The sequence below is a fragment of the Ochotona curzoniae genome, unplaced genomic scaffold (assembly GCF_017591425.1).
Source record: "Ochotona curzoniae isolate NIBS_2020 unplaced genomic scaffold, NIBS_Ocur_1.0 contig_4501, whole genome shotgun sequence".
In the NCBI taxonomy this organism is placed as follows: domain Eukaryota; kingdom Metazoa; phylum Chordata; class Mammalia; order Lagomorpha; family Ochotonidae; genus Ochotona; species Ochotona curzoniae.
Window position 1 is genome coordinate 12,907,935 of NW_024466307.1, and position 144,179 is coordinate 13,052,113.

Sequence of the window (144,179 nt, forward strand, 5' to 3'; positions counted from 1 at the left end):
TTTTATTTTTTTTTTAAAGATTTATTTTTATTATTTTTTCATTGGAAAGGCGGATATACAGAGAGGAGATACAGAGAGGAAGATCTTCCGTCCGATGATTCACTCCCCAAGTGAGCGCAACGGGCCGATACTATGCCCATCCGAAGCCAGGAGCCTCTTCCGGGTCTCCCACGCGGGTGCAGGTTCCCAAAGCTTTGGGCTGTCCTCGACTGCTTTCCCAGGCCACAGCCAGGGAGCTGGAAGGGAAGCGGGGCTGCCGGGATTAGAACCGGCGCCCATGTGGGATCCCGGGCGTGGGAGGCGAGGACCTTCAACCACTTGCGCCACCGCGCCGGGCCCCTTCCTCTCTCTTTTAAAATAAATAAATGGACCCTTGTTTGAGAGGTGCTTCGTTTACAAATGGCTGAAAGGAACTTCTCTAAACACACAGAGTCACAGAGAAACATCTAGACGAACAGGACTTGCTAAGTTCTTGCTAGTTCATACCTATGAAATCACAACCCTTAGCCAAAGCATCATTCCCTTCTTCATCAGGCCTAAGCACACAAAGCCACAGATTTCTCTCTTTCTCTGAGGTTTGAATGTTCCTGTACTATGAATACTTTTATTAATCTGGCTTTTATTATAGAGGTCACAGCCACAAACCTAGTGATGAATGAAGAAAAAAAAATCCTTTTCTTTTAGGCTATAAAGTTTAGGAATTAAGACATGTAGCAAAAGACACAGAGACATAGTGGTTCCCTAAGGCTTTGTGAGGAGAGACTAACAAAGAAACTGCACTGAGCTTCTGATGGCTGTCATTTAGTACAGTCAGGGTCCCAGGCAAACTGAAAGCGTCTTCTCCTTGAGATATCTGGCTTCCGTTGGAGAAAATAGAATTAAATGTTTGTAGGGAAGGAAAACGTTGACTTAGAGAAGCAACCTGCAATTATGAGAATGTTTTGAGGGAGTCATAAGCTCTGCACCTGCAGCGCCCCTGCACACACGCAGAGAAATTGACTTCACATCTACAGATCCAGCAGAAGGAAGCTGCCGGAGAATCATCCTGACAGCTGAGTCTTCTGAAGGAAAGGGGTTAAAAATGTGTGTCTGTAAAACAGAAGAGTGAAAAGACACCAAATGGTGACATATAGATCAACATCAAGGTAACATACATCATGCCAAGAGAAAATTGATTGGGAAGATGACAGTATAATTTTGCTCCTATTGAACTCAAAACCAGGCAAAATAGCCACCAGGTTGTTTAATATGATAAAATGATTGTGTGAGATTAGGTGATCTACATTACCTATTGTTTTCAATCTAAATGTCCATAGATTACATTATTCTGTTTAAGATGTTAAATGTTTTTTTCCACCATTTACTTTCCAGTACCGTCAGCATATCACAGAATTTTTCTCAGCATCAAAATTATTTCCTGCCAATTTTCACATCATAGTCCATTTGTTAGGCTCTATTGGCTATTTATTACTCTCTCCAGTAACTGATAAGGTGAAAATCAAAGATTTCACAGCAGATGAATGAGAGAACCAAGAATAGATGTGACCTTTTGTTCTGTAACCCAGAGCTATTTTCTGTGTGGACATAACTTAATTGCTACTTGTTAAAGTTCTCCCACAATTTATCAAGAAGAAATGTTTTGAACTTTATTGTCCAAGTCAATAGTCATTAGCTCTGCTGCTGCTGGATACTTATTATGCAGCTCAGGAAAACTCAGAAATAACATATTTTTGGATGCATCAACCCACATATCCAATTCACTTTTTCCCTAACAAGGCCCTGATTATGATACCACAAGTTCCCTTATTCCACACAGTTACCTTATTTTGAGCTGGACCTTTCTGCTATTTTCCTCTACCTGCTAAAGGGCCCTAGTGTACCTCCCAATTTTTCTGTGTTAGAGTAGCAATAGTTGAAAGCAAGTTATACTAGCAGATATCCTTCCTCCACCTAATAGTAACAGAAATAAATTCCTCTTTTTCCTGGGAGGTGGCATCCTATTGTTCCACTTCTCTGCAACCACCAGCACCAACTGGCCTGGGTTTGAATTCTCTTGAAGCTGTAACGGATGGCGTTTTCTATTTGTTTATTTATTAAGGAACAGCACCTGTGAGGTAAAGTGAGGACGAGCAGAGGGGATGATGAAATTCGCTCTGTTCAGAGCTCCTTTGTCAGTCACAGGTGGATGGAACAAAGCGCCAGAGTCCACCATCACTGTCAAGTGAGAGCACTCTGACTGACCCTTGATGCACCAGCCTCAGACAAGGACCTAACATTGAACGTCCTGGTGTTGGAATGACACAAGGTGAGACCCCTCCCTAGGGCTGGTGCAGATACTGAAGGTCTAAAAACCTAAACCTGTCTGACGGAAGCTGGAACAACATGTCGTAAACTCCCCACATACACACCAATGATTCCATTTGGAATTTCTCCTGAAATGCGCACTCATCTATCCAGGTGGTCACTTTTACAGATGCTGAAGACAAAGTATACTGAGCCACCCATAATTCAAATCATCCACTCATGTTTTAAATTGAACATATTACTGAATATTGTTGCCTCTTACTTGGAAAAAGGGTGCGTCTGCCATGTAAAGGGGAGATGTTCATCTCCCTATAGTCATTACCACTAGCGGGGTTCATATCACTATTACCTCAAACAGGTTTATTCTCAGTAGTGTGACAGAATTTATCATTTGTCCTAATTGAAATCATACCAGCATGTGCCCCATTTAACTACTTCAAATATTTGATCTCTCATTACTCTCATCCTATCCGCTTTACTCTAGTTGCACCAACTTCGTTTTCTTTTAGGTATCTGTGCTTTCCTTCACTTTTTCCATAAGTATCTCACCCCCAGGTCCCCACATACTTAAGGTATCCACTCAGTAAAGTGGACACTAGTTTGGACTTCTTTTCCTAATCCAGAGATGGCTTTCTTTTCTCTATGTGCTCTTGGGGCTGAACAAGCTGCATCATGCCTCTATAATTATGCTGCCTGAATGTCATGGTGATCTTCTAAAGATCCATATCCTGATATCATTACGTTGTGGGCTAAGGTGGCTGGCTACCCATGAAGATTGGATGGAAACAAACATCCAGATCATGGCAGGGTCTAATTTGACCATGGTTCAGAAGTATATTACTGAAGTAGTGTATTACAAGTAGTATATTACAATAGTATATTACAAGATGTATATTACAAGTAATATATTACTGAAGTAGTGTATTACAAGACGTCCATTGTCAAGAGTTTCCATTTAGCCCTTCTTTATCCCTCAGTTTATAGCTATAAATTTCAATGGAGAGCTTTAGGACCTGGAGCTAGAGAAAGGTGTTTCAGGTCTGGTCTTTGGATGAGAGCTGTAAATGCCAGCAGTCCAACACAGTTTTGGTTGTATAGTGTGGGGAAGGAGAAGTGCTTGCAGGGAACAGAATGAGGAGAAATAATCTTGGTAATTCACCTTGAATTGTTCTAGTTGAGCAGAGACCTAAACAGACAAAGATGGGCAAGGGTGTTGGTGGAGGTGAGGATGGGGAGGAGGCACATGGTTTATGTAGAATAATTTATGAAGATGGATATGGGAGAAAACACAGAATTTTCAGGTGATTTTCACAGTAAGGTGTCAGAACCCTCTGTAATAGGCAGTAATTCAGTTCCTGCTGAAATCATCTGTTCTCATCTATGCAGTGTTTGTGCAACAACCTATACATTATTTATGGTGAGATAGATGGAACTGTTCTTGTCCCAACAGTGTGGGTTCTCTCTTAATGAAGGCTAATTTGCTGCTTCTCTGAATGACAGTCATTGGGCACACTCTAATATGGAACCAATTCCAGTTGGGCAATTTTAAGACATGTTGCGATGAAGGAAGGTGCATTTCTGTTGGATTCTCATAGCTCTGGATGTAGTTTCTCAGAATTGCCGTAATTCTGGATATAGAAATGCTTTTCCAGGTATAGTGCGTCTCCCAGACTTCTAATTCAGTCTCTTACATAATCGCTGCTTTATTACAATGGGCTCCTGTATAACATTTCCTTAAACTAATGAGCAATTTCATAGCACATAAAGTGAAACAATGCATGCATTATCATTACTGCGTTATCCACTTACCTCACTACATACCTTATTGCCGAAAAGTGCTAGTACAACATAATGGAACATCTTCTTAACTGTTCATCACAACCTTATGGATTTGGGATAGTGTCTTTAAGATGTATTATACACATTAAACTAATGACCGATACAGTGTTATGCCCTTGATACGTAAAGTATCAGTTCCATAACTGGTGTTCTAATGAAGGAATTATTGGCTCATCTTGTTCATCTAATTCAGAAATGTGTGTTGCAGACTTTTCTGGATTTGAAGTTTTGGTTCCTAATGGGAGAATACTTTTGAGGAATTTAACAAAGATCTCTCTGAACCCAAGGCTAAAGCTACTACCTCATTAAGTGAGCTTCTCATGACAATGAATCAATATGTAAAGAAAGGATATAACGGTTACTGACCATTGCAAAGAATTAGAGCTCATGCTGTAGAGTCCAGTGAGAGAAGAGTACACCTGTCTGGGATCTAGAAAAAGCTTTGAGTTTCTCACGGAACTTCAGTGCCCAGAAATCAGTTTCTATGAACAATTGAAACAATTAGCATCTATGTAAGTCAAGTAAGTTCTTGGACTCACTGAAATGAACAATTGGGTGGTCTCTTAGTTAATCAACTCACAACAACCAAAGTGAGGAAGATTTAAAATGGTTGAGAAAGGGAGATGAGTTTTAATAAACCTGAGTAATAGAATTGACCAAATTGTCCCCCTCAATGATCTTATGTAAGCTTGACAGCCTTCTAACAATGTGGAAAGTTGGATAAAGCTTAGAACTAATGGAAGACAAAATGTTTTTGTGTATTATGCGCAGAGAATGCTATTATTAAACATCTTCGTGGCACCTCATTTTTCTCTCTGTACCGTTACTCCCACCACTGATTTAACAAACTGTGTTGTTTAGACAGAGCCTGGTTTCAAATTGGCATTTTGGCTACTTTAGTTATGTCAGCACTTTCCCCCAACATGCAGTACATGAAAACCACAATTAATAAGCGCAACTCTGAGCTGAGGAAGTGAATGACTGCAGCAGACAATTTCAGTGGGAGTGTGGGGGTTTGAGTGTGTTGACTAAGTGTTTGTTTCTCTCATCCTTGGAATCCTCTAATCCTGTTCATTAGACCATTCCACTAGCCCTTGTGGGACTGAACACTGTTGCTCAGAAACAGACAGGTTGAAAACATCTTTCTATGGGCTTCATTCTTTTCTTTTACTGTTTCCCTAATTCCTCATTTCTTCCTAGACATGTTTACCAAATAAGCTATTTGCATGAAAACTCCCTTGAGTTCTATATGAAGGGAAAACTGGATTGGGACATAAGTATGTACATTTTATATGAATGTATTCATTGATTTTATTTTCACCCGTAGGGTATATCCATACATCTGCCAAGGGTTATGGAGCATTGGAATGCATAAGATTTCTGCAGGGTAGGATATAAAAGGAAAGGGACTGGTGAAAAATCTTCCAGAAATACAGTATATTTAATAAAGATGTAAAATGAGACTAAAGAAGAGCATGCTGGGATGACCATTGGGAGAGAAACGGTATCACAAGTTTTGATTTCAACGTCTTCAACATTTTTGTCAGGTGAATTTTCAGATTCTGGAGTCATTCCAAAATCAAATATAAAAACTAGGATCACTTGAAAACACCTATTGATGTGACGAAGATATATTACTAAAACTTCATTACTTATTAAAAAGAAGCATGGGTTTTTTTCGATGTTGTATTTCTTCCATCAGAAAACAAAACGTAAATCTTAAAAGAGTTATATTTTGAAAGTGGATGATATTGTATAATGTCTAACACCAGATGCTCTATAGTTACAATAAAAAGTGGTTTTGGTGGTAAATATTTGGTATAGGGTGGGCTTCAGTTTCATTCAAACTTGTCATGATAAAAAATAGAGGAGGGAAGAATGTGGCACAGTGGATTAAAGTACTGCCTTAGCCACCAGGAGCATTCTATGTGAGCATGAGTTCAATTCATGTGCTGCACTTGCATCCAGCGTACTGTGTATGTATTTGGGAAACCAAGAGAAGATGGTTCAAGAGCTTGGGACCCTGCCAGCCTTGTGGGAGACCAGACTGAATTTCTGGTTCCTGATTTTGGCCTGTTGCAGCCATTTCGGAAGTGAACCAGCAGATACAAGTTCTTTCACTCTTTTCTCTCCTTCTCAGATAACTAAATCTTTGGTAAAATAAATCTTGGAGATGTGATCTGTATAATCAGGATTGCATAATTTCTAAAGCAAGAGTTGTGAGATGTTAATTACCTATGGTAATAATCTTTCAAAACTAAGAAAAAGGAATAAAAACACAACTGAGTTTTTGTTATGTGGGTCTGCTGTGTTCATGCATCGTCATTGTCTTGTCAATGGAGTAGTGCTTGACTTGATTTTACCATTTGACTGTAGATTGTATTCAATTCAGCCCACATCCAGTACTCAGAGTATCTCAACGCGACAGAGAATGCACCACGACAGTTTATCCACAAAGCAGCCTGTTCATCTGCGAGTCTCAGATATTTTTCCAAATTCTTTCTGCCCCAAGTCCTGCCTAATCAACTAGTATAGTCATACATAATTGGAGTTCCCAGTGGCATGTCATTTGAACAACAGAAATAAATCCGCACAGATGTAAAAATCGCTAGCTCCTGCTAGGAGCACATTATCAACAGTCGATAAATGTTTGATGAATTGAATTCATGATACACTGTAACATGTAGTACAGTAGTTGGTGATCAGAATACATTTGCTTGACTATCCATCTCTATAGACTAAGATTGATGTTGTGGTCAATAGGACTCCTCTGTATTATATATAAATACAAATTTTATATATTTTATATTTATGGCATCGAGATTTGCAAATGTATATGCACATTTATACATCTCTATATATTTAATGTAGATATCTGTTGCATTGTGAAGAGTTAATACACTCACATAAAACAAATATAAAATATAATTTAATAACATTAAATAGAATTATACCATAGGATTCTCCCTATAAATGCAGAAGATTATTAAAGTATCACAGAAATATACAAACCTGAATTACCACAGTGAAAAGCAGAAAGGGTATTTATCCTTTTTCTATGAACACATGAGTTTTGAAGAACAGTGTAAAGGAGAAAATTAGAAAACAAATGAGAAAAATCCCATTTTGAAAATATTTTATAGTAAATGAAATATTCCAATCTACTGGGAGAATATTTGCTGTTTTCCCCTGTATGGGCATTATGACTATGGCACAGAGGAGGCTGCACCTGCTTTGTGGCTGTGCTGTGTCTGAGAGAGGAATTGTCTGCTCGGCCAGAATCGACTTAGGTCTTGCCACGGAGATCAGCTGAGGGGCTCCACAGCAAAGCAGCTTCAGTAGCAGTGAGCTTTCTTAAAAAAAGAACATCTGCTGCCAGCTGAGCGTGTTTACATTCTGGCAGCCAAGCCAGATGTGCATGGAATCAGCCCATCTGTGTGGTTCAGGGAGGCTGTGACCAAGGAAGCTGAGCTGGACAGACAGCAGAGCATGAACTCGCTTTGAGAGTTCCAGTTGTTCCACAAAGCACAAATGAACACCTTCTCATGTTGCTTTCCTGTAATACTGACTTGTTACAGCTAGCTGACTATTTGTGTCACCTAGAAGGAGAAAAGGTATGGAATTGCTCTTGCAAACGCATTTATGCTAATGTCAAGGTATTTAGAGAATATGCAAATATATTAGTCTAAGTGTTTTTCGTATTTGTAATTATTATTATGAAAATATTTGGTCTGTGTAAAAATTCTAAATTATACATAGAATAGGTTGGTCCCTGGCAAATGCTTCAAAGTTGCAAAGAACTTAGAGTGATCTCATGAAACAAGTCAAGAATTGCTGCAGATCAACCCCAAAGTCCCAGACCAGGCTGCACCTGCAGCACCTGCTCCAGCTCAGCCTTCTAAAGATGCCCAGTCCCCTCCCCCGCCACAAAGGCTCAGTAGTGACAGTTTCTGCCAGCCACTGACGGGACAGATGGACTGGTGTGATGCCTGGCCTGCTGTCCTCTTGTGCCATTTGTACAAACAAGCCTTATAGTGTGTTTGTCTTATAGCTTAAGACGCTGCTTGCGACGCTTGCATCTGGTATCACTGGAAGTAGCTGATTCTATTCCTAAGTTCCCTCCCAAACTCTAGTTCCAGTAGATGCCCATACTGCAAAGAAGCAGGTGATGATTCACACAGCTGGATCCCTGTCAATCATACAAGAAACTGGGACTGAGTTTAGGTTCCTGGCTTCGACCTGCTCCATGCCCATCCCCAGTGTTTGGAGAGTAAACCAGGAGAAGGAGTTTTCATTTCCCCTTTGTATATTTTCAAATGCAAAGCAAATAATCATCTGGTACTAAAAAAGAAAGTGGGACTTCTGGGGTGAATATAAGAGAAGAGAAAAAAAAGCAATTGGAAAAAAAGCATTTAATTTATTTTACAATTTTACAAATGATAAAACAATAATACCAGATTTCTATGCCTAAACAATAGGGAAACAGTGTTGAACAAAATGAACCTGACAGAATAAGAAATACTCAGTAGCAATTATCCTGTGCAGCAAGGCTGTCTCTGTAAACTCTTCTCTCTTGCTATATACACTTCAAACTCTTGTGCTTTTGCCTACACAATAAAACAGTATTTATTTAAAAAGTGCTACTTCAATGAGGAACACAGACCTGGGGCCACAATCTGAAAACTCTAATTCCAATATATTGCCAGCTTGAAGAAATATATATATTTTTTTCCTTTTTCTTTTATTGTTAAGATTCGACATACTAGAAGACCCTTCATGTAATTCTAGGCATGAACAACACAGAATTCAGTAGATCCTTTTTAAAGCAGATTAATAACTGAAGTCTCAAAAGAACTTTACTCTAAAGTGGTCTTATTTATCTCCAGGGCAGTTCAGAGGGCAGACCCTGAAGGGATCACCATTAACACAAATCTATTGTGTACATATTACAATTCAGTGTGTAGACACACAGGTACACATATATAACATTGTATATATGCATCACACATGTCTAATTGTACTATATAGATATACCTATAGCACATATATAATAAAGTATCTATTTCTAGGTGGGCTTATTTGGATTGGCTTTTCTCAGATATGAATAATAACCCTTACTCAGTTTTTAAAACATTGGTAAACTGATAATGTTTGATGGAGAAAGCATCCAAACTTGTGGAGGTAACAACTAACTATACATAACTCTCCCCACACCCCTCCACATTATAAATACCTTTACAATAACCACATAAAAACAATTCTTTTATGAACCAAATACCACATTATGTGCATTATGATTACCTGGCTCAAATCGACATAAGTTATTCTGTTCACCCTTTCCCTTCATAGTAGCTTAGAGACTAGTTGGTATGTACATCACCCCCAGCAATAATTAAATAAATCGCTACTGTAAGCATATATATAGAAATCCCCATTAGCAATGGATGTACAATTCATATGATATACATTACATGAAGACAGTTGAATGCCCAGCACCTTCCAGATAGAAAACTTCCACAGTCGTTGTATCCGTCCTGTGGGCTGAATCATTGAATTTGCCCAGAAAAGCAAAAATCTGTTACTGATTTACTTTATTTCAGCAACTTAATATTAAATATAGAGCAAGCTGAATAATAATGGGGAACATGTTTCATGGCCTATTCATGTCAACAGCACAGCAACAACCATAGTATAGAAAGCAAAGGGATATTTCACAATCAGCTGCCTCAGCATTGCCAGATGGAGGATGAAGCTGTGAAACAAAGATGTACAAAATGAAGCTGTGCATGGATGATCACTTCCCAAACAGAACTAAACAAACCCAGGTATTTCAAGTATGTACTTAGAGTTAGATTTTTGCTATGATTCCTTATGCCCCCTTAATAGTTAAGTCTCGGTTCTTCATCTTTTTGTTGGCCTTCCATGAGCTATTTGCTCCATTCTTAAGAAAAGGCCCAGACTATAGCTAAGGGGGAGGGCAGATGGAAACTTAGACAACAGGGAATGAGATGGTCTTGTAGAGTCTGTCTTGAACACTAAATACCTTTCATCAAGTTCATTCTTGAGTATTGAAAGTTCCCTGAGATGAAAAACAGTAGTCTCCGCTGACACTGAAGCCCTTTTCCTACCAGGTGATTTTCAGAACTGGGTAGAAGACACAGAGAACGCAAAGCACAGAGTAAGAAAGCAATGTGAAGGAGCTAAAAAGGCACTACTCAATGTCTCTATGAGATCAACAACAGTGCACACAACACTGTGGAGAGCTGAGGTGTGTTCGCTGTGGCCTTAGACTGGCTTATCGTTGAAGCCCAGTGAAACTGTCAATAGCGCTTGCTAAGACAAATTTTGAAGGACTGCCAAAATGAGAAACACCTGTAACAGCTGACTCATGACTTCTAGATTTCTACTAAATTCAAATGAAAGGCAACTGACACAGCTTATCTCTGCAAGTATTCCAAATCACATTTCTATAAAATATTTACTTTTGATGTGTTAAATAAGTTGTACTTATCTGCTTTGCATTAAAAATGTACCTAGCTCTTTAAACATTTTTATAAGCTGTTGATTGATAAAACTCTGTTAATATCCCATTCATATTTAACTATCACTTTCCTGGAAGTGTTCAACTTTTCTTTTCTAGACCCGTGGATTCTCAGAAAATAGAGTCTTCCGTATCTCAAGGTTCTACCATATTCCTTAAAATAACACTCCATGGTATTTAAATACTGAGAAATAGACACTTGTGCAACTTTTTTCATGAATATATATGCAATATATATATATATATTGTTCATGCTTTGTTCATTTCTCAGAGTACCTTCTTTATGAAACAAACATACATATGTTCCATGCTATTTCTTCTTTCTTCCCATTGCCTTCCCTAAGAAACAAGAAGTCACGTAAAGTTGTTCCAGGCCAAAGTAGAAGTGAGAAGACCATGCTTCTGCTTTCTGATGGAAAAAAAAAATTACTTTCAGTATCACCTTCCACCATAGTGTGACTGGTGAGAAAACCGACCTGTTGGTCATGCTTCACTGCGTTAAATTATCTTAAAGCCATTTGTATGATTTTTGTGTTTCTTTAAAAAAAAATCTCTAATGTGATAAAATGTAGCTAAATTGAACTACACAAAAATGTTAGTCACTTGAATTTATTTTAAGTGCAAAATTTTAACATACAATTTCATTGTTGAGTATCTTCAAAAATAATCATCTCCATTATGAAAATGACATTCTACTAATCCTGTTATTTCTGCAAATTTTTCAAGAGATTTAACAAGGATATAGCAAGTATGCCAATCTTTCTATCTGGACAATAAAGGGATTAAAAAAAACCTGGAAGCCACATTTCGGCTTCATCAATGATCTGTTCCAATGGGTAAAATGCTTCTGCAAAATGATCGTGAAATAGGAAAAGTATGCAAGTCTTCCTTCAAATGAAAATAAATTTAAAGTATTTGGAAACAACATTCACATTAGTCATATATTCATGGTATTAATTCATTATTTTCTTGGAAAGAGAATGCTTTGTTGTGTAGAAAATGAACACAATCTTTGGTAACCAAAGGGCGTGTTGTTCCTGTTAGTTTTGCCATCTCAGATGACATGGTACGTATTTTCTTGAGAGTGACTCACTATTACCAAGTTGTACGGTTTTGGTGGTACCTTCTACCCACTGAAAAATAATCTGGAGGTTTCAAGTTGTGCAACATAATTTAAAAAAAAAAAGTCTTTTGTGATTGCTCTTTGAAAATACTGCTTTAGAAAGAATGACTTGAAATAACTTTTTCCTGTTCTTAGGTTTCTCATTTCTACACCACAGAAAGGATTTCTAAGCACCCACATACCCCAAGTAAAAGAGATTCCATAAGACGAACAGAAACATAACTGAAAAGCACAACATTCATGATCAGACTCGGAGTCCTGACTGAAGGCATTTACTTGAGTTGTTTCTTCTTGTGGAATTCACTGTTGGAACGGTCCCCGTGTTCCTTTCTGCTGACAAGGATGGTGAACTGCCCAAGGCGGAGCTGAGGTCCTGGGTTCCTCTTCTGATGTGCTTGATGTTGCAGCTGCAGCCCGAGAACGATGGATGTGTTCGCCTCATTAACTAACGACAAGTGCATTGTTGGATCTTGTAAACACTACTGATTATACATTCAAACTGTAGTCTTAGTGAAAGTGGCACTTACTAGGACCCTTGAAGTCAAAATATTAAAATTTTAGAGCACTTTGCAGGTATTTTCTTCAGCTGGTAGTGGATTTCTCCAGTGAATAGCCTTCATCAACTTCTCAGTTAATTGGTGAATGCTGAAACCCAGCCTTGTTTTGGATCCTACTGCGAAATCTTCAGAAGCCTCTTCGGAAACGAAGTACATGTTCGCTCTGCTTATGTCTTTCAAATGTGCTTTATTGCTTTGCACACTTTCCTGTCGTCAGTTTGAGAGCTCCTCTATTATGTAGCACATTTAATGTTTTGAATTCTAACGGCATTCTGTGAGGACTTGCGTTGGAAAAGTACCTATATTTTAAGTCATCATAGTAATGATATTTTACAGGCTTTCCATTCAAATCCTTGGGGAATGGCCAGAATCCATACAGATGAATCTCATCACAGAATCTTGTCGCGAGAGTATACATGAGGAGACCTGTGCTGGGTCTTTTGATGGGCACTTTGTTCGTCAGCCAGTAACTGCAAGAAACACCATGAAAAACAGAAAGGCAAGAATTTAGAGAAAGCTCAGAGTAGTCACAGTAAGAATACTACACAGGCCATTTAGGAAGTATCTTTAAGGATAATACTTTTAATATATTACTGCAAAAATCATATTTTTCATCATTTAGACATTTGAATGCCTTGATTTCATTTGTCATTGCCCTTTATTTTCTTGCTTGTTCTGTGGCCATATAGTCAAGAACCTGCAAATTAGATAAATATTTTGGAATCCCACATTTGAAATGAATGAGCAGCAAACACATACATATATATATATGTGTGTGTGTGTGTGTGTATAAAATGGAATTCAGTCTTCTCAAGGAGGTTAAAAAAGGACAGCAAAAGATACAACGATTGGGTTGATATTAAGAAATTGCTATAGAATATTTCAAACTACAAGTATACTTTTTAAAATTACACAGGCTATTTCCATTCAAAATACAAAAAATAACTACCTAACCTGCATAATGAAAACTGACATTTTCAATTTCAACTCTCCAAATCATGTTCTGTTAAAGTAATTGTAAAATATTGCCCTAACCCACATAAAAATAGCAACCAGGGCAAACATTGTGGCAGGGTTAAGCTGTGTCTTAGGACAGCTGCGTTCCGTATCACAGGATCTGACTCCAGGTCTGGCTGTTCTGTGCTTCCAAGCAGCTTGTGGCTGATGACAGGGAAGGTATCAGATGATGGCTCAAGTTCTTGAGTTGCTGCATGGCAGGGCTTGATGAGGTTCCCATAGCCTAGCTTCAGCCTGACCTAGCTCTGGTTGCTGTTATGAACATTTGAGTTGTCACCCAGTAGAAGGAAAATCTCTGTCCCTCATCCTCTCTTGTCACTCGCTGTTTCAAATAAATGAGTAAATCTTGAAAACAAATAAATGAATAGCCACAACAAAGCACAAATCAATTAGAATTGTAGAATAACTGACAAATAATTCACTTGACTTTAGATCAATATATATTTCAATGTTAGCAAATATTCTATAATATTTATTTACAAAGGCAATAATATGCTTCAAAATGTTTAGCTCCATCACTGTTGACAGGCTTAGACCTAAAAGCAAGCAGACTCTAGAGTCAATCATCTTTTAGTAACTAGGGGGTTTCCAAAACTTCTTGGCAAAATCATGTTATTAAGACAATGATGTCATCTAAAAACAGCTAAAAGAGGAAGAGTATAGTTCTTTCCTGGCATTCAAACGTGTTTACAAAACTGTATTTAGTAAATTGTTGGGATTTTTTTTTTGTATTTACTGTTAACTTCTTGCTTGTTAAGATTCTGCTCATCATGATAGTTAATATAGTCGCTTCTAATTTGCAAATTATTTCTTATGTTTTTCTAGCAGATTTCACAATACCTTTCAGGAACGCAAAGTACAAATTTAATAAGGAATATGAAAAATAAAAGTGTTGGTTATAGGCCTGGCAGTTAAAGGGGTCTTCTGGGCTACTCAAGACTCATATCAGTGTGCTGCAGTTTGAGGTCCAGCTTTGCTTCTGATTAGGACTTCCTGCTAACACCCTGGCAGGGGGTCTGCTGACCATGTTGGAGACCCGGATTGCATTACGCATTCTTTGGGCCTGGTTCGGTTTCTATTATTGCAGACATTTGGAGAATAAAGAGCAAAAAGGAAAATGTCTGTCTCTTTCTGTCTTATGAACACATACAAAGAGAATAAACTTGAAAGAGTGGCCAGATGTTATTTTGACTTTATTTGCTTGAGGAAATTTTGCACTTTGAAACGTCACTAGACACATCAGAAGCAGGGAAAGTACATTTGGCAATTATCATTCTTGGTTTCATCCTTTAAACAATAATTTACATATTCACAATTTTCCTTCCTCTTCTGGGGAAAAGTCACTGGTTAAACATTTCGTGTTATGTAAAATGCATGATAAAACTTTTGTGACCACAGTGGCTCTAAGGACACCAGGTCTCAATAAGAAATATGTATAAATTTTCAGAGAGAAGCATCTAATAGTTTTCTCATAATCCAAAGGTAGCTGGATGAGCAGAGCTATCACCTGTAAATTTGTTATATCATGAAGAAACCACAGACTGTAATTCAATGCAAGGGACATGATTAAGCTGTCATTTGAAGGCTCTGAAGGGATTGTAAAGCCTTGTTAGGTCAAAGAAAGCAGGTGGTCTTAACGTGAAAGGATTACTATACAGAAGTTGTGTGTGATCTGAGTGTGGTTGCAAATGTAAGTTGGTTAGTTAAACATGAATTTGGAGGTACGTGTTTGGCACAGCAAAGTCACTAGTTGGGTCAATGACATCCTGAACAAAGAGAGAGATAGGTTCTAGTTCTGGCTCGGATGCCCATTTCAGCTTTTTCTGATACTAACCCTGGAAGGCAACAAGTGATATCTCTAGTAGTTGGGTGCTTGAAATCCATGCACAACACAGAGATCGAGTTCTGGGCTCCTGGCTCTTCAGCCTACCCCAGGCATACGTGCTGTGCTCGTTTGTGGCAGGGAGAGGTATTCTTTCTCTCTCCTTGCCTCTTCTCTCTTTGTTTCCCCCCTCTTTCTGCTTTCTAAATGGGTGAAAACAATTTAAAACATTTCTAATATATTTGTTCTAAAAATTAGGAAGATTGGCATTGTGCTTTATCAGGCACAGTTGCTGCCTGCAACACTGGTCTCCCATAAAGGTGCCAATTTGTGTCTCAGCTGCCCTACTTCTAGTTGTACTCCCTGCTGATAACCTGAGGGAAGTGGTGGAAGAAGGCCCATGTATTCAGGCCATTGCCACTCACTGGGGAGATCTGAAGAACATTCCTGGCTTCTGGTTCCAGCCTGGCCTACCCTAGGCCATTTGGATAGTAAACCATTAGTGAAAGACCTCTCTCCAGCTCTGTGTTTTGAAGTAAGTAAATATTTTTTTTTAAAAAAAATGTTTTGAAGAAGTGGAAATAAATCCAAAGTCAATCTAAAAAATATTAACTTCATAGAAAAAAAGTCAATAATGTTTCAACATGCAAGTTATGCAGCAAATTATGCAGAATATGGCAGGCAACTATATAATGTTACATTATTTGCACATAACTCCAAGATTCTATAATCAATATGTGTGTTTCCTATTTCCCACTTCTGCAAAGATTTCCCAGAAGTATAAATAATTATAGACGAATATGGAAATATCTAGACGCAGTACAAAATCCTAACTTCCATGTCAGGAAGAGATGCTAAAGGCAAAATCATTGCTGTGGTGCTTCATAAACTTGTCAGAGATATTCAAGAACTAAACTTTTATTGAACAGTAAAGCTCATGAGATACCACAAATAGAAAAATCAGTGATGGAGTCAGTGAAGTTTTTCTAAAAATGAAAATGATTGGAAACCAACCAGTTTGAAAATAATGGGAAAGAGACATCAGAAATTATGATAACGCTGTATCCTACCATATGAAACAAATTTGCTCAAAATTTTGAGTACTTTGAACATTTATAACTTTTTATAAATGTGATCATCCCTCATAGCTCCTGCTACTCCCAGCATGCAACTCTGGCACAGCAAGATATCAAGATAGCAAGATATCAAAATATCTTGGATAGCAAGATATCAAGCTTTCTACTCATCTGCCGTTATATTAACTCAAAACTTGGAGTGCCTCTAACCACACATCCATGTGCTATGGTCAGGAGACTTGGATCTGAATCTGTGACATAATGCTTATCAGTTCTTTGGAAACTACCCTCCCACATACCACAATTAGCATTTAGCACGTAAGATTGATGTGATAATGTAGAAGAGACATGTAAAAGGCGTGGCACAAATCTGGACACAGGGTAGTAACATTGAATTTTATCTTCAACATTCACCCTGAAAAGCCTGTTCTTTGAACCTACTCATGAACTCCAGTGATCTCTTGGAAATGGTTACTTATTAGCTGGACAGTTGTGTCCAGCTATAACTTGAATGGACATATTTCCATGGTTGAGAAAGAGAGACATCTGAACTGATGACTAAAGGAAAGAGAAACATGGGAACTGATGACTTTGGGGTTTCCTCTCTCCATAAAACTAGATGTGAGTTTCAAATCATCTCTTCTCACCACACACTGTGAAATCTCCATAGCCCGGCTCTGCTTTCCTCTCACCACTCTGATTCCGTTACCTTCTTTTGTGTTTTAATGTATTGCAAAGCAAAGAAGGCAGTAATTATTTCTTCTTAATTCAAACCCAGAAAATATTTAGAATTTTGTTTCCCAATAAACCAGATATTAGAATATCTGAAGAGCCAACATAACGCTATTTCAAGTGTCTACATTTTTAGGAAGAGAAGGTAAAAAGTTACAATAAGCAACATTGAGAATGCTGATGACAGTTCACATTAAACATGTCAAATGAGAAATATTAATTTGTGTTTATATTTAAATGATGAATTCACATTTCATCCCTTTTTGACATATTATACTCCTCCAAAAAAACACACATGATACTTTGCACAAGAATTTTAACATTAGGGTGTCAGTGTTTTTGCATAACAGGTTAAGCTGTATCAGTATTCCACCTGGGCACTGGTTCAAGTCTCAGCTGCCCTGCATAATGCAGCTGAGAAAGCAGCAGAGGCTGGACAAGCACTTGTGGCTCTGCACTCATATGGGAGATCCAGAAAAAGCTCCTGGTTCCTGGCTTTGACCTGGCTTTGCCCTGGCTATTGTAACCACTTCGGAAGTGAAGACGGGATGCAAGACATATCTTCTATCTCTTGCTCTCTCTTCCCTTCATCTCTTTCATCTCTGTCTGCACAACTTTATTTCAAATGAACAAACTAAATGCATGGGCCTGACACGGTAGCCTAGCAGCTAAAGTCCTTGCTTTGAACACGCCGGGATTCCCATATGGGCTCTAGTTTTATTCCAGGTTGCCCTGCTTCCCATCCAGCTTCCTGATTGTGGCCTGGGAAAGAGGTCTAGGCTGGACCAAGGCCGTGGGACACTGCACCCTCCTGGGAGACTCAGAAGAAGCGCCTGGTTCCTGGCCTTGGATCAGAGCCCAGCTCCGGTCATTGCAGCCACTTGGGGAGTAAATTAGCAGATAGAGGTTCTTCCTTTCTGGCTCTCCTCCTCTCTGTATATCTGACTGTCCAATAAAAACATATAAATAAATAAATAAATAAATAAATAAATAAATAAATAAATAAACGAAGTCTTAAAAATAAATGCTATATTACAAGCAAAAGTCTGTAAAGTGGAACTAAACTGATAAACAATGTACCTTCACAACCATTGCTCAGAGGCTTCTTTATTTCATTTCTCTTCTTACCCAACCACAACTGAGTTTTGTCTTTGGTTCCACAGGAAGACTCTACGAAGTGTTAAGTTGTATAATTCCTGGTTCCGCATAGGTTGGCAACATTTTAGATGTTATAGTTAGCTTTTGCTATAATTTGTTTTTGTGGGTGATAGCTTCATCGCTCTATCTCTCCTCTCCACCTCCAGAAACCTAGTGGAGACCATCAATGATGACGCTACGTTTATGAAAACACACTGTTTGGTGGGCACGGACTGCTCTTTCCCTACCAATTGCTGAGTGTGTGTTAGGCAGTAGTAATAAAAGTGATCATCTGTTGAGTATGTATAGTAGACCAGATAGTGTGTTAAGGAGTCTACACTATTTTTCTTTTTCAATTGCCTTCTTCATTAACCTGTGAAAGCTGATGAGGTCGGGATGAGGGCGTTATAACTGAAGAAAGAAGGACTATAGCTTACATCACTGGGATTTCACTTCAGGTCTATCTGACTGCATTTATTTCCGTGTGAACATACAAAGTGCTTTGATACTTGAGCTTCTCAAGAACATTCATCTTGAAACAAACACTCCCCTTGGGAACTTCAGCAGAGTTCCCTGCAGGCCGAAAGCAAAGATTTGTATGATACTTTGGTGATTATAGGCGCAGAATCAATGATGATGTAGTTTGTGCATGAATGTGTTGTTGGGTTTTTCCCCCTCAAGGATCCACGTGTCTCAAACACACTCACAGTCACATGTGAACTCAGAAGATGATGCTGCAGATTCAATAAATAACTTACTTAACCACGTTGCAAATGCCAAAGTCTTTGACCTTGAATCAAAGAGTAAGAATTTCCCCACAAATTTGAATAATGCTTCTTCAAGTGTTTGGGACTGTCATGATAGTGACTAATAAGTGCTTTTAAGTGGTTATAATTATATGCATTTCATCTTCTTACGCATTCTTTGTATACAGAGCGTGGTGTTCACTTGGTATAAGAAAATAAGTTCTTTTTTTAAACACAGCTTTTTTCATACACAAATGAAAGTATTTTTCCCCCAAAATTTAGATGTTTAATTCACGAGTGACATAGAGGCTGCATGGCAATATCAGTTTTGGTTCAATCATTTCTAACATGTACTTGAAGCATATGAATATTTGATGTTTATCATAGGAACTAGGTTTTGCCCTAAGCTCTGATTTCATCCCATTGTTTTCTATGTGGCCATGTATATTGTCAGGTTGGATATAAATACACTGTAAAGAAAACCTAGATCTATCCATGATATTGGTTTGAACAAAGGTGTTTCATTAGATGGGGCATAACTCTCATGATTGTGATGCTAATAATTCTACTTTACATTCACATTTTTAGTTGTTCTACAGTTTTTACCAACTCTTCTGTTACATGTATTTTCATCCCTATTCAAACAAGGGCATGAACCTACACACATGTGGGATTCCATCACTTGCAGGTCAAAGATTGAACATTTGAGTCACCAAGCCAGCTTCTATTAACTTTTTCTTGCTGGTGTCTTAAAGAGTTGCAGTGTTAGGAGTAGACAGCATACTCATAATCCGAAATCCTGAGTGATAATGTGTTTGATAGCAGGGAAGAACTGGAAATACTAGAATCTGGACTTGCTTTACCTGTGACTGACTACATGATCATGAAGAAGCCATTGAAGCACATTCAGTCTGGCTTCAATCACCAATAAAATGAACTTCTTGATAGAGCATTTGTAATCGGTTGCCTAGGTTTTGTTGAAGAATTTAAAAATATGGAGTCAAACAGTATATAGGAACACATCTTTAAAAAGAGTTAAACTGGTAAATGGAAGATCTGACAAAAAATGAATCGATGTCATAGTAAAAGTTTTAAAAACTTTCTCTTCGGGCCTGGCACGATAGCATAGCGTCTAAGTCCTCGCCTTGAACGCACTGGGATCCCATATGGGTTCCGATTCTAATCCTGGCAGCTCCACTTCCCATCCAGCTCCCTGCCTGTGGCCTGGGAATGCAGTCGAGGATGACCCAAAGCTTTGGGACCCTAACACCCGCATGGGAGACCTGGAAGGAGCGCCTGGCTACTGGCTTCGGATTGGTTCAGCTCCAGCCATTGCGGCCACTTGGGGAGTGAGTGAGAGACCCAATGAGAATATTTTAAAAGCTTCTTGGAAAAAATGATAATGAAATGGAAATAAAAATGGAAAAAATGGTGCGCAAACAAGCTGTAAATCAGTCATAGTTCTTTTGTCATACAAATTTCTTATGAATTTTTAAAGTACCTTTCTAGTTCTATGGTCCCTAGTAGTTCTGAGCAAACAATCCCATTTAAAAAAAGTTCATTCTACTATGACCAAATGTGTAAGCATTCTTTTAGATCTCATGATCCCCTTTTAGTTGACTTGGCAGGATTTACAAATTGATATGCTCTGTCTACATGAATAAGTCAAGTTACATTAATGTCCCATATAAGAATTGTGCTAAAATCTATTTCAAGAAGAGGAAAGCCAGCCATGCTGATCTACGTTCAATACCACAGTATAACTTCTTGCCCACAAATTTTACAAACCAAATATCATGAATCAGAGTTTTCCTCAAGATGCAGAGAAATAACAGAATTAAGATTTTTCAGGGGGTATTACAAATTTTATCTTTGAAATTTAAAGAATCACAAGACGGGATATGCTATTTTTCATCATGTTAGATATTAATAACCTGGTGTTCTGCCCCCTCCTTATGTCAATCTCTATTTGGTGAAGTGACAATCAGTGGAATTAATGCTAATTTTTCCCTCTTTCTTCATTTTAAGACTCATTATAGATACTTTCAGCGTACGTCTAGGTAGAATCACTTGACTTAAAAGCCACATGTATAAAATAGGTGCTCCAAGGAAAATTATTATTACAGAGAAAACTTTTAAATATAATATTCTTAGACCTGGCACTTTTATTATATAATATTTTTTTCAATATTCTTAGACCTAGCGGCTAAAGTTCTTGCCTTGCATGCACCAAGATCCATTATGGGCACCAGTTCTAATCCTGACAGCCCCGCATCCCATCCAGTTCCCTGCTTGTGGCCCAGGAAAGCAGTCGAGGACAGCCCAAAGTCTTGGGACCCTGCACCCATGTGGGAGACCCGGAAGAAGCTCCAGGCTCCTGGCTTTGGATTGGCTCAGCTTCGGTTCTTGCTTAAGGAGTGAGTCAGTAGAGAAAAGATCTTCCTCTCTGTCTCTCCTCTCTGTATTTCTTCTTTTCCAATAAAAATAAATTTAATAAAAATAATATTCTTGTTCCTCCCCCAAAATAACACAACCAGACATATGACTAAAAAGACAATTATATAATAAAATACACTATTGTTTGCAATAAAAAAACTGGGAAAATTAATATAGAATTAGGCCATTGTAGAACAAACTATCTTAAGAGTTACCCTTTTCATGATGCTTCCCGCTCATTTAAAATGTAGTAAAGAATGCAGTAGAAGAGTATCAACACACTACATATAAATGAAAGAATGAAAACCGTAATACTTCATGCATCTTACAGCAAAACACAAGCAGCCTAAAAAATGATGGATAAATTAGGCTTCATTAAAGTTAAAAACTTTCATGCTTCCATGCATGTCATCAAAAATGAAGATCCATGTACATGAAAAGTGTTTGCAAATAATGTATCTGGTAATGGACTTGCATCCACAATATAAAAACAAACCTAATAATTCAATCATGAAATAGTATCTATATTGATGAAGTAGACAAATGATCTGAATAGATCTATTTTCAGAAAAGACATCAAAATGACTAATTTTTGTATGAAGGGATACTCAGCATAGTTAGCCCTCAGAAAATGCTAGTCAAAAGTCATGATGAAGCACAAATTTTTATCAAATGGAATGGCTGGAGTAATTCTTAGTGTCGAGGATGCCTGGAGATTGGATTCCATCGTGCTTTGCAGGAAAGAAAGTAAAAATGCATAGCTCTTTCGGAAATCAATGTGAGAGTTCCTCAGAAAGCTAAATACATAGTCACTACATGGTAAGGCCATTGTAGTCCTGCACATACTAAAACTCTATCCTTGACCCAGCTTTAGTTAGACATCCACCAGACACCGGCTTCCTTTCCTTCCAAGTCTATATTGGTGAGTCCAATTTTAGCAAAAAAACATTGCTAAGCCAGGATAGTGCACATCATTGCCCTGCTCCCAGCAGCTGACCGTCTCTGCATGTCACCAAGTTCCTCATCCTCCACCGTAACTTCTAAACTGGTTAGCTGTCGGGAGCACGAGTTCCCTTCATCATGAAGCCTTTTCTTAGTGATTTCCATTCCCTGCTCTGCTCCTGAGCTTTAAATCCCACTTGTCCTGATACATTCAAAAGAAAGCCTGATTTGATGAGATCTTTTTTTCCGGTACTATGATGGTTATTGAACAAAATATGTCTTTCCTAGTGACTATTTCCCTCTAATAAAATAGAAAAAATATATATACATCAGCAGAAAAACTTGCATACAAATACTGAAAGCAACATTATTTTTAATGGCCCAATGGGGAAAAGTATTCATGGCTTCTTCAACTGAAAACTGCATGAATAAAATACAATGTTTCCATATAATATATAGCAAATGGTAACTCAAATGTACACTAACCCATCCTACTATGTGCTGAACCTTGTAAACATTAGTGTAAGTGGAAGAAGGCTGTTATCTAAAAAGCACAAATTACCTAATTTCATTTATGTGAAATGTCTAGCACAGAATCAATCCATTTAGGCTTAACAGTAATTGATGTTGACCAATGGCAACAGCAAAGGGCCCAAGAGAAATTGCGACTGACTGTAAATGAACATGAAGCTTCATTTTGGATGAAGAAAATGTTACAAACCAAAAACTAACTGTGTCCTTTAAATCAAGTATGTGATATATAAATTACATATCAAGCAAACTGTAATGCTAAAAACACCCTAGGTGTTTATCTCACATTGGTAAAGCGATCAGTTTCTGTTACACAATATTTTCTTCTAATGTTATTAAATGGTTCATCAAATGACTCAGAAATAATGGGTTGTCAATGAATTGAACAACCGAGCATCTTTGACACAATGAAAAATTTTAGGCCACAGAAAGAAGGCAGCTCTCAGTGTGAGCCTGGCCTTCCTTTTGAAACCTGGTCCTTTTTCATGTCTGTGTGTGTCAGATTCCCGATGTCTAAATTGAGGCTAACACATCTTGCTGGAATGCCGTTAGAATTCGACTATGCCATGCCAGCTACAGTCCACTCTCAATTATGGATCCATATGCAAATGAAATTTAATGGAACGTGTTGATGCAACATCAAATAAGGAGGCTTGATCACATCGTCTTGGCACCCAAACCAATGAGTGAATTTAGAGCCAGCTTAGTTTATCTCTTGTGTTTGTATAAATAATTTAATGAAATTTTGCCTGCTCTATACAACCAGGGTTTGAAGATCATCTGGCAAAGAAAACAGAACAAACGAAATAACAAAAGTCCCAACACTTGCTTCTGTTGGACTTCATAAATGTTCAAAGGCAGGGGAAAATGAACATGTGGTATCTAGCTAGACTATGAACCCTACTTTCAACTTAACATAGCAATCATGAAATTCACATAAATTTGTAGGCACCAAGACAACCATTTATTTTCTGCAATTTGTGTTCTGTTAGCTACACTGATATAATAAGAATTCAAGAGTCAGAATCACATTTTTTTAACACAAACTCTTTGAATAAGAATATAAGTTGATAGAGATAATTAGCCCAAACTTCTTTACACTAAAAAGCATGAAGTACAACTTTCTTTATAATGAAAATGAGATTTAGATGGCTTTTTGTTGCTGTATTGTTCAAGAGGACTATTTCCATAATAAAACGTCTCCAATCACTTGTTTGATGATTGGTTCTAGTTGGGGGAAAAAGACAATAGTGGGAGCTGGTTTACAAAGCTTGTGTGCAGTGTTCTTGACCATCTGTTTCTCTGTTAGAATATTCACATGACATTGCTTTGTGTGCTGACTCAAGTTTTATGCATAAATTCCATCATGCATGAGATAAGTGTACAGTGCAGAAGACAAGCAATGAATCAGGGAGAGAGAATCCCTAGAAAGCTTCTGCCAAAAGAAATATACACTGCTGTAAAATTAATTGTATTGTCCTACCAGCAAAAGACAGCTTCAAAATGTGACAGAATCACATCAATATGGTGTAACAAAATGCCTCCGAAAGTTTCAGTCGCTGTATGAAGAGTCATCATTTCACACAAGCAGGTTAACTGAAATTCAGCACCAAAGAAGCGTACACCTCCTTACCATGGATAGAAACACTGCAAGGAAACACTGACCTTCATATTGTAAAGGAACAAAACATCCTTCTCCCGTTGGGACTCACAGCTGTGTTTCGAAAGCAGCTCAAGAATTCAGGGACTAAGTTGTCTATCTAAGCAACATTGTAAGTATAGGCCGGCAGGGGAACTAACATGAGCTATTTCATCTGGTGCTTTAAATAAATGAGAAAAATGTATCTATTTTGCTTGACAAATGGCTACTAACTGAAAAGACAGGATAAACAAGATTTTAAACAGAATCAGTGATAATTCATGAGGAAGGACAGGTATGTGAAAGAGAGGGAGGCTAATACACAGAAATTGATATATCCGTTTAGAAGAAGCTTAAATCATACTGTTTAAGAGCACGTGATTCTATCGTTGCCAAGAGGGTAAAGACTAAAATAAAAATTGAGGGTAGTCTGTAATTCTACATCATCACATTTTACAGTGTTAATGTAAGACTTCCTTAATCAGTGATATTGAAATGATTTAATGAGCGCAGAAAAAAAAAAGTCATCTGAATTATTTGCTGTTGTTGACAGCTCGTATTTTGGTTACTGGATTCTTTCACAAATAAGAGAAGAATTTGGAGTTACCTATTCCAGACCAATGGCCAGTAAGATGGATCTGAGGATTGTGTTCAATTACTATATCTATTGGAAGAACTATCTGATTTGAGTTATACTCTCATGTGAAGGATAGGGACTGGATCCTAGACAATAAGAAAACGTTTGTGCTGGCAACTACTATTTGGAAAGACAATATATTGATTAGAAATGATATAACAATGTATACAAACACATATATATTTTAACTTAGTATTAAGGTCACTCATAGGTAACTATTTCTTATGACTTTAAAAAATACTACTCAACAAACTGTGAAGTTTTCCGTGACAATGCCTTGCCAGGAAGATTCAGTTTGAGTTGACTAAATTTGGTGAAAAATGCAACCATATGTATATAATAGTTTGACATGTAATTCAGCAAATAAAATATTGTTGCCAGTAGAGCCAGGCTCACTGCCTGTTCCCAGAGTTGTTGAAGAGTTTTCCAACGACATAGAAAATAAGCAACCTGATGAAAGACTGACTGGTTTGGAACCATCTCTCTTCATGCAATTCTATAGACTAAAACATTGAAACTACTGGAACTATACCAGAATGCTAATTGACAATATTGGTCTTTTATTGTCACACACCTCAAACATTGTCCCTGTTCCTTGTTTTTTTTTTTTTCTACATTTAAGAGTTGACTATATATTCCACTGTGGGAAAACATTGCTTCTTCACAAACAGAAGTGCCACATAAGTTTCAATACTCAGTTGATTCATCAAAACAAAGCTGGTTCAGAAAGGGGAAAAATCACAAATTTCTTACATCTGCTCAACTTGAAACATTATTCATAATCTGCCAGTAATGAGAACAAAGCCATCTGGGGAATATGATAGGTATTCAGGGGAAAAAAAAATCTGTCACAGTGCAATAAAGAAATGACATGTGTGAAAGTCTTAAGGTTATTTCATACCTCAGTGATGACTTTCAGATATTTGGACATAAAAGTCCTAAATATATAATTTGTATTTGTGCAAAATGTAAGTTTTTATCCACCAACTATTTTAGTATAGGAGTCATGAGATTACTTGTTAAATACATTAATGAATTATTGGAATCAAAAGTTTCTAAGATAAGCAAGTGCAAAACAACGTAGTTGTCATAGATGACAGGATATTTCATTCTAATTAAGAAAATAAGCTTCCATTTATTACAGGTTACTGTTAAATACGTTAGGTCATATGTAAAGGAACTTTAAAATTTTGAACACATAGAAAATTGAATTGAAAGGTGATTTATTTTGATGTGAAAAGATCTGAAGTGCATACACAGAAATTTCATAAGACATCTGCATACCATAGATATATCACAATTATAAAATTGTCATAAAAGGTAGGCATTTCCTATAATGACTGACATACACACTACATGTGTGAGAAACTGGTTTCAAGAATCAGTCCCCTCTTCCTTCCAACTTCCTCCTCAGGTACACACCTGAAAGCAGTGGGAATGACTCCAGGAGTTTGGCCATTCTGCTCAGGTGGGAGTTCCAGATGGAGAATCTGGTTCCTGACAGTGTCCTGGTCTAGCCTTGCACTAAGCAGGAATTTACATTGTGAGACAGCGAATGGGAGATCTGATTCTGTCTTCCTATCCCTTCCTTCTCCTTCTCTTTCTCCCAATTATCTAAATAGATGAATGCTTGAATAATTAAGTGGTAGAATGCACAGTTGATGACATTGCCTTAAAATAAAAAAATTGCAGAATATCAAGTTGCTTTTTAATCATAGTACAGTTAAATCAAGCATTTCTCTCATTTTCTTGATGGTTCTAGAAGTCTGTGGTTGCCAAATCAGGTCTGCATTATTTCCTATAAAGCTGTAAGAGCAGATATCTTTGTTTTGAGACGTATGAGAACCCCGTTTTCTCAACAAGGTACTAGATTCAAGGCCAAGTATTATGATGCTCCAGACAAAACGGCAGCTTGTGATGCCAGCATGTCTTGCCAGCATGCTCTGCATCTGATCCAGCTTATTGTCAGTGTGCTTGGGACATTAGTAAAAGGTAGCCCTAGTCCTAGATTCACTGCCACCTGTGATGGAAGTCCAACTGGAGTTCCCGGCTCTTGGTGTCAACCTGGTTCTTACCTGGCTACTGTGCTCAAATAGGGAGTGAACCAGTAGATGATGTTCAAAAGGAAGACAGCGAATTCCACAGTGAATTTGGTGAATGCTCCTTCTTCCTACTTTTCAGAATTTTACATTGTAACATTGTAGCAATTTTGCTCCCTAACTTCTTCATTGCTACTTATTTGGACACACCTCGAGGATGTTTGTTCATTTAATGACAGAAAAAATGATTTTGCAACCATTAATCTTGTCCTTTTGGATTCTTTCTATATTTGTGCTGGAAGTTAAATGTTTTCAAATTTAGGAAATCTGTGTCAGTGCTAATATCGAATAGTATTCAATAAAGTTCAATGTCAAGGTGGAAGCATAAAATAATTCTTTTAAATTTAGGTTTTGAAAGCCTTTCTTTTTGCAGATGATTCATCAAAATCTCTTGGAGGGTTTGTAGTATTGTTTTCTTCATTGAGAAAAGCAAATAGCAACTGCCTGTCCTAAGTTTGTACCGCTTTCAAATGTCCTCTTTCTCAATATCGATAAGGAAACAGTTGTCTCCGGAAAATACACAACAATTAAAGAGGAGAAGAGGTCCTGGAGTCACTTCCCCTCATCTGCATATTTAATATATACCATCCTGTTGGAAAAAAAATAACATTTCAGTGTGCGCGGAGCTGTGCATCTGCATTCATCCCACCATGGAAACACTTTGAATGCCTTCCTCTGGAGACTTGTGTATCCCAGTGACAGCTGCATTGCCACAATATGCTGAAGTGGCTCATCTTGACAGGTCATATCCTGGATTTCACAATCTGAATGGCAGCTGGGATGCCAGAGAGTCTGCATAGTGGGTTGGCCCCGTATTTAATCAGCCTCCTCTGACTTCAGTGACAAGCTGCACGTGTGGCCACAGTCAACTCTTAAGAAGCCCAAAATGCACCTTGGCCAACGTAGTACCTCCCTAAATAGCAGGGCTTTCATGGCAGCCGTGTCTGCAGCTCTCCCAGAAGCGTGCAAAATACCCTTTAATGCCACAGCTGTCCTGAGTTTTCTTGTAACGGTTTGCCCTGATGCCTCGGGTGGCTTTTGCATCCTGCATACAGTGAATAAAAGCACTGGTTAAGTGATTCAGTTTTAATCCTCAAATCTGCGTCAACACTGATTTATCCCTGATGCACAGATGTATATACCAAAGCCAGAATGAAAGACTTTAGATAATCACCAGTCATACCAATCCCAAGGTTGCGATGACAACAGTGTCCACTCCGTTTTACAAGAAAGCAATTGACTTGTTCTAGAAGAGCCGTTGCTTCGCCAGCCTCAAGATCTAAAGATGCAGAGAATCAGTCTTCACCTGCAGGATTTATTCTCAACCAGGATCAACCTAAGCTGACCCCTGATCTGGAGGGTAACACACGGATTCACTCTAACGTGATGAGGATTTGCCTCAGCCTCTCACAGAACCTCCCTTAGGCCGGGCAGGCAGCTTTTCAAGATGTTGGCCCAGAGCACTGGAGAGTAGTTCCCAGAACCTGTAAGCTCAACTGAGAGCAGTTCTCAGACCCTGTAAGCCGAGTCCAGGCTCCACTGCTGCAGTCTGGAAAAGCAATGATACTTTGCAAATCTTTCCAAACACCAAGACTGGACCCTGGGTTTCTTCACTTATATGACTCCAGAGGAATCTAGGGTCTATTTCCCTAATAAAACCTGAATGCTGCCTGTTGATACTCTAGCTGGAAGGCTCAGAATTCTACAGGAGGACCAATTCACATGGTTTGTACATGGTTTGCAGGATTCCTGGATAACATTGACTCAAGTCAAAGAGATAAAATATCACTACTTGTTTGAGCAGAGGAAATGTTTAGATTTGTCAAAGGCTCAAATTTCCATCAAAATTTCTTAATTGTTCTGAGATGAAAAATTTAAGTAGGTTAATGACTGCAGACAGGGAAGAAATCAAATGTGAAATGATTGGGATTTCTTAGGCAGAAAGAACAAAAGCCCTTCAAAAAGTTCATGGAAAGTGGAATGAATGATGTATATTAGTGCAAACACATCTTGAACTTTCATGCCTAGGTTCCTTTCATATTCTATGTTTCCCATGAAGTTTTTTTTTAAGATTATTCATAGGTAAGCCCCAAACTAGTGACCTACCAATACAATGTGTGCCCAGGCACTGGTAGTCGTGTCAATAGTCTCAGTTACCACATCTGCGCCTGTGAACTGTGGGTATCTGGTATGTGAAAGCGTCTGTGCGTGTCCGTGCCACCGTTTTGGGCATGCTCACGCTCTGGCTTCTTGGGCTAATTGCTCAAGGAATCTCAAAGGACAGCTGAACCCGGGGTGGAGAAATGTTCCATGTAGGAGCACAGCAAGCCAAGAAGCCTTTCCATGAGAAGTCTCTTTGCTTTCAAAAAATATTATCTTTAGGCTTAATCCCCATCTCTTTTTTTTTTCTGCTCTCATGGATTAGAAATATAAACTCAATTTTATCTGTATACATATATATGTGTGTATATATATATACAATTTCTTATTCATTTTTCTTGGATGAATCTTTTCCACTTGCTGGAACATTGTTCCTTTGCCTTGATTCCATTTTACAGTAAAATTAAAGGTGGAAGAACAAATGGCATCAGCAGTGATACATCTATGCCAGCAAAAAAGAAAAAATTGTAAAGTTGAACAGAATGACAGACATAACAAATTGCTTATTTCTGACCAGTAAATCATATGGTTATCACAGTTCTAGTTAGCAACATATTCCCTAGGAAATCTGATCTTTCTGAAGCACAACTGCTAACCATAAAGAAATATAAAATCTATATAATTTATGTTGCATGACTAAGCATAAAATCACTCCTTTTTTTTTTAATCTTTGGCCACAAATGTAAATCTTACGAAGGGCTTAAATGATCTAGCTCATATTTAGCTAGCATTTATAAAATTATTACTATTTAAGAAGACTTGCTGCAAGGGCAAACAAATGAAAAGCAGCAGCAATTAGGAAAGACATATTTTTGTGCAGAAGTCATAGACACACTTTATGGAGTCTGGTTATCACACATCAAAGTTCAATCAACTGTGTGGACTTATACAAGAGATGTAATGCTGTATGCTTCATTGCATCTTCAGCATAATGGGAATGATATTTGCCCTAAAGGATTGTTACACAGTCTAAACAGAGTTTGAAAAGTGCTTCAAACAATGCCTGGTAAACACATGGTGCCATAGGATTTATTGTTGACTACAGCCAATATCTTCTTATTTGAGTTTCACATTTTGGAAGCCTAGTCCTTTCCCATGTTAGAAACTGCATATGCAGCAAAAACTGATAAGATTTTATTTTGCATTTAGGATATCCCTTCAAAGCCTTTGTCTATTTATGTCTTATCATATCTGTGAAGGTAATATAACAAACTTTTGAGTTCAGGCAAATATTTAAGGACACAATATCAGAACTACCAGGAGGCGCGGTGCAATAGCCTAGCAGCTAAAGTCCTTGCCTTGCACACACCGGGATCCCATATTGGCGCCGGTTCTAATCCCTGTGGTCCCACTTCCCATCCAGCTCGCTGCTTGTGGCCTGCGAAAGCAGTCAAAGGCAGCCAGAAGCCTTGGGACTCTGCACCCGCATGGGAGGCACGGAAGAAGCTCCTGGCTACCGGCTTTGGATTTTCTCAGCTCCAGCCCTTGCAGCTGCTTGGGGAGTGAATCATTGGGCAGAAGCTCTTCCTCTCTGTCTCTCCTCCTCTCTGTATATCTGTCTTTCCAATAGAAATAAATACATCTTAAAAAAAAAAAAACTGCCAGGGCCAGATTTGTATTAATCAAAGCTATCTGTTTGAAAGGCTGAATTTTACTTTTATATGTTTCTGTGTAAACATAAGTGTAACTACACTTACAAATGACTTCAAGTATAAATATTATATCTCTATATGTTTATATAGTTTATAACTATATATATTATATTCCAAAACAATTTATCATGATAAAGGCCAAAGCATTGAGTCATAAATTTTAATCTGTTGTTTATCAAATTTAACAAATGTTTATTTACTAACAGATTTATAATTGAAAGTGAAATTGTGAGTTATCAGTAAATCATGTTATACTACACACTTACATTTGTATACAGACATTGATTTTGTAATCATTTCTGTTTTTATTTATTGCTCCTGTCCAACAGTCACTTTAAGGGTTTACTATTGCCCAGACACTGTTAGTGATGAATAACCCTATGTGAAGACAGATGGGATCACTACCCTGGTGCAATAATCTCCACTCCATAACTAAGGGTCCAGTAGGCTGTCTCTAAGCCTAATAAGAAACAGTATGGACAGCCTTAAATGCACTATGTTAAGAAAAGCTCCAAAATGTAATAGCATCACACACAAAATACATAAAACACATCTCAATTCTACACCTAATTTCCCATCTTTGTTTAAAATTTCTAATACTTTCTGAATTTATTCTCAACCCCAAATAGAAACTTCAAAAAAACTATTTGTTGTGGTGTATGAATGACAAAACAACTATTTTGATAACGAGGTCTTTGTCCTGCACCTCTGTAGATACACAGCTCCTCTCCAGTGGATTTCCCCACTGGCATCTTGACTGATTTTGCCCATTTTTCCCGATTCTCCACCACCCCTTGTTGCACTGTTCTCATTCCATTGGAGTTTCAAATTATTTCTTAGCTAGAGTGTCCCTGGATGGGCCAGTACTAACGACTTCTGAGATGAGTCCAAACAATCCATTTTATTTTAGCAATTTTCCTTTTGTGACTTTTTTTAAACTGAAAGGCAGATATACAGAGGACAGAGCTGACGATACTCCGTCCATTGCTTCACTCCCCAAGCAGTCACAATGGCCAGACTTAAGCAGATCCGAAGCCCGGAGCCTGGAGCCTCTTCTGGGTATCCCACACAGGTACAAGGTCCCAAGATTTTGGGCTGTCCTCGACTGCTTTCCCAGGTCACAAGTAGGGAGCTAGATGTGAAGTGGGGCCACCTAATTCTGCTGGTGGTATCACAGTTGTTAAAGTACAGCTTGCATATGACACTGTCTACTCAGGACATACGCCTGACGGAAGCCTGCCTGGTCCTTACAAATATTGAAGACACTCGAGTATCAGAAATATTTCCTTTGAAAACTTGCTTTGGGCAAAGAAACCTCAAGAAGAAAGAGCTGACATTCTCATCAATTAGAAGAAAGAAATTGTTCTTACTTTCAGAGTTGGGCTCTTTCAGGTAATGTAGGTTAGTGCACTAAAATACACTGCAGTGTTCTAAAAACTGAATACAGCCCTACTTAATGTTCACATCATCTCTCTTCCTTCTCTTCTTGGTTTTATTGGCCTGTTTTTGACCACTTCAATATGTACAGAGATTAACAAATTATCCTCTAAAATGCTCTCATATATGCACTTATCCAGCAAAACATCTGTTTCACAAAAGAACATATTTTTGCTTAAAAACTCCTACTTTCAAAATGATAAAGCTCTTAATTATGTCATTATGGCTCTCTAGACATATAGTATACTGTTTAGTTGATTCTCTCACTGTTAATATTCAATACTGTAACTTTTCTAATTTAGTACTTTTTATTCATATTCCCCTCTGTGTGCCAAATTCCATCTATGCTATCTCTACCAAATAGCCATTCACTATTCAGGGCCACAAATGCCTTCCTATATGAAAAGTTCATGATTGGTCCTGAAACTGCATGCGATTCTCTTTTGACCATATATTGATTTGTTCATTCCACCTTTAATCAGACGTCACATACTCTGCTCTGAATTCAAGGTGAATCAGGCTGTCGTCTCACACACAGCTATGTGCTTGGTTGTACTTGTTGGAGGTTTTGCATGTTTGCATTGGTTAACATAGTGCCTTTGCAAGAAAAATTGCCAGGTCCTTAAGAGCAGAGACAAAAATGTCTGATCATATAATCCTTGGTATCTTGCCCAGGGTATTACAGAGAGAGAAAGACAATGAGCATTTGTTTCAGAACAGTGAATGCCTAGCTTTGCTCCTGTCTTCTAGTTCCTGATAAATGAAATTCAGATTTCTCGGTGATTTGTACTATGTCACCTATGTAAAGTGCCCCTAGAATAAGTATCCATATTTTAGTGGGCTCTAAATGACTATGTACTATAGTATTGCTTCTTTCTTTAGTATATTGCCGAAGTAAATGGCAGAATGGAATTACGAGGAAGAGTACAAATGACAGGATCAAGCTGCTTGCCTTGTGTTTTGCTTCTACATTTCACTAGTTCCATAAATCTGGACCAGTTACTAATTCCTTCTTCAGTTTCTTCATGTGGAAACTGGGAGTAATAACAAACCTAGCTCACAGAGTTTTTGATATAGTATGAACATCCCTTGCAATAATGATTGACACACATTAAGTGTCGGCTGGCTGTCAGCTGATTGTACACATCAAAATGATTTCTTAAAAAGCATCTGGTTTTACATATGTCATTTTCTAAGCTTGAAACACTGCTGCTTATTCTGGGCATTAATGAACACATCAGTAATTATTACGGAACTTCCTTCCTTCCTTCCTTCCTTCCTTCCTTCCTTCCTTCCTTCCTTCCTTCCTTCCTTCCTTCCTTCCTTTATTTTTTCTTATTTTCTGGACTTATGTATTTTATTGGAAAGGTAGGTCAGATTTACAGAAAGAAGGAAAGACACAGAGAGAAAAAATTTGTCTATTAATACCCAAGCAGCCACAATGACCAAAGCTGAACCGATCTAAAGTCATAAGCTTCCCCTGGTCTCCCACACAGGGAACAGGGTCCCAAGGCCACAACTTTGGATAATCCTCTACTGCTTTCAAAGGCCACAGGCATGGAGCTGGATGGGAAGTGGATCAACCTGGGCATGAATTGGGACCCATATGGGATACTGTCGATTGCAAAGTGAGAACTTAGCCACTGAACCGTTGTGCCATTCCCACGTGTGGGCTTCTTCTGGTTCGTCCTCCAGCTCATTTCTACTAGAAAGGAACCTCACAGAGCAGGTGTGCTCCACCATCTCTCACTTTCCTATGGTACTGACAAAATTCTCACCCTGTGGGAACAAATGTAATTATAAAAACCATATTTATATCCAGGTCAAAAAGACTACCTGCTATGTAATATCTTCTCAAGAAACACTGGTTGAATGAACAGATGAAAGAATGATAGAACATGAAAGTTATCAAGAAATTATCCTAATCAAATGAGAATCAAAGTTGAAGTGATATAAAATCCAATTTCAATACTTACACATACAGACATATATACATACGCAGGTACATATACATAATGCACATGTATATGTTACTCTGATTCCTGTCTTTCAGGCAAAATAAATATGACCACTTCACATTGAAAAATGGACAATGCAATAAAGGATAGACATTGGACTATCAACTTGATTACTGACACTGCCTGTAATGGAAGTAACCTTTTCTAATAATTCCTGTTCATTCATTATAAATTTAGCATCCAAAGCAATTCACGTTAGTCTTATAAAAAGGTCAATTGAATATCAAAATGGAAAGCAGCCATAGACACTGTGGCTGTCAATCAGTACTTAAGAAATAACATGGAAATCGATAACAGAGGTATACCAGTAACCGATGAAGAGACAATCTATCATGCTTGGAACAGATATATTTTTCTACTGGGGGATGCATTACATATGTTCATCCATTATTAATCTTCAACAGAATCAAAATATAAAATATCATTGAACTTAGACTCAAAATGTGAGCTTGGCACCTTGTCTTGTTAGGCTGAGCTCATCCTGTAATGCAGGCATCATTCTGATCCAGCACCTTGATAATGGCCTGCGACAGCAACAGAGGGTGGCTCAAGTCCTTGAAACCCTGCACCCACATGGGAGACCTGGGAGAAGACGCCTGGTTTGTGTCTTCAGATCGGCTCGGCTCTGGCCACTGAAGCCACCTGCTGAGGGAAGCAGTGAACTGAAGACCCCTCTCCCTGTCCCTCCTTCTATCTGTGTAACTATGCCTTTGCAATAAATATAAAATAAATCTTTAAAATGCAAAAAAAAGATAAAGTGGAAAAGGTAAATTTAGACATCTGAAGTTTAACATGTTCTGAAAACACAGAAATAGACATGACCCTTGGAGGGCATTCTTTTCAAATTAATGACTTGGTGTTTGGCACTAACTAATGAAACACACAGAGAAGTAGAAACCTTCCAAAGCTACTATGGAAAAGAAACTATACATCCTTTTTCAAGGCATGTCACCCTCCTTGCTAAGTAAAACCTAGAAAGAAGTAACTAAGTTTTCAGTAATACATTAAAGTCCACACAGATTTTTGCAACTCATAAAAATTTCAATCCTTATGTTCAAGAGAGAGAAACGATTTTTAGAAATAATAATAAAAATCATTCAGTTACTAAGCTGAACTATTTGTAATTGAAAAAAATAGAACTTTTTTATTTTATCATTTTAGACCCTAATTTAGATTTGGCATATACAGTGTTTCTTAGAAAAGAACGAAATCAGAGAAAATTGTTACTGCTTTGTGCTCACATTAAAATGGGATATTTTGGAGACTTATTTTCCAATTTCCAGTTAAAATATTCCCACATCAGCAACTATCACTATAGACTGTACTCGGAGGTGCTATAAAGAAAGTCTAGGGAATTTTGTCATTAGCTGCTAAAGTACATACACACAGGAACAACACACACACACACACTTCACATTTTTTGTTTTACTAATCTTTTCATTTAAAGTAAATGTCATATACAATGCCAAAGCTCTGTGTATGGGAACATCATTTCACTAATGTTTCTCCATCAGCAAAGGATAGCTTTCTTTGCTCTGTAGAATTCAAACCTTACATTTACCTATTACTTTATGTATTGTCCTTCTCTTCCAGATGCCACAGTTATTGGAAAGAAACCACACAAATTCTTATCTGTAACACTTAACAATTCTGCAACCTTGGACCAGCCTTCTTTCTTCAAAGGGGTGAAGTATTTCACATTCAGTGGCTACAATGGAACCACACTCAACCAGATAATTAATTTCAAAACATTTAGGTGAAATGCCTCTCTCTTATATTGTCAGCAGTGTGCCACAAAATCCATTTCCTTGACAAATTATATCTCTAAAATTATAACATTAAAATTGCTAGGTTAACAGGGAGCTGTGCATGACCAAAAGTACTGTTGCAATTCTTTTGGTTCTGATTGTCTTTGTCGGTGAGATTCTTTTTGTTATGGAATGAAGAGAAAGTAGTATTTCAATTCTTAATCTAACAGATTTTAAACAGTGGTCAAGGGTGTGGTTTTTGGGTAGCAGCTCAAGCCCTAGTTGACCCACTTCCACCCTGGTTCTCTGATCTCGATTTGGGAAATGCAGCGGAGGATGGCACAAGTGTTTTGGGTCCTGCTACACATGCATGAGCCTCTCGGGCTCCTGGTTCCTGACTACAACCCAGTGTCCCACAAAGACAGCAGCGGAAAAGCTGCTGCAGGCATCACTGCTACCTTGCTGGAGACACACATAATCTTAACTGCCATCTTAACTGTTAGAGCAAATTCTCAGTCCTCTTCAAACTTTCAGAAAATCTTGGAGTAATAACAATAATAAGGAAAGCAATTCTTAATGTTAGTTTTTAGACTTTAGAAAAAAATATATGAAAATATAGGCCAATAATAGGTGTAGAATAAGCATTCTTTTGCTAAATTTCATAAAATCCAAATGCTGCTCAAAAGCATTGAACCAGGCCAGATTCTACAACAAGGTCAACAATTTAAGCACTTTTTGTTAGTCAATACCATTTTAGAGACTTCACTTTAGGCATAATTATACACAATATCTATTATGCATGCTTATATTTGACTAGAATAATAAACAAGAAGGAATGAAATATACAACATATATTGATTTTCCTTTTACAGATATTACTGTTGCCAGGGTGTTTGAATTAGCTAATCTAAACTATGATGAACAGAGTTAATAAGAAAAAAACACTTTAAGAAGTGAGATGAATAATTCTGTTAGAGTTACTAGTGACACAGAAAGAATTCTTGCTTAAAAAGGCTGTATAATAATGGGTTCAATTTTTCTTCACCTAATATATACAAAACTCCTTGAATGATATACTTATTTTGTTCTGCTGAAGTTGGATTTTATTTTCAGAATCACTCTGTATTTTCAGGAAATTTGTAAGGTGGCTGACATCACCACCTTCAAATTGCATATGTAAGAGTATTTCCAATACGAAAATCAGCCAATGCTGTCACAATAAGGCTTGTTTTCCAAGAAGGCTGGCTGTTAGCATTTGATAACCCACATTGAAGGAATGGATCCTCCTTTAGAAACCCACTCCTTAATTCTCTGAGACTATTTTGCGCTAAGTGTCTCAAACTGGCATTACATGATAAGGAGTTGAAACCAAGCTGGATATTTGCTTTCCTGATAAGCCAGTGAACCTGCTCAAGATGTCTTAAAGGACAGCATGTATAGGGACTCTTCAGTCTTCATTTCTATCAATGCCATTGTCAAGGAATACACAGGCTTCTAGCTTATTATCCTCCCCAGCTCACAACAATGAAGCCCATGGTTACAGAGTTAGATCAAGCCCAAGATGAAGGTGTGCAAGAGGCTGGAAAATAGGAAGCCTCTGTGTTAACATGTCTTCAAATTTTAAAAAGAATCACTGGAAGTGGAAATGTCTACTTGAAATCTTGTGATTCTTAAACGTTGGCAATTCACTGTGTTGGTAATTAGGTCAGTAGACTGGAAACACACTGTCAGTCATTAGTTTGCTGCCTTCCCCTGCAACTACAAAGAGGAACACAAATGGCATTGGGGTTTTCTAAAGGAGAAATGAAAGGATCAGGGATTTTAAGGAAGATGGACTTTTTTACATATATGCTTGCAGATAGGTAAGTGCCCAGAGAAACTGACTAATAACATTCCAGACTGTCTACAGGGTTTTAATAATCCCCAAAGCATGCTGTGTTATACTAGTTCAAACATTTATAAGTGGTACACTTGGAAACTAGATTAAAAATAGAACGCACACATTAAAATGAGTAATTGAGTATAAGCTATGCTACCATACTTGTTTGCCTATTTACCTGCAAGGGCACAGTCATAGAGGCTGACACTGTGGTGTAGTGTGTTAAGCTGCTGCTGGAGGTACTCAACTCCCATATCAGAGTAACTGGTTCTGTTCCTGCCCACCTCATTCTTCTGGCTGAGGTTTCTGGTAGTATGCCTGTGAGGCAGTGGGTAACGGCCTGGTTGTTTGGGTTCCGACTGTCTTTATGGGAAGCCCAGTTAGAATTCCTAGCTCCCGGCTTCAGCTGGGTACATAACTCTGGTGATTGTGGGCATTTGGAGAGTCACCCAGCAGATGAAAGCACTTTCTGTTTCGATTTTTCAAACAAACACATTTACTTGAAATTCAAAACTACAGAAAGATGGAGAGACGGAAGAGAGACATCTTCCATCATCTGGTACACTTAACAAATGGCTGCAATAGCCTGGGCTGGGCCAGACTGAAGCCAGGGCAAGAATTTCCAGGTCTCCTTTGTGGCTAAGAAGTGTCTAAGCACTTGTGGGATCCTCACAGGCCTCTTGTGGACCATTAACATTACGGGAATTTGAATTAGAATTGGAGCAGCTGCAATAAATCTGTAACCTATAATTAGATGCCGGCCCTGTACATAGCAGCTTTACCCGCTATGCCACAACTCAGCGGCTCTCTCCTTCTCTCTCTTTCTCTATTAAAAATACAATTGCTTTAATCTGAAATTAACATGAAAATTTAATTTTTATAATTCTGCATTCAGCTGCGAAACCACCATCATTCTAGAAACTTAGAATATATCCTCTAGCAGTTTCTTTGGGCATTCCCTATGCATATTTGCTCTGAACAGAACAGTAAATATGTACAGTAGAAAGCAAAAGTTCTGTTAGGTTGAATCAGTTATGAAAGGATGAGATTCTGTTTCCAATCTTATGCCATCTACATTAAACTTCCTGAAGCATTAATAAAGTCCTATCCTGAAAACAAGACATTAAAATTCTTAAGATCTTTCACCAACCTGGACATGCACACGAATTGATCAATGGTTATAACACGGCTCTCACTTTTTCTCTAACTAAATAACTACTTCAGAATTCCTTATTTCATTTCAAGCAAAGGTTTCCAAATGTAAACCATTTGAACTGGACAAATAATATGGCATCCTATCAATCACTTTTCCAAAAGAGATCTTGATTTTGCTATCCAGATCCCATATGAGTGACAGTTCCTGTCCCAGATGCTCTGCCTCCCATCCAACTCCCTGATTATGGCCTGGGAAAAGAGTAGAGGATGGGAGATCCAGAAGAAGCTCCTAGCTCCTGGCTTCGGATCAGATCGGCTCAGCTCTGGCATTTACGGCCACTTGGGGAATAACCTGCAGATGGAAGATCTTTATCTCTGTCTCCCTCTCTCTCTGTAAATCTCCCTTTCTAATAAAAATAAATATATATATGTTAAAATAATTTCAAATATTTATAATGCTATTTTAAAGAAATAATTAAATCTGTATTCCATGTTTTTTCTTTTAGGATAATGGATGGGAGATTTTGAAAGAGACAATGAAGTTTCCTTTGTGTTGGTAAGAGAATAAAGTCCCAAACCATGTAAATGTTCCTTATCATCAACCATGAACATGGTTAGAAAAATCCCCTGATCAAACCTCTGTATTAGAAAATGCAGACATTGAGCAGGCTGAGAAATCCCCTCCAGGAGCGAATGTCAACATGAATCACAGACTGGAGAGTGTGCAGTCAGTTTGGAACACAGGGAAGCTGGGTGCCACTACCATGTCCTGCTCAACAGAGCAGCAATTTCCGTAGCATGCATTTAGCTTTCTATCTACTCATATTGTCAGTCAGAGTTTCCATCTCGATCTGTTTGTGCTCATGGCATCCCTATCTGTTGCTTACTTAGGAATATATATATTTTATCCTGTGTTTTCTTATTCTACAGACCCCAAAGAATGGGAAAATTAAAGATAGTCATTTGTCCTCTTTTTACATTTTTTTTGCTGTTGGTTCTATTCTCCAATAACTGCTCTCTTCTTTGCCCTAACTTAGTCTATTTGCCATCATATGCCTCCTCATTATCACACTGAGAACTTACTTCCTTTAGATGAGTACATGAAAAAAAAAAAAAGAAATAAGAGAAACACCAACTGTACCATACATGATGGAACAGAAAAAAGACTGATAAATCTATTTGAAACATAGTTTTCATGTCACTTTGAATGATTCCTAAATATTATTTCACTTGTGACATTATTTTTTATTCTTATCACTATTCACTCATTTCTAGAATAAGTCTTAGCGAAGACAATGAGAGTTGGGATCCTGAAGTTTCTGTAACTAAGAACTCTGATTAATATTGTCTTTAAAATTCAAATTATACAATTTATGAATTCTTCAGTTTCATCAAAAGAAAAGCCATATGAGGTGGACAGTTCTCACACTACTTGTGGCTATGTGTGTCTGTGCATTCTTTCTCTATACCTCACCTTAATCCTGAAATGAAATTCTCCTGTGAATTTCTAATCAGTGAAAGCTCATTTTGTATTTGGATGTGCTCCAAACACTTTCCAAATGCATTAGTCTAACATGCCCAAATAACTTTACCCTTCTTTATTAAAATCTCTGGCTATAAAACTGGGAATTCTGGCCACCAAGGAAGCCAGTACTTTTGTCAGCTACATTTCAACTTGAGCTCTAGCCCAGCTCCTGGCATGTAATAAGATTCTGTAAGTGTTTGTTGAAAGAATTAGTGCAATATAGCAAGAAGATAATCAGTCATATTTTCCAAATGTTGTGGAACAATGTGATTCAAGTGTTTTGCTGCTTCAATAAGAGCTTTTAGAATTAAAAATCTGTATTTCTTTTTGTCCTGTCTGATAGAAATGCAATAGTCGGTGCAGTACTAAAATATTTGTATGAACATATTCTGTGTTAATTATTTCTCATAAAATAATCAGCTTGCTAATTTTGAAACTGACAGTAATTCTGCGGTAGACATCTGTTTCAAGCAAAAATGAAAAGAGAAAATCGTTTCCAGCTGAGTGAACTACAAAGTGTTAGCAGAATTTATTCCTCCAACTAGTGATTTTTATTAATGGAGATCTTTTGATGGATTATTTTACTACAGTTCACATGGTTGCCAAAGATTATCAAGCTCTTTTTAAAATTTTTCTTTTAGTTGTTAAATTGCTGGCCATTCTGAAACAAAACAAAGATGAGAATTATACTGAAGAGACCATATCCTTCCAAACACTCTTGACCTAACTCTTATATTTAAAAATAAGTACCATCAAACATTTATAGTAATACTATCCCTTACATACATCAAGAACCAGATATTTTAAGTTCTGCTTATGATATTGTGAATATTTTATATGTGACTATAAAATAGTTTCCAAAGAAGGCTTACTGGATTCTTTTCAAAAAAGCCAGATAATCAATAAAATAAAGTGCGACATCATATACTTTAGCTGCATGTCTGGGGGAATCTTAGAAAAGAAGCTACTAAGAAAAGAAGTTAGCTACTATTTGGCCAAATTATGAAAAACATGTAAAGTAACAGAATCACTGGGATTTTAGATTAGGTTAAGATGAATCCAGTTGGCATACCATTATTTTAATTACGTAACTTCATTTAAGTTGGTAATTGGTACAAGTATCATTGAGCACATGAAATAAGAAAGCTCTGTATATGATTCCAGTTGCTTTTCGCTGTTGCTTAATTGATTTTGGAAAATTCTGCTGCAATTTTTTTTATAATGGCCAAGCAATCTGAGTCCATACAAGGCATTGAAGAGACGTACCACAGTCATGAATCTAAGAATTCCCAATTACTAGAGTATCACTTTAGGTGTGTATTTTTCTTTTTTGCAGAAGGTAAAACAAATTTTAATAATGTTAGTCTCTGAAGTGGTGAAAAGCAACAGTATGCCATGAATGAATTGTTACACGATGGCACAATGTAAATCATATTCTTCATGAATGAACTTGGTGTCAGCAATGAACATTTATACCTTCTGAAACAAACCACTTTTTACTTGGTAAGAGATTCATAAAACGGTAATTGTTGCCAGCGCAATCCCTGTATCCATCCCTGCATCCATACCTGTATCCATCCACTTGGTCCCTGAGGACAGTGGACTGAACTGAGGTAGAGAATTTGAGCGCTTATTTGGGAGGGGGGAGAGAAGCTGAATAGTTTTTTTTGCTGAATTATCAAAGTCATGTGTTGAAAACCCATTAAAAAAAAACAAATAAATACTGTCTTTAGAAAATAAGCTATCTTGATGGAAGCCCTATCTTGCCTGAAGAGTATATTTGCTTTTTAATGCATAAACATAGACTACCATGCAGAATATTAGTGGGGAACAGAAAATGGCATTGGCTCTGTTGGATGTTTATTGATGAAAGTAGAAGAGGACATGGGTCAGACCCAAGCCACCTTGATATGGTTTCCATTTCTGCCACTGAATGCTTGTCTCGAATAGGACTCTAGCACTCTGTTGGCTTTCTGAACCACCTTCTTGACTGACTTTATTCAGGAATGTGAAAATGCAAATGGCTTATTTCTGAGAAGTCAAATACAGGTGTGTAACTCAAACTGAAACCATCAAGAAACTGAACATCCATCTTGGGGTTAGCCAACTGTTTTGCTACCCAAGCTTTTTGTAGCTATAGAACTAAAGGGAATCTTAAGAATTAAGAATATTAAAAATACTTGAATACCCAGTCTTTAAACTTATTCAGCTACATCTACTTCTTTAGAGATCTGGCTTTTCTAGTGGTTTCAGGACAAGGTTTTAAAGAAAAGAGAAGGAGGAGATGGCTCTTTTGCGGACGTCTGGTCCATGAGAATCTTGGTCCTTGACTTAGACAATGGATCCTGTAATCATTAGTTTGTGACATGGCGATTCTAGCACTCAAGCACCACACAGTTTAATGTATTCTCTCATTTATGAATGGTATATTGAACTGGCATTACAAATATCTATATCTCTGACTTGAAAATGTGATCTGAGTCTGTTACTATGTTATCAACCACACTGGGAATTAGGATTATCTGGTTGACTGTGATCAGTCATGTGAAAACATTTAATCTAAAATGATTATTATCTAGCTAAACTGCTTCTAAATTATATTCTAAGAGGATAAGAAGCTGAAGATTTCTGAGACAATCCAATAGCCTTTCTCAGTAAACTATGCAACATCAAAAATATTCTGGATAAATTTTACTTTAACTTCACAGCTAAATAATGGATATTAGAAATTCCATGTGAAATGATTGTGGAGTAAGCTGTACATCGATTATAATATTTTTGCAAATTAAGTTTCAGATCGATCAATGTTCTTCCTGAAAGGTCCGAGAAACACAGGGATTTCTGAGATTTTTACACTTACTATCACTTATCACAGAATTGGAACATGAAAGTAGAATGGTATAAACAGAACAAGCAGAGACATGTAATTAATGATTTCTCAAATAAATTCATGAGTTTTCCCCTTAAGTCTTTAATACAGCAGTATAAACCCTTGCTCTAATCATATTTCAATCTAAATTTTTTAAAATGATAAAAAACGATTTCTTTGCCTAAAGTGTTTGAATCAGCCTTTTACCCACTAGAAACATACTATGTTAGTATTTCTAAAGTAAATATATAAAAACACATATATATTTCATAAAACCTACAGGTAATTAATATAGTTATTCAACATTAGGGGGATGTGATAAACCAAACCATGTTGCCAGGAAACTTACAGCCTAAATTTATGTAAGGTGGGTTTTTATGACTGCTGATACAGAGACATATCCCTTGTAGAGATAATACAAAGAAGAGAATTCAGTTCAATTTCACTGAAAGAATAAGAATGACAAATTTGTTTCAATTGGAATTCACCTGAATTAGAATTTGATGGAGAAGAACAAATGATTTTTGTAAAGAAGAGAAGAAAATACATGCCAAGAAATAAAACCAGTCTATGTCAATGTAAAACTTTCCAGTTTCAACAAGAGATAACCAAGAACTGAAAAGCCATCCCAGGGCAGCCTGAGAGTTCCTTTCCATAAGTTTCTGTCTGAATCATCTACTTGAGAACGTGTTCTCAAAGATGAGCTGTTTACATTTTCATATCCACTATGCAGGATGAGCAAGGCACGCTGCTGGGAAATTACGGTGATTGAAGAGTAACCGTATCAACCTGAAAATTCCATGTGAAATGCAAGGAATGTGTATATCAGAGTACCTTAGCAAAGGAAGCAATATTCTAGAATGAACATCTCCTCTGATTTAAAACATGTATGATGTAGCAGCTAGTTTAGAACACATGATTTGTGGAGCATATTATAGCTGTGTTGCTCTTAGGTCAAAATAGAAACCATATAAAGATGTTTTTAGCATGAGATTAAATTTAATTATATATATGTGTGTATTGATATTTAATTTTCTTTTCCCCTCTGTGTTATTTTTTTAATTTTATGATGCAATTCCATAGGTTCTGGGATTTCCCCTTCTGCCCCCTAATTTTCTCCCCCAACTGATCTATCCTATATTATTACAATAGTATAGTCCCTCATAAGCAGTTATAAGACCATCATTTTGCTATTTAATTGTGGCCTGATGTTGCAGGTACAGATACTGACAGAGCGTTCAGCATCCTATTTTCAAGATATATCCAATAGTTTTCCTGGGAGTCTATCTTTGAATTGGAAGTAGAGATGCGTCCTGCATTGTATCTTCACATCTGAATATGATAGTCTCTATCACACAGTTACTATACATTCTCTTAAATGAGGATTCATAAAACAAAACCAACAGGAATAAAATTGACAAAAAATTAAAGCACCAGGGAGTTTAGTAACATGCTACTGAATAACGACTGTGATGAGACTAAATTTAAAACAAATCATCATCTTTAAAGAGCACTTGGAATGGATATTTTTATTTTCAATTTTGTTTTTTAATTGCTTTTCATGTGACTTTGTGTTGACTCAACATTCTAAAGCAATCCACTGAAACACTGTGATAAATTAAATATGCCGAGGTTTTCTGATGATGTATTTCAGCCTATACCTTAATGGGTATTTTATTAGGAAACTGGTTTGATTCGGACACGTTCACATGCCCCTGACATTCATATGAAGTTAGCCTTCAAAAGATCATGTTATATGGTCTTTCACCCTCATGTAGATTTAAATAGGAAATTAAGTGCAGTAACAGGAATCTGATAAATGGTATTTTTATAATAATCAAGCTGCATAGGAAGAACTGAGGTTCATTTACTCTCAAGGTTTTCAAGGTTACCAGGTTCCCCTTGCAGGCAGGAAAATCACGATGAGCCAGGGAGCTGGAATAGCAACTGGGTCCAAACCCAGCTTCCGTAACCAACTTCCCACAGGAACTACAATCCATCCTCAGAGAGCTAAGAATCTACTTATAGGAACAATTGCTAAACTCCACATTTAGGTAAAGGCTCCGCCTCTTAGTACCAATAATCCAAAGTGTTGGAAATGCATCACCTACATCAATTCAGAAGCCCAATCCTTATTCCAGCAAATTACTGTTAGTATATAAAACAAGTCAATAAAATCAGAGTTGCACATTTGCTTCCTCTTCCTCCATTCTCATTTTCTCTATCATTGAAGATATTTTTAAATAAATAAAAACATATTTAGTGTAATATTCAAAAGTAATGGGAAAGTACACAAGTAGGATATATTTTCCTAATAAAAAAGAATGAGTTACAATAAGTGCTCATAAGAAAATAACAAGGCATATCAATGCATAAAAACAAATGCAGGTGCTGCACTTTCTGCCACCCTATGCTTACAGTGTCATGTACACTTACATGGCAGAACGATGGGCTTGCGATTGCACCTGGGGGACTACACTATTGTGATAACATGGAGGAAAGCAGCGGGAGGAGGGAGTATTAAGGTGAGTGAAAGGAGAAATCATTGAGCCTAGGGAATTTTATCACAAAAAATAATAGCAATCAACAACAACAACAAAAACACAAATGTGGAATAGTATGCATTATTATACTTTTACATGTGTGCATTTATTAAGATAATTTCCTATTTAAATGTGTACATAAAAACAAATTTTTAAAATCTGCCTGTATATATTACTCTATCCTTCTAATCTATTTCCTAGAAGCATTAATAAGAAATTAAATATGGGATTTTAATAGTAAAATTGAGGATCCACTATGTGCAATATATGATGTTTCTTTCAAACCATGTTAAGATTATTCCACAAAAATTTACCTTTTAAATATTAAATCAAAACACTTATGAAAGCATCCTATGTCCTAACCCTCTTTATTGAAGTTACTCTGAGGTGTGTTTGGATAACAATTGAAAATATATTTACACTAAACAGATCTGTTACCAGGCGTTTTAAAAAGTACACTGATAATCAGCATAATTTATCAATAACTGACTTGTTTCGTGTTACATGGTTATATTCTTGAGTAATTCCAAAGTTTCCAAGTCCTCTCTCCATTCAAAAAATCTTATGGACGATTATCTTTGGACAAGAAAAACAGCAAAATTATGTTGAAATGTTGCTTATAAGTAGTTTCTGAAGAAATACTAATACAAAGATTAGAATACCCCCTCAATTTAATGCATTCTCTGAAACTTGCAATTATGTATTCTATTTGTCCCCATGAGATGATTCTTTCATTATTTTGCAAGGTTGCTTTTAAATTATAAATCTAGCTATTCATTTCCCACTGGTATTTTGCTTAATGTGACTTTTGAGGAATGACCATCCATTAAAAGATAATCTTAGAGTGTCTGAATTTTGTAACTGATGATTTAATTTTTGGAACATTAAAAAACCCTAGAATTAACTAGGTCTTAAAGTTAGTAAGGCTTCATAATTTTCAGAGTGGAAAGATCATAAATGATAAAGTCTCACCAAATGAAATACCATCTTAATGACCTTATCCTCCTGGTATTCAGAGCAATGACTTATAAATCACTTCAAATTTCTATTTGTAGTTATAGTGCTTGGAAATCTTTAAATTTTAGTATCTTGATTATCTTTACCTTTAAAATGTGTGTCCTGGGCTATGTGACCTTCCAGGAACATCAACAAATTCCGGTAATCAATAGAGAACACGAAATTCTCTAAACTATCTTGTTGAATTTTACAACCACAGGATTTCAGAGAAGTAAATTGGAGGAGAAATCAAACATATCTTTAAAAAACATGCCTTTGGGGGAGTTTGACCTTGCTTTCATTTCACGTCAATCTTTGCTTCATCATTGCTCACACTTCCTGATTTCCTTCCAGAGTTCTAGGAGCTTTGCAGAGTGCACATATCATGTTAAAATGCGATATTGCATACATTAACAATCACTTCCAATAACTCCATAAATGAAAGTACTTTCCAGACATACCTTGATCTGAGTGAAAGGTCACAGGCCATTCTGGTACTACTTTTTCTGTCCTTGGTTATGGTTTAGAACTTAGTTGATTGACATTTCACAGTGTGAATAAACAGATGTGTGAGAGCATGCAAGTGGTCAAGTATGTTATTTCTGGAGAACCCAGAATGAGCCTCTTCAGAAACAGCCATAGTTCAGTAAACAGAACGTACATCTTTCCTCCAGCAGTGGTTAGGAGGTTGATCTTGTGACACTTCAGAACAGAAGGCTTAGGAATTAGTGAAATAGGTGATAAACTCACAGTTATGGAAGAAAAGTCACCAGCACATAGAAGAAGATTTATGGTAAATTGCTACAGTGATTTTTAGTTTTTACGTTTAAAATACATAACAGTCAATATACATTTCCTGTTCATAATTATATATAATTGTATCTGTATTCTAACTGGTGGGAAACTCCAACTTTGATTTTGGCATTGAAAACTAAAAACAATAATGTAGGGACTAACATTACTTATTCAGGGAAATATTAAAAATGTGCTTTAGTGTCTGTAGTTATGTGCTTACTTTAAAATATCTGTGATTTATTTAGTTTTAAATCAGTTACTTGTCAAATATTTAATCAGTTATCTTTGAAGGTTGTGTTTGCTGCATGGGTGTGTTTGAGACAAGAAAGTAATGCCTTAGCGTTTTTGTAAGAATCAGCCGGTACTGAATATTGATCTGTCAAAGAAAATAGTGTTTTCTTAGCACAATGGTCTGTAAAATCACTCTGTGTTATGATTAAGTTGTAATTACCAGGAATATTTTTAACTTACAAAAATAAGTGAGTGACTTATGTAAACCCATGTATTTTACTCTATGAAAAACTTTCTGTCAGAAACCTAGAGAATACCTATTGAACGACATGTCTTCATTGGAAGAGTAGGATTTAGTTGTAGGCAGAAAACTTCAAGAAACTCTCCAGAAATTTATGCAGAATCTGGCAAATTCTTTCACAAGCAGTGTGTCAATAACAAAACTTCAGTCCCAACCCTAGTTTATGAAGCAAATTATCTTTGACCCTGGACTTGGGAACCCTTTCATTTTAGCACTTGTATTTGTCATATTTAATTAGCATCCAGGACTGTCTTCATTTCCATGTCCACTCAATCCACCCTACAACTTCATTTTCCTGTGGTAAATTAATCAAGAAAACGAACTGATTTTATGCATATCGCTTTTTGTCAGAAGCTGTCTTCCATCACTAGAATTACGCTTCAAAATTCAGACATCTAATTATGCTTCACAAAAGATGAAATGATTTTCCTTCTCCACCATATCTTGCTGTATATATCTAACTTTTAATTCCAATGCAGTACATGAATTCCATTATTCTGTATATATACTGTGTCCTTCAATAGTTCTTTGCTGTATTCTTTGCATTGATGCAATAGCATTTTTTGTTTGATTCCTTCCCTCCATCCTTTCATTTCTCTCATCCTTTATTAATGTAGTTTTTACTTCAAAATTGCTGTGCTGTATCTAAAATCCAGTTTAATCATTCTATCCATACTTTAGCCCTCTATATGAACTTGAAAAATATAGACCCCTCAAGATACACGCTCTTCGGCTTTTGGTGAGTTCTGTACGTCTCTTTCTGCACCACAGATCACAGATGTAGCTTACAGGCAGCAATGGTAAATCCTTATTTTAGTATTACAGTGCTTGTCACTCAGTCTTCATTCAATATATACACACACTTGTTTATTTGTTGGTTAATCACCTTACACATTCACACATCTACATGACTGAAAGTCGCCTTTTATTCATTTGTCGTTTTTAAGAGTTTATTTCTTAACATTTTCCCCCTGAGCTTGTGATAATAAAAGGGAAATGTTAATTCATAAAAATAGCATCTGTGACTTTGAGGAAGGTAGCATTAAGGCACATTATCTCAGCCAGTACTCTCTCTCCCCAGTAAGTTTCTTAGCTACAGATGGGACTTAATTGCTCCTTAAATACATCTAACATTTATGCTTGCACAATCTTGCCCACTAGCCATTTAGCACTTCTGTTGGAGTTTTCTTACCAAAAACTCATCAATTGTACTATGAATTCTAATTTTCTTTAGCATTGAAAACATGAACAATCGGCAGTTCTTCATGATCAGACACAAATAAACGCCAAAATCAACAGCTCACTTTTTCTTATGAAGAGCATGTGTCAAAATAATATGGTACGCAAACAAAACTCGATCGTGTGAATGGAGTAGCTGTTGCAAAATAACGGAAGCATGTAACCATTTGGAGATTTTGCTGAGGTTCCTTCCTGGCTAAGGAAAAAGAGTTAGTTACATATTCCATTGTGCCAAGGACAGCCTGGTCTTTTCCAGTCACTTACCCTCTGACAGCATGAATAAGTCTCAGTGATGGATAGGCAGTGCGCACTTTCAGCTTATTCTTAAGGATTAATGCATTAACCCACTCCACGTGCTTCTCTCCTCCTTTGACCATGAAAGCGGGAATCCAAAGGACACTGTCATTCAGCATGGACAGTCTATGCACAAATTTTTCTCTGTCACTCTCATTCCGAAAGCCTCCAAATGCTCTTTGTACAACTGATGGGTTCATGGTAATAAAATCTGATTTAGTTCCCACATCTGCAGCAAACTCCACCACAGGGGCTAGATTACACCTGAAGAGGGAAACATTAATGGACACATGAAAAATAAATATGAAACATCCACTCACAAATGATGTGCATGAAGAAAGAACGAGGAATTACTACATTTTTTCAACAGATTAGAAAATATCATCTTCTCAGCAAAATCACTTTTGTAATAGTTCACCAGACATACAGGATCATTGCATTTAGTAAATAAGACACTAATTGTCGCGTATGATAGTACAATCTTTGCTTAAGTGTACACTTTGCTTTTATCTTTACAAAACTGCAAGCTATGAATTAATAGGTGAGAGTATAATGATATATTCAACCAGATTATTTAGCTAGGGCCTCGGCAATTTAAGCCATGTCCAGGTTCATGAGTAAGTAGCATGCAACAGACTGGATAGCCTCGTATTTTCCTTCTTTTGTTCTTTCTGCCATATCATTTCTTAACTTAAATTTTAATTAAAAAGTAAAAGCAGGTTCTCCTATTAGAAATACTGGTTTCTTTACTGTGATTTTTTTTTCTTCCTACTTTATCTTATTACTTCCTAGGTCTCTCAAAGCATTTAGCTATAACAGCAATCTTCATTTTCACACGATTAAGCAAATTCGATGGAGCGAGTTCCTGGAACAGCAAAAAAGTCACAGATAGTAACATGTGATACTATGCAGAAATTGCAGATTAAATGTTATTATGTTTTCAATTTAAGTATCTCAATTATTTCACTGTTTTATCATACAGTATCTGTTTCAACCTATGATGTGCCATTATTGAATTTAGATTTTATTTTTTCCATCATGGCAAGGATACCAAGGATTAAACCAACAGGAGAAACAAATTACCATGCATGCACAAAGGTCAAAGGAATCATTTTATTGTGGGGTGTCATGAAGGTTTAGATCTTGCAAATCTCTAAAGCACTGAAATATGTGACCCAAACAAGTAATACAAAGATCTAAAACCTGGTGCCAGGACCATAGCTGAACTGGTTAATTCTTCACCTGCAAGCTCCAGTATCCAATATAGGCACTGGATTGTATTTTAGCTGCTCTACTTCCAATCCAGCTCCTTGGTTATGACCTAGGAGAACAATGGAGGGTGGCTCAAAGCCCGGAGACCCTGAACTCACATGGACAACTCTGGAGAAGCTCCTAGCTCCTGGCTTCTAACTGGCTCATCTCCAGAAGCAAGCCATTTGGGGAGAAAACCAACAGATTAATGATCTTTCCCTCTTTATCCCCTTTCTCTCTGTAAATCTGCTTTCCCAATATAAATGAATACATCTTTAAAAATGATCTGAAACCATAATAATTGGAGACAAAGTACTGTATGTCTCTATGCATTCAGACCAAAGATGGATTCCCAGTGAAAGAACTGAATACATCCTAACAGTAACATGATGGACATTGCCCATGCCTGTATTGTTGGGGAACACTTCAATAACCACATGATGAACTTGTGACTGTTCATGAAGGACATCCATTGTAAAACTAGAGGGGGAATCAATGGGGTTGGGGAAAGGACATAGGCAAGCCCAGAGCCTGTGGAACTCTATCATAAAACAAAATAAAATAGTTTTAAATGAGAGGGAAAAAAACCTAATCAAGCTTATGATAATGTGAATTTTGATAATGTGGGTAAATGTGTATTCTGGCATCTCTATCACAAAGAAATCTTCAGACAAGCATGGCAAGCACTTTTTAAACATCACAATTAATATAGTCCTGTCTAAGGAGGTAGATTCAGACATCACTTCCTACCATAACAATTCTGAGCAGCTTCCTTCATAGGACCCCCCACTGTAGAGAAACCATTCTTATATTCATTTGTCTTTATCTATAAATTCACCAAAACTAATCCGTTCAAAAATAAGACATATTATTTCATATGGGTGAATTTTTGAAGCAAGAAATCATAGAATATCTCTACACTTTTATTTGCTTTACTTACAACATATTTAAGAGTCCTACTTCTTACTCCTTCTTTTGTCAACATTCACTGTTAGAATTGAGTATTATTCTGAAAAATGACTCTCTGTATCCCTTTAGGAGTATATCCATACATTAAGGCTAAGGTTAGAAAGGCAGATGCTTTCCATTTTGGAAGCAAACAAAGCTAACAGAATATTTTGGGTGAATATGGTTTGTCCAGAAGACAAACCTAGGCATTTGATGTGATGAGCAGATGCTATATGGGTATACTGGAAATAAGCAGCAGCAAGTCCATCTGTGGAGTGCTAGGCAGTTTTGTGATGAATGGTAACTGAGCCACTGGAAAATAACAAGAAAGAAGGACACATCATATAGCACAGCTCATGCTACATCTAAAAATGCAGTTTCTTCATGTTCTAGGAGTTATGTGTACACTTCATGCATTCAGAGGGAAGAGTCACAGCATCTCCACATGTGGCTAGTAAATTACTGTGTGACTGAGTCCGATATTGAATGATATAATTGCCTGGATGTCACATATTCAAGGAAAAGAATCAAGAAACCAAACGAATCACCCAGCTGTGCTTCCAGCCCTCAGTCCTGTGGGCTTGGGAGCTTTAGAGTGTTCCCAGCAGCGATAGTGCTGACCGAACAAGATTACAAATGTATTTGCAATCACAACATTTTCATCTTTCTGACAAGTGTGTGTCTCAAGTGTTTATAAATCGGTGCAACTCATGTTATTCTCAAATCTCTTAAATTTAAAAATGACCAATTCTTAAATGATTTTTTTTGTGAGTCAAAAGTGCTATGTGTATATGAACACTTAATACATTTAAGCCGATTTTCATGGACTAAATAAAATGCCTTGCTTTGCTGCTGAAATTCTTTTTGTTACTCTTTCATTTATTTTATTCAAAAAGAAAAGGGACTTATGCATGTGAACACACACAGGGAGACACACATAAAAACACACAGAGGCATACAGCCCAAGGGAAAGACCCTCCATCCTCTTTTTTGCACCCCCTCCGCAACAGCCTACAGCAACCAGACCTACACCAGGCTGACACCAGGAGCTAGGCATTCAATTCAGGTTTCTTAGTGGGTGGCAGGGACTCAATTCTGAACTGTCACCTGTAGCCACCCTGTTGCCTATTAGCAGGAACTAGAAGTAGCAGGGCCAAAATTTGTGCCCAGTCACTCTGATTCATGGGTTGTAGGTGTCCCAATTGGATTCCTAAGCCACTGAACTATACATACTTGTCCTCTAAATAATTTTTGCGTATCAAGGACAGGAAAACACCTGTACAGAATCAAATACGTTAACTAAAACCACCATTTGCTGAAAGTTCATTAGTTCTCAACATAGTTTCCTAATTGGCCACAATTGAATAAACAGATTTAAAAAATGCAGCCAGCCCCTTCTGTGCTCTGTATCTGTTGATTCTCATGTGATTGCATATCACTTGTGATAGCTTTTCAATATTCCTCCTATGCAGACTCTTAGGTATGTTCACTTATTTCAAGGTTATAAAAGTACTTATTTAAAAATTTACAAGGTAAGTTGATGCTTATTTCATAATAAATGACTCATGATCACAAAATTTCCCTGGGAGAAATTTTTTCTTGATATTTTTTCAACATTCTCTTCAATTTCTTTAAATTGCAGCTCAATAATTTAAGGAACTAGAAAGTCTTATTTTCATTTGCTCAACTGGCATTTAGGAGAGTTTATTCTGCAAACAGTACAAATGAGGTGTTCAGAACAATTCTTCTGACTCTTGTTATTTCTATGATTTTATAACACTATAATCGTTCATGTATATACAACCTTAACAGAAGTAATTTTTAAATAAATAGGATAATGCTTATTAATTTAGTCATGTTTAAACTCACTTGATGGTATACTTTATGTATTAGTGCTGGCTCTAGAAGCAGTCACTTAGGACATCAAATGAGGAAAACAAGTTGATCATTGCAGGTTATTACGATGACACAGATTAAATGTATACGGAACAATTTTCAGTGGATTAAAGAATGCTTTTTTTTCTATCTTTGACTAATATCCAAACAAGATCCAGATACCTAGTTTTGTCCTATGTTTCATTTGGAGGTTCTAACTGCATTTTCTTTGCCTGAATGAGCCCTGAAATGTCTTAACACTACCAGTGGGGCGACCGTTGTTAATCCAGTCTGAAGCAGAAGAGCCCTTATCTTGGCTGTTCCAAGAAAAAGCTCCTGGGTCCTCTAATGTCCTTTACTCCTCTGTCTGAAGAGCCAAGAGAGTCAAGTTTGTGAAAGCCATTTTAAACAAGGGTTTGTGATCACCCTGTTGTAACTGCTGGATGAATTGCAATGTGAACTGTATCAGTCTTTGCAATCCTCTTGAAGTAAAGGAAGTAGGCATCAAATAGACTCAAAACAAATCATTTTTGCTTTTAGGTAAGAAGTAGTATTAACTCTATCTGTAGGATAAGTAAGTCACAGTGGTACAGTCATGTGCCAAGGATAGCATGGTTTAAGAAACACATAACCTAGTTCAAAATGACTGCAGGACAGGATCTTAAGCCAAAGCTCTTCAAGCATGAAATTTCCTCCATAACTAGGCTAAATGTCTGCATATTGATCCTTCTCATCAAACTTTCTGCAGTGAATGAGTGCTTTATTTCCTGTCCAGAGGATATAGTCTCAAGGCTAACAGAATATGGTGTATTCTACATGACTACTCAGCTAGGTTGTTGTCTGATCCTGAGCAGATATTAACAAAGCATCTGATTAAACATGTGAAACACAATCATATTTCTACATTTCATATCCTTTGATAATAAATATTCTGAAAATGTTACTAAAAGTGTTAACTAATTAAAATGCTTTCATGAAACTCAAAGCATGGGTTAGAAGATGATTATGTAGCAGAGTAAGAAATAATGATGAAAAACTATACTAAAAATTTAATTTTATGCAGCAGATGGACATACAAAAATGCACATACAACACCACACTTGATATTTGCTACCAAGAGAACAGTTAGTCAAATCCTCAACTAGACAGAAGTAAATATAAATGACATACATCATGAAATAATGATGAAACAGATTTGTTTGCATTTGTAGCAAGGGTGAGAAAAAGAGTGTCATAATTTCCACAAAAATCGCAGAATGAAAAATAATCAGACTCATTTTAGAAAAGGAACGAGTTGAATATTAATACACAATAAAGTTATATCATCCTTACACTTCATTCAAAACAAAAATGGAATCATTGGTTAAGTTTTCCTATTATTGCAAAGCTGTTGTGAAACAGTTTAGATTTTGGAGAAAATACCTCATTCCAAGATGAGATCTTGCTTTTGTTTTACAGCTCATGTGGTTTGCTAATTGGCCCAAATTGATTTCTGTACAAGCAATTGGAAGGACCAGGTTGCGTGGCTCAGTCATCTGCTACTAGATAGAATGCAGCTCTTACTGTTCAGATTGTTTAAAAGTACACTATGCTTAAACAGATTGTTTGTGTTTCACACCACTACATTTATTGTGATGATTTGTATTATGCACTGATGTAAACTTGGTTGATTGATTAATTCACATCATTTGCCAGTGCTCTCTTAGTTGGTTGCATGATTGTTGCTCAAACTCCCTGCACACGGTTGATTGGGGCAACGTCCCTCTTCCACTTGCAGTGGTATGGCTGTGACTAAAGACTCTCAAGCTTCCAGGAGTCTGTCTCAGGCTCATTTTTGAGATAGATTTGGCCAAATCTGCTCAACAGAAAAAGAAAATCTGGGGAATGTTTTACGTTTTTTTTTTTTTCATTCAGATATTATCTATATCATTTTGGTCACCAAATTTAGTCTCACATTACTCCAAACAAATATGACCATTCTTACTTACTTTCATTGCTACTATCCAAATTTAATTATGTCTTGCCTAGATTTTTGCAATAATTATAATTTAAATGGTTCTGCAGTCTCTAATCCTATATTACTCTAAGCAATCATCCACATTTGCTGTTGATGAGAGTCCTTGTTCACCAGACCTTGAATGGAATGTAAAATATGGAATTTCCAAGCTACCAAGCTTGCTTGCAAAAGCTTACATTTGTCACGTTAGGTTTGAGCATCAATGCATATGACTAAAGCCCTATGTCCTGCATTATATAATTCTAACACCGGTCTTATCAGATGCTATCTTTTGTTCATTAAGACTATGCTAAGATAATGTCTGCTTATCTTTTTAACTGACTTTATCGTGTTGTAGATTGATCACATATTGATGTCAGTTGATGAGTTCCTTAGACAATTTCTTATTTCTCTTCATATCTATTGCATGGTCAAGTTCAATAGTGTACATTTACTTGGAATTACATTGGCAAAACATATATAAAATGAATGGAAATAATTAATGTTAAGCAGGCTATTGCTTGATCAATTATATGTTTCATTTTCACATTTCCCTTTATATATATTACATGGAAAAAGTAGAGGCACCTTAAATGAATTAATGTAAAATATGTTTTCATCAAATCACTATTACAAAATAGACAGCTTTGTTCTCATTCTAATAAATATAGAGAGTTTAAAATGCCAGGTGCCGGTTCATATGTTATAGATACGCTATAATTCCATCTATCAATCTATCTATACATGTGTGCATACATGTATATGCACATATATTTGGATGCTTATAGAGAGATCTGTATCCATAAGTCGACCAGCCACACAAAGGAAAAACAGTTTCTACAGACTATTTTTCTTACCATATTTCCCTAAACAATATAGCAATCTTCTACTCAGCATTTACATTGCTTACATACTGCGAGTGCTCTAGAAATGATTTAAAGTACTTTGGATGATGATCATAGGTTATATGCAAATACAACATCATCCAATCCTCATGGATGCCAAGAGCTGACTCATCACTGCCCCTGACCTTTCTTCATAATAGAGGTGGTTATGGGGCAGTTATCTACTGCATTGCGGAAGTAAAAAAACAATTTAGCATGTATGTATGTCCTTAAAAACCATAGTGTGCATGAATTTAAGAAGAAATGAGAATTTATAAAGTGTTACTGTTGATACTTCAATTGTGCATGCTGGAAAACAAGAGCAGAAGAATAATACTTTATTCCTCTGCAGCTCATGATGTACTAAACTATATACAATGAGGTCCCTGTAGTGATTATAGAAAAGATATCTTTGTGTTCTCTTCGATGATTATACCATCAAACTCCTCACAGAAACATTACTTTGACATTTAATTTTTTATTTAAGAATATTTTGAAATGATTCTGTCATTTATATGGACATGTCTTTTTCCTCATTTTAAAAAATCCAAGGTGGAACGGTTTTCTAACTTAGTATCTGTGACTTAGGCAATACTGAGTCTTAGAGAGTCAGTGTGATACCCAGAAGATTTAAACATTCTGATAACAATCAGCCACTCAGAAAACTCTTCTGTGAGTCTAGAAAAAATAAATGCCTCTGATTTCTGATATCATAGAACAGTCCATGGCAAATTCACATTCATTCCATCATATTTAATTCTTAAGGGACAGTTCTTAAGTTTGACTGTAACAGAGTCATATTTTCACTTGTCTAAGAGACCCTAAAGACAGGCTCATTACTAAACCCTGAACATTAGTCTCAAAATAAATTTCTTGTGCAGTGAGATGGCTCAATGGCTAAATCCTTGCCTTGTATGCCTCAGGATCCCACATGGACACTGATTCACATCACAGCTACTCCACTTCCCTTTCAGCTTCCTGCTTGTGGCCTAGGAAAGCAGAGGACAAGGGCTCAAAACTTTGGGACTCTGCATCCACACGGGAGACCTAGAAGAAGCTCCTAGCTCCTGGTTTTAGATTGGTTCAGCTGCAGCCTTTTCAACCACTTGGGAGTAAACCATTGGACAAAAGATCATTTTCTCTGTCTCCTTCTCTCTCTAGATCTGCCTTTACAACACCAAGAAAATAAAATTTTTAAAAATCCTCCTAAATGTATTCCCACTTTCATAATAATTGGCTCTTGGCTTTAGATATGCTAAGCTCTGCTTGTGGTGGCCACTTGGAAAGTGAATTAGTGAATGGAAGATCTTTCTATATATTCTTCCATCTGTAAATCTACCTTTCCAATAAAAATAAATAAATCTTTGAAAAGTAACAAAGGAAAAAATAAAAGAAAGCTCACTTTCATTCACAAACATTTACAGCTTGAGATGAACTATACCCAACATTTGTTGCAGTTGGTATCGCATTCTCAATTTTTTGGAGTGTCTAAAATATATATTCTCCCTTACAAACACAGAGCAACATAAAAACAAGAATAAACTGGTTGCCTATAAGAGAATATTCAAAACTACAGAGTACAAGACCCCATAAGTTTAGCATTTATTCTAAAGAAAAAAAAATCAACCTCACTTAGGCAATTAGGTATTAGCTTTGCCTTGCTATAGTAAGTAGTAGAATAGCTGTTAAAGAAATGATAATGGTCCACCAGGGGTATGGATTTCATCTCAGGTTGTGTGGGGAAAAAAAAAAAAGCCAGCAGAACAAATCTTGTTCTTTCTTGTTATAGAAAAGTTGTTCTACCTTCATATAAAAACAATCCCCTGTGCTCATGCCTCGCTAAACATCTCCCATAAGGGCTGGCATCAAAGGATCTATCACCTGCCAAATGTGCCATCCTGAGGTCCAGCCTTTGATCATGGATTTTGAGAGGACACTCCAGCCAATGTGAGAGTTCAAGTGCCAACACAGCTCTAGAACAACATCATCCTCCCATGCATATTCTTTACCTTTTCTTTTCTAGTTCTTATTTAAACGACTATTTATCCTCAACTTAAAGACAGTATCAGTAGTTAACTGATAGGGAAGATCACACACACACAAACACAGTCACAGAATAACACTGAGAAACACTCTGCCAGAAAGAAAAAAGAAGGCAGATTAGCTATCAAACATGAAAGCTAAAACCACTTGTGAGTCGCCCTCTAAAAGAGAATACAAGCCCTGTTAATATTCGGTATTGTCTGGCTGTTTATATCCTTTCCAATGCATCCAGGAGTTCAATAATGCTTAAGGATTGTTTTCTGTAGTTGCAAAAATTGAGGTGGTTACCAGCGGACTATAAATGTGAAGATGCCCTTGAAAAAAAAAAAAATGTCAGGGCCTTTTCTCTAAACCTGTATTAATTGATGGTGACAGAAAACAACTTCTCCTTCTTCTAATAGCCTTTGTATGTACTGCTTCTTCTTTGCGTTTTTTTTTTTTTTTTTTTTGGTCCCAATGACTTTCCAAGGCTCTGACCTCATCCCAGTTATAATCCTCGCGTGAATCATTACACTGAGTTCTGTTTTTGTTTGACGAATCAGCAGTGTTCTTATCCTGCTCATAAGTACTAACACTTGTTTGCATTCATCAGAAAGAGAAACAACCCTGGACAAAAGGAAACAAAAAGCCAGATCAGGATCTGTAGAGAAACACTACTTTGCATGTACTTATGCCTGGAAAGGAAGTTTCTCCATAAAATAGGGCAACAAGAGGGAAAAAAAAAAAAAAAAAGATTGAAGCTGCAAAGGAAGCTAATGGGACCAATTCCAAAGGAGTCTAATCTGGTAAAACCAAAGTCATAGAGTTTTACAGCCACAACAGAATTTACAAGATCTTCTGTTCAACTGTCTCACTTGGCAGAGTGAATCATGAAGCTGAAACCCCAAGTGGCTTATATTGTTTGCTGAGAGTTGCGCTATATTTAGCTGCCACACCAATGGGCACAGCCGCATCTCTTAATTCTCCAGCGATGATAATTTTAACTATACTTCATGGGACCGTATATGCTATATAACAACAGTGGCCATTCACTGTAAAATGTTTACACTCTCCCTGTATAAAGTTAAAGATAGAATTTTCACAGCGTGAGTATATCACGATCAAACTCATTCTGAACCGTCGTAAAGATCCGGAGTCACTGGATAACTAAATTATGCTTTTGTGCATGATACTCACATTTTGTTTCTAGAAACAGAAGTAAAATAGAAGATGAAGATAACTTGCCTCATATTTCACGGAAAGAAATTGGGGACAAGAAAAGTTATGAAATTTTCTCTAAATTGAACATATGAATGACAAAGCTAGGATTTGAACACTTGATTTAAGTTTTTAGTCAGCTGATCAGTTGGTAACTCATTTAAGAGAATAAGCAAGTTTCCTGTTCATCTTTTCTTCAGAATATTTTAAACATATTTTTGGTGCACATTATGCGCATGGTGAAATAAAGGAAGTCCCATAGTGCGGTTCACAGACTATAAATGGAGATTTACATGACAAAATTGAGTTTGATGTGTGTGTATGTGTTTTAATTTTCAATTTCTCTAATTGTTTAAAATTGTTTTGATAGCATGTACTGTGAAGACTGTCTTGTACTTTCTTCAAAGACCAGAGAATAAGATGGCAGTCTCCTGAGTCAGGATGCCATCAAAATGTGAAGTGTACCATGCTTGACAAGTGTCCATTCTCCAGAGTAAATAGACCCTCACTTTTCGGAGTAAAAACATGAGTACACCTAAGCCCTTTTGTTACTTCCAGCCTAAAAAAAGTCATCAGATATTGAACTTTGAAGTGAAAGAGAGGAAAATTGTACTGTCATTTCGTTAACTTGCTGGGTACAGTCAAACCTCTTGTTCTGTGGGAAGTGTAATTGATTGAACTAGGAAGCTAAGAACCAATTTGGATTCTTTCACTGTTCTACAGGTTAAGCATGGCCTGCTTTGTTCATCACCATTTGCCCTCTCCATTTATCATAACCACCCATATTGTTGCTGTCTTCTAGATGCTCATTTGCCTTCAACCCCCAACTGCAGCTGTCACTTGCTGTCTCCACATCCATATGGTTTGCGATAATGCAGATTGGGTATCCCCAATCCCAAACGAAAAACTGAAGAAGCTCCAAGAGGTAAAACATTTTGATCAGTGACATGACGCCACGAGTGCAAACTTGATTTCCTGTAAGGAATGGAATGCAAAATCGAAACACCTTAAAAAGATTAGATACCACATGTTTGCCTTGATTTAACCTGTAATTTTTGTATGGTTGTTTGTTACTTTTTGAACCTGTCATTGATACTGTCTCAACCCAGATGTTTCGAAGAATGGAACTTGCATTATTTTTAACATATTGTTTACCCAATACTATGTCAATTAATTCCATAATGTTGTATATTGATACTGAGGCCTTGTTGGGGCTTTTAACTGACCGGATCTTTACTCTGTTAGACCTATCTTCAGACCATAGAAGGTCTCCCCAAGAGGCCACTGAACTTATCTGGACAATAAGACGCTGAACTTTATGCTAGGCATGTGTTTGCAAGCAATGAATCTCAACTGAACTTGAACTATGGTTATGCAACAAGGTGGAGGAATCCACCATGGGGGGAGGGGTATGGGAGGGGTGGGGGGAATCCCCAGCGCCTATAAAACTGTACTACATAATACAATGTAAGCAACAATAAAAAAAAAAAAAAACATATGAAATAAGATGACCTCTAATTCACATATATAGAAGCCAAATACCTTTCATGTTTAGAGTTGGATCTCATTTGTAACATATTTCATTATTTACATGGAAATTTTCTAAAATCCAAAAAGCCCAAAATCAAAGCAGCAGGCAAGCATTTTAGATAAGGGATACTCAAACCTTGTTAACTCCCTCCATTCGTATGTTACCTCTAACACATGAAATGTACATTTTATTATGCTATTCCTTTACTAAATGGTTCCTCAGATTATTGGAAAAATTAAGTTTATCTAAGAGACCCTGTACCACCTCTCTCTTGGCCTCTCTCTCTCCAACCTTACCTTCTTCAACTGGCCCAAGCCCCTCTACCACTGCTAGTCAGGTGCTGCCCTTTCAAGGAACTGTCCTGAACCATCCGGCTTACGACTCTTCTCTGCCTCATCTACAGTGCTTAGTTCTGTTAATATCTCAAGTAAAACAACTTGCACATTATTAAACGTAAATTTACGTCCTTCATTGTACTAGGACAACCTCAAAAGTATACATGCTCTGTCTCTCTCTCTCCATATATATGTGTATATATATATATATATATTTACTACTTTATTTTAATTTCATAAATGAATTAATGAAGGAAAATTGTAAGATTGGGATTATGATACATGTAACTTGAAACAATAGGTTCTGAAAAATTATTCCACTCCGATTATATTTTGCAAGCCTCTTTCCATTGAAAGATGAGTTTGATCACTGAAAAAAATAACCAACAACAAAAGCCACATTTTGAAAATATGGGGGAAAACGTGATCCCCTGGCAAGGGCCTGATGCTCATTTTATGTCAGGCAAGAATGATCTCTGTAATGTGCCACATTAAGCTGAGTCATCTCATGCTGCTCTCGCTATGGCCTGATTCTAATCACTCTTGCTGCTCTGGTGTCTTCCTGATGGAGTGTTCCTGTTTTTCACATCTTGTGTTTATTCGTCATCACAGACTTCCATCTGTAAAACATGCTCTGGCTTTTATATCTTTCAGTGTACCTCTTCTATTGATAGCAAGAACAGCCATAAAATCCAGAGACGAATAAAACAAGTCAACTGACATGTTTCCCATAGCCTAAGGTCACCACTTGGACAATTACAACTTAACAGCATTTCATATTTGAAGGCCTTTCATCATTTCATCTCAGTGCACCTTTTACGATCGCCTGCCAATGCCATGCTTTTTAAAAAACTCATACTAGAGTGATACCAAACTCTTACCCTACAACTCTGAAAAGTTTCCTGGGCACACTACCTGAAATTTCTCTTCTCCACTTGATTAATGATTAATATTGGGTCTGGCACAACGGTTTAGTGCTTAAATCCTAGTCTTGCACATGCTGGGATGCCATATGGATCCTAGTTTGTGTCCCAGCTGCTCCACTTCCCTTTCAGATCCCTGCTTGTGGCCTGGGAAAATAAGGGGAGATAGTCCAAAGCATTCGGACCCAGCACCCAGGCGGGATACCCGCAAGAAGCTCCTGGCTTCAGATCAGTTCAACCCATTTTTGCAGCCACTTGCTGAATAAGAGAGTGGATAAAAGATATTTTTCCCTGTCATTTCTTCTTTTAATAGATTTGCCTTTTCAATAAAAATAAAGAAACCTTTTTTTTAAAAAAAAAATTGACTAAAATCCAGATGTACAAATGGGCTTCAAAAACTTCATGGAAAATGGAATTAAAGCACAAAAACTCCAAAAATTTCAGCATCTATTCACTTCTTTTTTCATAATGAGTATTTTATACAAGCTTGTTGAAGACCATAGTCAAAAAATAGCAGTATTTCACATTGCAAGCCTTAGATTTCACAGTTAACATTTTCAAAATAAGAAGTGAATGACTAGAATGAAAATGATTAGAGTAATACTAATGTGTAACAATCTTTAAAATGTCCCACGTATGGCTCTCTATGTTGAACATGATTGTCTGCTATTTGCTGTTTGAGTGGAAGGGGAAAGAATTAAAGACATTCTTTGTAAACAGTTAACTAAGTTGAGCATGAGATTTTGTTTTCTCTTAGAAAAGAGTCTATTTTTTTTTCATAAAGGATTTGACATTCTTATGGACAGTCAAGAGGCTGAATTGGGATTTGTCATAAATTATCCACCAGTTATGGCTCAAAACTGAGTTATAAGGACACATTGTGTCAATCAATTCTTTCACTTTTTTCTTTTTGAAATATATCAGCTTTTTTCTTAGGAAAATACATCAACATAAAGTAGAATATCTTTACTGTATTACTCCGGCTTGCCAAGGAGAGATCTATATCTCGTTTTAACGACTCATATTTTATAAATGCTCATCACTGAAGAGTGTTTCCTCATGTGTGCCTATCATTGACTAATATGTTAGTGTCAGTTATAATAATAATTCTGAGCTAATCTTATACATATTTGATAAACTTGGGAAAAGTTTGGCTTTCTGTTTAGACAATGGGAATTTGCATTCCTAGTCTATTTTAATGATTGTGCTGAAGACACTGGCCCGTTGAAATCAGCAAGCAGGATGTATTTTAGTATCATTCATTTAATGTGACTTTACAGTACAATTTTATTGACTATTTATTCCTATCTTATAGTTTAAAAAAAATGAACTGGAAAGGACATACCTGGTATAATTAACCTCGTTGTATAGTGGGATGAATGATGATTTTAAAATGAGATGCCATGAGTAATTCTTAGGAACTGTCAGAGTCTAATTTTCAATCCCTAAGACATTTGTCCTACTACTCTATATTTCTGTAATGTCTTATAAGGGTTCAAATTATTTAGATAAATCTATGACCTGCTTTATTTATTCATTTTAGAATTCAATATTGTATAAATTCTAAGAAAACATATACATGGGTATGCACAATTTGTTTTCAATTCTTACATTAATTGGGAACAGTACAATAGTCCAGTGGCTAAATCCTTGTCTGGCATCTGTCAAGATCTCATATAGGTGCCAGTTCATGTCCCATCCACTCCACTTCCCATCCAGGTTCCCTGCTGGTTGCCTAGGAAAGCAGTAGAGGATGACCTAAAGCCCTGGGACCCTGTACCCGTATTGGAGGCCCGGAAGAAGCTCCTGGCTCCTGGCTTCAGATTGGCTAAGCTCAGGTCATAGCAGCCACTTGGGTAGTAGACTAGCAGATAGAAGATTTTTCTTTCTGTATCTTCGTCTCTCTGTATATTTGACTTTCCAATAGAATAAATTAGTACATAAATCTTCAAATTCTACATCAGTTAACTAAGTAATGTACGCACCTGTAAATAAATGGTCTAAACCTCAATGTAAGTATCTTTTTGCTATGTCCTATAGACACAAACTTAATAATTCTGATAGGTGAGAAACTACTGCTTTGCTTAACACATTGTCTAGGCAGGGAAACCTAAAAGATTTTACACTTCACGACCACAGAGGAAGATCTGGCATTGTTACATAGTATCTAAAGCCACCACCAAGGCCCTACCAGGAATGCACCGTTGGATAGAACATCTATTTGCTTCCTCCTTTCTCCGTAATTACGACTTTAAGATAAATGAATAAATCTTTTATAAAATAAATCACAGGGTCATTTTATCAAGTTTACATCCTAATTCAATAGATTTGGTGCAAGGTGGGTTTTCTTTGTTCATTTGTTTTCACTTTGTTGTGCTTTAGTCATTTGAGAGGAAAAGATGGATAGATGAATAGATAGAAAATAAGGATCAAGAAAACTGTTTAGATTTAACACAGATACAGATATACAAGATAGCAGTAGATATGTATCTATATATAGATAGATAGATATGTCATATATATGTATGATAAAAGAGAGCAAAGTTCCTGTCTGCTATTTCATGACCCAAATGTTTGAAACACCCAAAGCTGAGCCAGGCTGAATCCAGGAGATGGGAATTCAACTTGGATCTCCCCATCATTTGATATCACCTGATGACTGAAAGGGTATTCATTTGAAGGAAGCCGGAATCAGGGCCTCAATGAGGACTCCAAAATCACCACCCATATGGGATCCTGGTATCACCAGTGGTGCCTTGCCTGCTATGACAAATGCTCCCCACTCAGATTCTTTATTTCTTACAAACTCCCAAAATGGTACTTAACCTGACAGTTCAGGGTTAAAATTAGAGCTGTATGTATTTGCTTACATACATATATACAGATGGAAAGTCCTGTCATAAATGATCAGTCATTATTGTTCTTTCTTAAGAAATGAGTGTGTTCCAAGGAGATGTCAGAGTGAAATAACAAAGAGGAAGAAAAATAATCTCGCATGGGCAGAAGATGCTCATTAAGAAGTGAAAACGGAATAAAGATAAAGTAGGAATGGGGCTAAAGGAAAGACAGAAGTGACAAATAGAGTTAAATTAGAACCTCCACCTAAGTATCCATGATTCACAAAAGAAATTGTTTTGTAGAATTTAATGAACAATTTCTGAACCACTCCCATTTATCTCACTGTTTTTAGCACCTCTGGTTAAGCAAGGTGCAAGAATATGTGGAACAATTACAATTATTAATTATTCCATCCCCAAGAGTCTCAGATTCTAAGTCAGTTCAATGCAGAACCAGACTGACTTGTTTTGTGGATGAACAATATTTCTTTCTTAGGGGAAACTAGCAGTGAAATGTCATCCCTCTACAATACTTGGAGAGTCGAGAGAAGAGGATGTTTTACCACTGCTCTTCCCATAACTGCAGGGAAGACGAGAGCAGACAAAACAGGAGGATTTCTTATCTACCATCTCCAGACAAAAATATGAGAAAGTGTCTGTTTTTCTTCCTGTCAGAAAACAACTATTGTTAAGGCTGCAAAATGGATGCACATAGATAATATATACATTAGAATATTTTGGAGCCATGTATGGAGGTTAATTATCTAAATAAGTGGAAAAATAATTACGGAAAAAAAATTAAAAGCACTTAAAAGATTATTCCGAAAAATTTTAGAAAAATTTCACAACTAAATAATTACACTGTAACATGGGATATTCACTGTTAAAATAACTGCACAAAGTGATAAATCTAAGAAAGCAAAAAACTTAAGAAAGATGTCAAAGGGTACTTGCGAACAGATTGAAAAAAAACAGCTTTCTAGGGCCTGGCGTGATAATATAGTGGTTAAAGTCTTGGCGTTGAATGAGCTGGGGTCCCATCTGGGTGCCCGTCCTAATCACGGCGGTGTGGGGTGTGAACCATCTGATGGAAGATCTTCCTCTCTGTCTCTTCACCTCTCTGTATATCAGCCTTTCCAATAAAAATAAATAAATCTTAATTTAAAAAAGCTTTCTAAACTGCTTTCCTCTACCTGTGGTTATATATCAATAACATATGCTGTTTTCCAAACTCCAAATTGGGAAAACTCTGTGGCACATTGTTAGCTGAGAATACACAGTGAGTAAGCTGCCAAGGGTTTTGTAGAGGTAATTCTACCACTCTGGTTTCTGTGGCCTGGTAATTGTAACAGTGTATGTAGGAAGAGAGAGGGCTCAGGGTACTTCAGGTTCTGAGGGAGAAAGCTGACCTACGGAAGGCTGACAATGTGGTCTCAAAGTAAGACTTTGAGACTTCATATCCAGGGACTGTTTTCTGTACAGCACAGCAATTATGTTTTCTCTATTCATTGTCTCCCTCCTTTCTTTCCTTCCTTCCTTCCTTCCTTCCTCTCTCCCTCCCTCCCTTTTTTCTTTCCTCCTCTCTCTCTCACTCTCCCTTCCCTGTCTTCCTTCCTCTCTTCTTCTTTATCCATCAATTCATCTATCTCTAATTACCTCTTATAGAGTATGCATTTTATTCAGCAGATATTTAAATCATGTAATAAACTATGGTTTTCAATTTTTGCATCAAATGAATTTATCTTCTAATTCAACTGCCCATGAAACTTTTGAAGTGTAATTGTATACTTGTAGCACTCAATATGTCAGAAAAAACTAAATATAATAACTTAAAAAAATAAATCAAGTTGACAATTTCTCTAATTCTAACCAGTTTCTGTAAATGTAACAAGGATTCTGATGTAATCATTTTCTTCCTCATGTTGTAGTAAAGTGTAAAACTTTGGCTGGAATTTTATTAAACAGATGACCCCTAAATTGTATAGAAAATATAAAAGTCAATTTAATTATTTCACAACACAGTTACTAGGGGTATTTCCATGTCATACAGATTCAGCGGAATACTATTCATATCTTTTTAGGTAAATGATCTTTTAGCTATAAAAACAGTTGCTATGTTCTGGTTGGTTTATATGAAGGTTTTAGTTTGTGCTTCTATAATAATACTTTATAATTATCAAAGGCATTTTATCAAAATTTATCATGTGTGACATCTGAAGATGAGAAAATCATCTAGCATTAGTATGAAGTATTTCAAAGAAATAAGTAAAATTCTAAGTTTGAATAGCTTTGTGCAGCTCCAACGACATATCTAATTTTCTTTGGCAAACATTTAATAAACCCTTTTGCTTCATTTAAAATCATAGAGCCAGCCATAGACAAATATTTTCACTATATTATGTGTCTTCAAAGACTTTTTTGTTTAATTGGTCATCCCTGAAAGGTACAAGGCAGTACTTCCTTACAACGTGGTACTATTCATGACTACCCAAATGTTAGCTTTCATAAACACTACTGTATGATTATGACAAAGTAAGAATTTATTCATTTATCTGATGAAGCAATATTTATTTAAAATTTTTTTTCTGTTTAAATGAATACAACAATAGCATGAAACCAACATGCTTCCATTTGCAGAATTTCAGTTAAAATGGAATTTGTTTAGCTGGCAAATTTTATGGAATTACTTCTGGATTTTTCAATATACCCTGACACTATAAGTATTAACCTAAAACTATTTAATGTTTGTAAAATGTTTAGGTAACTTAGGCTTTTCCTGCTAGAAGTGCATCAGCAGTAAACAGTATACAGAGGTGTTTTTACTTTTTAACAAAACAAAAGCCTAAAGTTACGCCTTTCTCGATAACAGGTCCAAAGACACCGATGTGACCTGAAGATAGCAGATGCTATCCTAACAAGAGAAAGTAGACTCTTGGAAATAAAATGACACCTGCAACAAAATTCCTTTGTACAAATCACACCCCATGCTTCCCCTAACTGACGATGAGTCTCAACGAGGGAAATTGGTCTTGGGCAGCTTGCAGAAGGCACATCCAATTTACTCAGCATCCCAAACCATCTTTGAAGAAAGAGCTCCACAAAGTAATATTAAAATCATCTTTCCCTATAGCTCTTCCTTTTGGTTATTTTCTGAAGCAAATGAGAGATGACGCACCAAACTGTAAATCAAATTCATCAAAATTGTACTCTCCTGGAACTACAGAACATCACAAGGCTTCCCAGCCTTAATGAATCTTCCTCATTGGAGTGATCTGAAATTCAGGAAGTGAGTTATTCTCAACCTGAGTCATGATTGACTTCCCTTAATTTTCTACTTGAGCCAAGCTTCATTTTGGCAGTGCAGTGTTTGCTGATCTCGGAGTCACGTACTTGTTTTCTTGGGCAGGAAGTAGGACACATCTATGGTGAATGTTGATCATAGTGCCTTAACACTATTTAAATAACTATTTTAGACAGTTTTGCTAACAAATACTTTTGTCTTATTCTATATTTCTGCTATTGTATTTAGGTACCTGTGTGCATGACTTCTAGATTTTGGAAACCAGATCAATATTTAACTGGAGAATCAAAATTATGCCTAATATATTTTCTTCTGTTTTTGTTGTTTAAACATCATGTAATGACATTAACTGGGCCCCCCTTATATGAATAAGATATCAATGAGATTAATTGGTAGAGTAATAGATTAATGAATGACATAAACCACCGCAGAAATAGAATAGCATCACACATAAGAAAGAGAATGAAAGGAAATGTGTATTTCTGGATTTGCAAAAGTTTGCACGGAGATGTTTTCCAGGTTAGCTTTGAGATAGTTCACATGGTCATGAAAATAACATTTTCTAAAATACACTACTAGGGAAAATGATATCACTTATCTGCCATTGACTTTTTTACCCACAGAATAATTATTTGCAGAAAGAGGGATTCTTCTTGACATTTGGTAGTGAATTTTGGTACATATTTTATAAAGAGAGGGTTTTGTGTTTTCAAAGATTTCTAAGGAAAGGTAAAGTTTAAGTTAAAATTCTAATTATTGTTAAATATTTTATTTTAAAATAGTCCTTTGCTTCATGAAGTTACAGGTCAGGAGGAACTAAAGACCTTGGTGACCGTGATGCTTGAGGGATCAGTATGCTAATCAGTAACCATATCAGCCAGATCAGACCTATCTCTCCATCAATACACTTGCTATCTAACAGGAAAAGTGACAAATGAATGTATGAGCTGGAAACACAGCCAGTCCATCAACCATATCCATGCTGTATGCACAGGCACAGAGCACACCTCGAAGAAATGTAAAATGTTCTAAAAATTATAACTAAATTCCGTAATAACATTCAGTAGTTTGACATAAGTAGTAAGTTATTTCCAGAAAGAATGACATTTTGATTCAATTTTCATCCTGAAATTGACAGGGTGTAGGAGACTCATGAGCAGTAACTAAAGTCCAAAGATTCCTGGTAGGAAAATGTATTTGACCCAGAAATGATGATCCATTGAAATGATAAGAGCTGGGAAGAATGGTACATATCTGATTCAAGTGGACGCCATTACAAACCCACACCCACAATATTTAGTGTTGTTTCTAAAGCAGGTGAGAATTCTGATTTCCTAAGAATTGTTAGTTGTGTAAAATTGCTAAGTGGTAGCACAATATGTCCTTCAAAATAGAAAACAATTATAGTGCCATGGATAATGTTAATATAAATATGTAATACCATGGCGATTTTGTTACATAATATTTTTTAAAATTTACAAGCTGGTTACATAGGGACTTAGGAAACTATCTTCTATTATAAAAGTATTACTAATTTAGAATTTGATATCTTTTACACATGACTCATACATAAAATCTTTATGTTCTATTGTTCCTGCCTTCCCAGTGAATGAAAAGATAGTCTTTAATTTTAGATAAGGGGAGATGACCTTAAGATGTCAAGAGTTCAGAATTTCATGCACTGAAGGATCAGAAGGGGGCCAAAACCAAATACAGGGGCTTGAGTTTCATTGCAGGGTAACTATCTACTAGGAATCGTAGCAGAAAAAAAATGTAAATGAAAGATTGTCATGTAATGCTGGGATGACCATTATTCACTGTTAAAACATAGAAAGAATATAGGAACCAATTTGCGGGAGACAAAAATCCACATGACCTACCTCGATAATTTGGGAACTGACATAATACAAAGAATTAAATCTATACAAATTGAGTCCAGTAAGTCAAAGTAGCCTTCCTTTCAGAGTCAGAGGTTGGGATAAATCTAACTGCTTAACCGGGCTTTAATGACTATGTAAGAGGGATGTAAGCAAAAGAAGTGAGTCATGTTTTGCTTTTGCTTTCCTATAGTATTCAACATGTATGAAAGCTCCCTTCCTGAACAGGTGTTTGGCAGAGCTATTAGGATGTCACCCAGGATATCTGTCCTTCCATAGGAACATGCCCGGGTTCAAGTTCCAGCTTTGCTCCCAATTGACTTCATATTACTAAGAATGCATAGCATTGGGTGCAGTATCTAATGGCTCAAGAACTCAGATCCTTTCTGTAAAATGCAAAGTCCTGACAGAACGCTAGCTCCTGGCTTTGGCTCGTAATAGGCATTTGGGGAGTAAATCAGAAAATAAAAGTTCTCTCTCTCTCTCTCTCTCTCTCTCTCTCTCTCTTGCTCTTACTTTTTCTTCTTTCCCTTACTGTCTGGAAAGAAGAAAAGAAAAAAAAAAAGAAACAAAAACTTGCTGCCTTCCAAATAGACTAAAAAAAAATCAAAAATTACATCATCCCCCTTGCAACAGTTTCTACTTTTTCTTTAATTGTTGCAGGAATTTTAGAAGCCTTGCATTTTCTTCACAATCATCCTTCACACAGACCTCAATATTTGAGGCTCATTTCCTCAACATCCATTGCTATTTTTTTTTACCAAATAGTTTGATCTATTTTTTGTATACAATTTCCTTAGCAAATCTACATAATTAGAGCAGGCGGGGTGGCACAGCAAGCTAATACCACACTCTGCGTCCTCATCACCCCTTATGGATTCTAGCTCATGTCCTGGCAGCTCCACTTCCGATCCAGCTTTCCGCTTATAGCCTGGGAGAGCAGAAGAGGGGGGCCTGAGGCCTTGGGACCCTGCAACCGCTTGGGAGACCCAGAGGAGGCTCCTGGCTTCTAGCTTATGATCAGGTCAACTCTGGCCACTGTAGGCATCTGGGGAGTGAACCACCCAATGGAACATCTTCTCTCTATCCTTTTCTCTCTGTAAAATCTGCCTTTCAAATCATAATAAATGAATTTTAAAACCCTACATGATTGATAATGTTTTTCTCACAGTGAAATCAAGTTACAGGCTCAAGTTTTTAAAAGGCTCTTTGGGTTTCATGTCAATCTTTCACCATGCATCCAAAACAGGAGCTGCAAGTTAGCAAGGTAAGATAATTGCAGTTACATTTGCTATTATGTATTATATCTACCTCAGAAGAGAGTGATTTTTATGGCTATTATTTTATGATGAATAAAGCAGTTATCTGCTCATGATGAATGCATCCATAATTATTATGTTAAAATTATTTATTTGAAAGGCAGAGGAACACAGAGAGAGAATGACAGCAACAAAGGAGAGAGATGTCTTCCACCCAGGGATTAGCATTCCCAAAGTGGTCACCATGGCAGGAAGTGAGCAAGGCTGAAGGCAGGAGTCAGACTCTCCAGGTCTCCCTTTCACATGGTTGGCGTCCAAGCATTTGGTAGAGGCTCCATCTTCCTCTGCCTTTCAAGGTACATCACCAAGGAGTGGGATCGGAGCAAAGCAGCAGGCACTCGCACACGGGATGTTGAAGTTGCAAATTGTCTTAGCTCAGTGGCCACAATTATCTTTACTTTTGGAGCTTTATTTCAAAGATAATTTGTTTTTTAAATCTGTTCCCGGACTGTTATTCAAGGGAGTTCAGGTGTTTTCCAAAATGCCAATTTTAGCATACTTTTCTCCTTAAACATATTCTTTCATATTTCAATATATGTAACTCATATTACTCATAATGTTTCTATAAGCAATGAGATCCAAATCATAAGTGTGCAGAAAATGTTTTCCTGTATGTTAAATCTGTTGCATCTTCATTTGGTGCCTCCAGGAAGCTGATGGGAGTACTTTTCTACAATAACATGATCTGGTATTACAATGTCAAAATCACTTTAATTTTGTATTTTAGAGTAAATGTAAAATTAGACATTGCAAATAAAATGATATCATAGATAAATATTTGGTTAACGTCTCAGTAATATTGATGGTGATACTAAATGCATGCGCTTTGGTCACATTCCTATATTCCTAAGTAAAATATACTTGAAGAAATTACAACCTCTGAGAACAGAAGACTCACCTTATTACAAAATTGTGACTGTCAATTTCCTTGCCACATCCACTATCTAGCAGAATGCCAGAATTTCCAACAACTGCACAAGTCTTAAACCTGCGATTTTTCATTGGTGAAACTTCGGGGAGGAGGCTGTGCAGATCGTGAGAAATATTTAATGTCCGGCGCCTGTCGAGGACGTAGTGTATGACGTCACCAGGCTTAAAGCTGCTCTTGACAACGGAGACATCGCGTTCCGCATCTAAGAAACGAAGAATGTTCTTCCTAGATTTGGAATACACAAGCAAAGTTCTACATTAATGACAGGAGAGCCAAGAAGTGGTGATTACATTTACAAATTACCATGATGAAACAACATGGGTATCAGATGACAATGAAACAACCCAATTAAATCAACTCCATAGCAAGTAGGATTTATTTTAAAAGTCATATGCCTAGAATTCCTCAGTGACATTGAAAAATAAATACGGTACCTACACCTATTTATGGAGTGAAAAACATATTTTGTCAAATTATACTCTATGAAAATTGGTTTATTAAATGTAGTTTCAGTGACTTGAATTTGCATCAGTAGATCTTCAACTACTTTCAAATAATAGTCTATAGTCATTATGTTTAATGTTTTATCATTAATATGGAGATAAATGATTTAAACTGTTTTGAATTACACCATAGATAATTCTATTAAGAGTAACTGGCAAATACACATTTACACGAATTATATATAATTATTTAAATAAGAACTAAAGCTGTGCGGTTAGATGCAAATTGACATATTTTTCTAAGCTGAAGCATCTAGGAAGTGAGATAGACATATTAGAGGAGAAGTCCCATACGTAGAATCTTCATTATTTCTTTCCCTTTCTCATGTTAGTGTTTGCAACGTTTAACTTTTACATGGGCTCATGGATGTAACTAGGACATTTCTGTGTTCCCAAATTCAAGTACAGTTGCTTTGCTCATAAGACTTACTTTTCTTTAACTGGATATGTGTGTATCAAGTATATAACAAATCATAAATTAACAACAACAACTTTAGGTTGTTGTTTCATGGAGACTTAGCGTATTTAACATCTAATGTATAAACTAATAATAGATGTAAATGCTCTATAAACATAAAATATACACATATACTAAGTAGTTAGATGATGAAAAGTGAGAAATAGGAACAGATACTGGAGAATTGGTGACCCTTTATGTGGTATAGCAATACACTTAATAAAGTTCTCAATGATAATTCAGATAGTAAGTATATCGTATGTCTAATAAGTATGTTACTCTTGGGCAATTGATCAAGAACTATATGTTGCCAATGTGTAGTGCTCCCTTTTGTAAAGCACTAAAAGAGGTAAAATCAGGCAAGTTAAGACAAAAGGGTGAGCTGTATTCTGAACTGTGTGACAGTTCAGGCATCAGGACCTCGCTTATATGTCTGTGCCAGTTCATGAGATGCTACTGTAAACTGGAGCTAATCCAACAACGAGGGATACTGATTTTCCAAATATGTGTGTGGATTCCAATGAAATTATCCATGATTGAATAGAAAGGACAGAGGGAAAGGCTAGAGCATTTAGAGCTAAGTACAGGCTTAAAGATGTTGTTCAAAAGAAATCATTGGCAGAGGTTATTGACACGTCAAACTAACTACAAGGAAATGGCCTTGCAGCCAAATATATCTATAATGGAATTTTATTGCTTGAGGGATTATATACTGGAATCATGTGCTCAACCCTTCAGCTATCAAACATATATCAGGCAAGCGAAATAGGAGAAAGTGTCAAACCTGGGTGAAAAGCAAGACCATTTACCTAAGAGCTCTCCTTGTCAGCTTGCTTTCTCAAGCTAGTTAACATGATTCATTACCCTAATGTCTGAGATAGGACAGACGCATTTCTCCTCTAGTACAATTTTCAGGGAAGCTATATCCCAATTGCTAAATCATATTGCTAAGAGCAAACTATGGCTTGCTCTCGTCATGCTATCAGGGAATCACGTCATACGTCCCACATACCAGCAAGAGTGACGAAAGCTGGAAAGTGACACCTGCTCTTCTGTTTATTTTTTTATTTGTTCTAATTGGTTCCAGCTTAATGTGTTACCTAATTATTAAAACAGGAGCTTTAAAACTTTGGGTAGATTTAATCCACAAGAGAGAAGCTTTTTGGCTTTTCTAAAAATAATTAATTGACTGAATTTCTCCTCATATATTCTGAATATCAGGTTAATCTGTACAGAAAGACATATATTACATGTTATCCCTTACATGTTTGCAGCTAAAATTGAAAGAAAACGACAAAAAGAAATGCTTATGTGCATTAGTATTTCTGCAGCTAAGTTTTGCCTGTTTATTGCGTACCTTCGTCAAACCAACGATGTACCAGTAAGGATATACTACTATAGTTTTTATATATATATATAAACTATATATATATATATATAAATATATATATATATAAACCCACAAAAACTGGTACAAATATCATGAACCATCTCATGAGTTTTTAACAAAGTGCAGATTGTATGAGAAGACTGGAAATAAACTTGGCAAATAAAGAATTTATGAGAAGCAGAAGTTCATGACATGATGGACTTAGACTGTTCCTGAAGGACCACCCATTGTAATACCGGAGGGGAAATAAAAGAGGGGTGGGGAAGGGAACTTGGGGAGAGGGAAGGGGAATCCCAGAGCCTATGAAACTGTATCATAAAACAGTGATAATTAAACAAAGAACTAAAAAAACAAAAAAGGAAAAACAGAAGTCCAGAATGTTTTTCATTATGCCAAGCACAGAGCGATGATGCCTCACAAATTTAGCCACTCGCATCAAAGTCTCATGGAAATATCTATACACATTCATTGATTATTTATTTTCTGAAGAAGACCAAGTATTGCCTGAACCTGTTCATTTCCTGTGAAAAAAGTGAAGGTGGCTTTTAGAATAGATTGCATGCACAGATGTGGTCAAATCATCAGACTAGATGGTATTATACTATTAATTTGGCCCTAATTCAAATGGGTTGCTATAGACATGTTTAAAGCTCTACAATCACAATAGAAACCTTCCAGTTAAAGTCAAGCTCTTAAAAACAACTCTGTTTCCTGGTGATTCAAAAGGGTAAAAGCCTTTAACTAGGTCAAAGAAGTTATATGTCTGTCAACTAAGAGCAAGAGGGCCACTTCAATAAAAGTGGTTTGGCTGCCTTATAGAAAGTTGGCAGCAAAAATAATTTCGTAATTAACAACTTCCAAATTCCCAAGTAACACTGAGAATCTTTTATTCCTTCATTAATAGGGGCAAATAGTATTAAGAAGGAGAACTGAAGAATTCAGTTATGAAAAAATTTTGTCTAACATTTGGAAGAAAACAGTGACTAACGGGATAAATTGTTAACTATATATATAGTTAACAATATACATATATATGAATGCATAATTTATCTTCTAATGTATTAGAGGCTCAAAAGTTTACTTTTCTAAAGACTTATTTATTGGGCCCGGCACAGTAGTCCAGTGGCTAAAGTCCTGCCTTATATGCACCGGGATCCTATATGGGTGCTGGTTGGTATCCCAGCTGGTCCACTTCCCTTTCAGTTCCCTGCCTGTGGCCTTGGAAAGCAGTAGAGAATGGCCCAAAGGCTTGGGACACTGTACCCACGTGGGAGACCCAGCAAAAGCTCCTGGCTTTGGATCAGATTAGCTCCAGTCATTGCAGCTACGTTGGGAGTGAACCAGCTGATGGAAGATCTTTCTCTCTCCCTCTCCTCTCTGTAAATCTGCTTTTCCAGTGTATTTTAAAACATTTATTTAAGTATTTACTGGAAAGGTTGATTTATACAAAGAATAAGAGACAGAAAGATCCTCCATTTGCTGGCTTACTCCCAAAATGGGCCCAAGGGCCAAAGCTAAGCTTATCCAAAGCCATTAGCCAGGTGCTTCTTCCAGCTTTCTTGCGTAGATTCAGGGACTCAAGGCTTTGGGTGGTCCTGTACTGCTTTCTCAGGCCACAAGCAGGAAACTGGAACAGAAATGGAACAGCTAGGACAGAATAGGCACCCATATGGGATCCCAGCAATTGCAGTCAGAGGATTAGCCATCATGCCTCAACAGTTTATTTTAAAGGAATTATGAAATTAGTGAAAGTATACTTTAAAACAAGAAAAAAATAGCTTGTATAAAATAATCAAAATATAAAATTGTAAACAGCTTCTAAGACAAAATGTTGAGCAGTTGTTGGTGTGAGATTTTCCGGGTACACCTGAAGAGGGATGCCAGGCATGTGGTGCCCTGGTTAAGATGCTGGTGAGATGCCCACAGCCCAAGTAGCATTGTCTGAGTTTTGGAGACACTTGGACCTCTGTCACCCACCAGGGACTGGGACTGGGATCAGGCTCCCACCTTCATCCTGACTGAACCAGCCCAGCTTTTGTGACTACTTGGTATGTGCACCTGTACATGAAAGTATTCATACATGCACTCTGTCTCTAATTTATAAAAATACACAGATATTTTTAAAATGTAAAAGAGGAAATCTTGAGTGACTCCAGTACTTTCTTTTTCCTACACTCAATCAAACTTATATTTTCTATTTTACATCTTAAATCTATATTCTTTTACAGCCCAGCACAGTAGCCTAATCGCTAAAGTCCTTGCCTTTCATGCGCTGGGATTCCATATGGTGCTCTAATCCCATCAGCTCCATTTCCCATCCAGCTCCCTGCTGTGGCCTGGGAAAGCAGTTGAAGATGGCCCAAAGCCTTGGGACCTGCACACACATGGGAGAGCCAAAAGAGGCTCTGGGTTCCTGCCTTCAGATTGGCTCAGCTCTGGATGTTGTAGCGGTTAGGTAGTGAATCAACAGAGGGAAGATCTTTCTCTCTGTCTCTTCTCTGTACATCTGACTTTCCAATAAAAATAAAATCTTTTTTTTTCTTTAAAATCTATATTCTCTTAAGTCTTTTTTTTTTATTTGGAAGGCAGATTTTACAGAGAAGGAGAGATAGAGAGAGAAGTCTTCAATCCACTGGTATACTCAATTGACTGAGATTGCCAGAGCTGAGTTGATCCAAAGCCTCGATGCAGGAGTTTCTTTTGGGTCTCCCATGTGGGTACAGGTTTCCTAGAACTCAAGCCACCCCAGTAACTAACTTCCCAGGCCACAAACAAGGAGCCCTATTGGAAATGGATTAGCCAAGATTAGAACCAGCGTCCCTATGGGACACCAACACTTGAAGATGAAAAATTAGGCCACTGTGCCACCATGCAGGCCCCAAATCTATGCCATTAGTCTCATATGTGAAAATATTCTAGCTTGCAGAACACAAGATAGAAACTAACTACACGGAGTGAATAATGTTGTGACTTGGGTGCTTAATGCTTCTTAAAGACAGTACTGAAAGGTTATTTGCTTCTCCCCTAACTGCTGAAGATATTTTTTAATACTATATCTGTAATCAACTATAAATATAGCTGACATCTAAGTCTAGTTGCTGTTCCCACTATAAATATGTGATTTAAAAAAAACTAGTACAGAAATACAATTAGCAAAACATCATTGGAGAAATTTAAAACCACTGTGTTTAACACTGAGTTGAAACAATAGTAAGTACCAGGAAGAAAATAGTTCTGCTTTGGCTTAGAAGATAATCAATGCAAATATAATTTTAACAGGTTAAGCAAAATTATTCCAGGAATGAAAAAAAAAACCCATGAAGTATCAAAGCTAATGTGGAGTGGCAGTTGGTCAGAGTAAGACTGATCCTAACACAAAGTCAAGATCTAACCAGATACTCAAGTCAGGGGGTTTTGTGTGTTGTTTGTGACTTAAGTGAGCTACAACAATCAAAAAGACTCCTGATCAATCTTTAACTGCCATCTTGTGATCCTAATGCAGTTTTTGAAAATGCATGACATAAACAAACACCTAAATTCGGTAACTGTCTTAACGTAAACGGTAACTGAAAGAATCTCAAGAGGTTTTGCTTTCAGTAAAACTGAAAATCTTAGTCATACAAATATTGTTTGGTTATGCGAGGTTGGCTTGAACTGAAAGGTTAGTTTCAGCTGTTAAACTGACAGGAATAGCATCTTTACAGAAACGTTTCAACTGAATTTTCAACCAGAACTTCCCTTTCAGCCTCACCCATCACCTCAAATAGCAGCCCTGAGTCCCAGAGAAGTCATGCACTAATCGGTGTTTTCACTAGTGACATGTTAAATATAGCTGACCTATCATCGCATGCCACTGCTCTCTGTAAATTTCTTGTCAACAGGCATATATGCTGTACAAACTGAAGTGCAATCTAAATGACATTATTAACTGCATTGAGAGCACTCTATGACAAATCTTATAGTTGAAATATACGACACATGAACAAAGTTATTGTGGGACATGTAAGTCAGAAGTCAAGTTTTGCAAAACGTAGAGACTGATCCCAAATGCCCCACTTTCTACTATCCCCTCAAATTCACTTGAATTAATTCACTTGTTACCAACAAAGAAAAAAAATGCTTAATGTTTCATTTTTCGTGAAACATGAAAAGGCAGAGAGAATACAGAATTCTTTACCTTAAATTCCCATCCTTCACTGTCAACACAAGAGAAAAATAATCCAAAAACCTGAAACTTCTGTCTCTGCCACCTTCCGCCCACCTGAATCTCCCACCCCCCATCAGTCAGAGTCCCACATGGGCAAGCATAACTTCAAATATGTAAATGGTATTAAAATATATTGATTCCTCAAAATCTCCAGAACTCAAAAAGTTTCCGAATATTTATGGTTTTATAGGGGAGCTGATATTTAATATCAGCTTTAAAAAAAAAAAACCTGTCCATTTGAAATAAATCTTGTTTCAAGTCACGGACTATTCAGAAAGCAGATTTACGAACTTTATCATCACCCTGTCCACATACTGCATTCTATTTTAGGACAATCAGTACAAGAGTGCTTCAAAATAATCACAGAAAATGGGATTGAACTTTGAGTTTAACTTATGTCAAAATGTTTTAGGACTTATGTGTAGTGTTTCATAACATACATTTTCCTTTAGTTTTATACTATTCTTAGCCAAAAGGCTGAGAAGTGATATTTTCTTTAGTTTTGAAGACCCCTGGTGTAGAAAGCTCACCCTAACCTAAGAGTTACCAAACGGGTCCCATTAGTCTCATTCCTATTTCCAATCCCAGTTATTTCCAATCCTATGGGATCCAGCCATTCCTGCATTTCTCTAATAGCCAGCTTTCTACTAGGTGAAGTTCAATACACAGTGAGTGAGTGAGTGCTTTTGAGAGTTGTTACATGTATTCAACAATGAGAGTAATTAACTCTTCATGTTGCTTCTAGTTTATCTCATGTGTAGAGCTAACTCAAGAAGTGTGTAGAAAAACAAATTGATCAGGCTTTAAAATTTCTGAGTCTCTAAACTACTCTCCTAAAATCCATCCAAATAATTAACATGTTGCCAGAAAACTAGAAAAATGAATCAACTTTATTATGTGAAAAAGAAGCGTTTTCCTGAACTTCTGCAGTTCTGATTTGCTAAAATGCTCTAACTTAAATATATAATTAGTGAACACATTAATGTAATAAAGCCATAGACAAGAGATTTGATTTGCTACCTTCATAATTAGGGAATCATGATCCTATGTTTCTTATGAATAACAGGAGAGTAGTAAAAGAAAATGGCATAATGGATATAAGTAGATTTTGAATTTGATTCCAATAATTTGTTACACTTAAGATATATTGTCTGGGGCCCAGCACAGTGTTCTAGTGGCTAAAGCCCTCGCCTTGAACATGCCAGGATCCCATATGGGCACCGGTTCTAATCCCGGCAGCTCCACTTCCCATCCAGCTCCCTGCTTGTGGCCTGAGAAACCAGTTGAGGAAAGCCCAAAGTGTTGGTACCCTGCACCCGCTTGGCAGACCCAGAAAAAGATCCAGGCTCCTGGCTTCTGATCAGCGCAGCACCGGCCATGGTGGCCATTTGTAGAGTGAATCATCAGACGGAAGATCTTCCTCTTTGTCTCTCTTCCTCTCTGTATGTCTGTCTTTCCAATAAAAATAAATAATTTAAAAAAAGATATCTTGTCTTGTAAAATAATGTGGCTGTTTAGGAAATGTGTTTTATGCCTTTATTTTTATATGAGCTCATTCAAAAGTATAGTCAAATTTATATTTTCCACAAAATAGATGTTGAGTAGCTTCTGCTCCATCTGAGGAAACAGTCATTCAAATTAAGTCTCAATATGAAAACATCACAAATTATATATCCATTCTCAGCAACTGAATAAAATACATTAGATCATATTACTGAGTTGGATATCTTATCCCATTAGGATAAGGATAGTGCCTTCAAACAATAAAGATTTCTCTATTTATTCTTAAACTAACTGTACAGTGATTTCAGTTTGTTAGTTCCCTGTTCCTTGGTGAAGAACATCACAGGTAGTTCTCTTTTTCATGAAAGTGTTTCTATTTCAACTTGAAATCAAGTTGCCAAGCCCAACTTATCTGAGTCCAGCACGTAAAACTTACTATGCCGTATTCAGAAAACCCACCTTATCTCCACAACTAAAGAAGAATTGATTTTCCAGCCTTCTACAGAGTGCTGAAAGATTGTTGAACCAGCCTTCCGAGTGACTTTATCAGTGGTATTGACAAGTGATCGGCTCAAACACAAGTCTCCATCTCTGAAAGAAAACAAAAACGTAGGCTTTGTCACAACAAGAAGCACTTTTTCCATGTAGGACAACGCATAATTGTGTTCAGATTATTGGTGAAAAATTGCAAGTACATTTTTCTCCATATCAGAAGGTATAAGCATGATGAAACATTTATGAGGATTAAGAAAAACGATATATGAGGACAGACATCTAGATTTATTGCTTCTTAGAAAAAGATTTTCATATGAAGAAATAGATTCTGTGATACATAAAGGAAAACAGAACTCCCATTAACTTTTGTTTACAAAATAGGCGCAGGATTTTTGATAAATAAACCTGCCTCTCTAAAGTTGTGACTTCCAAAATTAATGCTATTTTTAGAAGGAACACATGAACACAAGCATACATAACAGAAAAAAAAAAGCAACTTCCGTGCTGAAGTAATATAACTTCAGGGTTTCAGGCATTCTGGGGGTGTACATGGTTCTATGACTTGCTCTCCTTGTGTTTAAAATCTTCCTTTTCACTTCTGCATGGCCTTACTTTACCTGGAAAATTAAAATTACATTGCTAATACTCAATGAATTCATGAAGATAAGTGGGATTCTGTACAGGAAAGTAATTTTCAAAACACTATTCAAGTGCTAATTTTAAAAACAATGTGGGTCTTAAAACATCTCAACAATGAGACAATTTCCTGACAGTTGTTACTGGGGAGAACAGAGACTGTGCCAGGCAGAAGACTCATTCAATGGGCGTGAGGATTAGGGTTAGCCTCTGCACAAGGCTGACTGCCAATGTCCATGGCACACCCTGGGGAATGGCAGTGACAGTGCTGCAGGCGATAATGATACTGGAGAGACATCACCTGTGAGTCATGTATGCCATTAGCACGTACATGGCTGAAAATTTTTTAGCTACAGCAAGAACCTACTCATAAAGATTCACCTGGATTTTATAAATATAAACCCACACTGAGGGAATCAAAAAGACACTTCTTGGCAACACACCAAAACAAACGCAGCCCCCCACACACATGTTCATCTAATTTGTTACACCTCAATCTATAAATTTCCCAGCTCTTAAAAGTTAAAAAGAAGCATAACTCTCTGCTCCATCAAGTTGTTTAAATCTGTGTTTATTCTGTGGGCAATCCTCTCCTACTATCAAAGGAAACTTGACTTGTGTAACAGCTGTTGGATAAATTCTGCAATTGGAGGCTTAGACTGTGGTATTTTGGTTTGCAGTCTCTTTTAAATATGTAGTTTAAATTTGAAGCAGTGCAAAGGATCATATGTATTTTCCCTCTGTGGAATTCAGGACTTCGTGAAATTAGTGTTTTTGAACTGTTCTACTGATAGAAAAAGTATACATTTGCATACTTTTGCATGAATAATAAGAAGAATTTCATAAAGGTCACCAAGGACACAAAGAAACACAGAGTATAATTTTTTTAACCTCTCAGTGGCCTAGAAATAAATTCTCTCTATATATATATGTATATATATATACACACACATCACATTTATATACATATATAACATAGTATATTACATATAATGATATATAATAACTATATACAAATCAAAACATAAAGTTTAGCTTCTGAAATTATTTCACTTGTATGTAGTTATATAAGAAAAATATACCTTCAAGAAAACACATACAAAATACCCTCACCTCTCTGGAAGGGTGGTGAGATCCTTTTAAACTTCATTCCACTAATATTTGGTCTGTCAGTATCACCCTTTCCCAACCCCACATTTCCATGATTACAAATTACTTCCACTACTAGCAACATTTCATATGATAAACAGATGTACTGATTGGCCAGAATTTTTTTTTTTCATTTCTGGAAGCTTCACTTATTGACATGGACATCCATTTCTACTGCCAGAATGACCACTATGATGCACTTAGTTGCAGGGAACCTTTTGAGAACTTCCAAGATGTTTTAAAATGTGCTTTAAGAAGTTTTTTTTTTTTAAGGTTTACTTATTTTTATTTGAAAAAGCAGAGATACAGGGGAAGAGAGAGAAAGAGAATGGGGCAGGAAGATCTATCCATTGGTTTATTTCATATATTTCTTCAACAGCCATGGCTGGGTCAGTCCGAACACACGTGCTTTAACCCCACTCAGCACGGATGCGGGGGTCCAAGGACTTAGGCTGCTTTACATTGCTTTCTAAGATGCGTTAGTAGAGAGCTGGATTGGAAGTACAACAATCAGGAAGGACTTCAAACTGTACCCAATAAAGCGCCTGCACTGTTCATCCCATTGTACAGCAATGCTGGTCCCTAAAATAGCTTTTATAAGAGAAGAAAAAAAAAAACACCACCATGTTGTTCTGTCTTTCGTGTTGATTGCACTAATATGATGATGGGTCATATTTCAGACTTTTTTTTATCATTGGAGAGTACTTGAAATAGAAGTACTTCCATCTCGTCATACTGCTATTTCTGATATCCACAGAATTCATGAATTCATGTGGGAAGAGGCCGGGCTCAGCGTCACGTGAGACTCCGGAGGAGATTTCTTTGTACAGAGTTCAGTGGATCCCCAGGGATTTTTCATACTTGACCTTGGTAGCCTTCTGATTTAGAAAATGCTTTTCCTTCCCATGAATGCAAGGCATGAAGGATGTTCCCACCCCTACTTATTTCTCATTCCAGACAGCTCTTGACTTCTGGACAGCTGCACCAAAAGGAGTTTCTTACACAGAGCTTGCTACAAGAATACTCATCAAGTATTTCTAAACAGAAAATAACAAAGTATATCAAACACACCATTCAGTCTAACGGCAATATAAAGCATTCCTCATTACATGGTATTGAGAGAAATTCAGTGAGTTGATCATCCATGCGATATCAGTCCCAGGACAGTCATTAGCTTGATAGTGATCAATACCCAGTGAGCATTACCTTGTATCTACACATACATGACATGTGAGTTTCCAGGTTTTGCCACACTTTATATTATCAGTTCTGTATTAATAATAAGTATGATTAATTTCACTTCATGAAGTTTGTTCCTAAAACTCCTTCATTGAACTCCTCTGAAACTTGGCTTTCCAATGACTGTGGCCCTGTTGGACCATGTTACCCGTGCTTCTTTATACAAGAATTTAAAAAGAAGAAGTTACTCTCAGTCAAAGCCTAGCACAAGTAGCAGATATTTGTGCATTTCCATTACTTACATGCAAAAGGTTTAAAGCTAAAGAGTCACACCTTCAACTTTTACTCAGAACTTCAGCTAGCACTGCAAATGTAACATGAAACAAAGAATAAATTCTGGAATTCTTGATGGAAAGAGGTGTATTTTCCCATCAAATGAGTTGCTGGCAACAGCCATGGAGTTCCTTGCTGCTGATTTGATCATAAGTGCAGAACTAGTACTATGTATCATTTATCAGGGAACATAAAGTACTAGTTGAATTAAAGTACTGGATAATAAGAAAAATATGCTGAAATCTTTATTATTTGTGGTTCATAGTGGGGGGTGTGTAAAGAGCTTTGAAAAATAATAAAACAAACATTTGTATGTCATCAGAGTTTCTTTTGTGCTTCATGTAACTTAGGTTACATTAAATGAGAATAACTCAATGTTCTCCCTATGGCAGCCTTAAGATACATTTCCCCTGAAGCCCAAAAGATCATACAGACCCAGAAAAATTTTAAGTCAATTGGTGGGCTCATTAACTAAAAATCAGACCCCAGGTGCGGTAGCCTAGTGGCTTAAGTCCTTGCCCTCATGTCTAGGGATCCCATATGGATGCCAGTACATATCCCTGCTGCTTCTCTTGCTATCCAGCTCCCTGCTTGTGGCCTGGGAGGGCAGTCTAAGGCTGCCCAAAGTTTTGGGACGCTGCACCCACGTGGGGGACCCAGAAGAAGCTCCTGGCTCCTGGTTTCAGATGGACTCAGCACTGACCACTGCAGCCACTTGGGGAGTGAACCCAGAGGATGGAAAAATCTTTCTCCTGTATTTCTTACTCTCTGTGAAGCTGCCTTTCCAGTATGAATAAATAAATAAATAAATAAACAAATAAATAACACGAATAGACCACTTAATAGTCTGAGTAGCATTTGAAATACTCTTAAGGCAGGATTAGAGGCAATTGGTGTGTTTTCTTGTAAAGAATAACTACTTTCAGATCCAAGAATTATTAATTCACTTACATTAGAGTAATTCTTTATTGTAATTGAAAAACGGGAATTTGGAAATTTTTCTGCTGGCGCCCTCCCCCTGCTCATTGGGAATGTGAATGGGAGGAATGCTCAGGGCTTTTCACAAGAGGAGTGAAGTTACACTAACTCTAGTTGGATCCTCCAGGCAAGAGGGCACAGGGGGCCAAACAGAGCAAGGAGCTGGCCGTCTGTATTGCAATAACAGGAGAAGTAGAGTTGAATGTGGGGCTGGGGGAATGTTAGGAGATTAAAGGCCCCCAAGACAGGTCTTCAGTGAAACTGCTGCCCACCCGCAAGGCAAGCAGTGCCCCCCAAAGGCCAGAGACCACTTCGGTTTCATCACTTTTGTAAAAATGCAGCCTTGGTCTGGGCTGCGGGGCCAAGCCCCCAGGCTCCTTAAACTCAGCTCAGCACTGGCCTCTTCACGTCGCTTGGATGGAAAGAGAGCCAAGGAAATGATGAGATCAGACCGGTGCATGGACTGTTGAGGAAGCACGCTGGAGTTCAACCCGGAGCTTAGATGACAGGCTGAAAGCTTCCTCCCGGGAAACCGGAGAGCGCTCCATGGCACAGCTCACAGCAGCGCCCACTCTGCGGGGGTCAGGAGGAGCTGGGTGGTGGCCAAGGCACCCAGGGTGCTTCTTGGGCTGGGGTGCCAGTTCTCAGCCTCACCTCTGCTGGACTGCCATTGCTGGCTTGAATTAAGCAGCTGAGTTACCCGCTGAGCAGCCAGAGTGATAACGGAGGAATTCTGATTCCGGCTACAAAGGCTTTTGCTGCCCCCCCCCCCCCTTTCTCTCACCCTTGCCCACCTCTCCCCAGGATGAGGAATAACCCTAACGTGCACCTCTTTTTCTGTTCACTTAACCCAAGCTCCTGCCCCCACGGCTTCTGCCCGGAGCCAGGAGGAAACCTCAGATGGGCTTGCAAAGGGCGCGGGAGAAATCCTGGCAAGGGTGGGCGCCTCTGCCTACCTCCAGGTTCTTCTTTGGCGCTCGGGGCCGCGCCCACCGGCCCACAGCCTCCAGAAAAGGGACACAGGAGACAAGCGCGAGAAACGCGATGTGTCTGGGCTCTGTTCTTTCCTCTCAGGAACGCGAGACAGAGGGGGACACCGCGGGGACATCGGTGCCCCCTCGCCAATCCTTTCCCACTGGCCCCGCCCACTCCTGTTCTCCAGGGTCCACAGCACCCTGGCCTGAACCTCGGCCAAAACCTGCGGCTTTGTCATTATCCTCCGTGCCCGCCAGCTCGGAAGGAAACAAAGAACCTCGACCCTCAGGCCCCAGCCTCCGCCTCTCACCAGAGCTCCCACGCGCGCATTCAGCACCTTCCCAAAGACCCCTTTGTCTGCCTGGAAAACCCAGGTTTACCGCGGGTGTCCACATCCACGCCCAAACTCCTGTCTTCTGACAATTGTGCCAAACTGGAATTCCACAGCATTGATTCCTGCACCAACCTCCACCCACAGTTGGGGTACCCCCTCCAGCCCCAGAATAAACCGTGCACAGCTAATGGCTAACAAACATTCGGTCCCATCCTGATTTTCCTGTTCCCTCTCCCAGCCCCACTCGGCGGTAGCACAACCGTCCTGGTTGTCATGGTGGAGTGTTGTCTAAGGTCAGCCCAGCGTCCTGCTCACAGGCTCCTGACAGAGGGAAGAGCATCTGGATGAGAAATGGGAGTGCCCGAAGTTGAAGAGTTCGAGTGTGTGTCTCGGCAGTCCTGTGGTGCGCGCGCTCACGCGCACCCACTCGCCCCGGCACACAATGGCAGGGCCACCCCATCTCCGTTTGAATGCAAGTCAGAAAACAAGGAACCCCGGGAGGGCATTTCCCCCTGGCCCGCGGAGGATCTCCTAAAGGGGAGTTTGGGCAGAGTTGACAACCCGGCACAAATCCTTAGAAAACGTTTCCAAATCCGCCAGAAAACGCTTGCAAGCCGTGCCAGAGCCACACCAAAAGGCACCGCCTCCTGAGTGGACTTCAAAGGCAGGCGCGGAGGCCAGGGGGGAGGGAGGAAGGAAGTGTGATATTTAGAGAACTCTATCGGGCGGGGGAAGATTCTAAACTCACCCGAACTAGAGGACCCGGTTTCTTGCTCACACTGGGACCGTGCGTGACACCTCTAGGTTTTAGTGGTGGAAGAATAAATGTGGAAGTGTCCTGTCGTGTTGGAGTTTGTAAACCAGATCACAGTGCACGGAGCCATTCAGGTGTATTACAATAACAATAATAATACATAAGAAGTATTGAAACTCAAGAGATGTATTTCCTGCTTTCGGACTTTAAACTTGAGCCTTTTAGGAAACCCACGTTCTCTGTTACGTCCCCAGAGAGCTGAGGCTTAGAAAGCAGGAAGGGCGCCCATGTGCTAGAACACCGCGCAGATGACAAGGACAAGGGCGCACGGTCTTTGTTGACACTTGTGCTGGCGGCTTCTCGGCGTGCGAGTGAGCCTCGCGCCAGCACAAGCGTCACCACCCGGCACAGGGCAAGTTGAACTCGGCGCCGCGCACAGCGCAGGGCGGCACACGCACCTCGGCGGCAGCAGCCTTTGTTATTGAACGCAGGGCACCCAGCAAACGCAATCTCCAACGCGCGCGCGCACCACACACACACACACACACACACGACCCGAGTCATCGCTCTATTCATCTAGACCCCGTTTCATTCGCGACTGGACTTTGTTTTTCTGGGTCATATCCTGAAATGAAGCTTTGCATTTACCCAGCGAGTTGCGTTTCCTGGTGCTCCTCAGTTCTTGCTATTTCTTTTGTCTTATAAAATATCAGTAGCAGACTTATGGTGCAGATGGTCCACCTCTTCCTAATAGAGCGCATTTTGGGTGTCCGGAAAAGTCCTGGATGCCCCGACTCCCGCACCTTCTCTTGATAGGAAGGCTCCGTTTTGGGGAGATGGTCGCAGGCAGCGGGGCGGGGTGGGGGGAATCCGTGAAACGCGAGAAGAGCGTGGAGCGGGATCCCGGGATCGGGTCGCTAAGGGTCCTCAGAGGCCAGGCTGCTCCAGTCCTGGAGCGCCGCGCGGCGTCCTCCCGCGTGGCTCCTCCAGCCCAGCCTGAGTCTCTGCGTGTCGCCTCCCTGGGGCTCGAGCTGCTTGCCAGACCAGACACCTTGTGCAACGGAGGTGGCGGCCGCTTCTGCAGCTGGGCTGGGGGCGTCACTGGCCCTTCCCTCTTGCTAGCAGGGAAATGATGAGCCCAAGCAGCCAATCACGGAGCGGAGGGGCGGAGGCTCTTTTCGCCGAGCAGGGGAGGAAGCTCCCAGCCGTGCACGCTCCCGCACCCGCGCACACCCGGACTCAGGGTCGCACATCCACACACACACACACACACACACACACACACACACACACACACACACTCATTCCGTCGGACACGTACACAGACACAGGCACACGCGAAGCGTCAGCTGTCGGGATGCGACGAAGGGAGCCCTAAGCTGGCCCATCAGCATCCGCGTGGAGAGGGAGGCTCACGTTCGGAGACACCTTAGGGACGGATCCCGCGGGAGGAATGCCTAGGATGGAGCCTGGGGGGAGTGAGGTGCCCCCGGGGGACGGAGACCCCGGGGTGGGTTTACAAGCAACTACTTGAAAGAGATTTCGCCCAACACGTGAGTGCCCAGATGTCTCCGGTAACCCACGCGCACCCGCAGGTGGAGCGCAAGGGGCGGGAAGCCAGGCAAAGGAGAGAGTTCGTTACTCGGTGAGCACCTGAGCCCGGAAAGTGCAGGTCCACGTAAGGACCGAGCAACTTGCTGGCCCAGAGTTGGAGGTGGATGGCTGCTTGGATCCTGATCCCGCAGGAAGCCGGGGAGGGCAGGGGTTTCACTGGGAACTCGATTTGCGTCTAAATGGATTTCTTTCCTTGTGGATTGGAAATTCCTCACGCTGAAGTCAAGGAAACTCCAATCCCAGTTAAACTTCACTGCAGAGAAACAGGGTTCTCACGGAAGCTACCATAGGCTTCTCTTTGAAGCTTAATTGCCAAACACCTCTCTCTCTCTCTCTCTCTCTCTCTCTCCCTCCCCCTGAGAGAAGAGGGAGGGAAGGGAAGCAATGAAGCACAAATTCTTTCCTGCTTTGTTGGGGGGGGGGGGGCACTTTTCCAAGTGCAATTCTCCTACTTCATTTGGTCCTCCGGGGAGACTGTACCCATGCGAGTCAGGGGCCACGCCTGGGTTTTGTCCCCAACTGGTTGGCTGGGACGCCAGTGGGTGCCTCTGACGTGACAAGATGCCCAACAGACAAAAATCCCCCATCGGTACACGTGCACGCCGGTCACGGGTTCCTCCACCCCAGAGAATCTCTGTCTGATTGGGCCTCTTGTTCTTTCCGGCGGAACGAAGGCTCCACCCGTGGGTTACTCTTGTTCGCTCTGATGGATGTGTACTGACGCCATGGAGACCTGGGGAACCAAGTTCCTCTTCAGTGTAAGGGTTTAACAGGACAACAGCCCACAACCTCCCCTTGATAGACTCTGAGGTCCCTGCCAGTGCTTGCTGTGCTTTGCCTAGGGTTTAAGAAGTTAAGAACCTCTGAGCTCTCCAGCTTTCTTCACTGCAGCAGAGTGAACTCGGGGTTGAGTCTAAAATGCTCCAAGGAGCAAGTAATTATGAGCCTATATTGACACTGCAAGTGGCCCGCTGGGAGCCTTTCGAGTTTATTGATGTCTAGGCAAATCCCGCTTGCGTTCGTATATTTCTGTTACGCTGACTTCTCCACTTGCAGAACCTGCAAAAGGATAAAACAGTCTCTCATTCATGTTAAAAGGGGAACTAGAAAAGGGAAGAAGGCTGCTGTGTGGTTACCAGACTAAATCCTTTAAGGCTTGATTTTTTTTTTTTTTAAGCAGTAAGTAAACAAGCATTTTGGATTTTACAATATCACTTTTACACTGCTGGAGTAAAGTTTAATCCATTCGTTATTGCCAGGCAACGCGTGAGAGAAGAACACAGACATGCATTAAATGCAGCCGCTCACCAATCAGACATGCTCACTCACTCACAAAGGGACAACTTTTCCAATAAGGAATTGGCAATATGAACTTGGAGAATCATTTGAATAGCTATAAATGAAGTGTTGACATCTTTTAGAGCTGAAAAGAGGAGCTTCCTGGTAGAGAGAACACTTACACGGGGCTTTCAATGTTCAGGCAGGAGTCAGTTGGAGGGAAGATAGACTATGGCAAGTTGAGGAAGAAGTGTGTGCAACTTCAGATAGGCATAAAACAGGAGCCCTGGAGCTCCAGCTAGAGTTCAGCAGTGCAGGAGCAGGAAGTGGGAGGGGAAGTGCTGGTGTGTAGCTTTTCAGGGTGATCAGGTCATTTAACAGCTCCAAGGCTTAGAACTGGTTTCTCAAAAGGGAAATCAAGAAAATTTTCAAGAGGAAAGTGTGTTTAGTTCTCGTATTACCTTTTCAACGACTTTAGGAGAGGCAATGGACCTGGGCCAAGCAGCACAGAATAAACCAAAGGACAGGACGAAAGCATTCCAGGAACTAGTCATGGATATAGATACAACCCAGATCTCTAAAATAGAAAACGATGAACTTCTCCAAATGTGCAAGGCTGCCCTTTCTGTTGAAATGATTAAGTACAGAAATTTCTGGGTTGAAGTGAATCATTCTGCATGATTGATTAAGGTCTGATGAGACTCAAGGGATCTCACTCGCGCTATTAAAACAATTTAATGTGTGGAGTGTAATTTAATACCCTTTGTTCGGTGTTATTAGACTCATGAAAAATGCATCCATCAGAATTTGCCAATTAAAACTATATATGTAAGCCAACACTTAGGTCAAAGGGAAGACATGAGTATTAGATAAGAAATGTTGGTCACACAACATGTCTTTTGAATAGCTTCATTCTATTACAATGCCCATTTCAAAATTTGCATTCTATCTTTAAATTTTAAGTTACTTAATAAACAGAGGTGATTTGTTTTTATTCAGCACAATTCTACCATTACATAGTACTCTATAAATAAGCAATGCAAGTAATGGCAGCTGGCTTGAACTTACTGCTTTATCATTTGATATGATATAGATGTGTGCTTTGATTGCTGGCTGTCTCCTCAAATTCAGTGGCAAGAAATAGATACATACTTACAATCTCATAGTGAGGATTTAAACAACCCATATTTCCAATGGACTAATTTTTTTTACACCAGTGTTATGTTTGCAGCAAAAGTGAGCAGAATACCGTGGATGCCATTACCAAATCATCCAAGCATTCCGTTTTTTCAAAATCAATATATCTGTATCAATGCTTAATTTTTACTAACAGTTCATGGTTTATATTATGATTTAATTTTGATGTTATACATTCTGTTGGTTTTGAGAAGAATAATGACATATACCCACATATTACAGTGCATTACAAAATAATTCCACTGCCCCCCAAATCCTCTGTACCCCATCTATTCTTGTCTCAGAGAACTCTTTTGAGTCCCTGCTGCTCTACTTCTAATCCAACTCCCTGGCCCAGCTCCCAGCTGCCTTGTAAAACAACAGACGATGGACCAAGTACCTGGGCCCCTGCTATCTATTTAAGAGATTGCTGCAGGCTCCTGGTTTCAGCCTGGTGCAGCAGTGTGCCATTGTGCCCATTTGGAGCACAATCAATACATGGAAGTTTCTCTGTCTCTCTCTCTCTCTCTCTCTCTCTCTCTCTCTCTCTCTCTCTCTCTCTCTCTCTCTCCCTCTCTTCCATGAGTTTTTGCTTGTTGTTTTCAGCCCTGTCCATCCCCAGCTGTTGCTTCCATTTGGGGAGTGAATCAGTACACCACAGATTCTCTCTGTATCACTGTAACTCTGCTTATCTATTTAATTAATTACTAAACAACAAAACAAAAATCCAATCCCAAGGACATCTGTTTTTTCTTGTATGATATCTTCTAGATGTTTTTATTGTTTAATGTTTTATGCTTGCCACTATTAGTATATATTAATTATTAGTACACATTAATCCAATATATATTTTCATATGAATATGTAGGTATTCCAATAACCTAGGTTGAAAAGCCCATCCTTTCTCCAGTGTATTGCTTGGCTCCTTTATTAAAGATCATTTGAATATACTCATATAAGTTTCCTTTTTGGTTATCTTTTGTTTTTTTTTTTTTCTGCTGATCTGCTTGTTTATTCTTCCAACAATGCTAAACTGTATTATTTAGTGTTACTAAGTCTTGAAGTGGTTCCCCAACTTTGTCCTTCTCCAATATTCTGTTGCTATTATGAGTCTTTACCTTCTCAAATTAACGCTAGATTTTGTTCTGTGATATCCACATATTAACTTCATGAGATTTGCATTGGGTTTGCACTGAATCTATAACTCAAGTAAAGAAGAACTTGTACAACAACATTGTTGAACCTTTCTGCTCATGAACACAGAGTTTAAGTTTAAAGCAGAAGCCAGCCTGCTCCATGGAAGAGTTGGTACAACAATTGGAATCCAAGGCAGTCTTGAGGCTCCAATCCAAAAATACTCTGAAGAATCTTCTGCTCCAGGGATCAAGCCTTCAATGGATTGGGTTAGGTTCATTCATGTTAGGGGGTTAATCTAATTTACTCACAGTTCACCACTTTAAAAACTGTATTTCTTTAAGAATAGCTTCACATCGACATTCAGACTCATTTTTGACCACATACCTGAATATCATGGATAATCCTAGTAGGTACAGAAAATTAATTATACAAAAGGTCCTGTTAAAGTCCCTGATGATTTAACAATGCTTTAACTTTTAGTTGTGAATAAATATTCAGAAATGCAAGAAGCACATTAATGTGCAACTTTTTGTTCATATTAAACACCACATTTATTTACTATATGTTAATATCTGATTTTCAAAAAAATACATGTTTTAAATGATTCGATCCCTTTTAAGATTTGCTTATTTGGAAAGCAGCATTGCAGAGAGACAAGGAGATGCTGACTGAGCAGTTGTTCACCTGTTGGATTACTCCCAGACTGTGTCTGGGTCAGGCCAAAGCCATGATGAGCTAAAAGTTTCTTCAAGGTGTCTCACACGGATACAGGGGCCTATGCTTTTAGGCCAGGGATGTTAGCAGGGAGTTGGATGAGAAGTGGAACAACTGGCCCGCAAACCAACACACATGTGGGATGATGGCACAAGAAGTGGGTTTACTTGCTATGCCACAGTGGTAATCCCCTAGGAAATTTTAGACAATCGTTTAAAATTTGTTATTTAGATACCCTTAAAAATGATACTGAGGTCATAAGCAGCTGACAAAATGATGATGCATATAATTTGCAGAAGATTTTTTTTTCCCAGGAACATGTTGAAATTAAGCACACAATTAGTTATTAGCACTTCAAATTTCTTTTTGAAAAAAATCTTAGGATGTGCTACTATAAGACATATCTTCTTGGAGAGTAAATTAAGTAGCAGCTGTGTCATTTAATTATCCATACAATTTTTGCTTATTTTGAATTTTTCATCATTATTTTAGGTTTTTTTTTGGCTCATGTACAAGTTTGAGTTTGCAATTTTTAAAGTAAATAATTCTATTAGGAAATATATCATGATTGGTTTGCTCGATGAATTGGAATTCTTTAATTGTCTAAGTGAGTAAATAGTCGATGAAGTGACCAAGTTATTCCTTATAGACTAAATTCTTGAATCCCAAGAATAGAGATTCCAAAGCCATTAGTAGAAAAAAGTTGCTCTGGGAGGGCCCTGGCACAGTAGCCTAGCAGCTAAAGTCCTTGCCTTGCATGTGCCAGGATCCCATAGGGGTGTCAGTTCTAATCCCTGCAGCCCTGTATCACAACCAGCTCCCTGCTTGTGGCCTGGGAAAGCAGTCAAGGATGGGCCAAAGATTTGGGACCATGCACCCGTGTGGGACTCCTGGCTCCTGGCTTTGGATTAGTAAACTCTGGCCATTGTGACCACCTGGAAAGTGAATCAATGGACAGAAGATCTTCCTTTCTGTCTCTCCTCCTTTCTGTATATCTGACTTTCCAATAAAAATAAAATATTCTTTAAAAAAAAGGAAAGTTGTTCTGGGAGAATGAATCAATAATTACTTGTCAGAAGGAGCCTGTGGAAATTGGAGAAAAATAGAGAATGGTTCTAATTCACCTGACCTGCTCTTATCCAGTATACTATAAATAACTGAGCCATCATCTTTCCTATAAAAAAGTTCTCTAAATTCTACCTAAAAACTTAATATCTATGGGTACAAAACGATTATGCCAAAACATATAGACCTCACAAGCACTATTTTAGGTTAATTGTTACAATTTAAATGACCTAAATATGAAATTATTTACTTTTTGAAAGCATTTTTTTTTTGCATGGGAACATGAAGAAGAACGTAGAATTGATGTATGCAACTAAACTATTTTTAGCAAAGATGCAAGTTTATACTAAGTTGTCAGAAGTGAATGGATAATTGTAGCATTTCTTATGTATAAAACTCCTGTGCAGGTTAACCTAGCACTTAGAAAAGTTTTGAATGTGCATCTTCAATACAACACGGGGTAATAATGAGGGTTGTGGCCTCATTATTGCAGGCATGTCGGGTGGGTTGATGGCTTTCACTGAAGTGAGCAGCGGAGTTTGGGCACTAATGATTTTTGTCTTGAATGCTGAAATGTTAAAAATGCAATCACCTGGGAAGCACCAAAACTAGTAAAAGCAGGTTTTTTTTTTTTTTCTGTCCATAGCAAATGGCAGAAGTAGCCCAAAAAGACACTTGAAATAACTGATTTCTAGTATTCACTTAATCCCACAGATAATTCAGAACCTATAGTTGAGGAGTTTAAAAGGGAATCAGAGTCAAAAGGAGATGTTGTATAGCAGGGATTGTAACCATCTCAGTGCACAGGGAGTAATTCACATATAACATGCACTCCTTCCTCAGTCACAGGGCGAGTTTTCCTGGGCATGCTCTTTCCCAGGCATTAAACCAGATGGATAAAAACACAGCAGAATAGAAAGTCAGCCAGTGTCCTGCATTTCAGGATTTTAATTTCTAGAAGTAGAGGTATGTAAAAGCAAGACAAAATGAGGTAATTACATGATCTAATTAGTACTGTGAACAAATCAAAAGGCCACTGTTACAAAGAGAGTAATAAGGGAGCACTTTAAAGAGGATTGCCACATAGGGAAAATCGGAGGAGGTGACATTTGAAATAAGAACTAGACAATGCCCTAGGCAATTGCTTAGCTTGCATTGTACCTAGGCAGGTGTTACACTGCTGGGAGAAGCAGTTAACAGCTGGCAGGCAACCTGGGCCTCGTTATTGCCAAATCTGTGTTAACCATACAAGAGTGCCAGCATAGTTGCCTGTTCTATTTTTTTAAAAGATTTATTTATTCATTTGCAAAGTCAAATATACAAGAGGAAGAGAGACAGAGAGAAAGATCTTGCATCTGATGAGTCACTTCCCAAGTGACCACAACAGCCAGAGTTGTACGGATCCGAAGCCAGGAGCCAGGAGCTTCTTCCGCGTCTCCCACATGGGCACCAGTTCTAATCTCGGCAGCCCTGCTTCCCATCCAGCTCCCTGCTTGTGGCCTGGGAAAGCAGTCAAGGACGGCCCAAAGCCTTGGGAACCTGCACCCGCGTGGGAGATCTGGAAGAGCCCCTGTATGCTGGCTTCAGATCAGCACAGTTCCAGCCATTGCGGCCGCTTGGAGAGTGAACCATCAGATAGAAGATCTTCCTCTCTGTCTCTCCTCCTCTCTCTATATATATTTGACTTTGCAATAAAAATAAATAAATCTTAAAAGAAGAGAGAGAATGTGACAAACAATTTATTGAGGTCTGCAGAGGACATCTAGTACCATGGAGGGCAGAACAAATCGGACAACTCTCCCAGATGAGCTGTGACGGTGTCTGGGCAAATCAAGACTGTAAGGTGTACTATGTCTGCAAATTGACCTTGGAAGGATTTCCTCAATCTTGGAGGAACAAAATGCACAGGCTCCCAGAACTATCAAAATCACTTATGAAATACCTTCTGAACATACTTCACTTTGGGAACCCTGAGATGACAGCAGGTGGCCAGCCCCCATTCGTGGGTACTGACGCTACAGTAGGGTGGCTGGAAGCAGCCTTCTCTCCTTCTCTACTCACTTTGCTCATATACAGAAAGAATAAAGAGATTAGAGGAAGTTGTCTTATCTGCTTTCCTTCATTTCTTCACCCTCCCCACTCTTATCAGTGGTTCACACGGGCTTGCATCCCTCTCGGCTATGTAAACATCATGAAAAATAAAATGAATCATTATTTTTAAAAACAAAAGACCCAGACAGTATGAAGGAGAGGAGTGTGGATAGGACTAGGCAGCTGCATTATATTTTAAGCAAATGGCAGGTGCAAAGATGAGGAAGTGGGAAATATCTGGACAGATATGTCAGAAAATAAAAGTTACAGTGGAAATCACTACATAAAGTATAATAAATTCAGGAATAGGACCATGTAAGAAGGGATTTAGTAAAGAAAATTTTGAAATATTTATATGAACTCCTAGAAACATCTACTTATGGAGTAGGTAAAGAACTATGTTTTTTAGATAGTGTTTGTTGCTTATCCGTCAGAGAGTTGAGTTCATGAGCTTAATGAAGGTCTCTCAGTGTGGGTTGTGCTGATTTCCAGTGGAAGTGACTTATGCAGATTTTAGATAGACAATACATATGATACAAATAAATACAAATTTGTACATGTGTATGTATGTATACAAAGACATTTTTGGACTTCAACTATCATCTGAAACTTTGCCAGACAATCATGGCAAAGGTAGAAAAAAGAGGAGCTGGAAGTGTTTAAATATTCACCATTATATAAGTAAGCTACCAGAAAGGGGAGTGAAAAAAACCCAGCAATGGGTACCTAAAGGTATCCAACTCCACAGAATAAAATTTGAAGAAATATCAAGAGTAGAGTGATTTCAACTTGGATTTCTCAGGAAAATATAGTACCATTGATGTAAGAGCGTTTCTTACTTTTTAAAAAAAGATTTATTTATTTTTATTGGAAAGTCAGATATAGAGAGAGGAGGAGAGACGGTGAGAAAAATCTTCCATCTGATGATTCACTCCCCAAGTGAGTGCAACGGCCGATGCTACACCAATTTGAGGCCAGGATTTAGGAGCTTCTTCCAGGTCTCCTACATGGGTGCAGAGTCCCAAGGCTTTAGGCCACCCTCAACTGCTTTCCCAGGCCACAAGCAGGGAGCTGGAGGGGAAGTGGAGCTACTGAGATTAGAACCAGCGCCCATATGGGATCCCAGCGCGTTCAAGGTGAGGACTTTAGCCTCTAGGCCATGCCACTGGGCCCATAAGAGCGTTTCTAAGGAACTGAAAATTAGGTTGAGAGCAAAACCTGTGTTGGTAGAGGCGAAGCAATAAAGAAACAGATGGCTGACCGTTTTGGATGGCTTATCAGATGATCAAGAGAGGTAAAGAGTAATCAAGATGGTACAGCAATGGTAAAGAGGAAGGAGGAAGGATGGGAGTAGATTTGGATGCCATGCTTTGCACAAACTCTAGTTACTGAGAACAGGGTCACCTGTGGGTGACAGTGAGTAAGGCAGGAGGCAGAGCTAACTGTGATAGCCTTGTCTCCAACGGAGAATGAGAGGTTTGCAGATGTCATGGTAACCCACATGGACATCTTCCCTTAACTGGACATCGTGACTTCTCACTGATAAAATTTCCCACCTTAAAAATTTACCTATATTTATATCTGAAAGACAGACGTTAACAATACTGAATATTACAATCAGCCACTCAAAAGATTTCACAGATCAGGGCAGAAAGATTTACCTAAAGCAATGAATTGTGACACAGAAAAAACTCAATGAAGTTAACAGTCATTTCCCATTGTCCACTCAGGAACTCAACTGTAGTCACTTTTTGTTGACATAATAAATTCCACTCATTGAAGTGCCCTGTTCTAAAGGGTAGAGTGTGGTAAGCTAGATAAAATCTATCAGTGACAACCAGCAATTGGGCAGTGCAGGGGACATTTCCAAACCAAGAAACTTCCTTTTCTCCTTTTTCCATACAGTCCTCATTAATCTCCAGGCAATTAGTCTTCATTATTTATCTCACCCTACATTTAACTGATTTTTAGATTAATAAAGATAGGCTTTTGTAGGACTTGTATTTCAAGGGTGGATTTGAGTTTTTTTTTTCAGATTTTTACTTATTGGAATTTCATATTAAAAGTATATACACACACACACACACACACACACAATGAAGTATACCAGCCATCAAAAGGCCAATACCATGTTCTCCTTATACAAGACCATCAAATGTAAAGTTATATATACATATGTATATATATATGTATGTATACATATGCACTTCTAAGCTTTTCTGTTACACCTATGTAAAATTGCAAATGTTTTCTGAGCATTGAATTTATTACATCTCACAGATCTTGACAATTTAATTCTAACTTTGATATCAATTCCATTATAAACAGACAATACCCTGTAAAATAAATCATTTAATATGCTTTGGAAGTTAACCTCCATAATTCATACAATCTATCCTAATATGTACATAAAAATGCTGTGCATTTTATAGTTGTTGGATATGATGTTTTATTCACGTCGTATGGCTCAGATTCTCTGACAGTTTGTTCAAATCTTCTGATTCAGCATTGAAGCATTGTGGACTAAAATGATGCTGGCCTCCTTTGTAGGTGCTGGTTCCAGTCCTAGCTACTGTTCTCCCCATCCGGGCTCTTGCTATTCTCACATGGAAAGCTACAGAAGAAGCTCCAAATACTTGAAACTCCCCCTGGCTCTGGTCTGACCCAACTCTAGTCCTAGAGATCTTTTGAGGAGAAAACCAGTGGATAGAAGATCTCTTTCTCTGGCTGTTTGTTTCTCCTGTTTCTGTAATTCTGCTTTCAAATAAGTAAACATTTAGGAAATTCTTCTATGCCATTATTGTTTTCTTTTTATAACAAGTTTGAGAATAATTTTAAAGATTCTAATTATGACTTTGAATTTGTTTTCTCTCACTTCCTTTATGGCTGTTAAGCTTTGTTCGCTTATTTTTACAACTCGATAATTAGATACATAAGTGTATAGAATCACATGACATTTCCTTCAGTGATCTTTCTATCATTATGAAATATTTTAACCTGGTGATATTTGTTTTCTTGAAGTTTGTCCCATATGGTAGCAATATCCAAGGCCAGCACTTCTACTCTTATTTTTTTGTACAGCATATCATTTGTCTTTCACTTTCTACTTATTTTTAATGTCAGGGGGAATTTTTATAAAGATACATTTACATATTCATGTGAAATGCAGAGAGTGAGGGATATTTATATGTGTAGCATCAATATCATCAGACTATCTAGAGAGAGAGAATGAGAGACAGAAAGGCAAATCTATTGCTGATTATCTCCCCTACATGATCTAAGACCAGAGCTGGGATGATCAGAAGCCAGGAGCTGGGAGCTTCTCTGAGGTCTCCTGTGTGGGTGTAGGTGCTCATGAGTAGAGAGCTGGATTGCAAGTAGAACATTTGAGATTTAAACTTCAGAGATTATGGCATGCTGGCACCAAAGGTGATGGCTTTACCAGCTATACCACAGAGCTGAGCTGACACAAAGCCAAGAGCCAGGAGCTTCTTCTGGATCTCCCATGTGGATGAAGGGTTTCAAAATTTTGGGCCATTCTCTATACTGCTTTCCCTGGCCACAAGCAGGGAGCTGGATGGGAAGAGGAGAAGCCTAGACACAAAACAGCACTCAAATAAACGAAGACACTTGCAGGCAGAAGATTAGCTAGATGAGCATCGTGCTGGTCCCTAAATGCAGGATTTACTAATAACTGTAGAAAAAAAAGCACGTTTGTCAGTTTCCCCTTGAGCCCACTCCAAGTAGGTTTTAATCCCCATAATTTCACCTGTGCTTTTGTGTTACTAAACCCAATGACTAAACCTCAATTTTCATCTTTCCTGTCCTCCTAGCATTTGATCCAACTGGTCACTTTTCTCCTAAAAAATGCTTTCTCCCTCTGTCCCTGGTTCACTGTGAGATTTTTAAGCAAAGAGGTGCTAGTACTACTTGACACAACTGTAGGACTTTGAGATTTGGGTGAGAGGAAGGTTTTTAGGTATTCCTCCAGGAACTCAGGATTATTTTTGCTGGGTATTGACTTTCATTTATGTTTCACTTTTTGAGATGATTAATGCATTTTTCATTCCATTTTTAGTATATGTGCTGCTGAAGCAAGCACAGATTACTGTATTTTTACTTGAAAGGCAGACTTACAGAGAGGAGAGACAGAGGGAGAGAGAAAGGAACACTTTTCCACCTGCTGGTTGATACGGCCATGTATGCACAGTTGCCCAAGGACTTGAGCCGTTCTCTGCTACTTTCCCAGGTCATAAGCATGGAGTTGGATAAGAAGTAGAGCAGGTGGGATTCAAACTGGTGCCCATATGGGATGCTGGTGCCAGAGCCAGAGGCACTGGCTCCAACTTTCAGTTAGTTTATAATGCCATAATTTGTGGAAAACTGATGACAAAGCATCTGATTCTATAAAAACGCAAATGATTCATGTTCTATAAATCCCAGTTGATTATTCCCTATGGACAGGTCATTTTAGCCTGCATGTGGAAGTTCATTTCCATCTTCCTTCCTACACCCAGTTCTTAACACCCAGTTCTTAACACTCTCTTCTGACCAGCTACAGCATCTTACTGTTTTCTGATTCATTAAAGCATTCAATAAAATTGGCAGGCAGGTGGAATGATGGTACTAGCCTGTTGAGCCATGGAGCCTGTCCTAATTACAACCATTTAAAATTTTTTTCATAACAACTTCTGTCTCTGGGCAGTCTTGAGGTATTTGTCTCTATATTGTCATTTTTCTATATTTGGATCATACCTCATGCTTGCTTTGTACTTTATGCTTCATACATTTTACATTTTTTTTTAAATTTTATGCTGGCCAGTGGAGCAAATTAGTACTTTATGGGTAGTCTTGGAGATATTGTTAACCTCCTCATATGACTTCTTGTGGGTGACTTAGCTTTTACCCTGAAACAGCTTGCATCTTTTAGGTTTTAATAAGGCTCAACTGCTTATGTGCTGCGCTGTTCTTTATCAATAATATGTGTGAGACTGCATGCAGTACTCTGGAGTGACGACGTATTTCTGTGGCTCTTGTTACTTACAGTAAAGTGATGCTTATTCACAAGTCCAGAATCTTCCCTGAAGTTCCCTGTGTTCTACTTGGCCTAAAATGTCCTATATTTGAATTCAGAAAATGTCTGTGTTCAGATACTGGCGTGAACATGAATCTTACTTCAAGCATTTCCCTTGCAGGCTTCACAGCTGTGTTAGTGCCGTTCCTCTGAGAAGCAGAAGCCACGACACAATCAGCCATGTGAAAGATGCACTGGAGGAAATGACTGAGGAGTCAGGGGAGGCAGTCAGAGGAAGCAGGGGAGGGGTACTAGCAAACTGTTGGATAGTCTTACCCCAGGGAGGCAGATGGAAGGAAGGCAGGCTCTGTAAGAAATGGAGTAAGTTTGTATGTGTTTCAGTCCCCTCAGAGGACATTGTCATTTTTAGCACAATTACTCGTTAGTCAGGAGCAGCTCTTGGACAGTATGGCATGGGCAGGTATGGAGCAGTGGAGACCCAGAGTGGACCACTTGGCACTGCTATTGCTGGACTTTCTACAAAAGGACGTCTGGTTCCCTGTTGCTGTTGTTGGCCATGAGGCCTGGTCTTGGAGTCAGATGCTCCATCTTCCTCACATTGACAGCCACCACCTCTGCACGCCTTGTTACATGTGACGTGCCTCAAACCTTGGTCTGGGAGAGATCTGCTGAATATGCCAAGTCACATCTACATTAGAGGAAAGAGTAACAGAAGTGTCCAAGCGGACCACATACTGCTCGCTATTTCTATTGGCCTAATATTCTTCCATTTTGTATACTCTTCCCACCAGCAAAAGTATTCTCTTCCATTGTGAAATTTTTCAGGTCACAGTTACAATACAGTACAATAGTTAGGAGCTGGCCACCGAAATGTCCCCCTAATCCTTTCAGGATTGCATTCTCTTTGCTTGCTGGGTAGTTTAGTGGCTCGATTTTAAATCTTGCTCTTCTGCCTGCATTTGTATGCAAACCTTACAGATGCTCTCACATTTTCTGAAAGGAAAATGTTTCAAATAAGGTTGAATGTACAAAGTATCTAAGGAGAGAAAAAAAAAATCAGAATGTGAAAAGAGGATGAGCTAGGATATATGGAGGGTATTGGTGCGATGGAGTTGGAGACAGCTGGAAGATGTTGTGGGAAGTGTCTGGGGCCAAAGCACGGCTCTAAAAATTGGATCAGGGTAGTGAGAAGTCCTTAGGCCAATGTTGTTTGGTAAATCATAATCATACTGTGGAGTTTGAGCCATTTGCTGGGAGCAGCTTGGGGGAAGCCCAGGCTCAGCATGGCCCTGGCAGTGAACTCTGTGTGTAGCAGCTGTGACTGCCAGTCAGCCGTACGCCTCCAGCAGGGGATCCGAGTGGGAGCATTCTCATGTCTGCCACAACAGTTGCTTTCTGGCTCTTTCTAGCGCCTCAGTCTGATTGCTATACATATTTTGACTCACTTTATTGTTATTTACTTTAAGAAGGCAATTCCAGTATCAATTACTACATCAAAACTTGAAGTTGGAATCTCTGTATTTGTATGTGTTTAGTATTCATTCAAATACATGCTGAGGCATGATCATGAATGTTGTTTAAAGTTGGAGTACATTTGCAATCATTTACTCTCTTTCCATCTGGAATTCAAGCCGGGATTCAGAGTTACCCATCTTTCACAAGGATCATAGAGAGATTTAAAAAGTCAGTCCACCTCTCCTATTTTCTCATTTATTTCCTTATGTGCATACCTTTACTTCGACAAAAAAAATGGTATTTAATTTTATCTCCACTGATGTTTAAATATTTCATGGAGGGAGGAGAGAGAGGGAGGGAGGGATGGAGAGAGAGAGTATCATCCATTGTCCATTCAGGCCAGAAGCAGAGATCTTCCTGACCAGGCCAAAGTCTAGAGCCAGGAGCTCCATCTAAGACTGTCATGGAGTGGCAGTGGCCACCCTGCACTGTCTCACCAAGTAAATAAACAAGGAGCTGGATTGTAAGCAGGGCGGTTGGAATTCGTGCTGGTGTTTCAATTCTGACTGCTTGTGTTACTAGAAACCCAGTTGCTGTGCCACATCACTGACTCTCAAAATGCATTTGCAGTAGTTTGTTTCACTTATCTTGATGATGTCATCTGTGACAATATGAAATAATGAGATGATACCAATATTAACTCAGTGTGAAAGTAAAGAAGTGAGGGACCCATAAGTATTGCATAAAATGAAAAAAAACATGCCAAATTCTATAGTAACGAGACCTTCTTTGAATAAAGTTAAATGCTTTTGCTTTATCAATTTCATAAGCTGAAATTCTGAGCCTCCAGTATCACAGTCTTGGGAGGTGAAGCTGTTGGGAGGCGATTAGGTCCTGAGAGTGAAGCCTTCATGAAGGGTACAAGTCTCTTGGTATAGAAACTCAGAGCCACTTAGGAACTTCAGGAAGAGTATCCTCAGTAGGCAAAGAATCCAGTCGGAGTTTGATTTGTGTTGTGGAAATCCCAGTGTAATCTTGTTTTTTGTTTGTTTGTTTGTTTGTTGGCTTTTGTTTTTTTGTTGTGATTTTCTTTTCTTTTTCTTTTTTATTTCTTTTTTTTTTTTTTTTTTTTTTTGTGATAGAAGCCTGAAAGGAATCTAGCAACTAGATGTGTGTGTGTGTGTAATGTGTGTGTGGTGTGTGTGTTAGGAGGAGATAAGACTGGTGTTGGAAAAAGACAAGAAATGGATAGTGATGCAAAGTTTCGGGGGTTGAACACTGACATAATCCTAAGTCACTGTATCTGCTAGATACTTCAACGTGCTAGAATCGGTCTTTATGTTGAGTTATGATCATCCAAGGAGTCTTTCAGAACTGTCAGCAGAGTGGTTCTGCTTCTGCCTTCCTCAAGGACCTCACATCTACTGATTGGTCAATTAAAGCATAGCAAGGTGGAATTCCTTTCCTGTAGTCTGGGTGACACTGGCTGGCCTTCTCAGACTGAGTTCTCTAGGAAAAAGTAAAGACCTCAAACTGCTCACTGAGACTTGGAGTTCTGCACCATAGCGCATCTACTATGGACTAAGTGTGTGTGTGTAAAAGATGTATTTAAAATTTGATATATTTATTTGAAAGGCAGAGTCACATAGAGAGTGAGAGAGAGAGACACTCACAAATGCAAAGAGATGTATAGAAACATCTCCTCTCCTCTCGCTCACTGCCCTGATGGCTTTTCATGCATGGCAGGGCTGAGTCTGGCAAAAGCCTGAAATTCCATTGCTATCTCACCCCTGGTTATCAGAAGCCTTAAGCCTCAGGCTGTTTTCTGTTGCTTTCCCAGGCACATTTGCAGGGAGACGGAGGTCAAGCAGAGCTCCTGATCTTGATCTGACACTTATACAGGACGTTGCCATTAGAGCTGGCAGCATAACTTGCTACACCATCTTTACTTTTTTAAAAGATTTATTTTTATTATTTTTTTATTGGAAAGGCGGATATACAGAGAGGAGAGACAGAGAGGAAGATCTTCCGTCCGATGATTCACTCCCCAAGTGAGCGCACCGGCGATACTATGCCGATCTGAAGCCAGGAGCCTCTTCCGGGTCTCCCACTAAGCACAGCTTATATGTAATTCTTCTACGGTGAACAATTCAGAGGGGTGTGTAAATTATGATTTTGTGAATTGTTAACTCTTCTAGAGTCAGAATTAATGCTGAAGTTTTACCACGCAAAGCTTTTGTATTGTTGGTGTTTTGAGGGACACTTCTGAGAAGGGTGATTGTGAAATTCAACTTCTATTTTATGAACCAGAGAAAAGAAATTCCCTTATGGTCATAAATGTAGGTAGAGGAGAGGAGCTGGTTCAATAGTGGTGGTTGTGTTATGAGGAGTGGGCCACTTTCTTCTAGAGCATATTTTAGCTTCCTGGCCTTTTGCACATCTTACCTTGTTTATTCAACAGCCAATTGCAATATGTGGCTCCTGAAGGGCATGACCAAACATAGCTGAAGCCTGGAAGTTCAAACTAAATGGTCACTTCTGTACCAGGACATACTTATATGCCAGAAATCATTTTTAATTATGTATAATTCTCCATTTTACCACCAAAAACATGAAAAATCACTTCATATTATCCAGACCTGTAATATAACAGGATCTGTTAGGTCTGGTGTCAACGTTACATTTTCCAACTTTCATCTACTGCACAATTGCTCTGTGGTCTGGCCCCATTCAGAAATGGCAATCATTCATTTCATTTTGTAAATGTCCCCCATAACATTCTGAAGTGTACAAAATGCTTCCTCCTTAATCCCTTTCTTCCACAGCCTCCTTTCTTTCAATGAAATGTAGTTCCAATTCGCAAATAGGTCCAGGAACCACGTCATTTTATTGGAGAGGCTGCCATCAGCCTACTGACCATCTGCACCACATTTCTTTTGATTGTGCTTGTGGAGGAGGACTTTTGGCAGCAGCACATCCCAGGGATGCTACCAGCCATGGACCACCTCCCCCTTCACCCTTGAAGTGCCAGCTACTCTGACTTTCCCATTCACTGTGGTAGTTGTATTTAACTTGCTTCTGATGATCAGACACTCCCTTGGCCTCTATCTTTAAATGATTCTGTTGTCCTTGCATTTGAGAACTTGTTCATGTAACAGTATTTGTTTGCACCACTTTCTCCAATAGAGGACAAGGCCATTGAGTCTCTTAAGGATGTTCATATTTTTTCTACCCGGGGATCACTTACTGTTTGTTAAGTGGCATATCTTCCTGATTATTCCTGAAAACATGGTTAAGTGTATCTTTCTGGGCTTGCATACTGCAATCCAATAATATGGCCCCTTTTGCAAATTTTCAATCCATCTCTACCAAATATTTTATGGTGTTTTTGGCATTTATAAGCTTTGTTTTCTATGGGTCATCACTTCCTTGATGCTTCCAAAGTTTTAATCAATATAATAGCATCATTTATTGAGGATTTAGGCAGGATGTCAAGTCCTTTATCATCGTGGGATAGTTCTGCTCTTTCAAGAAAATGACCAGCCCTTTGATAGAAGAGCATCAAGATCCTGACCCTGTCATGTTCTCCTAAGGCCTGCTGGTATGCATTGGCGAGATCTTGCAGAATTTTTACATGTAGCATGCGATTCAGCACTCAAGTTGTGCTGAGGTGGTGATAAGAGGAAAGAGACTTAATATTGTTAAAACAGCGAGAAAGTCAATCTCATGAGAGGCCTAGGTCATTGGGACTGTTAGATTGGGCAGAGCAAAAGGAACTCCACTACTCTGCTCAAGTCAAGCTGACCCTCCTTTCTAGGAATGCTTAAGAATGCTAAATCACCCTGACCTTGCTCAGTGTGCCAAAGGTAAGCATCCGTTACTGCCCATGACATGTATACACAAACCAAGGAGCTGCTGCCTTCTCCCACCCTTCTTCCTGTATAACAGCCCAGGGCCGTATACTCCGGATGGCCATCTCTATCACACGGTCACCCTGCCATGCGGAGTGAGCCTGGGCTGTCTCCCACAAGGGTGCAATGGGTCAGATTCTCTTCTGATAAAATCCTTTGCCTGAACCAAAAGCCTCTCTCTCTCTCTCACTCTCATCACCTTTGAACCTAACAGAGACCATGCTTCCAGAAAAGAATTCTTGATAGTCTTTTTACAAAAGCCTGATTTCAGCCCAGACTATCTCCCTATTAACGGCTCACCATGTGATCCTGTGTAAAGACTCTCCCATTAATGTATACCACCCTCATTAGATGCCAGGTGAATATAGCTACCTAAATTGAAACTTAAATGACCAAACCATAAGAAAAAAAATTTTTTTTCTATATATACATGTATCTGACTCAGGTCACCATCATGACAGACAGCTAACACATGAAATTGTTATCGAAGAGTAAGGTCATTACTGTTAGTTATTTTAAAAAGTTAGAGTTCTAATTATTATGTTATTGTTACGGGGTACAAGCAAGATCTCAGGTTTATTAAGGAGTCTTTATTAACCAAGCTTGGTGATAATAGAACATACTGGAAATAGCAAATCACAAGTCCATACAGCAATCCAACCAATCATAATCCAACCAAACATAATCCCAAAAGGAACAAATGGTCATTATCCTTCAGTCCATCCATTAAGCTGAAGACCTATGTCCCAGCTCCCCCAACAATATAAGCTATCCTAAGAGACATGCAATGAGTAACCTGGACACACAAAGCTGCAAACATTCACCTTTCCCTGACTTCTCTGCCCACATTCCATCACTGCTAGGCCTCACTTCTGCTGGAACTCCTGATAGTACACAAACCAGAAACAACATCGCTATATCTATTGTCCCATCTAAGCAGTACACAGGGACCATGCTCAGGGGATTACCTGTCCTGGGTCAGCCAAGGGTCAAGGTGCCAGAGTAACACAAGCAACTGACCAGAAAGAGAACAAGTCCCTGCTTTACAGGCCTTTTAAAGGGGCTTGTGAAGGGAGTGGTTACACAACAATGCAATACCATCCCCTCTCAGATGATAGGTGAGTCACAGGTGGGCAAGAGTGATTGCCTAAATGGTGGGGCAGTGGTTGAGGATGGAATTATCATTCCATTGCTGTTAGGACCCACCTTCAGGACAGAGGGTAGGGGACACAGCCACATTTCATTTGTCCACTGTCAATGTGTGCTGGTCATCAGTGGCTGCACCAAATAACAGTTATTATTACGATATTATTATGCACAGCTAATTCTCACAGCATGTTTCTTTACCGTGAACTGAAAACACCAGATGCAACGAGGTATCTTAGGAGGTTTATTCCAGTGAGGCAGGAACAGGATGAAGGTGATGGGAGATCAGCTGGGAGGCAGGAGGAAGGAAGGAAAGGGGGGATGCCAGAAGGAGAAGAGAGACAGAGCCGCACCTGGGGGCCTTTTTTGTCACTCAGGTAAGCCTACAAGGTGTGGGAATGGGGGGATTGGGAGGAATTGAGGGCAGGTCCCAGGGGACTGGTGCCTGAGACTGTCACAGATGATTGCCTAAGAATGATTGGTAAGCAGGCAGAGATGGGAAAGGCGCTGGGAGATTGGGAATGGGATTATCAGGTGAAATGCCAGGTTACATCGGATTGGCAGACAGCTGGACTGGCATGAGTTTTATGAGCTATGAGGAATTACAGTGTCATATGTAAAGCAATGCAGGTGATTCTAATGAGGATTCTGAAGACTGAAATGTTGATGTAACTGAGGATAGCAAAAGCCAGGCTCATGAGGTTTCAGATGGAACTAGGGAAGGGTCCTTTAGAAATTTGGAGTAGAAGCACGCTTGTTGCATCATGATAATGAATTTGACTTTCATGTGTTCCTCTCATGAGACTTTGTAAAGGTAAAACTTAAAGCTAATAGACTTATTTATTACCAGAAAATATTTCATAGTAGGAAAACATTTAGGCTGTTCCCCAGGTCTCATTGACTGTTACTAGAATATTTTGCAGTAAAGATTTGGCATGAAAGAATTGAAAAGATTCAATGTTTGGCCAGAGAGAGAGCAAAAAGGAGTCGTTGGAACAAGTGACCATTGTGGAAAAATTGCTTGCTACAGAAATTAGCATAAGTAAAAGAGAAGCCTGTGCCAAGCATCAAGACAATGGGAAAAATGTCTTGAGAAGATCTCAGAAATCTTGGAGACTCTCCATCATGGGCACAGAATTCTAAAAGGGCTGAATTCTTTTATGGAACAGCTGGAAACTGAGAGCTTGCCCAGTTCCTTCCCCTGGGGTCTTGTTTGTGTTCAGCAAGGAAAGAATTCCCTGACTATCGTGTTGATTCAAGTGGCTTCAGGTTGGCTTGACCCACTGCTAGGTATGCACACTGCAAAAGCGACGGGATCATGAATGCCACCATGATTTCACAAAAGGCCGGGAGACCAGGAAGAATTGCAGAATGGGGTTAAAACACCTGATGGGGCAATGTTCCAAGACATTTTGAGAGGGAAGATGGTGCAGAGAATGCAGAAAGGTGGAGCAATCAGCAACATCCTGCACTGGGACAGCCATGACATCTGTGTGCAGACCTCAGAGGGAAGTCATATGGACAAAAAGCCATAGCACCATGGAGACTTGGAGAACTGCATATAGATTCCATACTGTGTCTTCATAACCGAGCACCTCAGGTGGACGTGTATCACAGCAGCGGAGTTCACGGCAGAGGGCCTTTGCTAAGCTATTGCTAAGCAGGGGTTCTGCAGTCAGAATTGCCACTGAAGCCTCACCAGGGAAGTGTCTTTTGAAACTGTGAGGACTGAAGCACAGACTATGATTAGCAAAGTCATAGGAATTGTTCAAGTCTTGGGATCTCAAAGCCAGACACTCTGTTCTAAGAGGGCCAGATGTGGAAACTGAAGATTTAATGTGTTCCCTGATGAACTGCAGCATTCCTTTGGACTTATGTATTCTATCTACTGGATCATTTCTGTGCTTTAGGATTGGAATGCATTCCTGTGCCTGCCTACCTAGATTTCTTGGAAGTATGTCACTTATTTTTGTTTGTATTTGTTTTTAGAGGCTCAGAGCTGCCAAACTTTTCTTGAGTCTCAGTTGAGGTTTTGGACCTTTAAATAAATGTTGAACTCAATTATTTGGAACATAATGATGACATATTATGTGTGAAAAAGACATATGATTTAGGTAACTGGAGCTAGAAGCATGCATAAATATAGGATCTGATCTGGCCCCCAATTCATGAAGACATTTAAGCGTCAGATTCATAAGTTAATGAAATCAAGGGGTGAAAATTTACTCTAGTGATTCTGTTTAGGAGATGGACTTGTGTGTGTCTTTCTGAAGACAATTTTTATAGCAAATCTATTATAAAAGGCTGAGTTACCCAGCCAGTCTCCCTACCCCTCCTCTTTCTCACTCTATCTCTCGGCTGTCTGGTTTATCATGTAATTCTTTCTTTCCTCAGTTTCCCTTTAAAGCCCTCATCTGAGACCAAAACTACAAATAGTCTCTTGTACTCCAAACTCCAAACTCTGGGATGTTAACATTTCCTCCAAAAGCTTCTTGATTCCAACATTTTACTGAGATAACGCAAAGCTAATTCAAGAACTCAGTGGACGTTTGTGAGCTGGGAACTGCTGCCCTCTGACTCTTTGAAATACAGTCCCTTATCTTCCTAAGCATGACTAATGTCTCTGGAGCCAAGAGATTAGGAGCAAAGCTGGGTTCAGATGTGAGGACTACTCATGAAGTCTTGGCAAGATTTTCAAGTGATGGGATAGTTCTTTCTCAGGAAGGAAGAGGCTTCTTCTTGAAGCCTGGAGTATTCAGGGGGAATTTGGATTAATGGTATTGGTTAATGTTCCCAGCTTTAATTTTCATTTCCATTTACAGCCTTTGTTAGAAAGATTAAAAATGCAAATTTCTGTGGAAGGCTCACTGTTACTGGAAAAAATTATCAACAAAGATTCGCAAGTTTGCTTTCTTGCCCTCCGTTTTTAGTAGTAAGTCTCTACATCGGCTGCTAGAGCGACCTTCTATATTTTATGCCCTACTTTCCTTGTTGAATAACCACTGGCTTTCTCTGATGCATCAATGTCGCTCAGAATATCTGGTTCCATTTCCTTCTGACTTCTGTCAGCCAGTCAAAAATGGAGATACTGAATTGAATTTTTAAATGCCTTCACTTGCATCAACCTTTCCGTTCCAATTTGCCAGAGGTAAGTGTTTTAACAATTGTACTGCCATCTTTTCATTGTTCACCTCCTTCCAAAATGGTACTCCTTTTGTCAGCTGGTTGCCCAGGAAGTCGGGTACAATGTCCCAAATTCAACCTAGTTGGTATATACCATACGGATTCCAGCTGTCTTAAGTTGGATTCTGAGATAGAGGTGGTGTGTGCCAAGTGTGCTGGGCAATATCATTGATATCAGTACTTTCTAGAAGCACAGTGGCGAGTAGAGGGAGAAGCTGATGCAGGAACAAGGATATAGTTTGGTCTGTTATAGACTCTTGGGAACCAGAAGAAAAATGGCCCTTCAGAATCATCTTGCTCTGAGACAGAAAAGTCATCACTGTATAGTCTTATATTGGAAATTCAGAAGTTCCTATTTTTGGAGGGTGGTAATGACAATACTGGTGCTCTCTTTAGCAAAAGGGACTTTCCAGAGAACCTTAAATGCAGACACTCCCGAAAGGGGGGGGCAGGAACAGACTTTTCAATCCAATTCAGGAAGTCTGAGTAGACATCATATTATTTATTATGGAGAGCTATTGCCAATGACATTCTGTTGGCCACTGTTTTGAGAAATCTTAAATACTGCCTATAGTTTTGTTCTTACAGTTCACAGAAGCTTACTACTGATTTGGAAAAAATATATGTTTTACAATATTCAAAGCTCAGATAACTTTAATGCTATTGAGACCTATTGTCTAAATGAAGCAATCCAAATGAGAAACTCATGTCAATGATGTTAGCTCTGCTTTACTGTATCTTTGTAGTGAGATAATAAAGTGTGGGTCCACTGATGCAAGCACTAGAGTATAAGAGCATCACATGGCTCATCACACAGAATCTAAAAGATAATATGTGCAGAATCATACTCTTAACACAATGTTTAAAAGCTGCATAGTCAGTTGATGCATAATATCATAGTTTAGGGAAAGAGTACTTTTTGTGAGAGATTGCACATTCAAACCTATTGAATGCTCAATGGCATTTATTTAGATGAGCAATGAAAAATTCATAGAAATGTCTATGAATGATCACATGGTTGCACATTATGCTCAGCTGCAGTTACCTGAATGTTTTCATATTGTTATGAGATACATTCACAGACAAAAAGCTTGAGGCGCACATTTGAATATATGATTAATGAAAATGGGCTTAGTTGATTTTATTTTAGCATCAGTTATCCCTCTAATGTTCGTGTAGGTTTTTCTGTTGTTTCAAATATAAACTAAGATGTGATATGAGAGCTGTGAGAGATTATAAGCAAAATCCCATTCAAATGCTTCAGAGAAAATATCTTGAAATAAATTTAATATTTTACATGTCATTCCGAAAGAATCAAGAAATGAAAATACAATGAATCAGGAACCATTTTAGTATTTTTCATAGTTTAATGAAATATAATGAGAGGCAGCTTTCTAAGCAGTGCTTCAAATCTCTTGACAATAGATTTTTGAAAACCTGGAGTATGTCGCTGGTGTGCCCCAGTTGAAATCAAGAAAAAGGGAAGCTGTGCCTTTGTCTTCAGACCCACCCAGTGGGATTGCCCACATGAAACAAAATTTCTTAATTGCATAGCAAAGTATTTAGCATTCTGGGGGGGAGGGTTCAATTTAAAAGAACATAAGAATTTTACAGACTCCTAGTGTCCCAGGGGGATGGAACAAAAGAAAACCAGGTAACCAAGAGAGGTCTCCACAAGTCAACCAAGAACACAGTAACTCTTATTTCAGCCTCATCAAAGTGTTAACTTTGAAAATTATATGTACTTATGGCATAGCTTTATGCTTTATGTAGTTGGGAATAATCACAATCAATCTTATTAACATCCCATCACCTCCTATTGTTATCTTTTTTATCCTGGTAGGCTCTAAATGTACATTCAGCGTGTAAATATATATATATATATACATATATATATACACACACACACATATATATATATTACTGTATGTTAGACTGCTGAATCCATGTGTTTTATTTAAACGTTTATGTATTTCCATTGGACAGGCAGATTTATTGAGAGAAGGAGAAGCAGAGACAAAGATCCACCATCTGCTGGTCCGCTCTCCAAGTGACTGCAATGGCCAGAGTCAATCCAATCTGAAGCCAGGAGCCAGGAGCTACTTCCGGATTTCCCACTTGGGTGGAGGGTTCCAAGGCTTTGGGTCATTCTCTGCTGGTTTCCCAGGCCACAGGCAAGGAGCTGGAAGGTAAGTGGAGCAGCAAGGACAGGAACCAAAGTCCATATAGGACCCAGGTACATTTGAGGTAAGGACTTTAGCCACTGGGCTACAGTGCAAGGCCTGAGAATCCATTCTTTTACAAACTAAAATTTTGTATTTCTTGGTAGAGCTCTCCCATGTTCTCCTTCCTCAGCTTTGAAACATATTAGATGCTACATATACATCAGGCCATACAATATTTAGCTTCTGTACCAGGTTTGGTAGCGCAAAAGCTAAGACTTTCTTTCCTAATTTTTAAGACTGAATGGTTTTCAGGTATGCGAGGAGCTTAAAAAATTAATAGAACATTCACAGTATCATTTCATTAAGATCTCCATGAACATTATAGAACTCTCTGGTATGTATATGTGTATGTATACTTCTGTGTCTTCAGTTGGGCAATGTTTGACCTAATATTGACCTGGTATTGGCTTCAGTTTATTGAGGGATTTCCTTGTGTTCTTCATAACACCTGGACCAATTTGCCTTGCCACCGGTATTCTACAAGGATTATTTTCTTTTTTTTCCCCACATACTTATTGTCACTAATGTTTGAATTTTCAGTAACATTCATTCTACTCGTTGTGAGGTGCTAGCTGGATGGGAAGCTGAGCTGTTGGTATTATAACTGGCGCCCATATGGGATCCTGGCACAATCAAGGTGAGGACTTTATGTATTAGACTAGTGGTTACTATAATCTGAGAAGCATGCAAAAAATGAGGCTTAGAGTAGCATATTACATACCGCATGTGGACAAGCTAAGTAAACTAGTTGTCTAATTTTGTCTGTTTATGCCATATATATTTTGACGTGAGGTACTGTGCCCCTAAAGATGTTCAAGTATTACATATTGTGTAAAGAATTATGAAAATTGGGCTAAAGTCATAAATGTAAGCTCTGAAAATATACATCTACTACAGGAAACATGAAGAAAAGTTTTTTGACATTTTTTTGGGTTTTAAAAAATATGGATACTATAGATACAAACAAATTAAAAATAGACGATTAGAATTGTACCAAACTAAAATTTCTTTCCAGAAAGGCAATAATAAGTATTATAAAAAAAGAATCTACAAAATGGGAGAAATTATTTGCAAACCATATATTTTGTAAGAAGTCAGTATAAAAAAAAATAAGTAGGGACATTATATTGTTCAGTAGCAACAAGCAAATGAGTTTAAAAGCAAAAAGAATACACTGAATCGTTCACAGTTAAGACTGACAAGAGAACATCAGAAAAGTAAATAAATATAAATAAATCTGACTTCTTTGGTAGGTTGAACAGTAGAACAGAAATTTCTGTAGTTAGTTCATTATTGTGTGGGAATGTCTGCACCTAAGGCTACTGTTAAAACACTTTAATTCCTTGTGTGATTAAAACTGCTAATTAATTATCACATGAACTGCAAGGCTTTCACATATTTTCCTTGAAGAATTTCAAGTCATTAGTTCTCATGCCTCTTCACAGCCATTCTCCAGGAAGCCCTTTGGGACAACTCTAGACACCCCAGAGACGCAGTAATAGAAGACAGAACATTCGTATTATTTCCCATGATCTCACCCCCCTGAGTGTTTCCCAGCCTAATTCCGCACTGTCCAGCATCTTCTGTTCTCTCCTCCCCACAAAGTCACTTCTGCATTTGTATGATAATATAGATGCATTGTGAAGGCTTATTTTTTTTTATTTGATTGATGAATTTACCCAGACACACACAAGGAGAGAGAGAGAAAGAGAGACAGAGAGAAAATGTTCTAAGTGTTGGTTTGGCTCAGTCCCCAAATAATCACAGCAGCTGAGCTGGGTTGGCGCAAAGCCAGGAACCGGGGCCTTCTTCCTGGTCTAATGGTTGCAGAGACCTAAGCATTTGGGCCATCTTTTGCTGCTTTCCCAGGTGCAATAGCAGGAACTTGCAACGGAAGTGGAGCAGCTGGGACTTGAATAGGCGTTTAAGCTGAATCAGTCCACTATGCTGCCGCATCAGCACCAAAACAGATATTTTGTTATTAGTTCAACAGTCACATCTGTGGTAACTTGTCTACTTTCTTGAGGCCATTTACATAAACCCTGAGATGTTAATATAAAAACCATAATGATACTAAAATATCAGTTTGGAGGGAAATTTTTTGGATGGCATTAATATTCAAATCTGTTTAATCTGGGTAAAACAAGTGTTCCTCTGTATGTGAAAGCACCTCAGCCATTCAGCTGACTGCCAAATGCCACAAATCCCGGTCTCTAGATGCAAAGGGGAATTTCCTGCAAACTTATTCTGGACTCTTCTTGCATCATTGATTCTCCTGGGTTGGAAGCTCATAGCCCATGATGCAAATCGGAAATTAATAGGCTCTGTAATTCAGGGAGCCAATTTTTTATGGTACATCTCTTCAATATATTCATGCCTACACTTGCCTCCTACTAATTCTCTTCCTCTGAAAAACCCTAATGTTTCAATTATATAAAACTTATTCAAATTAGATATATGTGTATTTCAAAAAAAAAAATCTAAGAACGATCAAATGACTCATTTCCTTCTTCAGATATATCCCAGGTCCTTAAATGCTTTCTGCTTCGAGAGCAGAGTATGTTTAATGGAGAAATTATATTTCTGATTTCATTGCCAGGGCAGTTTTATGACATACCAACTATCTCTCAAGAAAATGACAATGCAAGCAATTTCTTTTATGTCTGACATCCCAGCATACTGCATTAGAAAATGGAAAAGAATGGAAGAGGGAATTAAAAGAAACTAAAAATATCAATATCACCTGTTTTGGAAAAAAATTATTATACATAGATGTAGAATGGCAAGGTAAGGCAAAGTCTCTTAAAATCACTGACAAAAAAAATCAGGCTTTTTTTTTTCTCTCAGAGTCTCTTGCTTCAGAATTTTCAGATAAATAAACAAGTCAAAATGTACAATACAATATGATTTTTCAAAGTTACATAATTGTAATTTAATTGTACGACACGTAAGCTAAACAATTGATGCAAAGAAACAATCTGGGACACAGCAAAAATTCCCAAGGAAAACTTCCAAAGTCAGAGTCTGTCATCCTAAAACACAGCACAGGTGCAAGCCGGTGACATTTTTGTACATTTTGTGGATGAAAAACTGTATTTCTGTTCTCCATTTATTTTCTCAAAGGTGCCGCAAATCTTCCTACAGAAATATGCATAGAAAATGACTTTCTTAATTTAAAAATAAAATCAAAGTATCTCCTCTTGAAAACTGCAGAGAACTTCCACTCACACAGGGTCTTGTTTTACTCTGTAAATTGGTTATCAGACAAGATGCATTTTCAGAAACTAGACAAAAATTCAGCATAAGACCATGACATTTACAAAGCAAACAAGGTGATTTCACACAGTCACCCTGGCAGAAACTAGGGGGAAAAAAACCAAATGAGGCGACTTTGCACAATCACCTTGGCGTTCTGTGCATTTCATTTTGTAAATCCTGTTGCGGGGTGATCTGTCAAAACACCGTTTTGAGTTTTTGACTTGAGATAGTGTTTGCGGTTTAGAATGTGAGAACTTGAGACAGCTAGAATGTTTAGAAGCAGATCAGCAGTAAGTAGGGGGCTACACAGAACAAGAGCTCCAGGAATTGGCACTAGAATCCTATGAAACCTTTTATTTAATTCCAAAATCCATGTGAAGGTGAAAGTTGGTGAAATTAGGTGAAGAACAATTTCAAAAGAAAAAAAATGATTTCTAGCTACAGAAAGCAATTTCTGTGTTTCCAACGTAACCATTGACTTCAAATCCCACAAACTCATATGGAGAAAGGTCACTGGATGTGTGGGTAGTTAGCAGAGAAGCCAGAAAGCTACTGATCCATCTGAAATGCCCCATACACTGGCTTGCTTTAGACCAGTGAGCCGTAAATCAAGGACCTATCTGGCCTACTAATCATGTTTATTTGCAGAAAGGCTCTTTAAAGAATTTGCCATGGAGCCTATTGCAGTACAACATGTGGGTTCAATAGTTATGACAGAGTCTGAATGACCTATATACACAGCATAAAAGCTACACCTCTCACTGTTTACAAAACAAGCAACATTTGCTGATTTCTCCTTTACATTTGCAATGGTTAAAAAAAAATTAATGTAATTAAACAGTCTGTCAGCGAAAACTGTGTTAAAAGCCACACAATAAAACCTAATAGCCAAATATTTAAAATTCATGATGCCTGGTATCCAATCAAAACTCACCATATATACTAGGAAGTAGGGAAGAACCATCTCTAAATCCTGGGAAAAGGATGAAAAAATGATAAAAGTGATGAGAAAAACAGCAAGCAAATCTCAAAGGGATATAATTATCATGACCAGCATGCTTACCTATTTAAGGAAAATGTGAACAGAATGAAGAGAGCCGTAGGAATATAAGCTGAACCAATGCAAATGTAAAACATTAAGGAAAAAAGTATCCAAGAGAGGTGCCAGAAATATAATGCTGGAAGCTGGGAATTCTGGATTCATGCATGGAATCTGTGAAAGAAATTAAAAATAAATGTAATGAAAGACATAGCAAGAGAAACCTGATAATAAAATAAATATTTGAAAGTTCAAAGACTGTTAAAAAAAAACATTAAGAAAGCTGCATCGGTCTGTGGGTTTATATCAGTTAAAACAAAACCCAAGGAGTGGGGCATGGATGGTTAACCTAAGGAGAAACAAATACGGTATATATAATATATGTGTGTGTGTGTGTGTGTGTGTGTGTGTGTGTGTGTGTATACACACATACACATTATACCAAGTAACTTATTTTGTGGTGCATTGTCTACTGAAGGAGCACATAATTAAGACATTTGTACATAAAGATGACTGTGGAAGAATTGCTCATGCTTATAAAACCATGAGGCTGATGAGTAAATATGAAGTATTCATGTTAAAAAAAATGTGCAAGGCCTGGTGCAGTGGCCTAGTGGTCAGTCCTCGCTTTGCACACTCCAGGATCCCGTATGGGCACAGGTTCTAATCCTGGCAGCCCCACTTCCCATCCAGCTCCCTGCTTGTGGCATGGGAAAGCAGTTAAGGATGGCCCAAAGTCTTGGAACCCTGCACTCGCGTGGGAGACCTGAAGGAGGCTCCTGGATCCTGGCTTCTGGCTGTTGCGGTCACTTCAGGAGTGAATCATCAGATGGAAGATCTTTGTCTCTGTCTCTATTCCTCTCTGTATATCTGACTTTGCAATAAAAATAAAGAAATCTTCAGCAGCTAGGACCTAGCAGGCTGAAGCTTAGCATCTGGAACTACATCCAGGTTTTCCCTTGGAAAGAGGACCCAAGTACTTGTGGCATTGTCTGGTGGTTCCCAGGAGCGTTAGCAGGGCTGGAGCAGAAGCCAGGGATGTGGCACTTGAACCAATCATTCCGATGTGGAGTTGAGTTTTTCAACTGGTGCTTAACTGCTAGGTTAACCACTTACTCTGGATCTCTTGCTTTCAGAATAATTTATTTACCAGCCCATGTGATTATGAAGAAAAATATGAGAAAATACTTGATTGTCAGATTCTGAGAAATTTATAGTGGCAGTAAATGAAAAGAAAATGAACTTGTATAGGAAAATATAGTGTAATAATGTACAAGATGTAACTTTAGTATCATCTTACATATGCTTAAAGTGTTTTATCCAAAGTACTGCAAAAATTAGAAATACTGAGAAGAAACTTTTAAATTATTTGAGTCAAAGTACTGCAAAAGTTAGAAATAGTGAGAAGCAGCTGATTAAATATAGAGTAGAAATATGTGGGCATTTGCAAATACATAGTACATGGTAAAGCTTATATGTATATACATACATAATATAAATTCATACATATCCATGTGAAATGTATGTAAAGAATACTTTCATATATCTACAATGAAACTTTAAATAAAGTTTAAATAAAGTTTAAATAAACTTTAAATAAAGTTTCATTTATTTTGTAGAGGAAGAAGGAATAAAAGAGAGAAAGGTCTTTGATCTGTTTATTTTGTTTTGACTCTCCAAATGGTTGCAACCGCCAGAGCTGGGCTGACCTGCAGAGGGCAGTCAGGAGCTTGTTCCTGGTCTCATTCTCCACTGCTTTCCCAGGGCATAAGCAAAGAGGTGGGTCAGAAGTGGAGCAGCCAGGATTCAAACTGGTGCCCATATATGGGAAGCCGGCATTAACAGGCAGAGGGCTGGTTGGCTATGCCACCATGCCAGCGTCAAAAGTTATCCATAAAAGAGCCTTTGGAAAGGAATTCAGCAGTGGAGAGAGTAGAATATTTTATAATCAAAAGGGCCATGTTTCTACTTTACTGCCACTTATAAGGTAGAAAACTATCCATTTTACTTCACTGCTGCAAATACTAGTTCTATCATCATTATGAGCTAAAAAATGCACATTTATAGCAAAGACAGCATTTCATGGATGCTGTATACATTGTTTAGAACAGTGCAATGCATGACTACACGCAAAAGTTTGATTTATCTTTCTGCTTCCAATAAAACCAATAACTGAGGTTTTATTGAATACTATATGGATTCATGCGGTTTCCTCTAACAATATACACTCTGAAATATTAATAATGATTTGAGGCTGATTTCTTGTAAAGGATTCGGCTTCTATTTTCATTGGAATTCTGTCACATGCATGCATCAGTTTGGCAGAATTCACACCTTGGTGTTACCAAGTTTGTGACTTGAGAGAGTAGTTTAATCTTTCTGTTTATCCAAACCTGCTTTAATTTCCTTCTTTAGTGTCTTGTAATATCCAACATACAAATGATGGGAATATTTTGCTATATTTGCATCTAAATGTTTGTTGTCGGTGGTTCCTTTTTCTTAATGTTAACTATTTTAATTGTTAGTAATTTTAGTATTACTATTATCATTTGCCTCTATTTCTTTCAGTATAACCTTGCTAAATCTTTTCATGTATAATCTTGCCAAATTCATTTGTTAATCTCAGGTTTATGTTTTTTAAACTTTAACAGGCTTGTTTACAATGATAATCTCTATTTTGTCAGGAAGACTAATTTTTTTTCTTTCTAATGTTGATTTCCTCTAGTGATTACCTTGCCTTTCTGTATTTATTCTCAACTCCTGACTTGATCTTCAGAATTCAGTTTTCTTGTGTTTGTTACCTTTTATTCAATATTTTAAATAGTGTTGCAGTGGTTGCTCGGGGTATTTCAATACATAAATTATGTTCTCTCCTGGAATTACAATTTTGCAACTTAAAACATAATATAGAAGCTTTCAGCCACATGGCACTCACCTCTCCTGTCACTAACATGTTGTGGTTACATCTGATGAAAATCCTATAAATTTATATTTTTAATATTAAGCTTTCATAGGTATTTAAATAGCACTTAGGGAGAGCAGTGTGTCATATGTACTGAAATATCAATCATTTTTGTTGTTCTTCTTTCATTTTTCCATGACCCTCAATTTCAGGGACTTGCCAAGAATATTTATTTTAAAGATTATTTATTTATCGAAAGGCAGAGTATGTAGCCAGCTCAGTGGCTCAATTGACTATTCAGGTGCATGTTTCATAGTCAAACTGCATGGGAAATACATGGTTGTGCAATATTCACATGAGTGCACGAGTTGTCTGTTAGGATTATGTGGCACTAACCACCCCCCAGTGGAGTGTCTATGGCAAATAAGACCTGAATCAGCTTCTTTGTGCAGTTTGTATTCCACTTTTTATGCTTCTCTAATTCAGCGATTGGCATAAACATTTTGATTTTCCTCTTGCTCTGCATTCATTGTATGATGCATGTATCTCTCAATCTTGGACAAAGTTAGCAAGATAAGATTGCCTGTATGTGTGCTTAGCCAGGGAAATGTTGGGAGAAAGCTCAAATACACAAATAAAACCGAAGCCTCTGATTAGCAGTCTTTAGTTTGTTCTCACTATGTCTACCAAACCCACCATATCTCTACTGAGCATGTTTTCTGGAATTCACAATTTCTCATCACTTTTCTTTAGAGTAAACTTGAATAACAATTCAGTGGCTTTTTCTTATTTTCCATTCCATTTCTACCAGTTCTTTGCAATAATCCTTGATCCATCTTTTCTTCCTCCATTCCACACATATGAAAATTTTGCTGAACCTTTCTTGTCCCTTCTGCTACCTCCGTAACTGTCTTTTTCCAGAAATAAACATCCATAATGAGTTATCTAGACTCTGTCTCATTTTGTTCACTGCGTACACATTTGTCAACCCACTGAAGTCTGCTTTTCATCTGCCTTCTGCCTGCAAAAACAGCTCTCACCCAGGACACAGATACCACATTCATTGCTAAATCTAACGGGAATTTATGTTCACTTCCTCTTTCACTTATGTCTCAAAAGAATTCGACACTCCTGAAAACTGTTTCATCTAGATTCTTTTCATTTTTGTGAAATGATATGCGTTCTCTTCTTTCTACGTGAGCTACACTGATGTTCATCTCCCCGTTCTAGTTCTTCCTTCATTACCATTGTCTAAATGTACTTTTTCTTTTCTTCTTCTCTTACAGCAAGTTCTTCTTGTCTTGATCTTTGGATTCCAAGTTCCCATAACGTGCATGTGCTGATGCATCCCTAAACAAAAGTGTCTATGTATGTGTATTTGCTTCGTGGTTGTTAAACACTACTCCCTTCTAGATATTTTCTCTGAAATTTCTTTGAAACAGCTTAGACATACATACATACACACACACACACACACACACACATTTAACATTGAACTAATCATGCCAGTTCCATTTTGTCATTAAGATGAATCTTTACAGGCTTGGCATGGTAGCCTAGTGCCTAAAATTCTTGTCTTACATGCACCAGGATCCCATGTGGGTGCTGGTTCCTGTCTTGGTGGCCATGCTTCCCATCCAGGTTCCTGCTTGTACCCTGGAAAAGCAGTCAAGGTTGGCCCAAAGCCTTGAGATACTGCACCTGCATGGGAGACCCAGAAGAGGTTCCTCGCTCCTGGATTGGCTCAACTCCAGCCATTGCAGCCTCTTGGGGAGTGAATCAATGGATGAAGATCTTCCTCTCTATATATCTGACTTTCCAATAAAAATAAACAATTCTGTTAAAAAAAAGATACATTTTTTACCAAGTGTTCATTTTCATAAATGTATCACCATTATCCATTCTGTTTTAGAACAAAAAAACACCTTTCTTTATTTTTCTCATTCATTCCATCAGAGCAGAGCTCTAGCAACTATATTTCTCAGCCTCTGATTCTGATCCCTTCTTTCCATCTCTGAAATGAACAAATCCCTTTTATCCATTGTCTCCAAAAAGATATGTAAAGCCTTCAAATCGTTTTTGTTCACGTGATTTTAAACAAGTCACTGAGCAAATGTAAAATTGACCACTGCTGGTGATGTTAGACGTTTCTTAAGTTCCCAGTAACGTTGTGTTTCAGTCTGTTTCTTAACATCTAAATTACTTCACATAACTTAAAGTTCCTTCATCGACTTGGAACTGCCTATGTATTCTTGTCATGTTCTCTAACATTACAAGACACAGGGTGTCTACACTACATTTATCTCCCACACTGTGTTGCTTCAGTTTCTTCCATGTGTGTCTGAATGGGCTGTTGCCAGGTTTGAATTCTTCCTCAGCTTTTAACTGCTTGATGTCCACTTATCATCAGGGCCAAGCTTCGGTGTTGGTGGCTTTGAGAGAAATTTCCTTGCCCTATGAATAGGTTCCCCTGACCATTACAGCCATCACATTCAAGATCAACAATTTCTAGGGCTGATATTCTGACTCAACAGATAAAAACCACTGCTTATATCACCAATATTCCCTGCTAATATCTCTGGGGAGGTAGTGGACAATGGCTCAAGTGTTTGTGCCCCTTCCACCTGCATAGGAGCCTCTTGAGGAAGTTCAAAGCTGCTGGTTTTGGCATGACTTGTCTCCGGTTGTTACAACCTTAGGAGGCAGTTGAAGGGGAATAGAGATCTCTCCCTCTCATTCTCTCTGTCTTTGTCACTCTGCCTTCTGGGACCAATCTTCATTCAAACAAATGAAGAAACAAACAGAAAACACTGCTGTTGATTTTTTTCTGTTAGATAGTGGAATTCAGAATCCACACAATATAGTTGAATTAATAGAGAGTTTGGAAGAGCCAAAATGTCAAGTGTGTGGTCATAAATCTAAAATATTTGCAAGTTTGGAATTTGCAGAAACAAGAGGAGAGGGCCATACTGTGAGACCACCAAACTGCTGCGGAGCAGTGGGAACTGAAACCATGGGGACAACTGCCCAGTATGTTATGCCAACTGAGCAAGGTGGTCACCGGAAGAAGGCAGAACCGCTCAGAGTATTGTCAGTGTTAGAAAAACGGCAGGCAGCAGATAAAGAGCAGAAAGGAAAAACCTGACATCTCTCTCCTGGTTTGCCTCTGGTCCAGCTTTAGTACTGAGTGACAAAATTCAGCTGAAATGTAGGGTCAAGAAAGCCATCTTACACTACGGGCTGCACCGCAATGCAGTGAGTGGAGCGAAGACGCAGGACACGTGGGGCCAGAATTGACTTCTGAATATTGTTGTGACAAGAGACGTTTTGATTTTCTTCGTTACTTATTTATTTCCTGATTAAAGCCTTTGAAAAGTTCCTAGTGAGTGTTCATAAGTATTCATTTGAAACATTGATGGTGCCAATTTCCCATACATTTATTCAAATTTTATCATATGGGTGGGTGTTTCAGACATTCTTGGAAATAGAATGAAAATGAAAGTTTGGTACAAAAAAAAAAACAACAGGAAATCCATCCATACAAAGGCTCTTTAAAAAGTTCATGAAAATGAGAAGTATGAAAAAAGCATGAATTTTAAACATTTCACAGCAAAATAATTTTCTTTTAATGACATTTCTATAAACTTGTAAAATTTCCCTGAGACAGATAAGTAGGCGCGCGCACACACACACACACACACACACACACACACACACACACATCCACAGGCATTCACACATGCACACATTTCTTTTCAAGACTTCAGCTCTCTTCTAAAGGTTTCCTGGTTTCTCAAAATCTTTCAGCAATTTTACATAGAGACATTTCTACAGCCTCCTATTGATAGACCTGGAGCACAGCAGCCCCTTCGCATTGGAGACTCAGGTATCTGGAGCAGGTGAAGCCAGGCGAGCACCAATGTTCCCTTACACCTGCTAGTGTAGGTGGTTTCTGCCTGAGTGTGTGACGTCTCCAAGATTGACTTCCCTTCACAGTGTGTCCTTTACAATCTGATGCCTGCTTTCATCTATTTTTGTGGGGATTTTTCTTCCCCGGTGAATGCCATCCTGACACTTTCTTTCACAAGACTCGTGTTGGCTTGTGGCCCAGGAGACGGCAAGTTATACTGGGTTTTCTAATGTGCTTCAAAAGCTCTGAATTGCATTGTGACATCAAAGAACCATGGAATGACAGAATGACAGCTCTGGATTTCATGTTAGGAAGTCATCTAGCTTAATCCCTTTCTTTCTAAAAGGCTAATAGCTACATCGTAGGTAGTCGCTATCTCATACATTTTTTATTCTGTTTGCTTTGACTTAGGCCTCCATGGATTCCATTTATATTATTTTGCAAGTCACTGAGTCCCACAGAAAAAATGCATGCTTCTTTTTGTCCTCTGCCTGTTACTATGCCTCATCTGCTTCTTCTTCCTACACTGCCCTTCCTTTTGTTAAAAAAAGTTTTCTTTATATTTTTCCTTGCTCCTATTCTGAAAAAGTGAGAACAGCTTATTAGTACTGCAGTCACACAATGGAATTAAATTTATGTCATAAAATGATTGTTGCTACAGGAAGATTTTTTTTTTTTACCTTGGGAGCAGGTACAGACTTCATAATCTACAAATAAAAGTTGTAAATATGGAGCTTGATTTTTTTTGTAAATTTACTTAGATTTTGGTTTCTAATTTCTGCTGTTATAGAAGAAATGCCGATTTAATCAGCCGAGTGGGCTCCTTACTTGTCTCTCATTTTTTTCCTTTCTCTTCCTGTTTCATTCTCTCTTTTTTCCTCCTTTTAATTTTACATTATAGGTGATTTATCAGTTCTGTATTTTCTCTCCTACTTCATTATGCATCTGTCTTCTGGATTTGGCAGGTGACTGAATGGGATCGGTTGAGTTGTCCTCACGCAACCAGCACATCGGTGAAATTATCTACAAAGCAGGGGAGTCCCTCTGCACCTGCTTTCCCACCAGCAGCCCTCCTTTTTGGTGGTGCAGGAATCTGCAGGTGTTCTGTGCTGCCTCAGGTTCACAGGGAAGTGACCGCAGCATGCCATGAATCCCTTTGCTTCCTGGTCTGTGTTTGTTTCCTGACATTTCACATGGGATTCCTGGTGCAGATTTTCTTCACCTTGGATCCTTAAAAAGTTTTCTTGATACTTTCTGATAACTACTTCGCTAGGATTCCCAGTGACCAGTGGTGATGTGAATTATATTTTGTTGTATGCACAATCACTTTAATTCCCAGTATTTTGTGGCTTGATAATCTATTGTGTGTATGTGTGTGTGTGTGCTGGGGAAGGTAGGTATTGGAACATGACCTAGTATCATGGATTCCCCTTCATACTATGATTTGTAGTTAGAAACTATAAATGTTTGAATCATCCAGATTTGTGAAGAATATGAATATCAGCTAAGGTCCTATTGTCCTGTGCTATATCTGATATCTCTTGATATCTTTTTTAAAAGAGTTATTTATTTATTTCCAAGTTCAGAGTTGCAGAGAGAGGGGGAGACAGAGAAAGAAGACCTTTGGTCCAGTGGCTCATTTCCCAAAAGGCTGTGACGGATAAAGTTAGGCCAGGCCAAGTTAAAACTACAAGCCCGAACTTCTTCCTGGTCTTCATGTGACTAGCAAGCACTTGGCCCTCTGTCGCTGCTTATCTCAGGCCACTAGCAAGGAGCTAGGAAAAAGGAGGGATGCCAGCATTGTGGCTAGCAGCTTTGCCTGGTCAGTTGCGATGCCCGCCTCTGCTCTGTCACACTGTCCCAAGGCCTTCACGTTTTCCAGTGGTTACAGTAACAGAAGCTGTTCTCCTCACCTTCCTGTGAATAATTTCTTTCTTAAAAGTATGGTCTCCCCAAATTCACCCTAAGTCCCCAAATTTGCAACCTGAAATGTTAGTTAAAGAATACTTCTAATTCATTAAAGAGTATTTTATTAATCATTCAGACTTTCAGTTAGACTGAATGATACCACAACTTAAGATAACTTGCTTCTCTGTAGTTTTTGATGAAATTTTGATAGATTATTCTTTTGAAATGTGGATACATTTCCTTTACCTATCAGAGTTTAATTTCATAAATAATTATACTAGCACAGAGTAAAGCCAATGATAACCTTGCTTCTATAGAACTAAAATAGTGTTTTAGGCCAGTGTATTTTCTAGAAAGAAGAAAATTAACCCATCATATTAAAATCCTTTATTTTTCATACTTATTTATTTGAAAGGCAGAATTTGAAGAGGGTCAGAGAGAGAAAAAGAGAGCTATCACATCTGCTAATTCAGTCCCTAAATGGCTGCAAATGCTGGGGCTGGTTCAGACTGAATCCAGGAGCCTGCGTCTTCATGGGGTTTCCCACTTAAGGTCAGAGACCCAAGCACTGGGGTCTTGGGTCTTTTCAAACGTGTTAGTAGTAGGAAGCTAGATAGAGAGTGGAGTATCCGTGTCTTAATGGATTCATTTTTTTTTTTTGCAGCAGCAGCAGCAGCTAAGGCAGGGCCAGAGGTAATCTTTGGATCACTAGTGGCGTGTCCTAACAGTGTGGTTCTAGTATAAGGTTTGATTAGTTTGAGTTTGAGCTTGCTTTTCTCTCTTTGCTGCCTCTCTATATGATCAAGCCGGCATGTGCACCACACCTAGCTTCCATCAGACATCAGACTATGGGAATGCAGGATTGTGTAATTGCCAACTGTAGGCTGAATTAGCCATTTTTTTTTCTAAAATAAACTTGAATATTTTAAAGTGAAAAAAATGCATCCCAATACAGAAGCGTAACACTTTTATCAGTGTTTTTAATGCAGTTTTGAAAACTATAAGCATATTCAAAGGAAATAGACATTTTCAAAGCTTTTCTTTCTGTTATGTTTTGTAATTTAGTATTCTAATCATGTGATTTTTTATAAAAATCAGATACATGAGTAACAAGTGAAAATCAAAGAAAGTAGAACTACAGAGTAATATCATACTTCTGACAATATGTGCATTTTCTTCTGTGTTTTTTGTTTGTTTTCAAGCACTACCCATGGGATATGAGACCCCAGATCCCTCCAGTGACATGCTATGGATCTGAGTACAGATCCTCCGGCTGTCGTAGTGCTTGAAATTTGACGATTCCAAAGGGTTCACATGTATAGATTGCTCATCAGTGAGAAGAGATATTCAGGCTTCTCTTCCTTATCTAAGTTTTCTGTATCGCAGTTTCTCAGCTTGCTACCAGGACAGGGGATACAAACGCGTAGATGGTTCTTCTTGGTCTTTGAATTCTGGTGACTTAGATAAGCGGGTTGGTGTTCAGTTTGTCAAGGTGGGAACGATATCTGCTCTGTTCGAGTTGCCATTTTGCACCATGTAGTGTTAACTGTGTCCTGCAGGACTTTAACAAAAATATGTGTAATCTATAAGCAAGAGAGTTCAGAAGGTTTTTGTTTGTCAAATCAGTTGCTGAAGAGCCCAGCTGCAATCCATAAGGGGATAAAATAAAACAAATAATCATTACTATCTCTGCTATGAAAATGCTTTTTCTTTCATTTTTTCTCTTGCTTAGTAATTAGTTCTAGCTTTAAAATTCTGGACACACCAATTTCACATAATTTGAATTTTCATTTTTGTTGCTACTTAAACACACAGTGGTACCCATATGCAATTATTGGTTTATAACTTAGCAGATCCCCTTACACCAACTGATCACTATTAGAAGCAGCACCACGGTGAGACCAAATGTCAGCAGCAATATGTAGGTCTCAATAACTCCAGATACACACTATAAAAAATAGTTCATATGAATTCCATCGTTAAGTTATACTCTTTTTTTCTGACTCAGTGAATAACAAAAAAAAAAAAAGGAATACATGAAAGTGTTTAGCAAACTCTAAAAAGTGTGTCATTGAACAATAAAAGGTGAATTTTACAACTAGTTGGGGCTGGAGAGGAGACATAGTCAACGAATTCTGTGCTTACAGCACCAGCATCCCACATCGGTGCTGGTTCCTTTCCAAGCTGCTCCACTTCAATCCAGCTCTCTGTTTACAGCCTGGGAAAACAGAGGAGGATGGCTCGAGTCCTAGGGCTGCTGCATCCTTGTCAGCCACTCAGAAGAGGCTTCTGGCCCCTTGCTCAGCTCTGCCTGTTGAAGCTGTTTGAAGAGCAAGCTACCAGATGGAAGAACTCTGTCTCTTCTCTGTGTAAATCTGACTTTCAAATGAAAATAAATTTTCTGAAATCCAGGTTTATAGCTTTTTAAAATAGTGTTACAATTTTAATACAAGTAAATATTATCATCCCATGAAAACATATGGGCTTTACTATGGTAAATTCCAATAGTTACACAGTGAAATTAGAATAAAATGTTTTCCAAAAGGAATAAAAAAAGTGATTTAATGAGTTCTGTATTTAAGCAATTTTGAACTAACAATGTTTTTTTTCTGTAATTAATAAGCCATCTAAACATTTTTATGGAAGACAAACTGGACAAGTGTAGAAGGTAACATTTTAATCCAATCAGATCCCTAGTTTTACCATTCTCCTTGCATTTGAAGAATATTTAGACATTCTTAAAGTTTTTAAGTAAGCTAACTTGACAAATTGGATTGGCTAAATTACTCAACAAATGAAACCATTGCTTTATGGCACAAAATGGTACTATTAAAGTAGTGGAAACACTATTCAAAATAGCTTTATAACTTTCCAAATCATCACATTTGTTATTATGTAGTATAAGTCCTTTAAAAATCTTCAATGCTAAATGCAAACCTATTATAATCCTCCTAGATATCCTATGGAAAGATATTCAGATAGCATTAACAAAATATTATTTTATGTTCTACTGTGACTTTTACCAAAAAAAAAATGCAATTTTGTTTACTTAAAATTCTAGACTTGTATGCCACTTTCACTGATCTTTATCATTTCAAAATACAGATGCATATGAATATCCTTCCATTTTTCAAATTTATTGCTCATCTGCTCCTGTTTCTCAGCCTTACTTTTGCTCACCTACTTCGAGATCTAGGCTTTACATGATGAATACCACAGCAGCATTTCACATTATTTACATTGCTGTAGTTTCAGCAACACTTTCAAAAGTTTTTCCTGGTTCATCTGCCATGTACCACTAATCAGAAAATGTTTTCCAAGAATACCACTCAGCAGAGGAAATTCATTTTCCTAAGTCTGCGCGTAGACCTTAGAGACGACTAAGTATCAGATAATTGTGTCATTAGCTTGCAAAAAGTATACACCATTTAGTATTGTTATTTTATAAATCTAAGCTCTAAAGAAATTTAAGCAACTGTACAAAAACATCGTAAGTGCTCTGCAAAGTATAAGTCTTAATATATAGCAAGCAGCATTTTTCATTAATGCATGACTTTGGGGATAAAGACATTGGTCAATGCATTTGTTAGATAATATTTTAATGAATACTATGAGTTTACTACAATTTACTCATTGTTCAAATTTATATTCAAAAGCATTATTTTGTTTAGTATGGGATTTACTTCAGTAATTTTAAACTCAAGAGATCAGTGTGATGTTTCTGCTTTTTGTGTGATTACTCATGTTTCCTTAACCTTGCAACTTACCTGTTTAGTAGTGAAAAGTATGTGTTCGATTTCTTAAAATGAAACTTCCACTCATATACTTCAATATTATTTGATCTAAATTTAACAACTGATACTAGGTCAAAATTAGAAGAAAAATAAAGAATCTACCCAACAGAAATTTGCCATAGATTAAAAAAAAATGAAACAACTTTGATACAGAAAGAGTTGCTTTCAGGTGTCATCTATTAAATCAGCAGTTAACTGCTGAGAATCGTCCCACTTAGGGGACAACTTTTCTTCACACACCTGCTCACTGTCGTTTCTTACATTATCCTGTGGAAGTGCTTTGTATTCAACTGGATGCTCGCTCCGTGCTCGGTGCTTGCTCCTACAGAGAAAATGGACTTTTGATCACAGGAGTTTGCCCACAAGATTGTAAAACCACATTTGAAAATAGGACTTACATGGTTTTCAGGGAAAAAAATTAAAGAAAACAAAAAATCAAAACTGTAGCATGTTCGATAGTTTGCATATGACCATGTATTCACTTGCCACATAAAATTCTCTGACTATACGTTCTCTTATTCCAGAAGTATCTGACATTAACTGAAAGTAAGAAAAAGAAATTATGATGAGAAAGAGTAACAGAAATTGTGACAAAATTGTTTGTTTTCAACTTCAATCTACAATTGGAATTGGTCAATACGAATGGCAGAACCACCAGAATGTCTCAAATTGTGCAAGGGATCAAATGGAATGGTAGTGCTGTTGACACACTGATTTTCTTCTCATTTTTTTTTTTCTTTTTGAAATTGCTTTACACAGAGAAGGAATAGTGGAAAATGGTCAGGAAATCTCATGCACCATTTGTGCAGACTTCACCAGATGTAACTGCTCACATAACTGTCAAACATTATCCACAGCAGGTTAACCTCACACGGCCAGTCTCAGCTTGCCTGTTGCAACGTTGTGCTCATCTTCTGAGGAACCTGGAACAGGGCTAAACCTCAGAACAACTTGAAAAATCTGGACTATTAATGATGAATATATTTATAGTTCAGGGACAACTTGTATCAGCTGGTAGGCATTTTGGTTGTTGTTGCTGTTGAGAATGAACGAACTGATATTTCTCCGTAGCATGCTACTGCTGGTTGTGGTGAGCTTCACAATGTGACTCACTTTTAGTTTATATGACCAGGTGAGTATCAACAAAACTGTACCTTGACAAAACTGTGCCATTAACTTCATAAAATTATTGTCAATATGTAGACCTAATAGCATATGTATATGACCTTATGCTGACAATTTAGATTCAATATAATGTACAGTGATATGAAGATAAATTAATATTTCTCCACGGATCGGGCCCAGCACGGTAGCATAGCGGCTAAGGTCCTTACCTTGAACAATCTGGGATCCCATATGGGTGTTCCGCTTCTAATCCCAGAGACCCCACTTTCCATCCAACTCCCTGTTTGTGGCATGGGAAAGCAGTCGATGACAGCCCAAAGCCTTGGGATTCTGCATTCACATGGGATACCTGGAAGAATCTCCTGGCTCCTGGCTTCAGATTGACCCAGCTTCAGCCTTTGCGGCCACTTGGAAAGTGAGCCATTGGATGGAAGATATTCCTCTCTGTCTCTCTTCCTTTCTATACACCTGCTTTTTCAATAAATTAGTAAATGGATCTAAAAAAAATTCTCCATGGGTTAACTTGCTTGGTGCTCTAGCCTCCCTGTGTTCATCCACATTTCATAAGTTTCAATTTTTCCTCAGCTCAGAGAACTTCTGATGAGGTTTCTGTTCTCCCACTCAGCTGGTGTGTTCTCAGGTTTTGTGCTACTCTTAAAAAAAAAGCCCCCTATTGCATTTTGGAGTGAGTGTGCACACATTAGTTAAGATTAATGATAGATTTTAAACTTGTAGATGCTTTTCTGCTGTCAAAAGACTTACATCATTAATATTAAGATATCTGTGAAGTTATGTCTTTTTTTCTTCTAACTCCGCTTTCGTTCACAAAGTTATCAAGACACTATCATTATTGGACATTTCCAGCCATTATTTTCTAAAGATTGTATTTATTTTCATTGAAAAGTCAGATTTTACAGAGAGAAGACAGGCAGAAAGATTTTTCTGTTGCTTCATTCCCCAAGTGGCTGCAATGGCCAGGGCTGCACCTATATGAAGCCAGGAGCCAGGAGCTTCTTCTGGATCTCCTGTGTGAGTGCAGGGTCCCACAGCTTTGGGCCATCCTCGACTACTCTCTCTGGCCATAAGCAGGGGAGCTGGGAGGGAAGTGGTGGAGTCAGACCATGAACCAGAATCCATATGAGATCCTAGCATATTCAAGGTGAGGACTTTAGCCACTAGGCTACCGCATCAGGCCCTATCACTTTTTAAAATGTCTTGTCATTTTCATTATAGAAATCCTTCACGTCCTTGGTCAACCTTAATCCAATTATTTATAATTTTTGTAACTATTGTGAATGTGATTGAACTTATAAAATCTTTCTTAGCCATGGAACATTTCTGTGTACGATGCCTTCACACATAGCCTTCAGGGTCACCTAATATTATCCATATGCACGTGTCTGATGCTCTATTTAATAAACAATCTGTGATTAGATCCTGAAATTGCAGGTTCTTCATCTGTTTAATATTCAGAAAACAATTTCTTTTCAGTTCATCTAAGCCTCTGAGGCCTGCTTGTGTTAACTCTCCTTGCACCATGGTCCAGCAGGAAACTGAAATGATAAGAGTATTTTCTGCCTTGTGCTATTTGTTATACCACAACTACAAACATTATTTAATATACACTGCTTTTATTTTTGGTTTTGCTTACACTTATATGGAATATAAACATATAGTAACACCATAACAGCCAGAGGTCACTTGAATCTTGAAACTAGCCAAAATATATCAATAAAATGCATCTGTATCTATTTACACTTGTAATTATGACTGTTCCAGCAACTGTAGACTTGTGAAATTTAATTCTTAGGCAAACCTTTTAGGATAGCAAAAAGCATCAAAAGTTAGAAGCCGTTAAATGTTATCACGACAATAAGATGCTGGACTCAATGCTGGGTATGTGCTTGCAATGAAGGAATCTCAACTGAACTTGAACTGTGGTTATGCACCATGGGGGGAGGGTTGTGGGAGGAGTGGGGGAAATCCAAGCACCTATAAAACTGTATCACATAATACAATGTTATTAACAGTAAAAAAAAAACATTGGTAAGCACTAGAATTATTTTCCTAAGGAAAAAAAATCAAATCAGGTAAATGAATTCATTTCCATTTTTTCACTGAATGACTAGGTTTCAGAATATACACATACATACTCGTTTTCTATCTGTGCCAACATTTTATAAATAGTCTCATAATTTGTTTGAAGCCATGAATGGGCAACAGAGAGCTGGCCCAGTTATATGAGGTTACATAATTCAAGCATTGAAAATATCTGATGGAGAATCTGATCACTCTTGTAATGCTTTGTTTTAAAAATCAGAACTGAGTTATGCTCTAGGTAAGCTAACTGGTCTTGTGCAAGGGAGGCCCTTTTGACAGGTTTGGGCAGTGTTTTTTATAAGCATGAAGTGCATTTTTCATAAAAAGGGAGTTTTATTCATCAGAGTTTCCTGTTTCAGAAATTTAACTGTACCCTTTTTAACATAAAATGTGTTTTTATTTTAATATAAAATATTCATAACTCTTCTGAAAATAACTGCATAAGTGTCTGTGGTAATAGGATACAGGGGAACATTTTAAATTGAAGAATTATTCATGCCAGACATTTTCTAAACAGATTCTTGAGTTAAATGTCTTGTATATTTTAGACCTATTCATATTATTAAACTTGTCTGAAGATACATCAGTGAAAAATGATATGAAGGAGAATGCATTTTATTCATAAACTTCTGATTGGAATAGAAAATGATAAAGAGACAGGGGGTACTGACCATAAATGTAAATGATTAGAAAAACGTATTTCAAGAATTACTTGGAAAGGACTCAGATGTTACACTTGTACATTCTTTACAGAATATGTGGTCTTGCTACTTTATTATTTTCTAAACAATTTTGTATTCTAAAGCTGTATACTTTGTGATGTTGAGGCCACGAGGCAATAAAATATTTACTATTTTTGAAGAATTATACTCAGGCTCTGTGTTAGATACTATTACTAAGTTTTACAATGTTACATTATTCCAAAAAGATTTTAGAAAGCTTGTATTCAAAAATTATCTTAATGAGGATATTTACATGGTATGCATCTTTTTAAAAGTAACATATTTTCATTACGTTTTTGAAGTTCCCTTGTAAACTTCAGAGTTTTTGATACTAACCACTTTTGTGATATGCTGCTCATGTTAAAGCCAGAATTTGAATCCATGCTTTGTTTGTTATGGCTTGAGTATCTAAGCTTTTTCTTATTTTGCCTCCAAATGTCACAAAAAGACATAATTTTGACTGTTCGATTTTTTTTAATTCTTCTTATATTTTCACAGTAAGCTTACAAATTCCTGACTGTTGTTATTGAGGACAAATGAATTTAGAACTCAAATTTCATTTCAATACAGGTAGCTTCAATGTACTCAAAAATACTGCTTCTTCAACCACATTTTCATAACACTTTTTAAATTCTGTCACGGTCACTTTCTCTAGATTTTTATCAAAATGCTGGTCTCCCTTAAACTTAGATGTTAAATATGGTCATGTATGCAATGTAACACTCAACTGATTTTCTTATTTACTTTGTCAACTATTGTTCCTACTTATTAAAACATGTTGGGAGATCTGTTTGCCTACTTGCTAACACTGATCTTTGGACATCTGTACCCCACGATGGAGTGCCTGAAATTGAGTCCCAGCTCCGTGATTTAGTCTAACTTCCTACTGATGTGGACCTGAGACTCAGCAGATGATGGCCAAAGGAGTTGGGTTCCTGAAACAGATATAGGGGTCAGATACAATTCTTGACTCCTGCTTTCGCCTGGATCAGCCTTCACTGTGTGTCTCCTCCCATCTACATATCTGAGTAAACATTAAAAGCTTATTTTTCTTTTTGCCTGCTACATAAATACGATAGTCATTTTTTGGGGAAAAAATGAACTTTAAATGCTCCAGTCTTGGTCAGTTCTGTCTGCCACATCAATGCATGAAAGTACATTGGTACAATCAATGAATCATAAATCCAGGTTTGAGTCAGAGGATGAGAGGGCACCGTTATAAACAATAATGTGTTTCTCACAGTGAGATCTGTTCTCCAGCAAGTCTGCGGACTAGTGAGGGCTGGTTTCTGAGTTAGACTTCTGACCTGTCGTTGTATCCTCATGTGGAGGAAAGAGGGTACTTAGCTCTGGCTGTTCTTGTACAAGTCATCTCGTTCATGAGGGTTCCACTTGTACGATCTAATAGTTCCCAAAGGCCCTGCTTCCAAAATATCATAATCCCTGGGCTAGGTTTTCTTTCTGTTTTTAAGATCGATCAACCTATCATCTATCTATCTTTATTTCTATCTATTATCTATCTATCTACATTTATTTATTTTTGAAAAAACAGATATACACAGAGAAGAAGAGACAAAGGGAATGGTCTTGCATCCACTGGGTCCCTACCCAGGTAATGACTGGAGCTGAACCAATCTGAAGCCAGGAGCCAGGATGTTCTCCTAGGTTTCCCTTATTGGTGCAGGGTCCCACAGCAAAGCTTCCGTAGGCTGCTAACAAGGAGATGGATAGGAAGTGGAACAGGAAGGCCATAAATTGGTAACCATATGGAATCCCGGCACTTGCAAGGTGAGGATATATCTCCTGAGCCATCACACTGGGGTGGGTCTAGGTTTTCTGCGAAATCATACTGCTGTGGGTTATTATTTTGGATTTTAGCAACCATGTTCCTCTGTAGAAAACACTGTGACCATCTAAAACACAAGATTTCTTTTAAAATGAGTCAAAACACAGTAAAACACACAAAAAACCTTTCCTCTGGGGAACAATGATATCTAGGCATTACCTTTGGGTTTCTAGTTTATTTGTATCAATATTACTTGGTTCCCACTGTCAGTCTATTATCTGATGGATATTAATCATATTTGTGGTGATAAAATCATGGTCTCTGTATCAGTAAGACACTTGCTCTTTATATTTTACATTCCAAGGTAGAAAATGGATAAACTCCTTTTTGGTCATGGTTCTGTATAGGAATCTTTCTTTTCTGAAGCTCTGTTAGTCCTAGGTTTACCTGGATTGCCAAGGCTACGTTTTCTCCTCCTGCAGAGATGAGCTGTATCTGTAATGTTACAGGCTTATCGTCCATCTTCCAGGTTGCAGCAATGACCACGTTGGGTTTGGCTAGATTTGAGGATGGTTACATTCCACCATAATGTATTTTGGTAAATGGTCATAATTTCATTAGGAATTACATGTATTACCTATAATTATATTTTAATGACTATTAAGATAATTACTCCTAGAAGGTAACTACTAATCCTTTGTGGAAAAATAAGCTATCAATATTGTTTCTTTTCAATTTTCAGGAGAGAAATGAGCCATTCATTATCACTTTATATAGATCATTTACCTTTATTTGGATTCCATAAAGGATTTCATGCTTATAGCTGTTCTAGTGAAAATAATGTTTTTGAATGAATTTCTGAATAAATATGGAAATTCATATTAAAATTAAGATTATACCATGTTAGAATATGTGTAGTGGCTTTGTAGTCTTTAAAAATATGCTAAATTTATTCACATAGAAAACACAAATCAGATGGCTGTGATTTTTTAAAATAGCAACAGTAACCTCCAAATAATTTACATTCTCGAGGCAGGCATTATTATTAACAGGGTAATCTTCGCCTTCAAGCACCGACATCCCATATGGAAGCTGCTGGCCGTGTCCTGGCTGCTCCACCTCTCATTCAACCTCCTGCTTGTGGTCAGGGAAAGCAGTGTTGGTCTCAAGTACTTAGGTTCCTCTGCCAATGTAGGCAATCCAGATGAAGCTCCCAGGTCCTGGCTTCATAGTTGTTTAGTTCCCATCATTGTGGTCATTTTGGATGGAAGATCCTCCTCTCTGTCTCTCCTTTCTGTAAATATGTCTTTCCAATATAAATAAATACAAAGAAATATCATGAGAAGCGTTTCAGTATATCGTTTCTGCTGCAATGATTGTGAACCAATGCAGTTAACTTAATCAGAAAAAAATTTAGAATTCACAGAATAAAAAGGGAATTGTAGGGAAAATGGAGCCACTTAGCACTGGATACAACAACTCCAGCAATTGTGCATTCTGCCTCAATGGGTAATCTTTAGGGTTAAGTTTCTGTCTAATATTAGTTCTTTCTTTAAAATGCAGTGACTGCAAATACAGTGCTTTGCCAAACTTTATTATAAATCTGCGGAACAAATTGTTAAGAATTGTATTCTACATACATATTTCATATGGTATACTAAATAATGTAGTAAGGATTTTTTGTGTTATATATGGATCTGAAATACATATCACAAAAATAGCATATATACCTTGGTAGTGTATATGTGTGTGTTTGAAGGTTAAAGAAGCCTAAAAAATATGTATTACATCATGTTGAACTTCCTGACCCTTGATTTCTTCCTTTTTATAATGTTTATGTCAGGTTCATTGCGCTATATTATTGTATACAATTGTAGAACATATGCTAAATATCTCCTCTGATAACAGGAGTAAATAAACTGGATGACAGAAGGGAGGAAATTGTTATTCCCAAATGTTATGAGAATTGAAATTACACATTGTGCTTAGTTTTTCTTGATTCCTATAGAAATTAATTATTTCTGATTGTTTTACATATTTTCTCATCAGTCTGACATTTAATTTGCATTAAAAACCATGAAAAAGCAAAAACAGATGTGTGACTTTCATGAGTTGCAGGACTTCACTATGACAGGTAATACATTAAATAAAGGCAGAGATCAAGCAAAAGCACTAGAGGAAATAAAGGGTTTTTTTAGTGTGTACACAAATGACTTGTATTTCTAGAGTAAACTACATTCAACTTAGATGCAACAATTGAATGAATATGCATTGATTTCATGGAAATTATGCTAAATTTAGGAAACGATTTCATTTTCATAAGACAAGCTAATCAAAGCATAGGTCCTATTTAGAGTAATTAAAATGAATCAGTTTAAATGTTCAGTTTACTTGTAAGTGTGTTGTTTGAAAAACATCAATTTTTTCTTAATTTTAACATATTTACATTAGAAAAAGTTCCCTCTATTTATATCATCTACATTTTCCTTCCTATCCTCAGTCTACTTAGAAACAGCATCTGCATTTATTTAATTACCTTAAATTGATTTTTACTATATCTTCGAATTTGAGTCTCCTATACCAGTTCGTTCATGCACAATGTACTCGTTGGACAGGTTGGTAGCTGAAAATAAGATTACAGAAAACTTCATTGGACACCACTGAAATGAAAGATCACCATAGCTTCCTAAATTACACTGAGAGGTCAGTCTCTGATGATTTTCAAACAAATCAATTTTGAAAAATACTGAGTTTTCTAATGTTCCATGATATTTATATGTGTGATTGTAAATCAATACTAGGAATGAAAGAGAGTGTAAAATTTTAGAAAAGACAATTCATTTGCAGTAAAATTATTTTTCTGATCAATTCTTTCAATATTGGGATCTTGAAAATTTTTTCAAATTGTAAATACTTATTCTGTGACATATAAATTCAGAAATGAGATTTTTGAGATTTTAGGGTAAACAATTATTTTATTTAAGTGTTCACCATTTATCATTTTTAATTCAATGACAATAATGCAATATGTGTTTTTAAAGCCTTTATTATTTAAGTTGACAAATAATGCACGTACATTTACACTGTACAATATGATGCTCTCTGTATACAAACATTGGGTGGATTTGTTATATCCAGCTATCATTTATTTCCTCACATAGTCACAATTTTTGTGGTGATAAAGTTTAATATCAACTCATATTTTTTTTTTCAGTAATAAAATACGCTTCGATGTGTGTCGTTGAATTAGCAAGCTAATCACTGCTTGGGACAGCTGTGTCCCATGTTAGTTTCAGATTGAATCCTGGTTTTTCTGTTTCCACGGGACATGGCTATGATGGTTCTACCGCTTGGTTTCTTGCCATCCATGTGGGAGACCTGGATAGAATCCTGGCACCCAGACATACATATATATACCCACACATTGTTTCAATCTGGTAATTTAAAAAATAGCTATTTCTTACCTGCTTCCCACATTTTCAGTAAGACAGCAGGAATTTTGCATTATGATGATATTAGCTTAACTTTTCTTCAAAAAATCACAACATTCTCTCCTTGGTGTTTTCCACGTACCATGGCTGTGATACTGTGCCACTATCACATTGCTTGCCTGTTTACAATACAAAGATATTTGTCCCTTGTTTTGTCCAGATCTTCAAGTGAGCTTGTTCAATGAGGAAGACATAAGTAAAAGAAAACATAAAGGAAACATTGCACAGGGCCCAGTTTCAATCAGGAACAATTCAATCAACTCTTCAGTCAGTTCTCTCACCAAACCCCAGTTCTTTGATGGTCTTACCGAGCTATTCAGTTCTAGTGCATTTTGTCATTTCCTTCTTCCATTTGTGAGACAGGAATAAGTGAAGAGTACTACCATATGTTGTTTGTCCCAGAAGATCTTTTTGCAAAGTAAAACACAGACTGTTTGAGAAGAGGTAGGACAATTCTCTAAATTTATTTTCTGATGTAGTGTACATAGAACTGATGGTTCCAACAGTGTGACCCACATACATTTCTAGATGGACTGCCCTTCATGGTTTTCACTGAATAGATTTCCTTCTAGAGATCTTTGGGAAGATGTGGTATAACTCAATAAGAATGAAGATGAAGGAAACATGAGTTTTCCAAAGACCTTGCAGAAAAACGTTTTTGAGTTCATCACATTGATTGGTTAACAGGTAAGACTGTACAAAGGGCATAGAATTCCTGCTCAACATTTCTTTATTTGAAGCTTGCTTTTTGGTTTTGCTGTTTGTTTTTGTTTTTTTTTTAAACAATTTTATGGTTTTGCTTTGCTGTAACCCATGAACAGTTAGTGAATGTTTATTTGACATATTTTATTTCTGTTGTGATTAACTGTGATCAAGAAAAAAGTATAGTAAGTAAAGATCGGAAGGGAACATGTGCAGATGAAAAAGGATAATGAAGGAAAATATAAAACTAGAGAGGAAAAATAATAAAATTTTCTGTATGAATAGAAGCACAATGAGAAAAAAATATGGATGTACCATCTGCTTTTGATCTAAGAAAAGATTGGCATCTTATTCTATCATAACCCCTTAAAAATCAATGCCAAAAATGAGGATAGATGTTCAGATATTTGCAGGTTATGTTTTAAACTTTCTAATAGAAATAATTTTTCCTTTTGAGTTTTATGTAAGCTATTTTTCCTTTTGATTAAAATGATACAATTAGTGATATTAAGGAGCTTGTAAAATATTGACTTCCACAAATACTCTACATAATATATTGATTGCTAGTATTGTATAATTGATAATTGATTCAATGTTGCAAGATTTATTTTTATCTTATTTCAAATTAATTTTTGTGCTTTTCAGGATCATTATTTGGCTCACAGTTTAATTTAGTTTTATTTAAAAATTTTAACCTGTGATCTATTGTATGTATATATCTGGGATCTATTTATGTGTATATATACACAAACATGAAATATATATACATAATTGGAAATTGATGGTGGACTCACATTTTAGTTAGAGATACTGGATACATCAGCTCCTAAGCCCACGTATTTTATTTCTTTATTTTGTAAAGTACTCAATGAATAATGAAACTGCTGTTTGATTGCTTTTTGATCTGAACAGTGATTTTATTTTGTGCAAATAATAGAAGCACATTAAATTGAAATAATAATGAAAAATAGAAAAAGTGGTCATGTGTTGTGGTATATCGGGTAAACTGCTGCCTGTGAGGCTTAGCATCCCCATGAGTACCAGCTTAAGTCCTAGACTATTCTACTTCCAACCACGCACCTTGACAACACGCCGCAAAGGTAGTTGAAAATGGGCAGTGGGGCCTGTCCTGCTCTTGTTGTGGGTCCACACATTCTTTACAGCTCCGAGCTTCAGCTTGGTCTAGTTCTGGCTGTGGCAGTCATTTGGGAAAATAGCCAAATGCAAGATGTATCTTTCTCTCTCTGACGTCCAAATGTGAGATTTTTCTCTCTTTTGTCTCTCTATGTTTCTGTAATTCAGGTTTCCAAATAAACATATAGAAAAATACATAGAAGGGCTGAGTATGTCAAGATCCAAACTTCTAAATACCGGGTACGTGCATAAAATTCCCTTATAAAAATGAATCGCCCAATGAATTCAGTTTTTAATTCTAGTTCTTACTTTATTTGCTTGTGTTTGATAGAAGGAAAATCCAATAGTTAGACAAGCGAATTATCAAGCTGTGAATAGTCACGAAGGAAAACTAAATGCATATTGTTAAGGGGATGAAAACAATTTGAAAAATAGTTTGAGTCTATGACATGCTGGGAAGACAAAATTATGAAATCAACAACAAAAGATCCACCTGCCAGGGTTCGGGTAGACGAGAGGGACAGATGAATAGGTGGGGACATGGGGTGCTTTGACAGCAGTGTAAACACTCTTCTTAATGACACTGCACTGGTTGACACAAGGAGCTCTGCTTTGTGAATAATAGTTTGTACAAAACACAGTCTGTGTCCTACAGAGTTATTTGTAGTGTAAAATATGAATGTTGGTTAATTAATTATCACATAATTGTGATAATTTGCTATGGTTCAACATATCATTTTTTGATAATACATTCTATTCTTCACGTTTTTTTCCTTTGAGGATCTAGACTATATATCTTATATTTTCAATGAGGGTTCTCTCTCTGATATCAAGGCACCCTCATGCAAAATATAAGACAAATAGATATATAGGTGAGCATATATATATATATACATATATTCATCCAGAAGAACTGCATATAGGAGAGTAGCTTACCAGCAAGTAAAGATGTCTTCCAGCATGCATCTCTACTCATGAATACAAGGACTCCCAATGTTAAATTTACCTTGACAAGAATGCTAGACTCTATACCATTGTCTATAGATATAATTCCATGACACACTTAGTTAAATGTTTGCGTTGTGACTCTTGCTGAAGAATCTCACTATTGTAATAATATGGAGGCAAATAGTAGGAGGAGAATGGGGCGGAAAGGTAAATCTCTATGTCTATGAAGAAGTATCCTAACAAACAAACAAAAAGCCTTTACTATCTCAGCTAACTGGTTAGTCGATTCCTGGCTCAGCAAGAAGCCAGAGCTCCACCTAGGGGGGAGTCCCAAACTGACCAAAAATGAGTTTTGTGGCTAATCCAACAAATTTCATGTAACTTGCACACAAAAACTGTTTAGGAAATGCGACATTATAAATGGAAAAAAATCGTATTACATATTTTTCATCTAATTTGAAAAGAAAATAATCAGTACTAGGACATATTTTTCAATTTAATATGTTTAAAGTTTTCTAAGAAACAGAATGTCAGAGTCATTAGAAGAATGAGGAATCACTACAAGCTGATAGTTAAATTTGCAATTTCAAATATTAGTGATGACAAACACTAATTTGTTCTATTGAAATAGAGGTTTTAATCTCAAATTAATACAATGCTATTTACAATTGTTATATCTTATGTTTAAATACACTGGGACTATGGTCAATGTTAGAGATATAAATTTGGGATATTTTAACCTACATAACAGAAACTATGGAAATGGCCAGTGTCTGGCTGATTTTGTCAGAGACTGTAAGTGGTCTACAATATAAGGGCTATAGGGGATAGAAAAGGAATGAGCAACAGGAATTGTGTATTTGACATTATTATAGGGTAAGGCTATTTTGATACTATGATCCTCCAGAGAGCAGTGTTGTTCTTAAATATGGTGAAAAAATAAGGCATTGTAATTGAGGGTATTAAAGAAAAATTTTCTACATGATAAAAGCGCTCTGGGAAAACTGTTAGACCAAAGGAACATACAGGTGTCAAGCAAGACATGCATGTTACGGGCTTCAGTTGGGAGTATCAGAGATGATAGCATTTGTAAGACAGGGGTAGTGGAACAAAGTGTGGATTCAGTGGAGAATGCTAGAGATTAAAAAGTGTTCAAGTTTTGCTAAGTT

The 144,179-nt window shown here is 37.9% G+C and overlaps 1 protein-coding gene across 1 annotated transcript; it reads right to left on the bottom strand.

The window, feature by feature from the left end:
* Nucleotides 1-8,540: 8,540 nt before the first annotated feature.
* Nucleotides 8,541-89,236, bottom strand: ST8SIA4 (ST8 alpha-N-acetyl-neuraminide alpha-2,8-sialyltransferase 4). Its single transcript, XM_040986092.1, has 5 exons — nucleotides 88,810-89,236; nucleotides 81,788-81,919; nucleotides 73,236-73,493; nucleotides 49,991-50,284; nucleotides 8,541-12,834 (listed from the first exon to the last, which is right to left on the bottom strand). Exons 1-5 carry the CDS (start codon nucleotides 88,920-88,922, stop codon nucleotides 12,552-12,554), a joined length of 1,080 nt encoding a protein of 359 aa, XP_040842026.1. The 5' UTR covers nucleotides 88,923-89,236; the 3' UTR covers nucleotides 8,541-12,551.
* Between the last annotated feature and the right edge of the window lie 54,943 nt (nucleotides 89,237-144,179).

Bases quoted from the DNA above. Each gene is read 5' to 3' on its own strand.
- ST8SIA4 (XM_040986092.1), bottom strand. From the start codon at position 88,922: ATGCGCTCTATTAGGAAGAGGTGGACCATCTGCACCATAAGTCTGCTA. The intron at 73,494-81,787 runs GTGGGTTTTCTG...TTCCAAATCTAG, and splicing joins TCTTTAGTTGTGGAGATAAG to GAAGAACATTCTTCGTTTCT. The intron at 50,285-73,235 runs GTGAGTCTTCTG...TTCCCTCTTCAG, and splicing joins AGTCACAATTTTGTAATAAG to GTGTAATCTAGCCCCTGTGG.